This window comes from Python bivittatus, unplaced genomic scaffold (genome assembly GCF_059951505.1).
Source record: "Python bivittatus isolate LINGU-HERP-01145 unplaced genomic scaffold, Pbiv_v1 ctg000220_np1212, whole genome shotgun sequence".
NCBI lineage: Eukaryota > Metazoa > Chordata > Lepidosauria > Squamata > Pythonidae > Python > Python bivittatus.
Window position 1 is genome coordinate 5727877 of NW_028277048.1, and position 125732 is coordinate 5853608.

Below are 125732 nucleotides of genomic sequence, written 5' to 3' on the forward strand. Positions count from 1 at the left end.
GCTCAGATGCATTGGATTACAAGTCCCACAATCCCAACATGCACCTCTTCTGAAGCGAGTGCTACCTTAGAAAGAGGCCCTGTTCATGCAACATGCTAAAAGATGGCTATCTTAATCAAGATTACCTGAGTTAAACAGAATTGGCTGAGGTTACGCAGTAAACATAGCTCCAAAACAAAACAAACTTTGATTTAGAGTGTCTTATTTATCAAGGGAGTTTACTGCTATTAACAGATCATTCTTAAATGAGATCCAGTGTGATGTAGAAAATAGATGCTTATCAAGAATCACAAGCATGAGTTCCTTCAGATATTCAGTTCATGAAGTGATCTTAGACAAGTCTTTCTCTTGTCTTAACTGCCTCACAGGGATGTTATGAGGATGATTCATTTAAAAAAATTCATGGGAGGAAATTCTTTTTTAATAATAAGCAAGATAGAAATTTAATAAATAAAACAAACGGCTGCTAAATAAAGGAAAGGAAAGGAAAGGAAAGGAAAGGAAAGGAAAGGAAAGGAAAGGAAAGGAAAGGAAAGGAAAGGAAAGGAAAGGAAAGGAAAGGAAACTTTGTGACCAAGGATTAGTTCTTGTGCAATATGAGAGTATGTAGTGGATTTCCTATGTACAGGTTCCTATCAACTTTGGGATTACCCAGTACAGCCAAGAGGGAATAAATTCATCTCAGAAGATGTAAACATAATTGCTGTACTCATATAACATAAATAGCCATGGGTAACACAACCATGGTTTAACCCATTAACCTATACTGAGTTTGCATGAAACATAGACCAATAAACTCACTACAGAACTGGACTCACACAATACACTAATCTAAAATGTGGCTGCTGTCTTGGGAGCTAAGGTCACCCAAACACAACCCATTAGAAATATAACTATTTTGCCTTATTATATTAATAACAGTCCTTGGGCATTGAGCCTGATTTATTAACAATCTCCTTACATAGTGAAACATATGCTTATACTGCCACAATCGTCAACTGTGAAGAACTAAAATTCATTCAGTCACCTAATTTAGGATGGATACCCAACGAACATTTTCATAATGTGGAGTCCTTGGGGTTCTCTGAGCTTGGTTCTTTTCTTGCAAACGTTTCATTACCCGGCTAGGTAACATCTTCAGTGCGCTGGAGTACTGAAGATGTTACCTAGCCGGGTAATGAAACGTTTGCAAGAAAAGAACCAAGTTCAGAGAACCCCAAGGACTCCACAGTTCAACCCTGAGCTGCATATATTCGCCTCCACTGCATTTTCATAATGTCATAAAAAGAGATGAGACGATTAGAAACATCAGCTATTTGTCGAAAATGGAGACTCCATGTGTAGAAGCAGTATACCCCTGCACAGAAGATACTGGGGGTGAATCAAGTATGAGCGGGAGCCTTGATATCGTGCTAGTAGGCTTTCTCAAGGATCATCTAATGGTCCTCTAGAAGACCCCGTTCCATGCACAACAAATCCTTCCCGACCACCCCATAGCTTTCTGCCCGGTTTCACAATCGCTCTCACCCGCGAAGCAGCAGCTGTCCGGCTCGACAAAGGAGCCAACAGCCGGATCATCGCTGCGAACCCCTCGCCTGGCAAGAAGCAGGATACATGCGCGCTACGGGGGCATACCGCTTCCGGCTCGGAGTGATGACGTCACCCTCAAGAACAACTTGATTTACTGTTGGCATAGAAACATTAAAGAAGTGCAGAAGGGAAGGGTTTGGGCGCCCTTCATTTTAAATGCAATCCCGAAGAGTGTGTTCAACACTGTAAAAGCAAGGAAGCTCCCTCCAAGTCATCTGAATAAAAAATAAATCTATTGATAAACTCTTGTGTGTGTACCATCCCGTCATCAACGGAAGTAGTCTTTTGTAACCGGAAGTTGACTGCCTCACCACGTCCTCTCTCTATGGTCCCCGATGAGCTAAAGCGCTTTGAGAAGGCCAGGGGCGGGGCCTAAAGCTAGTGGGCGTGAACCAGACGCAAGCAGGGCAGAAGACCGAAAGGAGGCGGAGGAGATGCAGATCCAGAGGCAGGAGGGAGGTTTAGGCAAAGCCAAGCTGATATCTGTAGGCCCATCTAGAGCAGGGGTCCCCAACCCCCGGGCCGCACAGCAGGAGGTGAGCGGCGGGAGAGCGAGGCTTCATCTGTATTTACGGCCGCTCCCCGTCGCCCGCATTACCTCTTGAGCTCCGCCCCCTGTCAGATCAGCGGCGGCATTAGATTCTCATAGGAGCGCGAACCCTGAACTGCGCGTGCGTGGGATCTAGGTTGCGCGCTCCTCGTGAGAATCTAATGCCTGGTGGTCTGAGGTGGACCTGAGGCGGTGATACTAGCGGTGGGGAGCGGCTGCAAATACAGATTATCGTTAGCAGAGAGGTTTGGCTGCACAGAGACCGCAATAAATCAATTGCTTGCAGACTCATATCAAAACCTTCTCAGTGAGTGGCGAGTGACGATTAAGCTGGATCTGGTGGCAGGCTTTACAGTGGCAAGTGAGTTGATGTACTTCGATTGTACAGCTGCGTCTGGTGGCAGGCTTTAAGTCAGAATCCAACACTTATTTTACTCCGCACATGGCCCGCCCATTATTTTATTTACCACTTCTGTCTGCGCCTCTTTCCCATACTGCACACTTGTCTCAGTCACAGTTTTCGTAAGCCCACACGCTAACCCTAGCCAAAATGAGTAAGAAACAAACGTCGCTGGAGAGCTTCTTTGAAAAGGGGGAAAGACCCAATGATGAGACAGCAGAAGACTCTAAGACTGCCAACAAAAAGAAAGCTGCGTTTAAAAGAAAATACCAAGAATCCTACTTAAATTATGGGTTCATTGCAACAGGTGATTCACATTCTCCAAGCCCGCTTTGTATAATATGTGGCGACCGGCTAGCCAACGAAGCCATGAAACCTTCAAAACTGCTTTGCCACATGGAGAGCAAGCACCCTGCATTAAAAGACAAGCCTTTGGAGTTTTTCAAAAGAAAACGTGAACACGAAGAACTGAGAGCATCCTTCTTAGTGGCTAACCGCATTGCTAAAGCTAAGAAGCCCTTTACTACTGGGGAAGAGTTGATCCTGCCTGCTGTTAAGGACATTTGTCATGAACTTTTGGAGAGGCTGCAGTTCAAAAGGTGGCAGTTGTTCCTCTTTCGGCTAGCACCATAACTAGACGAATTGATGAAATAGCAGAGGATATTGAGGCACAATTGTTAGAGAGGATTAATGAGTCACTGTGGTACGCAATCCAGGTTGGCGAGTCTACCAGTTTTGACAACAAGGCAACAATGTTTTTGTGCAATATATTTTTCAGAAGGATGTGCATGAGGATATGTTATGTGCACTTTTGTTGCCAACCAACACCACAGCTGCAGAACTACAGTGGTACCTCTACTTACGAATGCCCCTACTTATGAATTTTTCAAGATACAACCAGCTCCGGCCCCAAAAATTTACCTCTACTTACGAACTCACCTCTACTTACAAACCGGATCTGCGGCCATTTTCCCTGCTGCCACGCGGTTGCGGCTTCCTGTGGGCGAGATCGCAGTAGCAAGGAGACGTTCGGTGAGGCTTGTGGTGTGTTTTGTGGTGTTTGGAAGGTTTTTGTGGCGTTTGGAAGGTTTTTGAGGTTTAAAAATAAAATGCATATGTTTCAGAACTGTTTAGCCGTATTTACATTGAACCTTATGGGGGAAATTTACCTCGGGGTGCGACCAGATTCGGAGGGCGGATTAGCTGTATTTACATTGAACCTTATGGGAAACTTTACCTCGACTTGAGACCAACTCAAGTTGCAACTGGAGTCACGGAACGGATTAAGTTCGTAACTAGAGGTACCACTGTATTCAAGTCTTTGAATGATTACATATCAGGAAAACTCAACTGGTCATTTTGTGTCAGTATACGCACGGACAGAGCGGCTGCCGTGACTGGACGGCTTTCTGGTTTCACTACTTGGGTCAAAGAGGTCACATCTAAATGTGAGTCTACGCACTGTGTCATCCATAGAGAAATGCTAGCTAGCTGAAAAATGTCACCTGAACTTAACAACTTGTTGTAGGATGTGATTAAAATTATCAACCACATTAAAGTACATGCCCTTAACTCACATCTGTTCACGCAGCTCTGTGAGGAGATGGACGCAGAGCACACACATCTTCTCTTATACACAGAAGTGAGATGGCTCTCTAAAGGTAGATCATAGGCCAGAGTTTTTGAGTTACGAGAGCCACTCCAGAGATATCTTTTAGAAGAACAGTCACCACTGGCAGCACATTTCAGTGACACAGAATGGGTCGCAAAACTTGCTTACTTGTATGACATATTCAACCTGCTCAACGAACTCAATCTGTCGGTTCAGGGGAGAACGACAACTGTGTTCAAGTCGGCAGATAAAGTGGCTGCATTCAAAGCCAAACTGGAATTATGGGGGTGATGAGTGAACATTGGGATTTTTGACATGTTTCAAACATTAGCGGAGATTTTGAAAGAGACTGAGCCAGGGCCTTCTTTCTCCCAGCTGGTGCATGATCACCTATCTCAGCTTTCAAAAAAATTTGAGCATTACTTCCCAACCACAAAAGACCCCTGAACAGGGAAGGAATGGATCCGAGACCCATTTGTGAATAAACCAGGTGAATCGACTTTATCCGTGCTAGAAGAGGATCAACTGCTTGAGATTGCAAATGACAGTGGCCTTAAAAGTATGTTTGAGACAAATTCAAATCTCCATACGTTCTGGATTAAAGTCAAAGCGGAAAATCCTGAGATTGCCACAAAAGCACTGAAAAGCCTGTTTCCATTTCCAACATCCTATCTTTGTGAAGCAGGGTTTTCTGCAGTGACAGCAACCAAAACAAGATTACGGACATAAGCAACACACTTTGGGTGTCACTGTCTCCCATCCCCCCCAGATGGGACCATCTAGTTGCAGGAAAACAATCTCAGGGCTCCCACTGATTCTGCATTATGGTGAGTTGTATGATTATTTCATTATATATCACAATGTAATAATAATAAAGTGCACAATAAATGTAATGCACTTGAATCATCCCGAAACCATCCCGCCCCCCACGGTCCATGGAAAAATTGTCTTCTACGAAACCGGTCCCTGGTGCCAAAAAGGTTGGGGACCGCTGGTCTAGAGCAGTGTTTCTCAACCTCAGCAACTTGAAGATGTGTGGACTTCAACTCCCAGTACTCCCCCAGCCAGCAATTCAAGTTGCTGAGGTTGAGAAACACTGCTCTAGAGCAATGCTGTGGCTTGAGGGTCAGACTGAAGGAGGTCCACATTTAAATCCCTGCTTAGTCACCGAGTTCAGTTCATAGCCTTGGGATGATGTCTCTCATTCCCTGTGTAGCCCACTTTGCAGGACTGTGGCAAGGGTTTTTTTTTAAAGGCGGGCAGAGAACTATACAGTATTTTGTTCCCAGTGCAGAGGAAAGAATAACACTGTTATCATTACACAGTACGTTTCGCCCATATAAACCTGTTCTTTTGCTTGCTACTATGTAGGCAAATAATGAAAATTGTTGTAAAAATATTCCCTGAGAAGCCTTGCTTTGTGCTCACTGCATCTTTAATGCAACCTCAAAGCAGTTTTGTTGTGCCCATCTTTTTACTGACATTATGATTGTGCTCCTATGTATTTGTAATATGCTGTTTCTATGTATTATGTACATTGTAGAATGTACGGTGATGCTGCAGATGGGGTGAAAGCAGCCTTTTCAGAAGAAAAACTGAAGGGGGGGGTCTTTGTTTTGATTATTTATTTGATTATCCACCAAAGCAAAACGCTGGGGGGTGTAAAATCAAAGCCAGCTGGCACAGGAACGGCAGCAACTGATACAATAGGATTAACTGGGCAAAAGTGATCCTTGCTATAGCTGCCACCCGTGAATCCAGTAACAGCTGAGGATCAAGGAGCACTCTCAGACTGCAACTATGTTAAGCATATTTCAGTTATTAAGTGTTTCCATTTCAGAGTGGCAGGATATTATGCCACCGATTCTCAGAAGCTGGCTTGAGATGGCTCTAGGGATTGAGGACTGTATTCAGGGCTCAGGTTGCCCATCCCTGTTGTGAATGTAAAATAAAGTTCTGAAAAACAGCCGGTTTGGTGTAGTCGTTAAGGCAGCAGGCTAGAAACCAGGAGATGGTGAGTTCTAGTCCCGCCTTAGGCACGAAGCCAGCTGGGTGACCTTGGGCCAGTCACCCTTTCTCAGCCCTAGGAAGTAGGCAATGGCAAAATATTTCCGAAATCTTGCCAAAAGAACTGTAGGGACTTATCCAGGTAGTCACCAGGAGTCAAAAACTGATTCAAAGGCAGGCAGGCAGGAAGGTCCAGGCTCACCCCATCACCAATCAGTCTTCTGATGTAAGGATCCCCCATCTAGATACTCCATTGTTCAAAAGCTGATATTGGAAACATACCTTTGCTGAGATGAATTCTAGTTTATCTAGACAAGGAAATACTGGATCTCTGAGATCCCATCCATGGTATTTCTGGGTGAGACATGTATTGATCTGGGCACCCCTCTTTAGAGCAGTGGCAGTGACATCAGCAGAGACTGGGTACCTCTGATACAACAGAAGTTGACTTTAGAATCAACAGTATTTGATGATCCAGAAGCACGAGGCTGGGTGGGTGGGGAGTCAAGATGGTGATCGTAATTGAATCCCCACCCTTTTTTTTAATATGTATCATGATGCACATTTAAAAAAGGGCAGGGCTTTGATTGTGTAGCTGTAGCTTCCATCTTGACTTTTTTTACCCATTCATGGACCTCCTGAAGGGCAGAATATTTAATATCTAAGCCTCAGCTCTGGTGAATTATGTAAACTCAAAGAAGCCTCTGGTTTTTCAATTAAATTAATTTCTTGGGGAACGCTAGCTATTATTTCATGGTACACTTTTCATTGTTATAAGATTCATAGATTACCCCAATTAATTAAGATTATGGAAAATCAAGAACAAAGCAAAAATAAACCAAATCCCCAACAATACCAATTATTTGAAAATAAAATTTACAATCTATGCTTACACGCCTAAGATCAATGCCCACAATCATCTAGGGCCAAAGCCATGTTGGAAAAGCACAGCTTTAACAGCCTTGTGAAATGCATTGCCTGTAATATCCACTTTGCTCTAAGCCAACCGAAAATTTAAGTGTCAAATACCTCCTCCATTCTCCACCCATTTTTAAAAATAAATTTAGCCCTGTTATATGTCACTGCTGTTTCCAGAGCAACAAAAGGAACATGAGGTCAAAGCCTGGTTGTATCTCAAAATGATGCCTCATGGATCAAAGGCCACCTAGACCTGTCACTCAGGCTGAGAAAAACATAGATTATCGGAACAGTGATGGCAATAGTGACCACCCTCACCGAGTCAGGAGACTGCCTTCCTTCCTGCCACTGATACTGAAAATCTCCCCCTGCAGATTCAAATTACAAGAAATCTCAAGTCCAAACTTGAGTGGTAGGAAGGGGTTTGGAGTGATGTAGGCACCGTGTGAGCCATAGTGGATGAAACGTGGTTGTTTTCAAACTGATACTTAAAACACATGTCAATAAAACACAGTTCAGGTTTAGTTATTGAAAAGGTTCTTCAAAAGTTCGTCTTTTTTCTGCAGGAAAAAGGAGTTCTTGTTTGCTCTCCAGTTCCTTGGCAGTCACTATTGGAAATCGTGATCTTCCACTTTCCAGGAAAATTGTTTCATTAAAATCAAGTGACTCACAGGGATCCCAAAAATTCTCTCACAACTGGATTCGGCCTGAATTCAGATGGGTGAAAAACAACATGCAGATGCAGCTCACGATCCACCAGGAAGCTGCCCTGTGCAAGATTTGGAGCAGCTCTCAGATTTTTTAATGGGAAGCGATTTACAAATACAATAAAAAGAAATGAGTTACAAAAAAGCCACACAGTGAAGGCCTGTATAAGAAAACATTCCCAATACCAGGTGATTTTCCAGCAGCTTGTGCGTGTGAGAGAAGAAACATTTCCTTTTCTTATACACTAGTATCGAAGGAGCAGCCTTCATGGGAATGCTTACCCACTTAGGCAGCTGTGTCAGCATGCAAAGATGTAGAAAAAACCTTGCTGACAAATCAGCCTGTGTTTGTTTTTCTCTTCCCCATGAAGCTAAATAGAACACTGACCTTATGTCCCTGATACCTTATAATCTAAACAGGAGACAACTTTTGTTGAATAGGACTTTGAAAGCATTTTAAGACAAGCTTCCTCACACATTTCATTTGTCCCAGTGTCATCTTAAAAAAAGAAAATACAGAATCTCCCAGCAAATTTTTCAGTAGTGATAATAAAACAAGTACACAAAATATTTTTTTCCGTACAGCCTCTACATTTCAGATTGCCAATATAATAGTAAGCTGAATCTGCAGTCCTCTGGTGCCAAACAGGTCTCCAGGGAATGCTGGATTTATTGGAATCGCCTCCTCTGAGATTAGAGAAATAATTAGTCTTCTCACCAGAAGCCTCTGGAGCTAATTCACTTTGGTGTAAGTGGAAGGCCAAACAAGGCACTTCAGGAGAGAGGTTGGAAGTTTGCTAGATCCACGATCCCCCCATTTTAAAGCTTTCCCTCAACCCAAGAAGGGTTTTATGCTAGCACAGGAGCTGATATAAAGAACTCCCTTTGACTGACAAGGAAGAGGAGAGGGGTAAAAAATAATAATAATAATAATAATCCAGTATTAGCGTCAACAAGCCTTTGGATTTCTCAACAGCACTGACATTTGGGCTTTCAAAAAATATAGGTAGGGTTATTCTGACCAGGCATAATCATGTGGAAAGAGAATTTAAAAAAAAAAAGTTTGCAGTCTCTAATAAAACTAATCTTTAAACAGACATTTTCATGGATTGTGTCCATTTTATTAGCAAACTCCTTTGAGGCAAATTTTATAGTTTTAAAGTTATAGAAGAAAACTCACATGATAATACATTTACTTTCAGGCCACAGAAGTGCACCTCAACTCTAGAATGTATTGCCATCACGTAGCAATTCTATCCTGACCCTCATAACACCCCTGCCTATTCCCCCACCCTCCACAAACTCACATGGATTTTACTCATTGGATGAGGTGGGCAGGCTGCAAAAAGATTAGCACCACTAACTTTTAAGAAATAAGTGCCATTACATTCAAGGACCTTACCTTTGAGCAGACCTATATTTATTTGAATAATTTCTGTCCTGCTCTTCCAATTTCCCAAATAGCTCTCAAGGCAGCAGATCGCATTCAAAACCCAATTAATGATTTAGACTAATGTTTCTCAAACTGGGCAACTTTAAGATGTATGGACTTCAACTCCCAGAATTCCCCAGCCAGCCAGCTCTGGGAGTTGAAGTTTGCACATCTTAAAGTTGCCCAGTTTAAGAAACACTGATTAGACACTTGGAAACCACAAAAAGAGAAACAACAGCTTAAGTTATCAATCTTAGCAAAGAACACATATAGGCAAAGTTGTGTTCACAGGCAGTGAAATCTGAAGAGAGGCCACCTGAACCTCCTTTGGTCCTACAGTTACTCTACAGGCAGAGAAAATTATATATCCAAGCTAGCATGTCATCCAACCATAGCTTTTAGATGGTAAGTGAGGTTATGCGGCAGCCAAAAGTCCTGTACACAATGAGGATTTCAGTGACCACCTTAAAGGAACCAGCAGAGGGCAGTACAGATATACTATTGAGTAAGCCATTTCCTAGAAGGCAACAGTAAAATAGGGGGAAAAAATGAATTGTACTGTACAAAATAGATGAAATTTCCTCTCTTGCTTAATGCTTTATGTAGTTACTCATAATCTCAGAACAGGAACACAGGACTGGATGCAGTTTCACTCCATACAATAGTCCTGAGCCATCTAAAATGGGGCGGGGGGGACACCTTCAGTAATAGCACACCTTGAAAATATCTTTATCCCTCTGCAAGGTAAGGCTTTTATTTTTAAAATAAATTGGGACACTCTCAAACTAGAAATTTCTGAAGAACTGCAGATTGTTGCCAATTACCTAAATGCATCTTGGCTGAAAAAAAAATCAGCTACATACTCCTGACTGATTGCTTCAAACACCAAATAGGCTGAGGAGATTTCCGTCAACCAGCTGACTGGAAAGCAAATTTCACCTTGGCAGCAGCTTCTTACTTAATAATTCCAAACAACATCCATGTGATTTCCTCTTCCTCAGTCATCTGGTCTTTTGACCCTAATTGGATGTCTAATTATCATACAATGGTTTGTACAAGGAAAAATAAGTCAGAAGGGAACACAAGGGGGGAAAAATCCCACTCTGATTACCATGATTATTAAATGACAGATGTTACAATGCAATCCTATGCACCCATATTTAAAAGTAAATATCACTATTGAGTATTCAGGATTAAAATCCTTTGACCAGCTAAAAAGATACATATGGAACAAGACAGGAAAGCTGGAGAGAATCTGAGAGAAGTGCAGGGCAACAGAAACTAACTGCATCTTCAACCACCCTGCAACAATAAAGTAATCTGAAAAAGAAAAGTGGGAAAGAATGTCAAGAACAAGAAAGAAAAAAATCAGAAGAAAACTTCCGGCACATTCAGAAATAATTCAGCAGAGTCATAGACCATGGACTACATCTATCTCATTCCAAAGTTTGGGCCAAAAAGGCCCATCATGGTTTAAAGCAGTGTTTCTCAACCTTGGCAGCTTGAAGGTGTGTGGACTTGAACTCCCAGAATTCCCCAGCCAGAATTCTGGGAGTTGAAGTCCACACACCTTCAAGCTGCCAAGGTTGAGAAACACTGGTTTAAGGGAATAGTTGAGGAGTCACTTGTCCCACACATAACTTTTCTGTTCATATTAGAAACCTTTGCCAAAGTTCTTCTGTTAGCACTGTTGCAGCTCAGTTGAGGGAGGACCTACCAGCAAGAGAGGCAAAGAAGCTTTTACAAAATTGTCTTGTATTCTTAAAAAAATGAAGTATTGATTCTGTTGATTATGTCAAGCTGGTTTTACAGTTTTGTAAGTTTTAGCTCAGGGACTTCCTTTTGGGTTGGGGGGGAAGTGTTTTTTAAAAAAATCAAGACTATGTGACTGAAGCTGCATCTTAGCCACCATCTTGCCTTTTTTGAACTCTCTGCCCCATAGGTCCCTGTGTTTTAGCTTATGATTTATTTTATACCACATTCAGTTATATTCCCCCCAGGGAGGGTTATAAAACAAAATCTGCTTGGGAACACAATATAAATAAGTAGAAAGCAATATAAATAAGTAGAATGGAATGGAATTCTACTGCTTGGGAAAGCAATATAAATAAGTAGAATGGAATAAACAGAATAATAAACAGAATTTATTCTAACATTCTTTCTTCCCTCACCATCTTTCCACCAGATTTGATATGCCAAAGGTGAATCTGCTAGACTGGCCCTGAAAATATGTGTTTCATTCCAGCACAGATATTCTTGCTGCCCTGTTTGTTTACTTATTTGCATAGATTTATAAAATGCTTGAGTCCCAACCACTCTGGGTACTTTAGAGTTAGATTATAAAGAGTTAGAGTTAGAATAATAACACGTGAATGGGGCTATTGCAACATATAATGTAGGAAACCAACATATTGAATTCCTTGCAAAATTAGAAATTTAATCTGAATTATCTGATGACAAGGTCTTAAAAATGTAAGCACTGGCAAATGATTAAAGGTTTTCAAGTGGATTAATCAAGCCATTTATCTGCTGACTTGAAGTAAATTTCCTCTCCAGCGTAGTAGGCCAGCTCAAAAGAGGAGTCAGAACACGGAGTTTTGCTTTGAAGTGCTTACAATGTTAACCAAGCAGGAACAAAAGATTCTGATCTTTTCCAAGCGTCTGTATACGATAAGGCAGAGAAGCTGCTCCCTACTTCCCAGTTGTTTCTAACACCCTCTTTCCTCCTTTCAGTTTCAGCTTAGGGAAGACATGGTGGGTCTGGGAAAAGGTTAATTGCAGAGGAGCTGACGAGATGAGAAAGCACAAGCTGCTAATTTTAGTCCTGTTTGTTTTGGAGGATCCTGTTTCTTCCCGTGTGCCAGACCTCTGTGGCCATTGCACATTTAGCGTTTCAAACTCCTGTGTGCCGCTTGAAGGAACAACTGTAAGTGCCTTTGCATGACCATCCTGCAACCCCAAAGCCATCTTCAATCCTTGCAGGATGCATCTCTTCTCAGTTGAACTGCTCAGCTGAGTTGAGTGGCTTTACACAGGTCAGACCACAGCTGAATTCACACCGCATTAAGCCATTATGTGGTTGGTTGTGGCTTAGTGTGTTGTGTGAACCCAGCCATTTGTGGTTTTGTCAACAAACCATAGCAAACTCTGGATTACTGCCACACATGGACCAAGCTGGAAAGCCAAAGCAAACAAGCAAACCACAGCATGACTTAGCGTAGTGTGTGAACCTAGCCACTGTCATTTCTTCAACCAATAATGATAAAGCAAACCATGATTTTAATGCAATGTGTGAATCAGGTCCATCAAGCCCAGCATTGGTCTCTACCCTGAGTAGCAAAGGTTCCTCCAACTCTCAAGCAAAGGATTTTCTTGTGATTTTTCCATCTGATCCTTTTTGAGCCAGAAATCCAGGAGATTCAATTTAGGATTTTCCACATCAGCCTTTCTCAACTGGGGGCCCTCTCAGTATGGTGGGACTCCAACTTCCTGAATGACACACATAGCTGATCTCAAAAGGCTAAGCAGAGGGTCACTCCATTAATACTTGAGGGACCACCTAAAAGCCCAGGACTAGAAGTAGGCTGAGAAGTTGAAAACATTCTGGAAAAAAATAACAAACCACTTTTTTGTTAGTGGCAAGAAAACAACATGGCTATGTTTACAAAGGCCCCAGAAGTTGAGCTCAGCTAAAAAAACAGCAACAACCTGTAGTGCCTTTTACATCTTTTTATTGTTGCTTAAAAATGGGGAAAATGCCACTGCTGAAAAATGGAGCTGGCATTCATGCACAGTCGACATGTTACGGGGTGTTTATCCCTGGATCATAACTTAGCATAATGTTTGAACCCAGCCAGTTTTGGTTAGCAGCAAACCCAAACCCTAACCATGTTTTCAGCTGCTTTAAGTATGGCTTCCTGCTTAAGCCTGAAAGCTGCTTGTGCTGGGCAAGACGGCTTTTCAGGAAACCCTCAACCAGGAATCAGAACCCATTCTGACAAGCAAACTTGTATGTGAATCCTGTAAGGTTTCTTATCCATACATATCAGAGCAGAGGCTACTTTGCTAACTACTTTGTGATGGCGGTCCCATTTAGATTTTTGAGAACATGTTGTGGACACCCTCGCAAAATGGCTGCAGTGATGGGCTCTCCTAAAATATCCTAAAAGGGCCCATCTAGTCCAGCAGCCTCTGGCCCATCTAGTCCAGCAGCCTGTTCTCACAGTGGCCAGCCAACTGCACAAGGAAGCCCACTAGTCTCCCAGCAGATGGCCTTCAGAGGCAGTCACGCTGGCATCCAGGCTAAGAGCCATCGATCCCCATGACTTCCCTGAATTGGTGCAACCCTTCTCTGAAGCCAGCCAAGCTGATAGCCAGCACCACATCTCATGATAGCAAACTCCGATGTTTAAATAAGAGAGTGAACCAGATTGGTATGGTGGTGAAGGCGCTGGACTAGAAAGCAGGAGGCGGTGAGTTCTAGTCCCACCTTAGGCACGAAAGCCGGCTGGGTGACATTGGGCCAGTCACTCTCTTTCAGCTCAACCTACCTCACAGGGTTATTGTTGTGGGGAACATAGGAGGCAGGAGTATTCAGTATGTTTGCTGCCTTGAGTTGGCCAAAATATATAAAAGACAAGATAATTTTTTAAAATTATTATTATTATTATTAAACCACTTGAACACCATCGGCATTGACAAAATCAGTTAATTGCAAAAGGCAGCTTTACTTGGAACAGCTTATATCCTGCGACAATGCCTTTAACACTATCAAACAACCATAGGTTCTGCCTATCCCAGGTCCTTGGGAAGGACTCAATAGGTAGATAAAAATGCCAAATCCAGTCTAAACATCTGGCTGACTGTGCGACCAACCATAATAATAAATTACCATGAAGAATACTGTATAATCCAGCCATGAGGAATATAATCCAGTGATAAAGAACCAACTTTACATCCCCTCTCACCCTCTCACCAGTGTGTATTGTACTACTATCTTTAAGGGTTTTTTTGTCTGTTTTTCTGGGCAAGTAAGCTGAAACATCCCTAAACATAAAGGTGGACCTGGAGGCTACCATGCCTCTTTGCAGCTTGCTCACTTCCCAGTGTTTTCATTTAAAAAGAACTCAATAGGTAGATAAAAATGCCAAATCCAGTCTAAACATCTGGGGCAGGGAGTTTGGAAGGTATCAAGTGAGGTATCTATGGATCCACTGGGGTCCCCAAGTGTTCCAGTGGAGACCCCATTATTAGGACAGCTCCTTTTGAATTGTGAATAATGGCAAGCAAAAATTTGTGTTCTCCCAGAATCTTCATAACACTCAGTGATGAATGAAAAGTCTTCAGCATAATTCTGGAGAACTCAAGAAGTTTGTACAGTGTTTTTTCCCTTTTCAGTTGGCCAAAATAAAGGCAGCAAAGCCTATTACTGATCAGTAGTAAAGGTACTACCCTAAAATGAATTTTATTTTTTTCTTATGGCCAACACCATTATTTTTTATATATCTTTATGGACACAATACTGCTCTGCTGATATGTCAAAATATCCAGTAATGAAATGCTTGAAAACTGCAAATATTAATGTGGAAATCACTCTGCACATGTTCCCTGTTCTCTTTTAGATTTGGGGGGGTGGAGGCAGGGGGCTTGGTGTGGAAAACAAATTCTAAGATTCAAGACTCAGTTTAGGCCTGAAAGAAGGGAGTTGTAAAATAATTAATATTTCTTATGCTTATTAAAAGAGGAGACCATTTCCAATAAGCTGAAGTTAACTGAGATTCTCTCAAAGTTTGTAATTAAATTTAGTCATTATTGTCTGTACTCAATCAGACCTTTTAAAAATCTGAAGTTTCTTGTTGTTTCAGTCTCTGCTGTAAATTCCTGTAAATAGTACTTCCATTTGGTTAGACATCTAATTTTCTGAATGGGTTCAGCTGTTTCCCAGCCAGTTCAAATTTATGAGATGGCACCAGATTGGCCAAGCGAAACAACTGGATATTTTTTGAGTCACAAAATTTGAAGGGCTCTTCTTGTCTGATTTCCAGGCTTGAACTGCTGTGCTTTGAGGACAACTGAAAGAACCTTACTGTGAAGTAAGTTTGATTTTCTTGTGCAGAACACATTAGCTCCTTATTTCTTATCAGAAGTAACAAAAATAAATGATTAATATAATACTGTACATCAGCTGAAAACAATACTATATTAAAGACCAGCAGCAAGAAAATGTTCATTTATGACATCTGAGAATTTACTACCTTGTGGTGTGTGTCTGCAGCACATTTTGTCTTCCTCTGACCTCTTGTATATATTTATTTATTAGATTTTTAATACACCCACCAGCCAAATCAAGACAGTGCTTTATTGAGGAAAAGATACTGCTCTGGCTGTTTCCAAGCATAGATACATTCCATAATTTGGTGCTTTCTGGCCAGGAACATTCTCTCCGTTTGTGACACGTGTACAGTCTTCCTTCAAGGATCATTGAGCAGAAGCTCAGAGTCCTCAGCTCTTGGGCCAGAGCTATTCTCTTGGATGGCCCTGAGCCTCTCCTGCTTATTGGAGGAGTTTTCAAAGAGCCATTCAAGAAGAATTTCCTAACATGGTAACTCCAGCTGTTTTGGACCACAACTCCCTTTAACCATGCTAGGAGAGGTGTAGTCCAACATAGTTGAGAACCTTCTTGGGAAAGCCAAGTGTAATCCAGGAATCCTCCCCTCACCCCCACCCCAGCTCCTGCCTTGCTCATTACTTGATTGATGGCTCTTAAAATAGTCTTACCTCAAGCAGCCATTTAGCGCCTTGCGTGGCTGTTCCAGCTTTGGTTCATGTGGCGGATGTCTCAGTCCCACAAATGTCCCAATTGGCTAGTTGTGAGCTGAGCAAAGCTCAGCCAAAATACAGCCCGGAAATGCAAGCTCCACCACAACATTTAGGGGTTCAAGAGGTTATGGCAATAAAGTGAAATCATGCGTCTCTAGTGCTTTCATTGGCTCGATAGAGGAGTCTGCGACCTCCCTGCCCGGCCTGCAGTTCAGATAAACATCTCAAAACTTCCCATTCCTTCCAAAGTCAGTTTGTTTACACTCACTTCCAGACCCTTTCAATGCACTTCTGTTTTTTTTTTTCTTTTTCCTAGATTGAAACTGACATTTCTAAGTGCCTTTCTAGATTATGGACATTCCAAATGACTTCCGGACCTCTCAGTCAAAAGACGTTCTCCAGTAGTTCTGCTCCTTCCACCCTTTGGGATCCATTGTGGTGACAGAAAAGGAGGAAGGTGCAGTGAGCAAACACAAATGGCAGATAATAAAGTCTGGAACCTGTGAAATGAGATGCCAAACTATTAGAGAGAAAAAAGAGGCTGATTTGGAAGTGCTTCTGCTCTGAGAATGATCAAAAGCACACAATGCAGGCAAAGTTATAAGCTGAAGGGTCATTTATAGTGCATCTCGAGTATTTAAATTATTTTGTAATATTTGGAACAGCCCTGTTGAGTAGTTAGCTTTATTATTTCCATATTGCAGCTGGGAGGGGAGAGAGCTGCAGCTAAGAGCACAGTGATGCCTTATGAATCAGAAGCTTCCCAGTTTATTTTGTAAATCCTTTTGTTTGTTTCTTTTCAACCAGTTCCATAAAAATATGTTTCCTAAATACTATATCATTGTTTTTACAAATAATTTTCTAAAATCAAAAGACTAAAATACAGAGTTTCCCTCCTGTTTTCCCTAAATTTACTGTGCACATTCTTAAGTATTGTACTTTCACAGGGTTCCTCAAAAGATTTGGATTGGAATTTTGAGACCATGTTGTAATCATTCCTCAAGATTGGTTGGCACTGTGAGGGCGTTGTTCGGTTGTTCACAACTGGCTGCCAATGGTGCTTGTGGCCTGTCATAAAAACACTTATTTTCCCAAAGGAAAACTGATGTGGCTATTCAGTACCTCTCCAGCTCTGTAGGATGTTGCATAGATTGCTCCTGGAAAATAAAAGGCAATGTCAGAGACAAACGTCTTGCTTCCTATGGCAATGCAACTTTGCTCTTCTCAGTCCTCTTTGGGAGCAGTAACTATGCAGCCGTTGTTACCCATTTGTTGCCTGTAATGTAGAAATCTCCCATGCTTTTGTTGCAAAAATAAAGGCTTTTTATCCACTAATAGCAGTGGGACTTTTGACAGCAAACTGCAATGTGCTGTTGAGAACACTATCTAAATCAGTGTTTCTCAACCACAGCAACCTTAAGATGTGTGGACTTCAATTCCCAGAATTCCCCCAGGCAGCCAGTTCTGGGAGTTGAAGTCCACACATCTTAAGGTTGCTGAGGTTGAGAAACACTGATCTAGATAGTTAGTGGGTTTCTGCTTTCCTTTCTATTCCGTCAGGACTGATATCATATTGGATTCCTGCACGAGGAAGTTGAACTGGATGATCTTCAAGATCCTTTCTACCCCTTAGATTCTATTCTATGAATCTGTGAGTTATGATAACCTCACGACTTTCCCCATCCACCCTATAAGTGACAACTATTCAGGGTAACCACTCCTGATGGGAATCCCAGCACCACAGCACATATTTAGTGACTTGTTGAGATGGGCAGCTACAGAAATTAATTAATTAATTAATTAAATAAATAAATAAAATGACATATCCATAGGGGGTTGGGGGTAAAAAAAAGTCAAGAGGGCAGCCATGATGCATGATCAAATCCCTGCACCCTTTTGACATGCATGACATGCATGACATGCAGAATGCACTTCTAAAAGAGGTGGGCTTCAATTGCACAATCCTAGCTGCCATTTTTACTTTTTGACACACACCCCACAGATACATTTGGATAGTATTTTAAAAAAAGTTTTAAGGGCAAGAGCTGCCCTAAATGTTTGCAGGAGGGAGGTGATATTTTGTGCAAATAGAAGTTTAAGGGGAAATGTTGCTTGAAATATCTTATTGCAATCCTGACGAGCTCCAGTTTGGAAATCATTTGTTGTGGAATTGATTTTCTTCTGCCAAGTTACTGTGACATCAACACATTAGCCAAACTGACTCTACGATGGCATCGTTACTAGGCAAAAGGAAAGGAAAGGAAAGGTCAAGTTGGAGCAAAGCAAAAAAAGTGGTGTTGAAGTTTTAAGTCTTCTACAAACAAGGCTATGCCTCTTCCTGAAGGACTGAAGGAAAGGAAAAGGCAGGAGAATGGAACTAGTCTGTGAAATATGGAGATTATACAGTACCTACATCTACAATTTAGCCTTTAGCTGGAAGGAAGGACATGGAAATGGAAATGATTTGCCTGGCTTTCCTCTTTTTTTTTTCTTTTTTAACTGTGCTTAACTTTTCAAGATCAGTCAATGTCAGCTAGGTGCTGTTGGCTGCCGTAATATTAAATCGATAGGCTGCTAACTACATTGGCTAGCAAGGCTGGACATTGACTGGCATCCAAGATTAACATTATCCCATGCTCACGTTACACCTACGCAGGCTGCCCCTATTGTTGGGCAAGAAGCTGCCACAGGCAAATGATTTTGAATCACATGAGGAAGAAGAAAATGATTACATGATAACGATGACAACGACGATGACAATGATGATTTTATTGCCAAGGAAGGGGAAGAGGCTTTTGGCTTCAGTTGCCAGAACCAGAGCAGGAGGTGTCTCCTCACAGGCACTCCTGCCTTGGACACCTTGCAACCTGCTTTACGTGGGGCTCCCATTGAGGACCACCCAGAAGCTACAGTTGGTCTAGAATGCAGTGGCACCTCCTGGTTTGTCCACGTAACACCACCACTGCACTGATGCCTAGTTGGCTTCTGGATGCAATTCACATTGCTGATTGTCACTTTTTAAGCCCAATATGGCTCAGGACCTGGGTACCTGTGGGAGTGACTTCTCCCTTCTTATAAGATCTAGCAGGGAAAGCGCTGTTCCAGTGGCATCCTTGAAGGGGAGGGCATGCCTTTCTCCTTTAGACTAGTGTTCCACCTGAGATCAGGTCAGCACCAATCCTGAAATATATAGATTATATAGTTGGTGTCCTGGAAAGCCTGGGGGATTTTTGGTCTCCAGGCTCCCCTCTCAGTAGAAGCCAATTGTTGCTTTTGGATCTGGAAGTTGTGGGGTAAGTGGGTGTCCTTTTAATTCTTTTTATTATCCTTTTGTATTATTGTAAGCCACTCAGAGTCTTTTGGGGATATGAGCACCATATCAGTTGAAGAAATAAATATACAAACCAACCAACGAACTTGACAGGTCTTGGATATTTTGTGTCTTGACAAGAGGACATCTGCTGCTTCGTCTAAGATAGCACAAACTTGGGCCACATTTGGAGAAGCTGCAAAATCACCTCTGGACTCTCCTTTGCACATCCCAGGTGACATGTGTCTTAGGTATGTACACATTTTGATTTCAAAACTCTATGTTTTGAGCTCAAAGCAGCTGTTTCAAGTTTGAAAAAAGTTGTTCTGAGTTACCAGGAGGTGTTTGCTGCCTTTCAGACCATTCCAGAAATGAACCACACTTGAACTGGCATTGCTCAGGACAGCTGTTTCTAGTGTGAAACATGGCCTTTCAGATGCAAGATGATGTACATTGCACACCTCTAGTTTTTACCCTTTTGCATTTTGTATTTGAAAATAGCAGACTTCTTGGATCCTTCATACCTCCAAAGAGCACTCACCATCCAAAGACCACCATCCATCTGGAACATCATTTTAGATTTATTCCTCTGGGTGATTTTTCCTATATTCATTTATACTGCCGTAGCCAACCTGCCTATTGTTGCTTTGTGAATCAAAGTGAAACTATGAGAGTAAAATAGCCACAATTTCATTGAAAATAAGAAGAGTAATCTTGAGAAAAATCAGATTTTGCTTCCTATAAAATAGCTGCAAGGGGGACGCGGTGGCGCAGCGGCTTAATGACGCTGAAAGTTGCTGGCCAGAAATAGTCGACGCTTCAGCGGTTCGAGTCCAGCCTTCGCGTTAGCAGGGTGAGCTCCTGTTTCCTCCCCAGTTCCTGTAAACCCAACAGTTCGAAAACTCATGTGAGTAGATAAATGGGTACTCTCACTCCAGTGGGAGGAAAAATGCTGGCGGCGCCTTGCAAAAAGGAGTCAGGAGCAGTTGCTGGTAAGCGCGAAAAAACTGCGTGCGCCCAAAAAGGGCACGAAGCAACGGAAACCCCGCCTCCTGCGCTCACCAGCTGGGCTCTGCTCTAGGAAGGAGGCTCTGGCAAACCACTTCCGAAACACCTTGCCTTGAAAACTGCAAAAGGACTCGTCCAAGCAGTCACTGCAGAGTCGGTAACGACTGAGCGCAGATTAAAAAAAAAAAAAATAGCTGCAACTGAAAGACATATAGCAACATTTATCATCTGAGGTGGCAAAGATAGAAAGGAAGTTACGATACATTTTATATGCATATTCTAATTCTTAAAAAAAATATCTAGAAGGCAGAACAGGAATGAAATTTGGAAAGTGATTTATCTGGGAAGAGTCTAGAAAACAGGAAAAGTTCTTGGTAACTAACAGCTGATTGCAGATTCTTCCAAGTTAAAGAAGTCCACTAAAGGTATCTTCCAAACCAGGAAGTACACTAAGAACAATTAAGAGCAAGACAAACTATTCCTAATGCATTGGTTGGTTTCTCAAAACATAGTAGTTTGTTTTAATCAGTATTTATTGACTAAGCCATGATGGTCTGGTTCATACATAACATGATATACAAACCTCAAGAGCTGAATTCACAGAGTGAAGATCCAGATATTTTCTCTCTTTTTGAAATGTTCATAGTGAATTTTCAATCTTGATTTTAAATTAAAATATCAATTGTATTTATATATGTTTATTTGTTTATTTAAAACATTTATTCAGTACCGTATGCTCAGAGTGGTTCACAAGAGAATTGGAAAAATTTGGTAAGAAACATACAGTTACTGTACATGTTATATAAAATATACAAGATAAACTGAACAATAAAATAATGAAACAGTGCATAAAAGAAGCCATAAAGACAAAAACAGTAAAGTAGAAAATAAAAGCAACAATACAAATACCACAGGCTTCTTTTTAATTCTTTTTGTGACGGTTTTGATTGGGAAAAGGGTGTAAAAACTATTTTAAAGGAATCATAATTTTTTTTGCAAGAAAAGTCAGGGCCCTCTTCCAAAGGGACATTCAAGCTAGAATCATAACGTGGGTGTGCAGATGCAGGCAAGCACATGGGCTGTTTCTACTTTAACCTGAATCCAGTGAATGCCTATTTCAAGTGCTACAGATACTTAGCCTTTTCCCATCCCTTCTCTAAGAACACCTCATTGTGATCTATTCTAAGTCTGTTAACCTGGGACTAAGCCAGTTCCACTCTATTTAACACAGTAGTCTTCCCATAAACTATTCTGGTCTTTTTGGCCAGCATGAGATCATTGTCTCGGAGAAGAGAGTGTGGCTGAGGAGGGGGCCAGGATAGAACCTTTGCAAACAGCTGGGACCACTTCACGTCTGAGTTTGTTGACTTCACCGCTCGGCAAACACAAGATAAATCCCTCAAGTGCAAATGTGCCTGAACTATGCCAGAGACAAATGGATTCCATGTGCGCTGAGTAATGCTGGGGGTGGGGGAAGGGGGGAGGGAAGGGGAACAAGGCTGGGAATGCAGACAGAGCAAGTGCTAAGGAATCTCTGCGCCCTCCACTCCAAACAACTGTTGCTCAAAAACACCAAATGTCACCACTGGTACTGCCTAACGAGGAACTTTTGGAAAAAACCAAAGTCCTCCAGGCATTGTTCTCAAAGTGCTCTGGCCCTTTCAGAACTTCTGCCTTGATTTACTGGAGCCTCCCACCCACGCATGAGGCCCTCTTGTCAAGTGCCAGAAGATTTCTGGCTTCCAAGAGGCAGGGGCAGAAGTCAGAGGAAGAAAGATCATGGAAGCAGGGAACCAATCCAGGGCTTCACCCTGTTCCTGACACTTCTCGTGTTGGGGGTGTAATTTCCGGCCACTAATCAGTTCCTTGTGTCTCTTCCATCATCCCCTGATGCACTTGGGCCTCAGTGGATCCAATTTTGGAGTTCAAAACCGATAAAAAGGAGGAGTTTGCACTCGGCATGTACAGGATATGGACTGGTGGCCACCAGCTTACAATGGAAGACAGCAGAGAACTTATTTTCTTGTATTTATTTATTACACATATTTTATATGCCTCTCAGCTCCCAACACGTTGGATAGTTAACAATAATAGGGATGAAAATATAAGCAATTAGATGATCAAAATGTATTAAAATAATTAATGGAGAATAGATCCTTCAATGACTATTAACAATAGCTATGTACTAGAACCTCCCTATTCATGGCAATGCTTCTTTATGCCCAGAGGCATTGTCCTGGGAGATGGGGGGAGGAAATGACAAAAGCAGCACGATGTTGTATATGTGTACAAAAGAGGCAGAGCTTGCATTGTGACAGTGTACTGTAACACTGCTTTCCTCATTTGACAAATGATTCTATCTATATACAAGACAGAGAGAAACCATCAATTTGATCCCTTGCTCTTGAATGCTGCAAAGCATCTAACCATCTGTGCTGGGAAAGAAAACATCAAATTAACAGATCTTAGCTTCTTCAGCAAGACCATTCTAATTTTCATAAGAGCCCTGGATATGCCTCTTTCTTGTGAAAGCAACCAATTGTTCTGGTCTAGCTTATTCATCTCTAGTTAAGGTATCTTCTGGATCTGGATCTTCTTCTGGACGTCAACTCTCAGAATTCCCAAGCCAGCACGGTCATTGCAGAGAATAATGGGAAATGAAGTCCACACATTTAGAGGACATCTTCATTGGGGAAGGCAGGTCTAAAATTGTCCCTCTTTGCATATAATCTGCATGAAGGGATCTGTATAATGATTTGATACCAGCAAGTAGGCTGAGCGAGTTATTTCCAGCAACATACATGTCTTTCCAGTATCCCTGCTAATTCTCCTTCTGTTCAGTCACCAAGCATAACAGTTTTGGTACTTGATCTTTTTTTTTTTTTTTAGAGCCCAGACATTGTACAGCTTATGCCAAGTTGGGAGATTTGAGTGGCGCCACTCAAGAAGAGTAACAGTGGCGTGCATTTGATGTCAGTCGTTCTGTGTTGCAGAATCCTTTATAGCTGCTTTCCAACTGGAACATCCTCCCTCTTTCTAACAGCATGTTTGACTTTCTGGAGCCAGCTGCTCTCTCTAGTTGGGTGACCTCAACTAGGCTTTAGCTAAAGTAGTTGTGAAATTATTTACCAAAAATGATAGATGTGGGAAATGCATCCAAGGCTCAGGGTGGACTAGGTTTTCCTCTTCAGAAGCCACTAGGAGCAGCTCTACAGCAAGAAACAGCAAAATCATCTCTTGGGGAAGCAGTATTCCAGTGACACAATCCAGGTATTTGGTGTGTTAATCACTCAGAAAAGCCATAAAGGATCTCCTCTGATCACAAACTGTAAAGGTCTGGCCTCTTTAGAAATACATAGACTGTTTTGAAAATACGTAGGCTGAACTCTGAAAAAATGTCCCTCAGTTTGAACTGGGGAATGGTTAGAAGTGGATTGGGGAATGGTTAGAAGTAGATTGGCTCAGCTTTGTAGTCACTAACACACTTTCTCCCCATTAATTGTGTTTGCAACTTTAAAATGGGGGTGGGGAGAGAATGAATATGTAGACAACTAGCACGTGTTGCTATTTTAATGTATTTAAGATAAAAAGCACTGTCGCCACTGTTCGTATTTTTAATAGTAACATTCTGCTTTTCCCTATCCAGAAATCTTAGTTGTTGACTAAGAGGGCTTTTTATCATGGCCACATTAGCATGCATGTCTTCAGTCTTCAAATTGGTTGGAAAATCTGCTGACACTAATTGTACTGCCCCAATGACTGAGCCCTATTCTGTCTCAGAGATGCAGCTGATGGCTAGAACAGCCCTTACAGTTTAGTGCAGGAGACTTTAGGGCCAGCAATTGGAGGATTCCCCTGGTAGCATTTCTGTTCCCACCCAGTGTCATGTGCCAACAGGAAAAGCAGCCACTTGCTGTCCTTAGCATGTAGTGGGACAGGCTTGGATGACTGAGGCAGGTGTCTAGGACTTTTAGCCATCTTTCCACTTGCCTAAGTGACATCTTACTGATGCGTCAGGCAATGTTCCTTCTACTTCTTTCTGCACCCATCCTCCACTCCACCAACCAGCCGGTCTATTTCTCTGTTCAAAAACTGCCTGGGCGACAGGGTATTTGTGCAGTAGAGAGTTGTTGAGCATCCGGCATCTCTCTCTTGCTTAGGGCACCCCTCTGTGACTTGTCAGTCAGGCTAAAAGGAGAAACAGAAGGAACTCTTGTCAATTTCATCCTAGCTTCAATATATCCAGAATCAGTAAGTGTTCAAGAGAATGGTAATGCTGGTAGTGAGTGGCAGTGGCGGGCAGTACCCCAAAGTACACAAAATGGTGCAGGAGTGGATCCAATGGCCACATCCCAAGAAATTTTTAAAAAGTAGAAAGTGGAGTCATACGAAGTAGAACGTGTACAGGAATGCACTCATTTAGGATGAAACCATAATTGCATGGGTGGCAGAAACCGGCTTTTTTTTTCCTTAGCCTTCTGGGCTAGCACTCACTGTCAGGAGCTCTTTCAAAACAACAATAAACGCATGCATATAAGGTGCCCAGGTAAGAGCTGACAGGTGCTTTAGAATGTGCTAGTCAGGCACAATGTGAGCGAATCTCTCTGCAGAGGCTCTTCTTCAGTCCAAGCCAAGATGGCCATACAGGAGGAACCCACCCAGTGGTGATGAGGAAGGGCTGAGCCCAAAGCATACTCAAGTGGCCAGTAGAAGGTGGGAAAATCCCAGCTTCTGACAACACAATTACCAATACCATCAGCGAAATGCTGTAGATCATTTGTAAGGCAAGCCTTGTGTCAGGAGAAGAGGGAAAATACTACTTTAAAAGTAAATCAGGTAAAGATGAATTTAAATTGCCTTTAGGGTGAACGGAGGATGAAACAATGGCAATATCATGAGGCGTTATCCTTTAAAAACAGTTAGCAAGACATCTCCATGAGGATGGGGCTTTCATTTTGGTCTCTCTAGAGGAAAAAAATGTATATAAATCAACAACCTGCTTGGCCTGAACTTCCGAGCTATATGGAAATAGCCAGATGGGTAGGTGAGCCAGCATCCCATCCTGTAGCGATAAATTTGTCTCTTACTTGATTTGAATCTGGAGGGTTTAGAACTTCCAGATCTTCAGTGACATTCATTGACCTCCTGCACCCTCACCCCATTCCCTTCTCTGAGTTCTTGGGACCACGCACGTGGGTGTTTTGCACACTTCCTTTTTAAAATGTTTACACAGGAATTTGGGGATTTGAATTAAATACTGTCTTTTTATCTTTTGTTCTTAGAGCAGGCTGAACGTTTTCAGTGCATAGACAGAGATAGTGTACTTTAAGCCAACATTCTGTGTGTGTGTGTGTGTGTGTGTGTGTGTGTTTGGTGTAGTGGTCACCAGGCTAGAAACTGGGAGACTGTGAGCTCTAGTCCTGCCTTAGGCAGAAAGCCAATTAGGTGATTTTGGGCCAGTCACTCTTTGCCCTAGGAAAAAGGCAATGGCAAGCCACTTCTGAAAATGTATGTATGTATGTATGTATGTATGTATGTATGTATGTATGTATGTATGTATTTATTTATTTATTTATTTATCGTATTTATATAGCCACTCATCTCACACAAAGCCATTCAAAGTGACACAAATGCTGCCAAGAACACTGTACGGACACACACATACACATACTCCTTGATGCTCATGTGATAACAATGATTTTAATGGAAAAGGAACATACAGCGCGGGATTGCTGGAGGAGGCCTAGAAGACATCAGTACCTGCTGTAGGCAATATACTAATGGATTCACTGGAAAAATAATTTGACTCCTAGAGATTTAAGTTCCAGAAAACCAGGGCAAGGGGTTTAAACTCTGAACAATGAAACCTGTAGCTGCTCTCAACAAGTTCGTTGTTTCTCACCCCAGCCCATGCAATCCCCAAACTAAAAATAAATAGAAGCACAATAGCAAGAGAGTGATTTGTTTACCCAAAATGGATTCCAGAGAGCCCAGAGCATCCTTACTAAACAGAGAAAGCTGGAGGTGCCTGTGATTGCGAGCAGAAACCCTTTTCAAGCCGCAGGATTAAGTAGCAATGGTGCAACAGGTCCTGTAAAGTGAAGCGCACTCGGCAAGGTTTTTGCTGAAGAAATAGCTGCTAAGGAGAAGAGGAACAGAGATGGAGGGAGGTCTCCGTGAAGGCCTTTTGCAGAGCTGGGAGGGGTCTAGGAAGAATGGCTCTGTGTGTATACTTGGCCTCCAGACTCTGTGTGTATAGTCTGCGTACATTTGCTCTATAGGTCTTGGACCAAAGCCCAGCCTTCATCTGTCAGTGCCTTTTGCAAACTCAGACCCTTCCCCCTTAGTCTTGAAATGGGAGCCTCAGACTGCCATCACCTCTCCCCGCAGCCGAGCGGGCAGAAATGGCAGCATCAAGGTAGCTGTTTCCAATTAGTCTTCTTCCCTCCAGCCTGAGAGAGAAATCAAGGAAATCTGAGCGCCTGGATCCTTCCAGCCAGAAACTTGGAGGAAGGCGGGGGCTGTTTCCCATTCCTTGAGAAGGAATTGCTAAATCCTGACTACCTAAACTCAAGGTAAACAAGCTAAATGCCTAATTGGTGGGTTTTACCAGCTTGGAGATCAGGCTTCAGTGACAGTCTAGGCATACAAGGCCAGGACATGTTTATGGTTCTACTGTACTTTAATTTTATGACCTGAGATTTCTCTCCCCATTCCTGTGAACACTGTTACTCATAAGGCTCCAGCTGGATTTTGGTTGACTTGGGTTGGGTCCATACAGCACACTGAACCACAAAAACCAACCACCTGATGGGATGGGTAGATGTAACTGGGGAAAGGTGGTTCCTCAAATATCCCAGTCCCAGGCTATGTAGTGCTTTAGAGATTATAACCAATACCTTGAATTAGACCCAGTAACAATCTGATAACCAATACAGCTCACATAGCAGAGGTGTGATGTGTGCAGATTTTGGAGTACACATAACTGCCCATGCTTCTGCATTTTGGACCAGCTGACACTTCTGGATACTCTTCAAGGGTAGCCCCATGTAGAGTGTGTGATAGTAGTCCATTCAGGAGGTGAATAGGGCATGAGTGACTGACAGCTTCCCAATCCAGGAATGGGTGCAACTGGCACACAACATGAAGCTGTGCAAAGATCCTCCTGGCCATGACTGCCACCTGTCTTTTGAGCAGGAGTCATGAGTCCACAAGAACCATCAGGTTGTACACTGGGTCTGTCTAGGGCAGTGCAACCCCATCCAGCATCAACGATGGTAGATTCCCAGATACAGAAGGCCCCCAAACCCAGCTTAGCTCACTAGGGGCAGAGATGTACAGCTGGGTATCATTAGCATATTAATGATACCTCACTTCATGGTGATGGATAATCTCACCCAGCAGTTTCATGTAGATGTTAAATAGGAGCGGAGAAAGTACCGAACCCTGTGGCACCCCCCCCCCCCAGAAGGGGCCGAGAGCAGGACTTCTCACTCCCAATCAACAGCATCTGGACCAGCCTTGGAGAAGGGAAGAGAACCAGCACAATACGTGGCTGCCCACTCTCAACCCCTGAAGCTGGTCCAGAAGGACATCTATCTATCTATCTATCTATCATCTATCATCTTTTTATAACTGCCCATCTCACACAAAGTGACTCTGGTCAATGGTATCAAAAACTGCCAAGAGGTCAAGTAGAGCAAGGATGAATGCATTACCCCCATCCCACTCCCGCCAAGGATCATCCAAAACTGCGACCAATGCCATTTCCCTCCCAATCTGAGCCTGAATCCTGGCTGAAAGGGGTCCAGATAATCAGATATTTTGTCAAAATCCAAGTAAATAATGTCTCTTGAATCATCCTGAGCTACTCCACTGTTGACATCTCCAAACCCTCAAGCCAAGATTATGTAAGAGACTTACCTTTATAGATGCCAACTTGTTTCTTCTTTAGCAAGACTTGTCCTTCTATATGCTTTGTCTTTAACAATGATTTACATCAGTTTAATATCAGATTTTTGATCGTCCCAGGATCCTTTTCAAAAAGTTGACATTATATTGGTCAGTTTCCAGTCCTCTAGTAGAGGGACTGATCTTTGGAAATGGTATATATTTTCTTAGAATATCAACAGTTTCATATCTGAGTTATTTTAAAACTCTTGGATAGATCCCACCTGGATCATTGATTTGCTTGTTTTTAATTTGTTATTAAATCTAGAAAGTATTCCTAACACTATGGTATTTGCCTCCCTTCCTGAAAATAGTAATTCAGGTACTGGTAAGTGGCTTTCATTCATTCATTCATTCATTCATTCATTCATTCATTCATTCATTCATTCATTCATCCATTCATTTGATTTATCTCCGTGCATCTCCCCCTAATGGGGGACTCTGGGCAGCTCACAAGATCCATTAACACAATCAATATATAAAAAATTACATAAAACATGAAAACTATACAAAGCATTACCAAATGAAAAGAAAAAGTCCAAGAAGCTGATGGTTTCCAGAGCTGCAGACGACAGGCCTCTAAGGGGCTAGCCAACCCCATGCTTGATGTCTTCCCTCCCCACCCAGGCCAAGGGGCAGAGCCAGGTCTTCAGATCTTTCCGGAAGGCCAGGAGTGAAGGGGCCAATCTCACCTCTGGGGGCAAGATATTCCAAAGGACAGGGGCTATAGCAGAGAAGGCCCACCTTCTGGATCCCACTAATCAGAGCTCTTTTACCAAGGGGCTCTGAAGATGTATTTAAAAGTAAATACATCTTCCACAGTGAATTCATTCAGCTTCTCTACAAACTCTTTATCTTTGGTATTCCTTTAATTCTCTTATCATTCTAACCACTGCATGCTACAGGTTTCCTGCTTTTGAACACCACTATATTATTGGACTTAATGCTACTAATGATATATTTCAATTTCTTCTCTCTCTCTCTCTTTGCATTTCTTTAGAAGGTTATAACATTGCTTGTCCCAGTCAGGTTTGCTTGTTTTATGGATGTAGAGAAAAGAAGGAATGGCCTTGAGGGACTGAAGGAAGAGCCGATGCCAAAGCAATGGTCAGATAAAAGAAACCTGAGTCCGAGGCAGGACTGCAACATGTATAAAAGTCTCAGACAAGCCTCTCCCTAGTTCACACAAAGATAAGGGGGGGGGGGAGGCACATTCAGACTTGCAAGATTCTGTTACTATAACTTTACAATAAAAGTGGTATTGGTCTTCATGTTTTTAGTTTCTTAGTCTGGTTTACCTTGAAGAGCTAGCCATGGCTCAATTCAAACACCTGCTTAACTTATCTCCTGATACTTTGGGGGCTGGGCTTCCAGTTCCACTAATGTCACCATCAAACACCTCAACTGAATATTCACAAAACACTGTTCCTACATTTCCAGTTCTCTCCCGCTGGACTCAGAATTCCCTTAGACTGGCTAGCTCCTTACAGTACAATGTGTTTGCTGGCCCAGCTTCCAACTAGCTTTTTCAAATATGCTCATTGCCCCGGGGCGGCAGGTAGGGAAAGAAGAGCAGCTGAAGTAGAAGCATTCCTGGAGGCAGATGCTGTTTAGAATACCTACTTCTTCCAAGAAGAGGAAGGGATGGGTGGAGTCATCATGTCTTTTTGACATCCTATCTCTTCTATTGCAAAGGGAGGGGGTGCGAAATATAGTGAATTGGAGGGAAAGCGAGGGCCAATATCATAGTGTCTTCCATTGCACTTGTGCGATGTCTCCATTGGTGTCAATTAGATGTCACCTAGTGATAGAAGAGTCTGAGGCATGCTTACACTGGCTCCAGCCTCTTGTCTTTGCATGCAAGTAATATAAAGGAGGCAATGAATGCAGGTTTTACCTTTACATTGTCTTTCCACAAGTCTGAAAAGTCTCCTTGGATAAGCAGTTGATTTTCCTCAGGGAAGGGCAGGGAGGCGGCCTATATAGCTGAGACAGATCAACTCTTGCTTCTGTGCCCTGCACTCTAGCCACATCAAGTCGGGATGTTTTCAATTTGCTTCCCGTTGGAAGTTATGCCAAAGGTTGATTTATGTTTCTTGGAATCAGCCAGGACATGGATTCCTGGGAGAGAACATTTCTCTGGCCAAAAGAGGAGGATGGAGGAAGCTTGGGGGACCTTACTCTGATAAGCCTGACCCATAGGATATGGATGCTGACGGATTTAGTATTTTCAGAATAGTTTCCTTTGTGTTGGTAGAAGGACCTTCTATAAGAGAGAAGAAAATAAGAAGTTTGTTAATTTAAATAAAATCTAACTGATGTGGACTACAAAGGGGAACAAACTTCATTTTTAAAATAAGTTTAAGAAAGAAAGCAATCTTTAAATGGCAGGGCATTGTTCTGCAGAGGAAATCCAAAGTCCTGCATTGTTTTATTTTTAAAGAACCAAATACCTGACTTCATGTGCATATTTGTTTCGCTTTCATTCTATCTTCCCCCCACACACAAATGAAAGCTTTGCAGAATATCATAGAATCGTCTAGTTGGGATCACTGATCCAACTGTCCTGCTCAGTGCAAGGATCCAAATTAAAGCATCCCAGACAGGGTAACGGTATGTGGGAAAGACCTTGAGAGATAGGGCGAAGAGATGCTGCCTAGGGAATGGTCTGATAAGAGGGAGCATAGCCCACAGCTGCATAATGGGAAGAGCAAGAGGCTCAGAAGGGACCCTCCCTAGTTTCTCAGTCTGTAAAGGTAACAGTGGGAGAATTATACTTTCAGACTTACAAGATTTTGTTAATGTAGCTTTATAATAAAGTAGAGTTAGCTTACCTGGTCATGTTTCCTGTCTGGTCTACCTGGTAAGGCTGACATCAATCTTGCAAGTCTGAAAGTACAGTTCTCCCACCATCTCCTTTACAGCCCAAGAAACTAGGGACAGTCCCTTCTGAGCCTCTTGCCCCACCCACTCTCCAGCTGCAGGCTATGCTGTCTCTTATCTGACTGACTCCCAAGGTCTTTCCCACACACCATTACAAACATGTGGCTGTCTAGCCTCCATTGGAATGCATTCAGTGAAGGGGAGCCCACTACTTCTCTGAGTAACTAGTTTCACACGAAGAGACATGTTTTTCCACTTATCTACCATTGTCCATTCTTGTTCCCAGAAGGTACTGCTCCTCTGGGCTCCTCAGGCACTACAGTGCTTCCCAAGATGACCTCCAAGAGGAAATTTCTATAGCAGATTGTACCATAGAAAACAATTACTCTTGTCCCTTCGATGCATCTTTTTGCCTATTCCGTTCCAGTTGTGATAGCATTAATTTAAGGATGAAAGCTAGTGAGGAGGGAACAGTGATTCTCAGGCTGGACAGAATTATGATGTAAATAGTGAGCAGATGTCTCCAACACTCAAGGCTTGGAAAAGAACAGCCCAAAGTTGATGGAAGGAAAAGCCCTACAATTTAAACCCTGGAACAGACATATAAATAGGGCTTGATTTCTATGTTCGGCAGTCTTTGGGGTGTACATGTCTTATTTCTTTTCTGCAATAAAGAAACTTACCTAGCCATGTTCAGACTGTGAAACTTTTGTTGTTAGGAAGCTCCTGAAGGAGTGAATGGCATTTTAACTCAGCTGAGAGGAAGAGCCCTTCAAATTGTCTCGCTCATGGGTTGAGGTTGAGATGAGGCCAAAGCTGGGGGAGAAAGCCGTAGAGAGGTATTTATTTACAACACCACTGGGCATTTTTTGCTAGAGTAAAACTGATATTCATCCTAAACCTGAGATAAGAGCTGCTTTAGCTTCCCTTCAGGGGGACGCGGTGGTGGAGGAGCTGAATGACACTGAAAGTTGCCGGCCAGAAATGGTCGACACTTCAGTGGTTTGAGCCCAGCCTTCCCACAGCAGAGTGAGTTCCTGCTTCCTCCCCCAGTTCCTGTCAACCCAACAGTTCGAAAACTTACGTGAGTAGATAAATGGGGACTCTCACTCCGGTGGGAGGAAAAAATGCTGGCGGCGCCTTGCAAAAGGAGTCGGGAGCAGTTGCCGGTAGTGCGGAAGCCGCGCTCGCCCGAAAAAGGTGCAAAGCAACGGAAACCCCGCCTCCTGTGCTCGCCAGCTGGGCTCTCCTCTAGGAAGGAGGCTCTAGCAAACCACTTCCGAAACACCTTGCCTTGAAAACTGCAGGGACTCATCCAGGCAGTCGCTGCAGAATCAGTCACAATTGAATGTAGATTTTAAAAAAAAAAAAAGCTTCCCTTCAAAGAGGAAAGATTTAAGGCAGCCTTGTCCACCATGGAGCTTTTCAGATGAGTGGGGTTGGAGTACAGCTCCTATCATTTCTCACCAATGTAGCCAACCATTTGGGAGACATGAGAGTGGTTGTCCAACTGCTGTAAAGAACAAGCATTTGGGAGAAAGCAAATGTAAGGAGTGAAGGGTTTGAATAGCGGTGGATGAGTTATTGGTTAACATTTTTTAATTTTGGCATGATATTGATTTGCATTGAACAACCCACTTTCATTCTTTTCACAGGTAATAAAAGACAGTATAAATAGGTATATTTATATATACATATATTTATGAATGTGAGTTCTGGTATAAATGCATGAATGGAAAACTGGATAGAGCAGGGATCCCAAACATCCACATTTTCTCTTGCCACCCCTCTGCAACCCTACAGAGCCTTTCTTCCTCCACAATATCCTCTGGGATGTGCACCACAGAAGAATCTTGCAAGGTGGTAGTTGGTAATTTGGGGAATATTTTGCAGAAAAATGCTTTCCCCGAAAAGCAGACTTAGTTATGTTGGTCATAAGAAGAAAATTCCTTCCCAGAACCATACTAATACGAAACTGTTATTATCATCTATTGAATTTAGAGCTTGGTTGAATTAAGGTATGATTTGCTTACATACGCTTTATTGAATAAAGCATAGTTAGCTTCTTCACACAACATGCTGAGCTATGAACCATGATTTTCAAATTATTACAACATGGTAAACCACAAATAAGCAGCCCACTTTATTCTTAACATGAATCCAGTCAAAGCCTTACTGGCAACTGGTAAGACAATTTCTCTTTTGATGGTCATTTATTTACATTTTTTAAAAAATTGTGTCTCACTGGCATCTCAGCCATGTGAAAGAACAGTGTTTCAATTCTTTTTCAGATTTATTTATTTATTTATTTATTTATTTATTTATTTATTTATTTATTATTTTCAAATTATTTAAGAGAGACAAAGGCAGATGCAACCAAATGATATTTTAAAAGAACACATTGTGAATGAATTGCATATTCCCTGAAATCAAGGTTGGGGTTTGGGAGACCTTTGGTTCTGCAGACATGATTTAAGAGAATATACCATTTCTAGCACAGGAGTCTCCCCAGAACTTGTCTGTGGGGCTTCCTGATGCTCCCTCCACTTTTCATTCCATTCCTAGAGAAGGGCCGCCTTTGTCGAGAGCTTATCCATCTCTAAGAACCACATACAGACTGGAACCCAGCTCCGTAACTCCTCATCTGTCTCCTGAGTCACCATGACATTTTAGGTAATTGTCGCTCTGCTCCATTCCCAGTATGTTATTCTTCCAAGCCTATAATGCTACCCTGCCTCAATTGGATAATTAGTGGCATGTCAGTGGCTGCACCAGGATAAATGGTTCATGTCATTCTCTGCCAGGTGCCTTTGCCAATGGACTGAGCAGAAGGCTCTTCCATCAGTGGACAATTAATAACTTCCCTTAGTTTAGGGAGCAACCTCTGGATTGGCACAGGTGGGGATGTGGTTTCCTTGCTGTGGTCAGCAACACAACCAAAACCCTGCATTACAGCCCATGGATTAGTGGATCTTGAAAGATGGTATTTAGCAACAGGGAAGCACACAGGCTGGGTGACCCAGAAGTTGGGTTCAGTTTCATGCTGGGAGCACACAAGGGTTCCCTAAAAGAACTGGAAACAAATTCCATGCTTGAAGGAGTTGAGCCTGGAGGAGAGATGGTTAAGAGAGCCAGTTACACCAGTCTTAAAATAAGTGAAGACGACAGAGCAGCTTTTCCACTGCTCCCCAGCAGCCTTCTCTAGGGATGGTGCCCAGAATTCCCAACCAATTCCAACACACCAGAAAGGCACCATGTTGAAGAAGCCTACTTTAACCAAGGCACCGAGATTACAAGGAAGGAGATTCTGGCTAAACATTAAAAAAGTGCTTCCCGGTGGCCTGAACTATTTTTTAAAGAAAGCCTGGCAAGACAACGGCTCTCTTTTATTCCAAATTCTCATTCTAGACAGCAGCCACCAATTCAGAGGGGCTGTGGTTGGTAGATTTTCTGCCTTGGACAAAATGTCCTTTCAGCTCTGGGATTGTAATGGCTGGGACACAGGAAAGAAAAGGCTTTTTGGAGTCCAGAAAGGACACACTCAGAGGAAGTTAACCACTTTTCCCTATTCCAGCTCTCCCAGTGTAGTCCCATGGCAGAGTTACCTGTTCTTGGAGAAGGCAGCTTCTTTAGAAGTCTCTGATCTGGGTTTGTCTCTTTCAGAAATTCTCAGGCAAAGGAGAGTATGTCAACCTTGCCCCAATAGACATTAACTCACTCAAAATTATGAAACTCTCCCAACATAAATTTGCAAAACATGCCTGTACTGGGGGCTGTTAAACAACAATATACCAAATGCATCACAGCAAGTAGAGACTATGAAAGAAATCTTCAATGAACCATAAGAAAAATGTGCAGAATTGTATTTTATTTGTTAGATTTATTACATGTTCAGTAAGCATTTCAGATGGAGCACAGGAAGAGTCCTTCTCCCAGACAGGCATTCAGTGGGCCACAATGGAAAGATACAGCAGGAACAAATCCAAAATTGCAGTAGGTTCCCACTCACACTTTCAGGAGAATTACTTTGAACAAAGAGGCGGTATGACATCTAAAAGATGATTTAGTCCAGAGAACTATGAATAGAGATCCATTTCTATTAAATCCACTTCAACTCCACCACCTCTCTATTTCAAGCCGCTCCTCCCACAAACATCCTTTCACAGACAGCAACAACTACTGTCAGGATCTGGGTCCAGATACCTGTATACCCTGCAGATGTTTGGGGTTTTAACTCCCTTAAGCCCCAATCATTCTCAAAACACCTACAGTCCAGTACTTGTATTTTTCATACGGTATTCAAACATGGTTGCTCTAAGCCAGTTAAGGAGTGCAGAGGAAAAATAAGATTAAAAACTTGAACCTCCTCCTTTACAGCTCACACTTTTCTGTTATGCCACACTTCTTCTCTACTGAAAGTAGCAACTAGATTCAGGGAACAAAGCATCTGTGCACAAAACGGCTGAGAGCAGCTGTCTGTCTGCCTGCAAACCCAGGCTACAGATATAACATCTAAATGCAACAGGAAGGAAGATGCACCTTCGGTGAACCCCTTGTTCAACTCAGACTAGCAACTGTTGCAGACCCGACAGGTCTAGGTACACTATTTTGGATGCATATGGGGAAAAATGATAATATCTTGTGTGAAGCACAAACGGATGTGGTACGTATGAAATCCAAGACATTGTTTTGCTGAGTTGTAAGCATGTGCAGGGTTTGTCAAGTTGCCATTTCTAGATATCAAGAGAGACACTCTTGCATTTTGTCCACTTTATGGACATAAATGCTATGTGTTTCCAACCATCCCATTGCAAGAACAAGAGAAGCCATATCTGGCAATCTGCTGGAGGCCGTGTTTGAAGGCTAGGATGTTGCATGAAAATACAGTCACCCAGGTTAGATGGGATAGAGCTGGCCACCTTACTGCAGACATTCCAATCCATCGAGGACTGAAACAGGGTGGAATTCTGACTCCCCTGTTGTTTAATATAGATATTATTTCAGTGGAAGCAGCCTTAACCAAAAAGGAATTCCACTTTCCTAAGCTTAGTGACTGGCATTTGGCAGTATTGCTGCATGCCAATGATGCAGCAATTCAGGTGGGCCTCAGGAGAAGTCTTCCTCCTATAAGGAGGAAGGGCTTACAATCAATCACTCTAAGATCAAAGTTATGGTATGGTTATGGTAAAAGCTGCCATAAAAACCAATGGCAAATTGGAAATAATAAAGCAAGTTCCAGCTTTTAAATACCTTGGCATAGTTTTTCAAGCCTCTGGAGCTTGCAGGAACAAATTAAAGCCATTTCTGCCAAAGCCAACAACAGCATCAAGGCAATTTTGTGCTTTTTCTGCACCAAAAGAGCCAGGTGGAAATACCTGCTACCATTAAGTTTTTGAAAGCCAAAACAACATTCCAAGTGCTGTATGATGCTCAAGTACGGGCCTATGATGCATTTAAAGAATTTAAAGCATTCTCTCTCAGTTTTTACAAGCCATCTTCCAGGTCCCAAATATTTTAAATTCAAGGTTATGGAAGTTGGTATGATTCCACTGGAGGCAAAAGTCTGTGTTTGCCAACTCTCTTATTGGCTGAAACTCCTATTTTCTAACAGCTCATGAACCCCATTAATTCTCCTTGATGGCTTTTCATCAAGGTGGAAAGAAAAAATCTCAACTGACCTGGGTTACTGTGGTCTTTCTACCTATTCTCTGTTAAAGCCAAAATCCATCAATGAGACAACTCTCAGTGGTGAGTTCCAAATTGGACATGTTTTATACCAACAACCTGTTTATTCAACCCTGTTTGCCCTTTCTCTGGTTCCCTTCAGCATCTTACCCTCAGCAATACTTGATGGGAGGTGCAGTAGACCCCCATTCACCGAGAGATGCTTTTAGAGACCCTTTTGCATGTAATTTTCCATTGCCCTTTTCACACCAGTTATGTGCAGATACACCTTTACCACTTAACAAAAAACCAATTTCTTGCGAGGGAGAAGTGGTCTGTTTCCTACTTGCAGATCAAAACCCTACCTTTAGCAACTGAGTTTCTATCTGCAGCAATTTCCAAAAGACGTAAGATGTCCTAATCTTGGAGTGATGACATTATAATGTTTCTTTGCTTTTACTGTATTTCTATTTCATTCCAGTCATACCTAATCTTATGTCTTATACTATTGTATTGTAATTTATTCAACATTTCTCTTACTGTGGTTTTAAGTTTATCTCTTTTAGGTATTATATGACTGTTTCAGCTGTCATTGTTTCTGAATTCTTTTCACCTTGCTAGTCATTGACTAGGGTAGTATTTAATTTGAGAAGCTGGCAACTGATTAAGATGTTTGGGTGTCTCAGGAAGACATCCTAGGGCAGTGATGGCAAACCTTTTGGGCTCAGTGTGTCAAAAACTTGGAAAATGTTGAACTTGACTCTGCTGGTGTGTCACACACACATACCCCCAAACAAAAGAGAAGCAATTCTTTACATATTCATTTATTTTTTAAAAAAATACAGTGCAATCATGTGTGGTGCTACGCATTACATAAATAAATGTCAGATAATTACAAAAATGAAATACGTGTAAAACAAACTCAGTTCCTTTGGTACTCAAACAGGGAGAATAGTTGTCGGGTGTTGGTGAATGCTGGCATTGTCACCCAAAACATCATGACATGTCACCTTTGACAGGCATATCATAGGTTCGCCATCACTGTCCTAGGGGGCACCTTCTCCACCCTATTCTTTATGAGAGACAGCAAATCTCTCCAGCAGAAGTGTTGGACCTGGCTTGGTTGATGGAAGGACTTTGGTTGATGGAAGAAGGAGTGTCTTTCACCCAAAGCTACTTATCTGCTTCATCCATGGTTAAGCTATCAAGGACTGAGGAGAGGAATAGTCTATAGAAGTTCTGTCTAAGCAAATTTCTGTCCAGTTTTGGGTATCTGTGCTGCAGCTAGGTGATCAAGACAATAGGATCTCAGGACTTCAGATTTTGTTTTTGTTATATTATATAAATTTTATTAAAAGTTTTAAAGAGAACATAAAAACTAACATAAACTAATACCAAAAAAGGAGAACAAAGAAAGAGAGAAAAACAGAAAAAACAAATGTGCAGAAAGAAAGAATAAAAAGAAATAGAAAGAAAAAGCTTCCAATTTCCTTTGCAGCAAATATAAGTTTGATTACAAAGTTATCTCTATTCTATGATTACAAAACAAGCTCAGTTTTTTCTATTATCTAATTTTTTTCTAATCACCAAAACAATAAGCTATAAGTGCGTTTTTTCTGTTTCATGCAAAAAGTCTATTATTTATTTATTTATTTATTTATTTATTCATTCATTCATTCATTCATTCATTCATTCAATTTATATAGCTGCCCATCTCAGACCAGTGACTCTGGGTGGCTAACAATAATAAAAACAGTCAACACTTAAAACAGTACAGAAAATTAAATATAAATACAGCCAAGAGACCTTAAAAAATTGTTGGTATCAGCACAACCACAAAACGGGGTCCTTTGCACACTCGGGGCCCCAGGCCGGGGCCTATAAGGGGTTTCCTGTCAGCCTTAAGTGTAGATATTGTCTTTTGTCTAATCAAGGAAGTCAATTTAGTCATCTCTGCAAGTTCCATCATCTTCACCAACCATTCCTCCATTGTGGGTAGCGTCAAACCTTTCCACTTTTGACCATATAACAGTCTCGCTGCAGTTGTCATATATAAAAACAAAGTTCCATGACTTTTTTCTAGTTGCCTGCCCATTAGTCCCAAAAGAAAAGTCTCTGGTTTCAGTTGCACTTTAACCTTTAAAATCTTCTGAATTAATGTATGTATTTGTATCCACATTTTTTTGGTTTTACATGTCCACCAAGCATGATAAAATGTTCCTTCATGTTGTTCACATGTCCAGCAAAGATTCGAAGTACCTTTAGACATTCTAGACAATTTCTCTGGTGACAAATACTAATGATACATCATCTTATAAAAATTCTCTTTAAGGCTAGAACATAATATAAATTTCAATCCTTTCAGGACTACTCCAGATTTTGGATGGAGAAGCATTCTGTTATGCAGCTGAGGCACAGGTTGATCACCTCAGCTCTTCATACTTCTGGACATTTTACTAAAAAATAGTGGTTTCTTCCAAAGCAAACTGTATATCTCTGTGTGCATGCATACATTTCATCATCCAGGGAGGTACACTGTCTATTATATCCATATTGCTTGGAAAGAGGACCATCAGCCAACTCTGTTTCGGCTAGAGCTGGTTTAGAGGCAGCCCACAAAACTCTTCTCCAGTAATCCACGTTAGCAAGCTCTTCCTGCTGAAATGTCGTCTTCTTCTGTAGTTTGAGATGTGTTTATATGTATCTATCAAATGTCAAACAGCAGCCAGTACATCTCTGTGTGGGCTCACATGTTACACTATGCCATTGCTTATTTTGGCTTAGCTTGGTGCGTGAACTCTGCCACTATAGTTTGCAAACCTTTGATTTAGCACATTAAATAAATTATGGTTAAACATGAATTACCATTATGGATATGAACCCATCTGGTTGTAATCTTGGTAGAGAAATATTTCCCCATAGTGCCAGCACCTCCCAAGTGAAATCCACTTGGCTGATTTGGTCCTTTAAAAAAATGTGGGAGATCTGGTGATGAATGTCCTATTGTCTTTCCTGATTGCATCCTATGACTTCAATTACATAAGAATTTGGAGACCTTCTGACATTCTTCTTTGATTTTATATTCCATTGGATTCAGAAAAGGATCAGCAGAGCTGGATCAGCCCCTTTCAAGTCTGAGAAACTGCTATGTCTATAATAGTTTCAAATGTATTTGTTGTTCTGTTGGCATCTGGAACAGCCAGGCCCACAGGATGAAAGGCTGCAGGCTTCTAACTCCTCTCCAGGAAAATCTGTGAGTCTCTAAAACTCTGGCTCCACCTTTCTGTGCAATTGCTCAGTAGTTACAACTTGCATCACCTATCTTCCCAGAAGAATCCTATCTGGCAAGCTTCCCAACCCTGTCCTATGAGATAGAGTTCCTAGAATCTATGTTTTTCCTTATGGCAAATAAAAAGTAAAAATGGAACTAATGAAATAATGTAACCACCTATCCTTGTAATATAAAGGTATGTGACTAGTGGTTTCAGTCCTGCACCCTGTGGGAGATAAATTAATCTCACAAGACATAAAATCAAACTTTATTCAACAAAAACAAACTTTAAACACTATGATATATGAAGCCCAATCTATAAAAATGTATCCCATGTTCTCAGCAAACTACAAGATCCGCTGATCCGCTATGATTTGTTTGTCTGATGTATATAGTTACCTTGGGAGAAAAAGACAGCTTTCAAGTTATACGTTAGCTCCCAAGAAATTAATAAAGAGAATAGTAAATCTTGAATTCAGTTTCAAATTGTGCAGAATGCTTTACTTGTGCAGATAAATAAGAATAGGAGAAATAAGTCTTCTAACACAGAGAGGCAAAATAAATGAAAACTAAACATAATGTCCAGCTAGAGCAGTTACCAATTCCTAGCGGGTCCACATGGGATGTCAAAAAAATCAAGATGGCAACCATGTGATGGAAGCCCCATCCCTTTTTACATGTGTCACGCATGTAAAAAAAGGAGAGGGGGGTTCAATCATACAGTAGTGGCTACTATCTTATCTTTTTTTATGTTTCCTGCAGATACCTATGCCTATTCCTTAGAGTAACCCGAATGCCAGAGCAAGATCCAAAACTCTTTCTCTGTCTAGGAAGGGAAGGACTGAAGGACTCTCCTAAGAGTGTGTGGTAAACCCCCTACATGAACAAAGTTGTGTATTCAAACTCAGAAGCTGTCTGGCATTTTGACTGGCAAGGAGGCAACAGTATTTTGAATTCATCATGTAAGTGCTAGAGAAATAAGACATGTTAGAGAAATCACATGTACTGTATTTGTATGTGTTCTATTGCCAAGAGCAACATATCTGTGGACTCCACTAGTTGTATTGTACATGTTTGTAGTGTTACTGCATGTGACTCTACAGATCTGTATGGGATCAATATGTGCACATGAGCTGTGTAGTTTGTCAGTTTTACAGGTTTATTCCTGCACCCTGGAAAAAACTTTACTTTCCCCTAATTGCCGGTCTAGCAACAGTTCTTTTAGATATTAACCCTTTGCTAGATCTGATGACATCTGCTGCTCCCCCACCTCCTCTCAGCAAGCTCTGACACCCTGTCCAACCATATAGTTTTGGGCACTGTTTCTCAACCTCAGCAACGTTGTGTGGACTCCAACTCCCAGAATTCCCCAGCTAGCATACTGGCTGGGAATTCTGGGAGCTGAAGTCCACGCATCTTACCGTTGCTGAGGTTGAGAAACACTGGTTTAGGGCAATTCGATCCAAGATGCCAAGATTCAAACAACTACTTCTTGGTAGCAGACTGGCAGAAAATGATGCTGCCCTGCAGTGGCTGTCTGGATTTTGGCAGCTAGATCTCCACCCCTAATGCAGCTGAATGATAGAAACTGCTGAGCCCAGTTAGAGTCATAATGAACATTTATTTTAAGTAGTGCAGGGAAACTACAGCTGTCATAAAATCAGCCAGGGTGAAGCACCACTTATTAAGGGAAAATAACATCAGGAGAGCAAGTTAGAGAACATGTTGTGCTCCTTATGAGTGGGGAAGATGTCATGGGACAAGAAGACCACACTTGCGCCAGTGAATCCCTAGGAAGAGAACATGCAGATTTAATTACAGCAGCAACAAAGGAAAAAGGGCAATTAACCCAATCAGCTAGGTTCAAGTTGTGATAACACTGCTATGCTCCCTAACTGCACTATTGACCACAAGGAAATGATAAAGTAATTGCCACAAGCTCTTCTTTTTATTGCTCTGAAGGCTGGAAACCAAAGCAGGGGGAGATTTGGACAGGAAAACCAGCCAGCAGAATGAATGAATCACCCTTTTCCCGCCACTCCAAACCCTATCCTAAAACCGGGTTGTTCAGCCTGGATAAACTCAGCTCTGACCCTCTGCTTTTCATTCCTGTGTTTGTTAGCCTGATCATTTCCTTCTCAGCTGGTTTTGTTTAACTTACTGCTAATCAAGTACTTGTCATTTCTCTCCTGTCCCCACCTCCCCCTTCATTCAAGGGACCCTACATGTAGGCCAGGAGCTAGATAAGTGTTTTGAACACAAATTGAGTTTCTCAGGAATACTCAGTAGTCATGAATACTTCCTAAATACAAAACACGTGCACTCAAGAACTATACTGAATATAGGCAAATAGGACAAACACACAATACACATACTGTATGTTGGTGTGCTTCCAATCTTTATTGAAGAGAGCTGTAGCATTTCAACAATTCTATTTCTAAGTCACCCTTTTCTCATATATTAAAATAAAAATTCATACCAGAGGTCATACCATGGTACCCTAACAGCCAGATCTGGTGGATATAGTTATTGCTTAAGGACAGCAACGCTTGAGAAAGTTTAGGTGAATTATGCAAGGTAGAATAAATCAAGAAGGTTTCTGTGTGTGTGCAATACAGCAAAGCAAAATTCACAAGTTGATTACCCTGCCTTACTTGAGTAAGATGGTCACAGTAACAAGAACTCCATGTTCACCTAACATAAAACAAAATTATCCCAGCTCCTCCTTTCAATTCTGGATGGAATTCTTCCTGCAACAGCGTCTGCCCCACGCTGCTGGGAATGGTCCCAGTTCACGGCTAGGGCTCTGAAAAACAAATTTTTACTGCTAGATAAACACAGTGGCAGGAAAATGGTGTTTGTGAGCTAAGACAGGGGTTAGGGTGGGAAAGTCTCTCTGTATCAAATTATCTGAGTCCAGCTGATTCTTAGGAAAAAATATGTCTTTCAGGTCTTGCCATTCAACACAAACACAGAAGGCCTTTGTGTGTGAACCAGTGTACCTAACAACTGAATTCCGATAGCTAACAATGGAAAAAGTCCACCAGCTTGGCCAGGAACCTCCTGTGGCTTCAAAGAAAGTGAGAACATATTGGCCCTTTTCCTTCCCTACCACTCCTTCCCTGGTGGGGTTTCCTCCTGGCCTTCCCCAGACCACAACTGCTGCTGCAAAGAATTTCAGATACTGCCTCCTTCTAAATTGGAGCTGCGGGTGGCATCTTTCCTGGACCAAGGGCCACGCTTGGCCTTTGAGCGATGTGCCTATGGGGCCATACTTCAAAATGAATTGGTTTGGGCAGAGAAAAAGAAAAGACAAAGGGATTTCATGCCATGAAATGTGCCTATGGGGCCATGCTTCAAAATGAATTGAGTTTGGCAGAGAAAAAGAAAGAAGAAAAAGGGATTCCCTTTATATGAAATGAAAGTTAGCTTTGTCATTCAGAAGGCAACTAATCCAGAAGACATACTTGATTTCCCCCTTTTACCAGAGGAAAATAATCGCAATATGATGCAACTTTGGAAGTCTCTAGCGGCTTCATCCAAGGCTTTCAAAAACCTATGTGGCCCTGGGACCTCACCTCTGTTGTAAATAATGACTGAATTACTGAACAGAACACATATGTTATCTCCCTTAACTAGTTATCCCTACAACCATTGACAAAATCATAAAATTAGAGATGCTGGTTGGGGATGTGATAGGTAGATTATCTGATGAAACAAGGTATATGGATCTGAAAATTAATGGACCCAAAACCAAGGTCGTTATGGGCCTTGAGAGAAAGAGAAAATGGTTATTGCAAGTTCTATATAAATGACAAAAAACTAGAGCAAACAGATAACTTTGTACACTTTCACAGAATGTTTATTAGAGATGGGGAAACAAATAAAAAAAAATTAAGATGTACAAATACTGGTAGAAAGTTAGTGGGTAGTATGCGGTCTGTGGCAAAGACTGAAATGTCAAAATAAACCAAAATGTTTGCGTACAAGAGTGTGCTACCACCCACTTTGCTACATATATATGAAAACTGACTACATTAGAAGAAATATAAAAGTAAGTTGAACACTGTGGGAATGGGATATTTAGGAAGTATGTGTGGTAAAACAAGAAAAGATAAGACTGAATGAATGTCGATTGCATACAAAAGTCAGTGACCATGACAAAAGAAATACATAGAGGTGGTTTGGTCATTTATAGAGGACAAAGGAGGATGAATCACCAAAAAAAAAGTATGTGAAGGAAGAGAAGAGTGAATGGCTGAGAAGAAAAGGAAAGCCAAGGAACTCATGGCTGGATGGTGTTGAGATCCTCAAAAGGAGAGAAGTGAGAAGTTTAAAGAACAAAAGGCAATGCATGAAGTGATGGATGGGCACAGTGGCAACAAGAATGATTTGCAAGGATAGAAAAGTATGGAAATATGCAGGGTTCATTCTCAACTGACCTTGGAATGACGATACCACATTAACCAGTTTTAGAGGTCCTCATGATGCTGCCTTTGACTCATTTCCAGTCCATTGTAAAGGCAGTGTACGCTGCTCCTTAGGGATGTTCTGGTTTTAAAGTAGTGTTTTCTGTTTTCTCCTGACATAAGATTTGGCATGCAAGCATTGTATGGCACCTCAATCTTGGCCAGAGGTCTGTCACCTGCTGAGCTCTTACTGGCCAGCAGAGGCTGCCATGGGCCTGCTCCTCCCCTTCAGTCATTGGCCATTGCCCATTGTGGCTTTTGGCTTGAGTTGCAAAAGAAACCAGACTCCTAGTTTCTACAGAGGCATACAATCCACACTTTGCAAAGCACCATTCAAGCATTACACAGACTCCTTAGAGACACGGGAAGATCTTTAGACCTACTATTAAACCCACAATGACTAGTCTTTCAAAAGACTGGTAGGCCCATCTGTCCAGACAGAACCACTTCCAGATAGTTATGTACAAATTTTAGTTCTGTAGATGTCCATTGTGAGATCCAGTTTGGTGTAGTGGTTAAGGCACTAGGCTAGAAACTGGGAAATTATGAGTTCTAGTCCTGCCTTAGGCATGAAGCCAGCTGGCAGACTTTGGGCCAGTCCCTCTCTCTCCACTCCAGGAAGCAGGCAAGGGCAAACCACTTTTGAAAAACCTTGCCAAGAAAACCACAGGGACTAATCCAGGCAGTTGCCAGGAGTCAAAACTGACTCAAAGGCACGAAAACAGCAAGATGTCCCTTGCATGTCTCTTAATAATTACTAGCACAGTATTTTCTAATTCTTATTTTTAATATCCATTTTTTTACATCAGTATTTCAGATGTTCTTTCTGTGCTCAATTGAGAAGCATTCTAGGCTTTCTGTGGCCACTCTAGAGAGACAGTAAATCCTCCATTTAATGGATCTTAATTTAGTGGATTTCAGCTAAACCAAGGTTGAGGCATGGACTGAAATCTGGACAGCGGGGGTTTATGCAAGCTGACTTTTCAACTATTTTGATCATGGGAGAAAAGCAGTTTCAGGCTATCAGTGTGGGACTGCCCTTAGACAGTTTGCACGCTGGACTGGATCTGCTCCTGCTCAAGTGGCCAGAGGAGAATTAGTATTCCGTCACTACAAAAAGCAGTGGCTGATCAAAATATGGTCTGAGACAGCGAAGTGGTTGTCTAGCAGATTGACTCAATCCACACCTGAAATCACATGGGAAATGGGTGTCTCATTGTGCTGGAGCAGTTTTCTTACAGTAATTGCTTTTTTTAGTCACAATACGAGGAGTGAAATAGGACGAGCCAAGATTATCTAGGCTTTCTTAGCCTTTGTTCGCTTTCTTTTCACAGAAAATCCAGATGATGTCATTATAACAAGTAGCTACATCACTTTCATGTTTGTTCAGACCTGATTTGTTAATGATTTTTGCAATAAAATACAATGCAATGCCAGCTGCCTGGTTGGATAGGCAAAACATCAATGGAATTTTAAAAGATGTTTCATCATAATTTCCTTTCTTTACACTTCTTTTGTTATTGCTTTCTGCTTAGCATTTGGGGAGTTAGTGATGAATAGCCCGTTAATATTCATTCCAGTTCCCCCAATGATAGGGGATCATTTGCTGGTTCTTTTTGATTTCTTTTTCTCTTTTTCTTTTCTTTTCTTTTCCTCTCTCTCTCTCTCTCTCTCTCTCTCTCTTTCTGCTATAAAAACCACCAACAGCTAAAAAGAAAGAACATGACAAAATATTTTATTAAAACCTTACCCTTTTCTGGAGAACAGGGAAAATTCTTCAGCTGTACGAAACAAGAAGCAATAAAATGGCTTAGAGGAAGCTGCTAATTAAAGCTAAGACGTTGTTTACATGCAAGTAAGCATTATAGAAGGATTGGGGCCCTGAGGAAAAGATAATACAGCCATTCTGTGTGCAAAAGTCACCACTGAAATCCACTTCCAGCTCATTGATTAAAAAAAAATCAACTTTGGCATGGAAGAATGAGAAGAGTTAGTAAATTCTTCAGAATAGGCAGAGAATGAAAATGTCTCTTTTCTTCAGGGGTGAGCATGCATTTAAGAAAGAGAAAACTATGAGAGAAGAACATTTCCATTTTTATCTTATCTAATCACTAGGAGGAAGAGCACAGTCTCCCACGTATTATCAATAGCGTCTTCTTGTGCTATTTGGTGAGAAGGGGGGATAGCAATAAGCGATTTCAGGAAAGCAGACCTAGTTTAACTAGTGGGTGGTGAATTACAGAACTAGAATTGTTGCAAGCACAGCAGAGCCACACTATGAGGCTTAATCACAGTATCTGGACACTCCATTTTGTTCTTCTCATGTAGCTTTTTAAGAAATCTCTCTTCATATAACCTCTCAAAGAAAAAAGTTGTAAGCCTGACTTTACTTTCTCATCTAGTTTCCAGGAAGAACTTTTTAACTAGGAGAACCACCATCTGCATTCTGAACAGCAGAGTTCGGTGACTTACGTCACATCTGCCTACTGATCCTGTGTAGCTGAGCTCCGGTCTCTGCAGAGATTATGTGAATGTGTGTCACCTCCCTTGCCCTTAGAATCAAGAGGCCTGTCCTGCCCAAGTAAGGAGAAAGCTGGTTGCCTATGGCTGGCTATCCAGTGTTGCACTTCCTTCCATGCTTTGGCTTTTACAAAGCCTCTACCACAACTGTCAGATTTGGACTGCCAAGCTCCAGATGACCACTCTATGGTACCAAAGAGAGATGGAAAAATTGGTACCATCTAGTGGTTACCAGGAATCTTGCAGCTCAAATCTGGCAACTCTGTTCTAGGTCCACACTGCATCAGGCTGCAGTCAGGACAGCACCAACCTATCTGCCTGTAGAAACAAGACACTTGGTTCATTCCAGTAATGCTGAAATGGCCTTAACAAAGCAGATTTTGAGCTGAAAGGTTTTGCACCTAGAATCTCCCACAACAGGGCCAAGGCTCACCTCTTATTCTGCAGAAATTCTTAAAATCTCATCTTCCACTTTGCACAGCTCTCTCCCTGAAATTAGAGGTTTTTCCAGTAGTAATGTATGGCTGTGAGAGCTGGACCATAAAGAAGGCTGAGCGCCGAAGAATTGAGGCCTTTGAACTGTGGTGCTGGAGAAGACTCTTGAGAGTCCCCTGGACTGCTAGGAGGTCAAACCAGTCAATCTTAAAGGAAATCAACCCTGATTGCTCATTGGAAGGATTGATAATGAAGCTCAAGCTCAGATACTTTGGTCACCTAATGCGAAGAGAGATCTCTTTGGAGAAGACCCTGATGCTGGGAAAGATTGAAGGCAAAAGGAGAAGAGGACGGCAGAGGATGAGATGGTTAGATAGCATCACTGAAGCAATGAGCATGAAACTGAGCAAACTCAGGGAGGCAGTGAAGAACAGGAAGGCCTGGCGCAATATGGTTCATGGGGTCACAAAGAGTCGGACACGACTTAATGACTAAACAACAACAACAACACTCTCATCGTGCTAAATACAAGCCACTTGTAGAGAAGGACTCTATCTTTGAATGTCAATGGCTAAGTGAAAAACATTGGGAGAGCCCCTCTTTCTGGACTTGGGGAATCCTTAGCTTGATCCAGCAATCCCTTGTTATGGCAAGAGATTCTGGGCATTTCAGAACTTGTGGTGCTGCCTCGTGGAGCAGCAAATGATGTGGTCTGTGTTTTTTCATACGTGAACCATGTAGTGTTTTCTTTCCACTTGGACCACGCAAAAGAGAGGCCTCTTTCTCTCTGCCCCACATACACCCTTATTGAACTCCTGTGAACAGTTTCCCTGAGGCAGACGCGGGCACACTAGGAGCCTATTGTTCTCCTACAGACATTCACGCATGGCTCAGTCAATGATGCTGTGCAGGGCTCTTTCTTCCTGGACACATCCCATCATTATAAGCAAGGGGCACCTCAAGAGCCAAGAGAGAAGTGACCAGCTGCAGCTCTTTACCCAAGAATGAACTGATTGTGTCTGGCGAATCTTTACAGAGAGACGGCGCAATTAGAAATCCAAAACCACCCTTTGCTGTAGATGGATAATCCTGCATTTTAGCCCTAGTTTCTTATCTGTAAAGTGCAACATAATCAGGTCTGTGTTCTCTGGTTTTCTATTGGCAATGAAGATCAGTTTTGCAGCAAGAAAAGCTGATTTCTGCAATGAGGATAAATTGTACAAATTAAGCATAACTCTGTTCCTGCTGCGCATGGAGGAGCAGAGCCAGACGCAATGTGGGACACAAAAGCTCCCCCTTTTTGCCCTCAAAGATACTATATTATCCATACACTTTCAAGTCTCTTTGGGCGGCTAATAAATTCAAATAAATAAAAGTTCCTCCTCCTCCTCCTCCTCCTCCTCCTCCTCCTCCTCCTCCTCCTCCTCCTCTTCTGACTTCACGTCTTCGGGAGAAGTTTCTCTCCATCCTACAGAACACCAGGAACAAAAGGCAGCCACAACATTTTTCAAGCCGCCTGGAAATCCTCACATTGCCTTTTTCTGTTCCAGCCAAGCCCTGAAAACCAGTTTGGCAAGAACTGAAAGCAATCCCTTTGAACTGGGGAAAACGCCGGCTAAGGAGGCCTCAGGTTGGTCAGTGCCTGGGAGACATCAGCTTCCCAATAATTACCAATAAATGCAGACATCCGTGCAAAAACTGGCAGCTTGACTGACAGACACAAGAAGGGTTAGGTTCTGGCACTGAGACTGGGAGAGCCAGGTTCAAATCCCCCTCAGCCATGGAAGCGCATGTGGGATTTTGAGACACTCACTCTTTCTCAGCCCACCCTATCTTATAGGATTGTTTACTGAGGGGAAAAACTGAAGGAAGGGGGGCACTGGACTGCCCCTTGAACTTCTGGAGTCAAGCATTTGATTTGCTGCCGAGATCCCTCAACTGAACTCTGAGACTTTGCCAAACCTACAGTAGTTTGTTCTAGCCTCTGTCTGGAGCCTTCTCTCCATTATCTTGTGTTGAGTAGATAAGTCCAACCTGTTCCACGTTTGAACTTAGTGGCAAGGCACCTCTTGATCTCAGACTAGGATTTTGTTCAATTTGTAGTTTGAACGAAAAGGACCCTATCTTTGAGCCTGACGTCTATGCAAGTCCGCATGCAATTCCCTACTGAAAAATGAAATTAAAAAACAAACAAACATATATACACAGAATAAGATGCATTACAGAATAAAAGATACGTCAACAAGCACATTTGGTGAAAATGTTCAAAAACCGAGTAAAGTATGAATTTAAGCATGAAAGTTCATGCAGTGGATCCTGATTCTGCTGTCCTGTTGCTCCCACAATGGAATGTTCCAAGCTGTGAGCGCTGCAGCAATTCTTCCACTTTAATCTAGGAACGAGGTGCAGCCCCTGATGTGGTTTTGCTGGGGGTGCAGGAAGCATCTTGCCATGACATAATTTCTCTGAAGCATCAGCATTTCCTTCCCAACATGACCACCAGTCAACCCTGCAGCTATTATTGCTTGATTCCCACGTGGGCGTAGAGACCAATACCACCGATTTTTGGGGTTTTCCAAACATACAGAAACGAGAAGCTACTTGTTCTGTAATGTTTGATGTCTTGGCACCCACAACGTCTGCAGCCTTGTCCCTGGCCGTGGGGCTAGCATGAACCTGCAATGCTCGTGGCGGAGTGGGAGTCACAGAGTATACTGCAACCAACATTGTCTGTTCAAAGTTGACTCACCACTCACATATTTACCAATTCTACACATATGCGTTTAAGAAAAAAATCACCCCTGTAGGACGGTCCCCAAATCAGAATTCTGAAAGGGAAAGCAGGGTTTTACACTTTGTCATCACCACAAACCCAGTCTAGACTGCATGCCCCACGCCTGCTATTGGTACTGAGAGAAGGGCACTCACTGATACAAGGAAGAACTCCTGAGTTGTTTCTACTTTTTGTTTGATAGCTGAATGCCACAGGGGAAAATATTGAGTGTCTCTTCTCCAAGCAAAGCTACTGACTACTACAGATAATCCATTATTGAACATGTGTAAAATAATCATTTCCCTCTAACCGGAGGTGTTTAAAAAAAAAAAAACCTGAAAAAAGACTTCCTTTAAATCCTTCTTTGAAGATTTTATCAGCCTGGCTTGAGGTGGTGGAATGACCTAAAAAGGAGGGCGGCCTGGGTGGGAACCTGAGAGAGTTGCTGCTGTACTTGGGCCTTTACTCAAAGAAGTTTACTCATCCCTGTAGAGTTTAAAAAACATGAAAACAGGACAAATGAAATGTACATGTAGGCCTAGATCAACTGGTACACCATCTTCAGGACCTTTGGTATTATTTTAATTTCCTTTGCATTTTCACAATTTTATTTTTAACATTTTATTTAAAAACATTTCTCAACCACCCTACCGCTCCTACATAGTCCACCTAAGTAGCCATATTTATTATCCTAGAAAAAAGAGGATGGGGAGGGGTATGATAGAAAAGAAAACCCTATCCTGGGATGGCGAGCAATGCCAGGAGTCTGGCCTTGGTTGCCATTTAACTTTCTGACAATGCTCCTGGCATAGTGTGGATCCAAACCATGATGCCAAATGTAAATGGCAGTTCTCAAAGTCTCAATGCATGGAAAAATGCCACGCAGATCGATTAATATAGAAATACATCCCATCCAGAAATTCCTGAATTTCATTTATTAGGGTATTGTGGACTGGCTGTAGAACTGAGCCTTGATCTGTGGCTGGATCTGTCTGCCTTCTTTGACCTTTCCGCAGTATGAATACCTTGATCTTCAGCCCAGGGCTGACATCAGAACTTGGCATGTTTGAGTGTCAGCCGTCTAACTGAGGACATTCCAGCTGCCACTGCAGATGTTATCAGCGGTAATCCGTGGTACTTTCTGAACAAAAACAATCCTGGAAATACCATTCAGGAATCAGGACTAGAAGAAGGTAAGATGAGATATGCTATGTCAGACCAACAGCATTCAGAGTCTAGTCTACCATTGTATTCCAATAGCAACCTAACAGATGTCTCCAGAAAGCTCACAAGCAGAGTATGAATACTGTGCCATCCTCCTACACGTATTCCCTCCCTTGGGCTTCGGCACACTAAACTATGGAACGATAGAGGTTTCGTTTTTTCCCAAATTTTGCTTCAGATGTTGACTCTTGAGTTGGACTGAAGGGCTTCCAGAGGGCTTTTCTGCACTGCAGCTTTAAACTGCTGAACTCCTATTGGTAAAACAGCTGGACATGAAGCCAGCTTAATCCTCTTTGGCCACAAGGATGGCATGATGTTGTGCAAGTCCAAGTGGGTGGACGTCTCTGCTTCTTTATCCCTCCTGGACCAGGAGAAGGGAAGGGAAGCTGCTTGTATCCTAGTTTAACCATTTTTCCTGTCTCTTGAGCTGGAAGGAGAAAGTAGCTGAACTTTTAAATTTTTTATCTGGTTAAAACAAAGACAAGTCCATTCTTTCACTGTATTGCTTTTCTCTCAGTGTACTAGGTTTTTTGTTTTTTTTAATGGTCTTCTCTCAGTGTACTAGTAAAGAGCGCATATGCCCAGCTTTTCACCCACTGCTGAACTTGTAAAGAAAATAGCCATTCGGGGCAGTGAGCAGTGATTGGAGAGGCGGGATGTTCTTGACAGAGCACATAGTAACCAACTGGAGTGGTTGTTTAAAATGAAACGAAGCACAGCAGGCCAATCAGAAAAGACCTCCGGAGCCAGCCCAAACATCACCTCTCATGCATAGTAGAAAAAGTTGGGCAGAAGTTGCCTTGCTGGGGGGCTGAGGTTGGTAGAGGAGGACATCCTATTTCCTGCCCTCAAGAAAGAGTCAATAGCCCCTATCAGAGCTGGGGCAGGGTCGTACAGAAAAATTAGGCTGTTTCTAAAGTCTCAGCATGAGGCCATGAATTGTATAGTTTGTACCTACCCGTAGTACACTGAGAAACTCTCTTATAGGCTCAATATCTAATCACATACACAGCGCTGAGAGGACAATATACAAAACTTACACAAAAGAGTATGTTATGTAGATAGTTTTAAACTATCTGTGTTTACACAGGAATCTGATTTTATTTAAAATTGTTGGTATACCATATAATTTGATTCTGTGCTGATACTGCCTTACTATAAAAGCTGCCTTGGAAAGATTCTTGTCTGGAAAAGAAGTTAAAAATAAGAAGAAAGAGATGAAATAAAACTGAATAATTAAAAAAAGAATAAAGCCCTTTCCATACGCTGATCTATACTTCATGCTACACCAGTTTTATAAAGCCTCTACTTCCCTTGAAACCATTGCTTTGTTTATTTTCTTAGCTTCTCTTTGATGCAAACCTCAGCAGCGTCAGTGCCCTGAAATTGGTCTTCCAAGTACAGCTGGTTACCAGCTGTTTCTCTTGCTTTTTGAAAATTTCCTACACTAATGGCGGCTGGGGAGTTTCTCAGAACGATGTGCTATACTTCAGGTTGATTATGAAACTCAGACCTTTTCGGTGCTAAAAAAAAACCCTTCTCCCCTTCCTTTTAAAAGAATCAATGGGGCAGAACCACAAGGGAAAAACCCAGATGTCTAGCATCTTTTTTGACAGGAGCCGTCTACAAATATGGTAGAATAAATAAGTAAATAAATGCATCACTGTACTACAGAAATTTCCTACTGAGTTGGTGACACAACTCCAGAGATGATTGGGTCTGTATCAGATATGGTCCACTGAATATGCACTATGTCAGCCAACCTCAAAGCTGTTATTTTTAAATATAGAAACTTCGCTGGAATTTGAAGGTACCCCTGTTGCATTGTTAAAAGTATAGCTCTTGTAATAAATTAAACCAGACATTAGAAAAACTACACTTTCTAAAGTATTATTTAATTCTCTGATTTGTCTGCCCAAAGTTCTTTATCTGTGAACCCCATATGATAAATTATAGCTGCATAACCTGAAGCCTGGGGACATTTGTAGCCCCTAAACTTTTCTAAGTCTTCCTTCCCCCCACCTTCCCTCTGCTCCTGGCAATGTTATTATATTAAAATTAATTTTAAAGAGGGATAAAGTTAGAAAATGAGCCAGTCATGAAAAATCAGTGGATGGAGATTAAGAAAAATACGTAACTCTGGACATGTCCACTTTCTCCTCTTTCAGTCTTGCAATGCCCAGACTTGGCCCGCAAATTTGGTTGGGAATTTCAAAAGGCCATTTGTGTGTGTCCAGCAATAAACTACAACCATCATACTTATCTCAAATAATTAAATGGTTTTTTTTCTATAGGGACCAGGGAGCTTCCATTATCATAGATATCTATTGCCTTTCAACCTGGCATCACTTCCTAAACATCATTCCCTTGCGTTCTCCGTTACCCATTCCCAAGAAGCCAGACTAAGTGGGAAGGAGGCATATGTAAGATGTTCTCTTTAGATAATACAAGAATTAGGATATTATTCCTCTTGAGTCAGGGGCTTAGGTTGGAAACTCCACTTGCTGCTGCAATTGAGGAAGCAATGCTACTGGGCTAGTCTGTGATATTTTAGTGAGGAAAAGAAGCCCACATCTGATCTTCAGCAACATTTTGCCTTGCTTGGCTGCCTTGTCTGAGGAACAGGTTGACAATGAATTTCTAAAATGACGTGTGGCATTTCCATCTTCTCTGGCCAACAAAGTAACCAACCACTCCCATAATAACCCAGGTCTGGGCGCAATTTTTCTCCCTAATCCAAAATGCGTAGATGTTAGTTGGGATTATTCAGCAGTGAAAAGTACTAGTTTCATTTGCAAACCATGGCACCGAAAACGGGTTCAAATGCAATGTTAGGTTCAAAATAAAAAAGCTCCCCCCCCCCACACACACACCTTATATTGGGGGAAGAAATAGTCTGATTTTTGAGAAGCTGGATTTAAGAAGAAAGGCGGGAAGAAATGGCATGTAATATATGCATTACAGAATTAAGTATTCTCTGACCTTTCAATGGCTTTGATGTACTTGTTATCATGAAAGGGTGTGTATGTTTTCTCCTAAATAAATTCATACATGGAAGAGCCGATGTCACGTGGCCTCACTTAAATTTTTTAGATACTTTATCCAGCTAAGGTTTTCTAAAAAGGGAAGCAAGTATCTTCCTACTGCTATGAAAATGATATACAACCCAGGTACCTGCAGGACTGCCTTCTCTGACCAGAGTCCATTCATCCAAGGCATTCCCTCCAGGAGAAAACTGTGAGTGCTGCACCATGTTCATGAGGTGAGGGGAGCTGAGACAGTTGATCCTTTTTGATAATGCCCCCCTACTTTGGAGCAGCCTCTCCCTGGAAACCAGACTAACTCCTTCTATGGCTCCCTCCTGGAAGCTGGTTAAAAGGGAGCTCTTCCAGGAGGCATTTGGGGACCAATGAATTCTCACCAATTGTGTGTTTACTTTCTGATGGTTCTTCTGTGTTGAGATAGATAGATAGAGAGAGAGAGAGAGAGAGAGAGAGAGAGAGAGAGAGATGACATTTTCATTATTTGTATTGTATGATTTTACTGTTGTTAGCTGTTGGGAGTCTTGGAAGATTCAGTGGCATACAAATCTAATAAATAAATAGGCACATCTCCCTAGCTTCCATGCTTTCCTTGGGAGGTATGATTAATGAAGTCTAAGATTTTTTTTTTTTTTAAGTTCTGCTCATTTGGCACCAAACTCACAGAAAACACCAAAAGGCAATGGTGGCTGCTGGATGTAGAGGAATAGAAGAAGGGCAATATCCAGCTTTTTCCAAGGAATTCTGCCACCGCTAATCCAAGGATCCAGAATCTAGAATACCAGACCAAAGCTCTTTCAATATTCCAGCGATTGGGAGCAGAACCTAACAAAAAGCATTTCGAGTATGCTCGCTTAGATCACCCTCCCTGCAAAGCCTTGCTAAAATCATGAAGTCAGAAGTGCCTGTCCCCCAAACAACACCCCACTCGTTCACTCATTCATCCTTTCCGAAAGTGGAATCTCCCAGTTGCTCACCAACCTTCGGGAAGATTGAGATTCAGGTTTGTTTTTGTTCAGCTTCGGGGCAAATCCGCGTCGACTGGGACTCGTCTGTTTCCATTTAGGATCTGCCCAAATCGGAAGACCCAAAATTTCATTTATTTTTCCAGGCACACTTTTTGCCTGGAAAAGAAGCTTTCATTATTTTGCCACAACAGTACAAGTAACTGCTGGGGTGCATGACAATCATTTTATAGCCTGTTATTTCCCAATAAACATAGATAGGAGCAGTAAGTTGGTCTGTTTTAAGGGCCCTGTCGCAACCCAGATAATATAAGGGAGACCCATTGCTGCCAGTAATGATTCACTCAGCCCACTCCTCCCCTCTTGGTCACTCTCATCATCAGCTTCAATCAAGCACATTTTTTAAAAGTCCCCCTTCTTTGTAATGTCGCTACATTGAATAAGTTGCAACCAAACTTTCTGTAACGCCCCTCTCTCCCGCATTTAATCCCGTAAGATTGCTGCTACGAAGCTGAACCAAGATTCAGGGAGTCCCCCAGTTCGAGCCTTGTCGCTGCCCGCAACTCGCCAAGCGGCTTTCGCCCTCCTCTCTCCAAGTTGCGAGTTAATCGCGACCTACCTTGCAGGGTCGTTGTGTTGGTTGCTAGCGCTTTGGTCCCCCGAGCGTCTACTGCAACGGCTAAGCACTCTTTGGGGTAGCCAGAATAGGCATCTTTTGAGTCACGGGCTTGCGGAGATAGCATTATTCTGTGTTGAAGTTTTGATCCTTAGGCGTTTTACATTTTATTGATAAACGGCCATTGGGCGATGCGAATTTGCTGCCCCCCTCCTCACGCACTCTCAGCCTATTGCGGATTTGCTCTCGCGGCTGCTGCCTCGGGCGGGGTGGAGGGGAGAAGAGGGAAGAGCCCGCGAGTCCCGTCCTGCCCCGGGTCGCTGCGATCCAAGGCAGCGAGGGGGCGGGCAGTCGGGGAAAGGGGCGCACCCCCGCCGGAGGAAGCGCTGCTGAGCCCCGCCGGGCGGCGCGCCTCCTTTCCGCTGCATCCAAGCCACAGCTGGATCGCAGCGACGGCTGGGCGGGAGGTCGGGCAGGCGGGCGATGGAGGCTGCTCGCGAGCCCCTCGGCTCGACCCGGCTGCCTCCTGCTGCCGCCGTCGCTCAGGCTACGACAGCCGGCTGAGAGGACACCTCGGCGCCGCCGCCGCTTCTGATGCCTGCCGGAGCCGGGAGGTGAGTCTGGCGGCTGCCCGGGGCGCTCGCCTCCCGCTCGATCGGCTCCTTCTGGCTGCTTGCCGCCGTCGCCCCGCCAACTGCTCGGTGGCTTCTTCCCTCTGCACCCCCTTCCACTTCCCGCCTTGGACTCCCTCTTCGTGGAAGTCCAGGCATCGCTCGCTCCTCCTGGCCAGGGAGAATTTCTCTCGACCCCCCCCCCCCGCCCGCCCCGCTTGCAGCGCTTGCCCTCACCTCCGCGATGCGGCCTCCGAGGTTGCCCTCGCTTTGCACGCCTCCTGCCGCCGCTTTCGCAGACCCTTCGCTGACCTTTTCCGCAGAAGTTTACCAAGCCTTCCTTCTCCCGCCGCTGCCGGGACAGCAGAGCCGTCGCCCGCCCGCCCGCCCGCTCGTCCTCCAGACCGCTTCTGCTCCTCCAAACGCTCTTTCTTCCCGTATTAACGCGCGCCCTCCTGAGCGGCGGCTCTCATGCAACCCCCCCCCCCCCCGCAAAACCGGGAGAGGAGGAATCTCTGCGATGGTCCCGAAGAATGGCCTAATTTAGCTGTTTCTGATCCGCGATGTTGATGCCTTTGGTCTTGAATATTGTATTTGCTTCGGTGGGGGCGGGGAGCCTGGGCTTGGTCGCTGCTATTGTTGCTGAAGGTCCAGACCCTCCTGTGTTGGAATTAATGCCGAGCTTCTCCCTCCCAACGGCAGGACTTGAGTGTGCAGCGTGCAGCTGCTTTTACCCTTCTGCAGAAGAATCAGTGGCCCTTGTGGAAAAGGAGCACGCTCTTTTTTTTTCTTTCTTTCCTTCAACGGGCCACTCTTCGGTTGCATCCAGGCAGCCTTGTAGACATGGTCCAGTTCCAAGGATCTTCTAGGCACAAGTACAAAACAAAACGTGGATAAAAATAGCTGAGAAGAAAGCAAGTCAGTATCTCGAGGATGGCTGTGTGTGGTAGCAAGTGGGCCGACATAAGTGTGGATGGTTTTAACTCAGATGGCTTTTCAAGTGGTTGGATACATTCCTGGAGGTCAGGTCAGTCAAGGGGTACTAGTCCTTAAGACCCCCTGTTGCCTCTGAATGGGGGCAGTGTGTTTCCAAGTACCAGTGGCAGAAAAGAGTGGCAGGAGAGGGGTCTTGGGAGCACCCCAGAGCCATCAGATTGGCCATGGTGAGAAGCAAAAAGTTGAACTAATGGGCTTTGCCCTGATCCAGATCGCTGTTCTTACGTTCTTGAGCAAAAGGAGGCAAGACAATTGGGCAGAATCTTGGGAGATATTAGTTAACTTGTACCATCAGGGCGTGGCCTTTTTATGTGAGTGGCCAAAATAATTTGGCTATTGGCATACTTTGCTTTGGTTGGGGGCATTTCCCTTCTCAGACACCAAAATATTCTTTTATAAGGTTTGAACAAATAGGATTTTCTTTTTTAAAATCAGGTTCTCAGCTGAGGTGGGTCGTGCTTGGGAGGAGGATTATAAAGAGACAGCTCTGAATAGATCTTGTTTTTTCCAAAGACAAACTTTCAGTTAATTCCAAGCATTAGTTTTCTTAATGTACACCCAGAGTCCCTGATTAAGGGCTATCTGTGACTCAAGGCACATAGACCTGTTGGACAGACCTGTGTCTTTCAATTAAAATCTATTTTTGAACCTACTGATGGGATCTTCTTGAGAAGAGAACCTAGACTGAGGATGGGGACTTGGCAGCTACTCAGTGTAACCATGTAAAATGTGAAGGGGAGTTAAGAGAAGCCACTAGGACCTGTGACGATGAGGTCCTTGCATGAGTTGGCGGGGTGCCCTTCCTTTGGCATTCAGTCTTTTAATTTTCAGCCTATTCACATATTGCCTTTTCAGGGATTTCAATCAGCTGTGTGGTTACCTCAGACTGTAGGACTTGGCCTGGACACCAAATTACCGATGTAATATTAAGCACCACAAAGAAGCCACAACATTTCCCTTGACAGCCATCATTTCTTCAGTGTGACAAGCCATTGTTTAGGGAAAAGTCCTCCCTCAGGACATCCAATGTTATGTCCAGTCTCTGCTTCTAGGCTCATAAAAATAGCTTGATAGGATTAGGCCTAAGGCTCACTGGGTCCAGTGGAGTTAGCCTGCCATCCAGTAAGCAGAGTGAACCAATGTCCTTCAGGTGGCACCATAGATCTGGAAATGGGTGAAGGCAGGAACTGGAGTCTGAGTGAAGACTGAGAATGTGGGGACAAGGCAGAAGAGAGCCAGACCTTATGGTTTAATGATCCAGCAATCATGGTTCATGAGATTAGCAGAACGGAAGATGTAGTCCCATCACTGAAAATTTCTGACAGAAAATTCATTTCCTTGTTCTCCTCCTTACGGATGAGTTTTCAAACTTCTGTTGATGAATTTGAAACAGATTTGAGGGGAGGAAGTTACCGAGATTTTTTTTGTTTTAATGGTATGCACTTTACTGTTTTTAGATAGCATGCTTTGGTAGTTTTTATACATTGTATTTTATACTTGGTTTATATCATTCCATTATAATGATGTTGTCTGAACCACTTTGAGATGGCTGCAAAGCTCTTTATATCAAAACAATTAAAATAATATTTGTCCTATTTCTTAAAAAGCTGTCTAAGTTTGAAGCCACTTGATGTGCATTTTGGCCATCCCTGTTTCCTTTAGTGTTCTTTTTATCCGTATGTATACATGTGTATTTAATACTAACTCACCATGAGGAACAAAAGACTGATATGACAGAGAGCAAGACTCTAATTAACTCTTTCCCCTCTGGCCAATTTCTGCTCGAAACAACCCAGTCCTTCCCCCCACCCCCACTTTTCACATCACTGGAAAAGAGACTTGAGAAAAAAGGCACTTGCTGCTGGGTGTCATGTGTAACATGAGTTGATGGCCATCACAACATCCTGAAGCAAGGAATTGTGTGTTGTGTGGAGCAAAATTTCCTTTTGTTTGTCTTGTCACTTCAGCCCGCCAGTTCCACTCTTTGATCTCAAGCTTGTGTCATGTTACCCACAATCATTTTCCTTGTTTCCTGTTTCTACTGCTGGCTCCCAATTCTGAGAAGTTTTTCTGTAGCCTAAGCCTTACTCACATTAGTTCAGATGGAGGTGGGCCATCTTCTGTCTTTGTTTCTGTCTCCCTGTCTCTAATGGATAGGAACGTGAGGGCAGGGGTTGGAGTTCAACCTCAGAACCTATGGAAAAACTACCATACCCAGTTCTCAGAGAGCAGCAAGAAACGCAAGGAATGGAGCTGAGACAAAACAAGAGAATACAGGACTTAAGAGCATTTGGTGTCAGAGCAACTGTGAAAAAAAAAACCAAACCCACAAAGTAAATCTAAAAAGCTCTGTTTCACAATAGTGGAGATGGAGCCCCCAGAATGCTATAGTTTCTCAGATGTGGCCTGACGGAAGATTTATCATTTATACCCTGAAGTAAGCAACTCAGAATGGATTCTGGGAAAATACAGAGTGGAAAAGAAAGCCATATGCAACTGAACATCTTAATCCTATATCTTACTTCTGGGCTGAATGGACTTTACAATAGCAAATGTTCAGGGCAAGCAAGTACAGACTGATAGACATTTGCACATACAGAAAAATCAGAATTTCACATGGGGTCTTAGGTGGCAAATGGGGGAACTTGAAATCATGATGGGTAGTTCGGTGAAAAGGCAACTCAGTGTACAGCTGCTGTAAAAATAAATCATGTTGAGAATCATTGCAGAAAGATTTGAGAATAAAACTGAAACTATATAACACTTCATAGAAATTTGGGGGGAACTCCTCTTTCAGCTGACTGGGCATCACATCTCAAAAAAAAAAATTGAAATAAGACAGGCAGGCTATATGATTAGGAACTAGAACAGCTCCCCTCTGTGGAAAGACAGTAGCATTTGAGTGTTTTAATTTAGAGTAAAAACATGTAAAGGGTAAAAGATAGAGAAACTGTTGTCACACATGGTATGAAAAATGTTAAAACAAAGTGCAAGGAAATTGAGAACCAATGAAGAGAAGGCATCTTTATACAGTGCATTTTTAAACAATGGAATTCATTGCCAGCAAGTGAGTTTTTGACAAATTCATCAGGAGTAGGATCATTGGTGGCTGCTAATCTTAATAATGGCATATCTCTTCCTAAATCAACAGAGAAAGAAGCTTTTGCTCTCATATACATGTTTGTAGGTTTCTAGAATGCATTTAGTTGGCCAGTGTGGCTGGGCTTGTGGTTGTGACTGAAGACTTTCTGTTCTTAACAATATGAAAAATTGTTGCTTTGTATAATTCTTTACTAGTGCACTTTTAAATAATGTAGGAAGAAAACACGTAACTTCCTATCAACCTCAATGGAGTGATCTATGAGGAACACCCTGAACCTTTGCTTTTCTCAAATAACATAAAACTCAGCAGACATCTGTTCATTTTGCAGAACTCTTGGCATTTGGGAGGGAGCTGGTTAACTGCAACTTGGTCAAGAGTTTGTCTTCTTTCGCTTTAGAAAGGCCAGGTGATTCTGCATTCTTGGAAATGTTTAATCTAGATGAGTTGTTGGGAAACATCTCTACTTTGAAAGCCTCTAGACAGAGAACAACAATTCACATCTGCCCCCATCTGGACCTAGACTGTTTGTTTTAGAAACTCTTAAGCTGCCCTTCAAGTCAAGTGTCGCCTTTCCCATCCCAAAGTGCTCTTTGCCTGCTGTCTTGCCAGCTACTGGTTCCTCTTGTTCTTCATTTCCTTATGTGCAAATTAATTAAGGACTTGTCCATTCACTATCACTATTCTCAGGTTCTTTGGAAAGCACCTATGAATTGTTTCCCCCTCCCCCAGTTCTGTCTTTCATATGCTCCCACCCCAAGAGAGATCCTCCCCTCCTTGATTGGTTCCCTCCTCTCTGAGTAATTCCTTTTCCCAAGGCCTCTTGCCAAATCTCAGGCCAGCAACAAAAATCATCTGTTGTTATCTGTGGCCAACACAACTGTGGTTCCTCGGACTTCTGGTCTCGGATGTCCTAGAGTTGTCAGGGAGCTCTGGTTTTGGTTAAGCCAGTCAGGCAGCAGTTGTTATCCTACCCTGTACTGCAGCATGTCCCCAAGATGGATAAATTAAGAGCTGGATGGTGAGATTTATCACTGAAAATCAGACCAGGAAGAAGTAGCTATTCTCCACCCACACGTGCTATTTAAGAATTGGAGGAATTCTCTCCAGCTAGGATGACTTCATCCATTATAAGCCATCTCTCTGCTCCACCCTGTAACTCCCACAGATAGTCTTAACTTCCACAGGACAGGAAGTGCTTCATGGTAGTTGGCTTCTGAACAAAGATCCCTTCTTGGCTCCTTGTGGATAGGAACAGAGGTCAGCAAGGGTGGGTGGGCAGGAAGGGTCCATGGTCTCTGTAAAAGATTCGTAGAGCAGAAAAGAGAAGTGGGTTAATGCAGAAACCAGTACCCAGCAGCAGGTCTCCGGCATTTGCTTCTGGTATTCCAGATAGCAAGGCGATGTTGGCCCTTAAGCGGAACAGATGGGCCATAGCCTCAACTCCAGGTAGAAGAATGCTTCCTCATTTATAACCGGGATAGTGGCTAATGGCTGCATGTGTAGAAAAACTATGTACTGCTTCCTTGCTGGTAAAATCTCCCTTAATATTACCGTACTTCAAGGTCAAAGCATGTTTCCTTCTTTGCTTATTTTTAAGCTGTACCTGACACTGTCCAGGCTGGACAAGACGATCTGCTACCAGTGGAGGCAAGCCCCTTTCTGCCCAGATTTAGTGACTGCATAGATGGGGTGTGTATATACTGCACGTTTGCTCTTACTCATGGGAGGGTACAGGTTGGAACATCTCAGGAAAGGTGGAAAGTAGCTAGGTGTATTCCACTTGGGCGAGGTGCCACTTTGATTTGGAAGTGGGAAGGAACAAGGTTCAGAGGATGTGTCTTAGATACGGTACAATTAAAGGAAAATTGTGGGGAAATGTTTTGGGTTTTTAGAAAACTTGTTGCAGTTTTTAAATACATGAAGACTACAGCGCTCTTGTCAACACAGAACAGTGAACCCCCTTCCTTATTTTTACAGGCATACCAAGTAGATGAGTTCATTTAGCAGTTTATAATAGTGCTGTGCAGTTTCAGATTTGAAGGGGGAAAGGTGATTCTGAACATAAATGTAAGCACATGTGGCAATTCTTGGCAATTCCCTAAACCAAACAGGTCTTTTCTGGGCAGCTGTGGAAGGTACTCTGAAACACCTTTTCCCCTTTGGTTTGAACTGCTGCACTGCCAAAGTTTATAAGAGAAGGTGGCATGCTAGGTTGTAGATATTCTCTCTCTCTGTCTCTCTCTCTCTCTCTTTCTTTCTTTCTTTCTTTCTTTCTTTCTTTCTTTCTTTCTTTCTTTCTTTCTTTCACACATACATACACACATCACACATTTGTGGATCGGGGAATGACTCATTTTGTATTCTCATATGAATCCTACTCCAGCCCTCTGCCTGACTGCCAGAAACACTATTTTGCATCTGGTTCTGGTTTGTACAGATCTGACAGCTCTGGTCCAAGTGTAACAAAAATGATAAAATGCAGCAAAATTGGATTACTGTACAACACTTTACAGCAGTGTTTTCCTAAGTTGCTATTTTCTAGGAAACCACATCTAAATCATTTAGCTGGGGAAACTAGCATGTTAAATGGTCCTCTTTAGCTGTACGACGCAGATAAAGAACAGTAACAGTTATTGTTGACACAGTGGTGACAACTTTTCAATAACAAAACTCTAAATCTCTTAGGAACATGGTTGGATCAACCCTGCATTAGAAGACCAGCAAAAACCTTAAGATGGGCACAGTTAAGGGATGAGCTGTCATCTGTAGGAAAGAAAAAGCATAAGGTATTTTTGGGGGGCAGTACTGAGAATTCATTTAAGAAGTTTGACGGGTTTAAGGAATGTAGAGGAAAGCTGCCACACAACTAAGAAAAAGGGAACATTGAAAATAAATTAGACTTTTGGGGAAAATACGTCAAGGAGAGCATAGAACAAGAAGGTGGAAATGGGTTATCAGAAAAAATCAGGAAAGTAGATTTATGGTTAAATATTAACTCTATGGTTAAATAGTAAACTTTCAGCCATTGGACAGAACAAGTAAAGAGGAACAGGTCTCTCTTTCTTTGAGCTTATCAAGAGAACATTGAATAATGTCAGGAATGCTAGATAGCAGATGCCACATCTTGGAGTCATGGTATCTATCCAAAGCAATATACTTAAAGAGCTCTTACATTATCCAAAACTGGCATTCTGTTACAAAACTTTAAGAACAATTGACAAGTGGAGAAGTGGAAGATCCCCTTTATTCCTTAGATAAGTTGAAGAGGTATCTGGCTCCAGTCATGGATTCTTTTCAGGAAAAGGGATAAGGCAGCTCTCGTCTGTGGGTTGCACCTGGCCCATCACCTAATTTCATCTGTTCCACACAGATTTCCCAGATGTGCCTTCAGAATGCTCTCACTAAGGAGCAGAAGAATGGAAGAAGAGGACTGGGATGGGTCACTAGGAGGAGAGAGATCATAACTGTCCTGAAGAGGGGGAGGGGGAGTGAAAACAGGAAAAGTGCAAAAAGTGTTGAGGGATAGAGAGAGGGAAGCCAGAAAGAGAAAAGGAGGAAGGGAATTCTTCTGGGGTCTGTTATCATAAAGGTGCAGTAGATACAAGTGGAAATGTAGAGAAAAGAGCCTTAGTAAGAAGGCAAAATAGCCACTTCAGCTTCTGTTGAGCTGTGGAGGGGATGGGTAACCAAGGAGGAAGAATTCAGGAGAGACAAATGTTATCCATTGCATCATATGGGGAACAGCAGGGCAAAGAAGACTAAACAAACCCCCATTTATTTATGCATTTTTTTTCCCTGCAGCTTATCTTACTGTAAAAACCAATCATTTTACCCAACATCTTTCAAAAATGCAAAGCTTGCTTTCTGACCTGTAATATAGGTCATATGAAAACCACCCTTAATTTTTCTCTGAACTAACCACATGATGAGATGGAAGAAGGAAGAGTGTCGAGCATTTTATTGTGCAATTGCCCTGTTTTTTTCCCCCCAGAGAACTTTAACAGTGATCCAGATGATGTCATATGTTCTTTAGAATCCTTTTGTGCCTTTCCACCATTTTTCCTTTTTTTCCTTTATCAGAAAAAAAAAAATGTTAAGGAAGTAAAGACGGAATTACTGCATAAGATCCCTCTGTTTGGAAGCACCCATGCAGTGATACAGAGATATTGTAAATGCTGTGTTTTACAACTTGACTCAGTGCACTGGCCCTGGTTTGATTTCCCCTACCCCTTTCAACATAACCTCCCCTGTACAGTATCAGAAGACTGCCCCCCACCCATTCCAATCCATAAATATTTGGAAGTGAATAATTTTATTTAATTTGTCAGACAGTAAACAGTTTCTGGATCACTTTGGGAAATTATCTGAATTCTGAATTGCCTTTTTTGCTAATGGCGTAAGGGGATGTCAAAATGTCCTTTGTAATGCTGCTGCATCCCTTATGTCCCAAACAGAATCTTCACTGGATGTTGATAAGGACTGTTCTGATGGCTCTTTTCTAGTTGAGGATCCACCTTGGTGGCATTTTGAATAGATGTAATACTCACCAATATCAAAATCATTGGCCATTGGACTTTTGAAGAGCACATTTCTATGGACTGGTTGCTAATAATAAAATTACACTGGTTTTAATAAAAGTTATCCTCATTGCTATGGGGCTGTGGTGAGAAATTGGCACAGCTTCTTGAGGATAAAATCATTCACATCCAATCAGAACTAGCTGGGCAGGTCCAGTTGAGATGGTAGAGGCTCTGTCTAGCTTGGTTACCTGGAGTCAGTTTGAACTTGTGAGTCCTGAGGAAGTGGACAGGATGCTCTGCCTTGTGAACCCAGCAACTTGTGCACTGGATCTCTGTCCCTCCTGGCTTGTTACAACATGCAGTGTGTTGACAGGAGGTTGGATGGAAATGATGGGGAACACTGCTTTGAGAAAGGAATACCTGTAATCCACCTTGAAAGAAGCAGAGCCTTTGCAGAATTACATTTAGTGTGTCAGTTGTGTCCTTTCCTGGATCAGGATGCATTGCGTATAGTTGCTCATGCCCTCATCACATCACAGTTGGCCTATTGCAGTTCATTCCGGATGGGACTGTCCTTGAGACCATCTAGAAGCTAAAACTAGTGTAGCATGCAGCTGCCAGGTTAATTAGGAGCTGCACTGGTTTCTGCCTTTATGGGTCTCAGCACCAGAAGCATTTTACAGGAAAGAAACAGGAGGTAAAGAAAAATGGTTAACTTATTAAGCCTTGTTAGAACAGGAACATGGAGAATATAAGATGAAATCAAAAGAGCTGTTGGCTGCAGAGGAATTTAGTTTTCAATGGTTGTTGTATGCACAGTTAAGAGAAAGATTTAAGGTAAATAATAGCACATAAAAATAAAATTTAAAAAAGGTAGACATTTGGGGTTGAGCAGCAGAAGACAGAATTTGAAGTTGAACTATGCACAACTGATGAACATGTAATTGCTAAAATATATATACTTTTATTGAAAATTGAAATGGAAAAAGAACATGTGAAAGACTACAGTGGGGCAAAAAAGTATTTAGTCAGCCACCAATTGTACAAGTTCTCCCACTTAAAAAGATGAGAGAGGCCTGTAATTTTCATCGTAGGTATACCTCAACTATGAGAGACAAAATGAGAAAAAAAATCCAGAAACTCACATTGTCTGATTTTTAAAGAATTTATTTGCAAATCATGGTGGAAAATATTTGGTCACCTACAAACAAGCAAGATGTCTGGCTCTCACAGACCTGTAACTACTTCTTTAAGAGGCTCCTCTGTCCTCCACTTGTTACCTGTAGTAATGGCACCTGTTTGACCTTGTTATCAGTATAAAAGACACCTGTCCACAACCTCAAACAGTCACACTCCAAACTCCACTATGGCCAAGACCAAAGAACTGTCGAAGGACACCAGAAACAAAATTGTAGACCTGCACCAGGCTGGGAAGACTGAATCTGCAATAGGCAAGCAGCTTGGTGTGAAGAAATCAACTGTGGGAGCAGTAATTAGAAAATGGAAGACATACAAGGCCACTGATAATCTCCCTCGATCTGGGGCTCCACACAAGATCTCACCCCATGGGGTCAAAATGATCATAAGAACGGTGAGCAAAAATCCCAGAACCACATGGGGGGACCTAGTGAATGACCTGCAGAGAGCTGGGACCAAAGTAACAAAGGCTACCATCAGTAACACACTACGCTGCCAGGGACTCAAATCCTGCAGTGCCAGATGTGTCCCCCTGCTTAAGCCAGTACATGTCTGGGCCTGTCTGAAGTTTGCTAGAGAGCATTTGGATGATCCAGAAGAGGATTGGGAGAATGTCATATGGTCAGATGAAACCAAAGTAGAACGTTTTGGTCTAAACTCAACTCGTTGTGTTTGGAGGAGAGAGAATGCTGAGTTGCATCCAAAGAACACCATACCTACTGTGAAGCATGGGGGTGGAAACATCATACTTTGGGGCTGTTTTTCTGCAAAGGGACCAGGACGACTGATCCATGTAAAGGAAAGAATGAATGGGGCCATGTATCGTGAGATTTTGAGTGAACACCTTCCATCAGCAAGGGCATTGAAGATGAAACGTGGCTGGGTCTTTCAGCATGACAATGATCCCAAACACACCGCCCGGGCAACAAAGGAGTGGCTTCGTAAGAAGCATTTCAAGGTCCTGGAGTGGCCTAGCCAGTCTCCAGATCTCAACCCCATGGAAAACCTTTGGAGGGAGTTGAAAGTCCGTGTTACCCAGCGACAGCCCCAAAACATCACTGCTCTAGAGGAGATCTGCATGGAGGAATGGTCCAAAATACCAGCAACAGTGTGTGAAAACCTTGTGAAGACTTACAGAAAATGTTTGACCTCTGTCATTGCCAACAAAGGATATATAACAAAGTATTGAGATGAACTTTTGATATTGACCAAATACTTATTTTCCACCATGATTTGCAAATAAATTCTTTAAAAATCAGACAATGTGATTTTCTGGATTTTTTTCCCCATTTTGTCTCTCATAGTTGAGGTATACCTATGATGAAAATTACAGGCATCTCTCATCTTTTTAAGTGGGAGAACTTGCACAATTGGTGGCTGACTAAATACTTTTTTGCCCCACTGTATATGATAAAATGAGCTGAGAACTTTGCACACAATATGCTGATGGAACAGTGGGGAAATATGTGGTTAAAGGGATTGAAATTTACATTATGTTATAACCTAAAAGAGAATTTTTATAAAATGATGTATCATTGGTATATGATTCCAGAAAAATTGTTTAGAATGTATAAAGGTACTTCAAATTATGTTGGAAATGTGGACAACATGAAGGGTCATTTTATCTTGCCTGGTGGACTTGTAAAAAAGGCTAGAAGTTTCTGGGTTCATATGCATATGATACAAAGAATTTTAAAGATCAACATTCAACTGAAACCAGAATTTATCTTGTTGAGATTAATGGATAGTCAATTAGGAAAGAGCCATGAAAGATTATTTTTATATATGATTACTGCTCCAAGACTACTATATGTGCAAAAATGGAAAGACTCTGAAACACTGACAACAGAGGAATGGTTGGTGAAGATGACAGAACTAGCAGAAATGACAAATTTTTTAACTTGTTTGATTAAAGAAGGATCAACAACTACATTTATCAGTGACTGGAAACCCCTGATGGACGTTTTGCTGAAAAAAGAGAAAAATGAACTTGTGATTTATGGGTTTGAAGATTAGAAAGGGGATGTAACTTTAGAGAGAGCAGGTAAAGTGTAAATGCATTTATAATGCTGAAAAAGATTGGAAGCCGCTTCTTTATAATCTTTTCTTTTTCTTTTTCTATTTTCTTTACTTGTCCACTATTCTTTCTTATTTTCTTTGTTTCTTTTCTAATATTTGTATTGTTTTTATCTTGTTAAAAATTTCTTCAGCAAACTTATATATAAAAAAAGGAAATGCACTGGTTTCTAGTCAGCTTCCAAGTCCAGTTCAAGGTACTGTTTATCACCTCTAAAGCCCTTTTTGACTTAGTAGGCCTGAATATCTTCCAGTCCACCTGCTCTGTAATGAATCTGCCCATCCAGTGAGATCAAGGAGAGGATGCCTGCTGAGGGTCTTCATTTGCAGGGACCCTTCAGTCCGGTCTTATCAGTGATTACCCCACCCCCCACACACACCCCGCCAGATTTTGTGGAACAGCTTGTCTTCATACATTCAGACTCCTTCCTCCCTGCTAGGGTTTCTAAAGTCTGTAAAAAACTTGGCTATTCAACAAGGCCCTTTGGAGGATGTTAGTTTGTCCATGGGGGATGGCATGTTTATTGTTGTATTGTTTTTATCCCTTACTTTTTCTGTTGTTTTAATGTATTGGCTTTTCTTGTAACCTGCCAGTCAGGAATACAGTAGGATAGAAATCAGGGAGGAAGGAAGGAAGGAAGGAAGGAAGGAAGGAAGGAAGGAAGGAAGGAAGGAAGGAAGGAAGGAAGGAAGGAAGGAAGGAAGGAAGGAAGGAAGGAAGGAAGGAAGGAAGGAAAATTTTCTTATTTCAGTAGCCAGATCACATCGGTCTCAGAGTTAATTTGCATCGCTGTGTGATGTGTGCAGTAATATTTGGCTTCTCACCAATTTCCTTCAGTTGCTGTTAGGCCAGGTCTAGGAGGCTTTAAGACAAACTGGTCCTCATTGGGCTTAACCCTTTCCTACACAGCTTGCAAACAATCTTTTGTTAAGATCCAATTAAGGCTCCAGAAGGCCAAGAAAACATTTTTTTCTCCTTCTTCTGATTCATGAATCAAGTTTTTTTTTTTGGAGGACCCAGATAACCTTTTTGGAAGAGGAACTTGCGTAAAGCCTTTGCTGTATTCTTTTCCGTTGTTAATCATTTGTGTGTAAGGAAGTTCAAGAAGCCCCAATCCAAGAGGTTAGGTATGTAAGAAAAAGAGCTGAGCTTCAGCTGACTGTCACTGTTGTGACATCATGTCTCTCCACCCCATCTAAACTTTTATAGATATATCAGGCTTGTGTGGTTAGGGTGTAGAGACTCAGTCCCCTGTGGTGACTTTCATCTCATGTCGGATTAGTAATGTGAGGTGATAAAAGTGGGAGGAAAGGCTCATAAATCATGTGAAGACTGCAGTATTGTCTGTCAGATTACCACTTGATATTTCAGATTAATGATGACATAGCGCATCCAGGCCTGAGATACAGCATTCCCCTCTCTAAAGCTAAATAAACATAAAATAAAATTGTGAGGGGATTGATTGGAGGAAGGGCTGATATACTAGAGGACTCTGAAGTGGTTTCTTACTCTGTGTTCTCTGTTTGCACAGAAATAGGTCTAGGAGCACAATTTTAATCACTCCTGAAGAAGTAGAGTGGGACTTTTATGTGACATCCTTCCGGTACATCAGTGGGGCTAACGCAGCATTGAAAGTGGAAAATAACTATTTTTAAACTGGCAAAAATATAGTTGGCACAATTGTGAATTAATTTTAAACAGGATTTGATCTGAAGTGAAAAATACAAGATGGAGCATTATCCAAAAGTGCAAGGCTCTCACTTATACGATACCCTGCCAATGAGTGCCAGGGACTGAGAGGTAGATTGCATCAGCTGCCTTGGTGGTCAAGCCATCTGGTCTCTCTTTCCTCTTCAATTGAGGTGTGAGTTGCTCTCTTCATGGTGCAGAGGCACTCAAAGATGAAAATAGATTCCAGTCCTCTACAAACAAGCCCTCATACTTTAGTCCCTAAATTATTTTCTGTTCCACATAAAAGGTTGAGAAATGTATTCGGAAAGCATATTTACTTTGAATCAAGAAAAAATCAATTCTTGAAAAGCTTCTGCTAGCATTGAATTATATCACCAGCACCTTCTCTTTCAAATTCCAAGAAACCAATATTGTTTTAATTTTTCTGAGGTGGTTATGCTAGTTGATAGGCAGAGAGAGAGAGAGAGAGAGATTTAACAATAAAAATAGTACACATGAGACCACCTGGCCTTTTTTTCCAACTACATTTGCTGGAATGTAATCTGCAATAGAAATGGCAATATTAGGCAATATTAGGCCAGGACAATCTACTTTTACAATAGTATGTTTGTCTTCACCTTAAGTAGAAAGACATTTTCCATTGCAATGTTTGTGAAAGTCTGAAGAATGGTCTAGACCATAAAGAATTCATCTCCATCTCCCTTCCTTCTGCATATGCCCATCTCAGTAGCATACACTTAAGATTCCATGTAAAGGGCATGAAGAAAGATAGAACAGCCTTTATACTGACAGCAGATCCACTGCTGTCTAGATCAGTAACTGCCAAATTAAGCAGAAGATTTGAAATTTTCATCTAACAATAAAATGAGCTACAAGCTTCCAAATGTGTAAAATCTAAACATTGTAATTTTGGCACAGGGTTTATATTTGGCTGTAGTCAAATTCCTGAAGTAAATCATCTTTTATTACCAAAAGCTTAATACACTTGGAATTTAGTTTTCCGATCTTAAGATTCAGCTGGATGCAAAATATGGAATGGAGTGAAACATATTCCCTTGAATCTTCCAAAAATGGACTTGTCCAAACCTTGCAGCATTGATTTGCTGTTTGCAGAGAGCTTCCCTCAATACAGATTCCAAAGAAGGAGCATCTTGTTGTTTGCGGGGTATGCAGGCTGTTCAGCTAAACTTGAAAACAACTGGAATCACACTTAAACTGTAATTTTCTTTTTCTTTTTTGTTATTTGAATTTCTTGGAAGTAAACCGAGATCCAGGAAGTTCTCTGAACTTCATTTCTTCGTTTGTCTGGCTCCTCTTTTATTTTTCTGCTTTTTATAAAGCATGCCTTAGAAATTAGCCTTAGGTTTAGGTTAGAGTTAACATGACATGTTAGACAAGAGCAGATTAGGGAATCAAAAATTGTTGTTTGGAGTAACTGTTTTTAACCCAGAATTAAAACATTTTAAAGCATGATCCAATATTGCAAGAATTCCTGAGGTGCTCCTCTGTGTTTTCTTAAGAAGTTGGGATTTTCATTCCAACAATATGTTGTGTCTTTTCTCTCTGTCCCTGGCATGCTTTTCATATCTGTCTCTGATTTTCCTAACATGTTGCCTACTTGTTTTCAGCTTGGGGTCATCTTTCCATTGGGCCAACTGTCATGCGATGGGACAATACACTAACTTTGGAACAGAAGAAAGGTTTTGCATTCTTTGCCATCAACAAACCTACCAGAGATCATCTCTATGTTCTGTGGCTTGTTGTGGTTGGAAGTAGCGTATATCCTGCATTCCAGGAGGATACGTGCACTGGACATTGGATTGAGAAAGGCTCTTGCAATATTTGCCTGTGTCTTTCTTCCTTCCAATCTACCTCATTTCCACTGAAAGTCATCTTTCCTGAGTCTGTGGAAGTGCCACTATGTATAGAAGACAGGGAAGCAACATCTGTCCTCTCCCCTTCAATTTTGCAAGGGCAGTACCTAGGTAGCCCCACCCCAGGACACATAAATCAATTCACAATCCAGGTGAATTAAGGTTGGAAGGTACAGAAAGATGCACTAGTTTTGGGCCTCAGTGGATCCTCTGTAGCATTGTAACATTTTTCAAAGAGCCCCTTGACTTGCAAATGCAAGGTAATTTGGTGGGGATTATGGGATGGGAGTTTTACTAATGAGTTTTACTCTTTCTTCATGCAAGAGAAAGTGGGAAGCTATTGTGGTGGTGGGGAAGGACAAGACTAAGTACTGCCCCTCATGTCACATAGATCAGCCTGACAATCCAAGGTGCTGTAGCTCAATAAATATATCTAGGATGATCGCTCTGCAGGTTTAATGTGTATGTTTTTGGATTTCAGTGTTGCAAATGTTGAAATCTCAGTGTGGCTCCTGTCTCCTTCTTGTTAGATGGCAACCTGTAGAAAGCTAGCCTTACTGGGAGCCCACTTTCTCATGCTGCTAACAGGAGCTAGGAGTTCCTTCCCAAATCCTGTCTTGATAGCATGATGAGCTTGAATCGGCATGCCTGTTTGATTTTTAAGAAGTCTTCAAATGGAACTTTTGCCAGTTAAACTAAAGAGTATATAACATTAAAATGGAAACGTGTTTGTTAGATGTGATCCCTACAATATGTAATGTTAGAGTGCTCTTATGTTTGGTTGATAATAATATCCCCGGAGTATATATCCTGTGTGGTGTTTTCAGTTAAATTGACCACCAGGAGATAGTAGGTGGCCAGTTTCATCCTTACTGGGAATCATCAGACGTAGAGGCCAAATCTTATTCTATAAGGTTCAAACCCTCTACCAGGAACTGAACTGACATTTTACATTACTATATACAATGCATTAGCTTTAGGAGCTATCTAGATTCTGGTGAAGGACAATCACTTGAACTCCACTTTTTACAGAATGGAAACTGAGGGTGAGAGATGTTACTGGCTTGAAAGCCTCTGTATATTTTTACGATTGAGCTGCCATGGAGAACCTGTGACTTCAGGACCAACCGGAGTCCTCATCCTAATTTCCTGCAGCTTTTCTAGTCATCTGGTTCTTCAGATACTGCAGGTCCACCAGTTCTTTAGATTGCCTCAGTAGGATTCACTTCTGCTTTTGCTATGGATTTGTGGAGAAAAAGAGAAAGATAGCTCTGTAGCCATGCAGGGCAATGCAAAAACTTCCCACCAACTGACCTGGCTTCCCCCACTGGCAGCTGTTGCTCTCACTGATGGTTCTTGTGGGTCACTGGCACTTTCTAGGGGAAAAAAAGCTTCTGCTGAGTGAGATTTCGAATGGTGGTGTTGTAAGAGGCTTCAACTCTGCTTCTCCCATGATGCGAGAACTGAGGCTGTATTGGTCTGATTTACTCTATTTGCCCAATGTTTTTCTTGTACAAGACAATATATGTATCCCTTTGTGTCAGTTTGTGTTGAGTTATGGTGCGTGAAGGCTGGCATTTATTTTCAGCCAAGCTATCTGCATGCATGCGTGCATAGAGGGCTATTGCATTCCTTTGCAACACCAGTCTACCACTTCTGCTCTTCTTGTAATTGTCCCTTGTGCTTAAATATGCAAAGTCAGAGTTCCCTATTGGCATTTCCCTCCGGCGTGCAGGGTTGTATACGCAATTAACGGCTGCTTGTACCGTTGGAACAAGGATAGCCCTTCTCTACTGCAGCACTCCAGCTTCACACATCTCTTAGTTGGTTGTGTGCTTGCTTGTCTGTTAGATTGGTGTTCTCAAGTTATCTCTCTTGCCCTCAAGCTGTGATCAACTTCTACTTTGGCTTGGTGCTGAGGCATTTGTGAAACCATTTGCCTGTTTGTTCTCTCTTGGACTCCCATTCAGCTTTTTCGAGTCTAACATTCTTCTAAACATCCTAATTTTGCTGGCTTTTTCTGAGAGCATTGTGGCAAGATTGCTTTCTCTGGCTTGAAATGCTCTTTTCCTGGTTTCTCAGTAGCTGATTCCCTGCTCTCCAAAACAAGTCTTCCTTCTTGCTGCTGCTGCTGCTGCTGCTGCTTCTGCTAGTGACTCAACAGCCTTAAGCCATAGGCTGGGACGTGCCTGAATATGATTTTTGGGCTGGCTCTGCTGGTACATCTTGGCATTCTGGGTTAGTGCAGTTATTTTACCAGGTCACGTTGCGTGTGCCCAGCTGGTTTCTTCGCTGAGTAAGCCACTTCCCAGCTAGGACAAAAACCAGGTACAGGATGGGAGACGTATCCGAAGATCCCTGTAACAAAGTAAGGTTGGAAACATTTGAAGGGGAGAGGGTGGGTGTCTTGGCTCCTGGAACTGCTGCGGTCTTGGGAACCAAAGCTGTCAGGCTCCTGCTTTTAGAGATTATGCTTCTGTTATGACTGAGCAAGCGCTGATTCTCTTCCTGGCCCTTAGATGGTTGCCTTGAAATGTTTTTAGGCGCTTACAGATAAGTTGCCGGTAGCCATTTGGGTGGTGAGTGGTCGGTTTTAGAATTCCCCCCACCCCACCATTCCTGGAAGGTGCAACACTCATTGAGATAGGACTTATGTATAGTCCATACCATACTAGCTTTCCTTCCATAAGCACAAGCAACATCAATCAGTCAATAGCACCCATAGCCTGCTGGTATGTAGGAGAAGGTGTCTTCCATAACTCAGCTCTTTGAAGCCTGTACAAGAGGTGTGTGGTGCTTTGGTTTGATTTGATATTGCCCACTTGATGTGCATGCATAGGAATGGGTGGCTCTGTATGATAGTTCAGAGGAGTCTTATCTTGCAGCAAAGCTTTCCTTCTTCTGCCTCAGTACAGCCAAACCTATGTTGCTCTCCCACGTCTTTGGGTTTGGCAATCTTTCTGCTTGAGATCCACCGAGGTGCTAGGGGCTGAACAGAGGTGCCTTTTGCTAGTGATGAATGTGCTGTCCTGTGTGTGCCTTTAAATAAAATTAGGCAGTCTCCATAATCTCTAACAATAGAGTGTACACGTGTCCCTCTTCAAGACTACAGTATTAAGGATATTTGGCAACTCTCAAGCTGCCTAATTTTATCTTTTTAGAATCATAGTTGGAAGGGGCAGTGTAGGCCTATGAGTCCATCCCCCTCTCCCCAGTTCAGGAATCCAAATTAAAGCATTCCAGGCAGATGGTTGTCTAGACTCTGGTGAAGGGGAACCCACTACTTCTCTGGGTCATTTATTCTATTCTCAGGCTGTTCTTATGTTAGGATTTTTTTTTTCTAACATTCAATTGGAATTTGCCTTTCTCTAATTTAAGTCCATTGTTTTGTGTCCTGCACTCTGGAATGAGAGAAGGGATAGACCTTGTCCTTCTTCTACAGTATGTGACAGCCTTGAGGTATTTGAGGAGTGCTATCTTATCCCATGTCAAACATCTTTTCTCAAGGGTAAACTTTCCCAGTCCCTTAAATCTGTCTCCACAGAGCTTAGTTTCTAGTTCTCTGATCATCTTAGTTGATCTTCTTTGAACCTATTCTAATGTGTGTGAACATTTCTTAAAGTATGATACCCAGAATTAGCCCCAGGAATCTTGTGTCTGGCCAAAACAGAATAGAGTGAAATAATTATTTCTCATGATTTGTGATACTTTTGTTGACACAGCCTAAAGTAGCATTGGCTGTTATTGTAGCCACATCACACTGTTGGCTCATACATAGTTTGTAGTCAATTGACAAAGATCATTTCTGCAAATATTATTACCAAGCCATTTGGTCACTTAGTTTCACAAGTGAAGAACTTTGCACTTCTTCCTGTAAAACTCGCTCGCTTCGGCAACACATATACTAAAATTGGAACGATACAGAGAAGATTAGCATGACCCCTGCGCAAGGATGACACTCAGTTACTTTTATCTCATCTATCCAGCCTATCAGATGATGATGATGATGATGGTTGGTCGCACAGTCAGCCAGATGTTTAGAGTGGATCTGGCATTTTTGTCCACCTATTGAGTCTTTCCCAAGGACCTTGGGTAGGCAGATATTGTTTGATGGTGTTAAAAGTGTCATAGCAGGATATAAGCTGTTCCAAGTAAAGCTGCCTTTTGCAATTCATTGATGGTGATTTTGTCAATGCCAGTGGTGTTCAAGTGGTGCTCCAGACGTTTTGGAATTGCACCCAGGCTCCTATTACTATTGGTTCTATCTTTGCTTTCTTTTACCATAGTCATTCTACTTCTATTTGCGGGTCTTTATATTTTGTGATTTTCTCCAGTTTTTTCTCTTCTATTCTGCTGTCTCCAGGTATTGCAATGTCCACTATCCAGACTTTTTTGTCTGTCTTATCAACAGTTGTTAAGTCTGGGGTGTTGTGCAGCAGGTGCTTGTCTGCTTGAATTCTAAAGTCCCAGAGCACTTTAGCTTCTTCATTTGCTATTACTTTGTCTGTTTTGTGGTCCCACCAGCTCTTGCTTGCAGGTAAATGGTATTTCTTGTAGATATTCCAGTGTACCATTATTGCTACTTTGTCGTGCCATTGTTGGTAGTCAGTCTGTGTGATCTTCTTACAATTTATATGGCCACCCAACCCACTCACAGTGACTCTGGGTGGCTTACAGGAATAAAAATCCCAAATACAAATCCCACTACACCCCCCCCATCTTCTTCACTCTCCTGATGTATTTACTATTAACCCTCTTCTTGACTTCAGTGCGCTTGATGTTGTCAGCCTGAAGGATGCCCAAGTATTTACAGTGATCATCTTCATCCAGCCATCGTCGTCATCATCATCATCATCATCATCATCATCATCATCATCATTAGCCTTTTGCAGTATTGCCCAACCAATTTGGTATCAAATTTGACAAACATTCCCTCCACTTCTTCATCCGAATCATCAGGGAAAGTATTGAAGAGTAGAGGAGTGATTGTTGTGGCACCCCATTCAAAACTTGTCTTCAATTTGATGAGGAACTGTTAATAAGCAGATTTTGGATTCTCTTAATGTTTTTCAATTAATTTAAAAAAATAAGTGAGCTGGCATTCTGCAAAGAACTAGCCTGAAGCAGGATCTGTAGTTCTGCCATGCCTTTGGGGCCCATCTAGATCCCAGGGATGTTCTTAGAAAATAAAATGGATGGCTGTAATCCAGATTTTTGTCTGCCTTCTGGTGCCACACCCACCCAGGCAACCATTTTGTGAGTGCCCTTTATATTCTCATAGAATTCCCTTATGTGGTCACAGCTCTCAAAGGTGGGTTCCCTATTTTAAGGTCAAGGTTGGGAAATTCTCATCTGATCTCCCAGATTTTGAACAGCTTCAGAAGCCCTCTTATTCTTTGAGACTGGAACAAGCATGTTTTCTTTAATGTTTAGCAAGTCATGCTACAGTTAATCTCAACAATTTGGTTGCTCTAGGTTTCAGTTCTCTGCTGGTGTTCCCAAAAACTGCTTCCTTTATTGCATCTTTTCATGGAACTATTTTGCTACTGCTGTCATCTCTAAATTACTGACCTCTAGTTTGCCCAGAATAGTCTGAACATGCTTAGGCTAAAACTGGGCTTGGATTGTGCTTATGGCATACAAAATATGCCCAAACGGACAGGTACTGTCCATACCACTATCTGGGAATGCTGCACTTTGCACGGGTTCAGCTAAGATGGGTAACTTAGTTTACACCTTCTCCAGCTTACAATAAAGTGCTATAAAAGCCTTGCTTGAGCAAAGCTGTGATGGGTGGCAAAGGTAAACATGGGCTGATCTGTTCACAGATTGTGACCTGGAATGCAGAGGAGTGAAAGGGAAAGAGCGTACATCAACAAATGAAAGGAGGGAAAGAAAAATAATTGTATTGTCTCTCTGTGAAATTGAGAGGATGGGGAGGTGCAACCTCCTTAACTGTCTATGTGTTTTCCTGAGCCTATGTGGCTAATGCACAAGCCCAAGAAAAGGCATGGCTTCGTTAAAGGGTAGCCAACAGGTGGAGAGAGAGCCCGTGCTGGATTCAAAGCACCCTTGCCTGGTTCACGTATGAATGCTGCATATCATTAGTCTGATCTTGTAGAATAGGATTGGTGAATACTTGCAGGGAAGTGAATGCTATTAGCAGAAAAATGGATTTCCGACATAAAGGATAGAAAGTGGACATATCCTTCCATAAGAGAAACTGCTTGGAACAAAGCAAAAATAATGATGTGATAGAGTGCCACAGACATGTATGAAGTTCCAGCAATGGGAAAGATGAAAAAAGATGCTTGATGGAATGATTAACTAAAAGAGGTTGTTAGTGAGAAAAATGCATATACAAAAATGATTAATGCAATGACAAGGGAGAAAGATATTTGTAATGCGGATAGACAGAAAAAAGGTAGTGGTAAAGAATGTAGTCAACCAGAGCAGGGAACAATTAAGATTAAAAGGGCAGAGAAAATGCAGAGTGATTTTGATTAAAATAAAAAATAGTTTGGGAAGTAGGCAACGAGGTCTAACCAAGGAGCCCCCGTCGGCATGAATGGAATTAAAGTGATGAGATGATTTGGGATATAACTGAAATGAGGGAATCTTTAAAGGACGCTTTGAAGGAGTATGTTAGAGTTTTGTATGGGAATAATTTGTCAAAGAATGGAATTTAAACAAACAATATAAATGTTAGTGTCCAAGGGGGGGAAAAAACACTGTGAGCATGTTGAGAAATGGCAAGGCTACAGGTGCAGATGGTATGACAGGAGAAACATTTAAATATGGATGTGGTTTGCTAACTGAGTGGCATAACTTATGCAACATGTGTGAAGACTGCAGCTGTGTCTGATGTTTGGAAGAAGCCATTATTGATCCCCTGTAGAAAGAGAAAAGTAGCAAAAGTAAACACAAAAACCACAGAGAGATTTAGTTTGTTGAGTGTCCCTGGGAAGGCACTTGGCAGTCTTCTGATCAAAAGGGTACCAGAGGCGATAGTGAGCAATATTTGGGTTGTGCAGGGTGGTTTATTATGCTGGACAGGGTCTGCACAGGTCAGCTGTTTACTCTTCAGCAGGTCACTGCTGAATGTGAGCAAGAAAGTTTATTGTATCCTTGTGGATTTAGAAAAAGCATGCGATCAAATGAATAGGATTGAATTATAGAATATTTTGGGTGAATATGGAGTTGCTGAATGAGAGCGTATACAATGAAAGTAAAGCACTCATACAGAAATAAAGAAATAAATTGAATGATTATCCAGGCATTCACACTGAGCAGCCACTAAGGCAAATATGCATAATAGAAAAATGTATTTTTTATAAATGTATAAGGAATGCTTGTGTTTAACAAGACAAGGTGTGCTGGTTGGGGATGTGGAGATGTATATCCTTTAGTAGGCAGTAAGCAGAGGATGCTGTGTTTTTTTCCCTCGGAAGCCGAATGATCTGCAGGTGAATGCTAGATCAGATGATGCAACAAGGGCTATGGATCTGAATATTAACGTATCAAAAACCGACGTAGCTGTGTAGACAGGGAAGGTGTAATGAACAAGTGCAATTTATATGTAAATGGCAAAAACTAGAGCATCTAGATTAAATTGTGTACAATGTTTACTACAAATGGGAAAATGAATTTTTAAGATGTCCAAATGCTGGTAAAAGGGGAGAAGGCAGCATGTAGACTGCTGTGAGGAATGAATGTTAAAGAAACAAACTCTCTGCATGTAGAAGTGTGTTTCTTTTAGTTTGGTTATATAGGAGTGAAAATTAAGTATGTCCCAAGAGTCATAAAAGTTGAATAGCCTACTTAACAACCATGTGTGATAAAACAACCAGAAATAGGCTCAAGAATGAATGTGGTTTGAACACAAAATGAATGACCGGGATTTTTTTTATTTTTTTTTAAGTATGTTGAGGTGGTTTGATCATGTGGAAAGAAATATGAGGGCTGAATTGCAAAATATATGTATGAAGGAAGAATGAATCGGCTGCGAAGAAGGGGAAGACCCAGCAAGTTGTGACTGGATGGAGTTAATAAAATTCTGAAAAAGAGATAGGACTGCTTACCTTGAAAGGGAACAGCTTGAAAGATACATATATATGCATAATACTGTTACCATCATCATCTTCATGGAGAAAAAGGGAGTAATATGGGTGTTGAAGGAATATAAGGAAGACTTACCCTTCCTCAGTTTTGTCTTGGTGACCAGAATTCCAATAAGGCTGCTACATTTTTTAAAATCTAATTTTTTATTATACTGTCAAAAAAAAGAAAATTAAAAAGACAGCTAGCCAACTTCCATGAAGAAGGCTGACATAATAGCAAAGAGAAAGCAGGAGACGGTGAGTTCTAGTCCCGCCTTAGGCAGGAAAACCAGCTGGGTGACTTTGGGCCAGGCACTCTCTCTCAGTCCAGCTCACCTCACAAGGTTGTTGTTGTGGGGAAAATAGGAGGAGGAAGGAGTATTAGGTATGTTTGCTGCCTTGAGTTATTTATGAAAAATAATAAAGGTGGGATAAAAAATCTGGAAAAAAAAAAAGGTAAGTGCTCTGGATGTTAACTTGGGCGGGTTTAAATTCCAGTGGATTCCACTGGGGAAGTCATTTACCCAGGGCTTGTAATAAACTGAATCAAATGTCATGCAAGCCTGGATTGAGTGTAGGTTAAGTATTCATATAACCTTGCTTATTTATGTAGGTATGGATTCCTAGATGAGGTTTTACTGATTATTTCAGTTGCATCAGATAAATTTGTTCTCTTGTTTTCAGCTATTGTACCTATAATAGCTGAAAACAAGAGAACAAATTTATCTGATTCTCTGCATTCTCAAGTTTCATTCATCATTGATTCATCAGAACCTAGCAGAGAAGAGTCAGAAATAGTTAGTTGCAATTTAAAACAAAGCAAAACACAGACTTTACTAACACTTGTCAAGCGTAATACAGTACCTAACCTTATCGTGAATCTTAATCTTCTGTTATACTAACAGGGTAATTCTTTGGGATTCTACAGAAGTCTGACTTTACATTTCTACCAGCCTCTTGAGGACAAACCCAACGAGTTGCTTCTAAAGAAGAAATTCAAGTTAACAAAACGAGTCTTGGGTGATCTGATATGTTGTCTTCCAAGTCATCTCTACATCTTTAGCATTAGGTTGAGTGATAGGAAAATCAGCCTAGGATGTAATCAGGTGAAGTTTGGTCTGGGCATGTCCCTTGACACAGTCATGGTCTAGTAAGTGGGAGTGTAGTTCTGTTATAGCAGCCTTGCCTGTTTGTATCAATGGGCCATTGCACTACCTGGGGCTAAAGGCATTGGACCTTTCTGATCATACATATTTTGCCCATGTTCTCCGCTGCCTTCTCCCCTCAAACCATATGTGCTCAGATGCTGGTAAGAGTGTTTTAATCAGGGAAAACTGGGTGAAGGAAAGAGATAAACGCCCCTTCATTTAACACTGCAGCCTCAATCTGAATTGCATCTGTAAAATGCAATTTTACTTTAAAAAAAAATTAAAGAAATGGCAGATCTAATTTCAGGTTTTGAAATCTCATTGACTTTAGCTTTCACTTGTTTTTTGGATGGCTTTATACTGGATTGGATCAAATCTTTAAGTCCTAAACAACCTTCTTATATTGACTTCAGATCCCAGGTACTAAAATAGTTATTTAATATGTCTTTTTCTTATGTTTTGGACTACCATGGTTCTCTTGCTTAAAACAAATTGGTCTGTCGTACAATTCCTCTCTCTAGTTCCAAGAAATACATGTAGTCTCTTCTGCAATTTTAACTACTTCATTTGGATAGCCCTGTGGTAGAGTTTGTGTGTTTGTGTTAAGATTTGCAAAACACTCATTTCTTACAGTACATGATGTATCACAAAATCAGGTTCCTTAGAATTGTTTCTCACACCTTGGACCATCAGCAATTTCTGCTGGTTCGGCATATTTTTTGCAATTAATGTTACAAGCCCTCTTTGAATACTCAGACATTTGTTGTGCAAAGGATGAAAAAAAAAATCCCTCCAGCAGTTTTTGGAATGGAAAAAATGACTGTGTATCCAAACAAGTTGCCAACTATTTTCAGTACATTCTGGTAATTTGTCACTGTGTTTAAAGTCTAAGTGACAGGTGAGTCCTTTTTGCCCTGTAACACTGACATCTCTGTAGGCACCATTACAGATTCTTCAACATTGTGTGTTTATTCACTGCTCTTTTAACAGCTTAGGTTCTGCTTGGCATCTAACAAAACACTTATTTTGTGCCAGTAACAATTCTGGGAGTTGAAGTCCACTCATCTTAAAGTGGCCAAGTTTGGACAACACTGCACTATGCTAAACTGGCTCTGGATCCTTTGGGCAACTTTTTGGAGAATGAGAGCTTTTGCTGATATGGTTGGTCGGGATAAGGACAGAGTGATGATATTAAACAGGTGTGGACCTAGGATTTTCCATTTCTTCTCAGTTTGTTTTGGGGGAGGGTGGGTTGTGATGGAGTTTTCAGTAATTGTAAGTAATGGCATTGCTGGCAGGATCCACAGAAAGGGCTTGTGTGTGTGTTCATGAACCATATTTGTTCTTCCAATTCAACAGATTTTTGCGGTAAATGTATCGTCCATCTCTTGATTCCAAACAGGAAGAAAATTAACCATGGCAGCTCAGGGATAGTGAAATTACCAGACCCAGTTCTGGGGCTCTTGAATGAGCAAAGGGGTTTGGAATCCAGGGGATTCAAGGCCATTCTGATCTTGGCCATGATTTGTTCCTGCTTGTTTGTTCATTTATTAAGAGTTTAAATGCTTCATTCTATAGGGCTGTTAGCAGTGTACAAAACAGGAGTAATAACAATGAAATACCCTAGTTTAGATAAAACCAAATTAGCTTTTGTGTTTTGGAACTGCTTCAGTTGTTCAGTCTCCAAAGACCTTCTGGAAAAGCCAGGTCCAACCACTCTTAGGAGCCACTCTTGCCTCCAGAGCAGGCCATTCCAGAGAAAGAAAGCTGTCTCCAAGGATGCCAATCTCGGTATCCCCTCCCACTGTACTTCATGAGAGGAGGAAACCTTCAACAAGCTTTCTCTAGTCACCTGGTTTGGGCAGGAAGAACTTACCTGGGATAGGGAGACTCAAAAATACCAAACCATGTAAGGTTTCTTTGTTCCTGTGACCAGTGGAGGAGGAAACTATCTACCCCACCCAAAAAGTTTCTTCCCAGCTCTTCTGCTCCATATATTGTTCTTTGAGAGCCTGGATTGGACTCCCACAGCCTTTTGTCACTACTGAATTTAAATGTTGTCTTCCCATTCTTGAGACTGCAGAAAACCATACAGGTAGTCCCCAGTTTAAGAATGAGTTCCATTCCCAAGGTCTTTCCTTAAGTCAAATTTGTACAGTATCATTGTATAATACTGTGTAAGTAATATTGTGCAATAATACTGTGTAAGTAATATTGTGCAACTAACTTGAACCATTGTATATTTAACTAGAATCATTGTGTATTTAACTTGAATTTTGCTACAACAGGTTCTGTTCTTAACTATGGGTCATCCATACACCAGGCATTCTTAACCTGGGAAGTGCCTATACTGGCATAAAATGTGCTGTCCCCATTGCGGATCCCTACCCTGCCTAATTCAAATTTCTGCAGATATTTAACTCCCCTGTAAGGTACAGTGACCATGCGTCCATTATTATAAAGGACAGTTCTTTATTTCAAAAAGCTGCCCTTTAGATTTATTTATTTTTAAAAAACTTTATTTGCCTTTTATGTTGGTCATTTAACTTTTACCATACAAATAGTACCACTTAATGCACAGTCTTTCACATTCATGTGAAAAATATGGAAACTGAATTGTCTTTTTTAAGTAAATTCACATACAGTTTGATTTTAGATATTTTTATTAGAATATGCATTTTTGTAAAGCTTTTCTTGGTTTTACTCTTGAATTTTCCTTTGTAAAGCAAAGTAAACAATAAACTTTTTTTTTTATCCATTTGAACCTCTTTCAGATTTGTCCCTTTCTCAGGTTTGTCCTTTATTTTTTCCAAGAAAATATGGTCACTGTACTGTAAGGTAGTGAGTGACCAAGCCTAACTGATTTTATACACCTTCAGGCTGCCCTTGGATAGAGTTGGAATAAGAGCAAAAATGCTACTTTAACCCCAGTACAGCTTAGGACATTTTAAAGCTGGCCTGCTCAGGGGCTGAGGATGAGATGAAAGCAACCTAATGGTGACCCAGCAGAAGAATAGATATTGCCCAGGCATGTGTGTGCCATCGTTCGGTTCAACTAGAGAAAGGTCCTAGTCTCTAGGTCTAACCTTCATTGTTTTTTCTGTAAGTTCAGTTCTTTTTGCACCTCATTTCTTGTTGCCAATTACAGATGTCACTTTCAGTTTTATTTCTGTAGATAAGTCATATCATACATTTTATATCCTCATTCAACCCCTTCATATCTCTGTAGCAGTTTTTTTTAAGTGTTAAGTTTTTATTTATAGCAGAGCTGTCTTTACTCTCAAGTAGACTGTCTTAATGCCTTTGCAAGAACTTTTATATTGTTGAATTGCTGATCCCATCCCTATCAATTGCCTTGCAGCCACTTCCTCTGCAATATCCATTCTTTGTGCCATGGTTTAATAATGTTCTGACTTTATTGGGATATTTATTCATGCCACTAGTAGAATGTGCCGTTTGGAATGAGATCACCCACAGATCTGTGCCCCCCACTGGGATGATGTTCTACAAGGCCTTAAAAACCTGGCTGTTCTCCCAGGCCTTGGGGTAGGGGAGTTGTGGAGCCCTGTAGGTTATGTTTTTGTAAAAGGGAGGGGCCTGCCTGGACACAGGGCCTTTTCTTGCTGTTATTAAGTGTTACTGACCACACTTTAAGAAACACTGACCTATCGCAGAGTCACGAATGTAGGTAACTCCTCTCTCTCTCTCTCTCTCTCTCTCTCAGCTTCTTATTCTATAATAATCTCAACATCCTTGAGATTAATGTCAAGGATCTGCCTTTCTTACGAGGAAGGCAGAGTAAACCCAGCAACGTCCTTGGGGAAGGTGGGTCAAAAAAGTGTAGATGGTGACCACAGCAATGCAGCCAAAGCCCTGCGCCTTTTGTTTGCGTGCCAGCCCCTGCCATCTTCACTTCTTTGGACCCTCCTTGTGGACACTACCAAGTAGACCTATTAAATGACCTACTTCCTATTTGTAAATACTAACTATTACTGTATTCAACTGGTGTCTGGGATAAAGCTCCTTCATTATTTTATGCTTTTACACTTCTTGTGTTGAATTGTTGTAAGTCAGGACAACCTGTTCCCTCATCTTTGGGAGAGAATTATAATTATTCACAGAAAAAAGGCTGTTGTGCATAACTTTTCCTTGATGCTGCTCTATGCTGAAGCAGTTAATCTTGTGTCATCACTATTTTTGAATACTACCTTAGAGTGAAACAGATACACAGAACAGAGATCAGTTTTTTGAAGCACCTTCATGATAATCCAATTTTTGTTTTGTACAAATAATCTGTAGAATTAGAACAGCATCTTGCTGTGGCTAGCAGCTGTGATACCAACAACAAGATCCTTCAATTTTCAAATGCACAAAATAGTTTTGCAACTCTTATAAAACTTATGAGAGCAGCCCTGTAGCTAGCTTTCTTTCAAAAGTAAGGAAATTCATTTCTACATGAATGTTTTATTTGTTTGCTTGTTGTAACGCTCATGCACATGGCCAGCCAAAATTTTCTAACTAGAGGAGATTCAGGAAGAGTAAAAAAGCAGTGAACTTCCTCTTCCATGCAAAGAGATGAATGACCTAGTAAAAAATATTAAGTGAACAGCTAGTAAAATTAATCCATTCTAAACATCAGGAAGTAAATGAGCAACACAATTTTTGTTTCATAAGAACTATAGATCATTAAAGGTAAGCAAAATATGTGTAGCTTATCTTCTAAAAAAATCATTGTTAAAGTTGTCAAATAACCAAGAGAAATCTTTAAAGTATGGAAATGGCCATGTAAAGGTTTAACAATATAAAGTAACTTTTCTTTCACTGAATATTGTATACAGTTTTCTATCCAGAAAACCTGAGAGGGTCTCATGCTGAGTACAGTTTCAGCAGAAAACCTGAATAAAACTTTAGTTCTGCCTTAGATACCAAATTAGCTTGCAGTAGCGTTTATGATAATGATTTTTTTAACTCTAGGCTCAGCTTTCATCTTTGCCATCATTAAATGTTAAAAGAAAAGATAATGAAGGAAAGAAATACTGTAAATGTAAAGAGTGCTTTAAAAGAATTATGAGTAACATTTCAAAGTACCCAAGCCTACTCACTATCGTGATATTTCAGAGTAAATACTCATTTTTTTCTCACAGAATACTTGCTTTTTCGGGTAAATAAATGTGCTTTTCTACTATCAACAAAAAAATCACAAAACTGAACTCAAAAACCTGAGTAAAAACAGGAAGTGAGGGGTAAAGTCTAGCGCAGGGGTTCGAAACCTTAGTGTTTTTTTTTAAAATCTCTGATTAAGAAGCAAAGCTCTAGTAATGGAAAAATGGCTTCATTTGAGTGGTTTTTTTCCCCTTTAGTCTTTCATCAAATTCTTGGGAAATCCTAGGGTTCCATGGAACACAATTTGAAAAACCCTGGTCTAGTGTCAGCCTATGCTGTAATTGTTCTGGTATTTAACTTGTAATATAATAAGCAGGGGGGTTTTTTAGGATACCTTAAGTAATTATAGTTTAAAAGTTTTATTCAGAAGCAGGGGTAACCTTAGGTGAGTTAGTTCATAGAGTACTACTGCACATTTGAAAGGAACACAAGTATCACTGCCTTTAAAAGGAAAAAAAAAATTGTTCCTCTTCTTAAAATAAGCATTAATTTTGTAAATAAAGGCTGATGTTGCCATATCACAAATTGAAAACCTTTTACAATTTTTGTAAAAGCCCTAAAGATGAAGCACTCTTCTAAGTAAAGTGAACGTATCAACTAACCCCATCCTAGCTTTAGTCTATAAAGGGGAGCAAATAATGACATGTGTATGATGGCACATCACATCACACAAATGGTGCATCTTGCAAGCTTGCATTGTATATCATGATGCAAGTACACATCAACTGAGTGATGAAGTCATGATGCGTGTATGGCTTATAAGGGAGGCCTGTGATTACAGTATTAAGGAATATAAGGACACCAGGAACCAGTGATTCTCAGACCATGCAGAACTGCTGTGTAAACAATGAGCAGAAGTCAGATTTTCAGAGCCAGGAAAAGAACAGGCAAAAGTTTACACACATACGACTTTCATGTCTGCAGTAAAGCAACTTACCTGGCCATGTTTTATGTGCAACTTCTGCTATAAGCAAGTTCTTGAATACCCGGTTGAGTTTCTGGAGTATTAACGTTTACTGCTAAGCTTGGTGTGAAAACTGACAAGGAGATCTGCCTGCCAATTATCCCACTATGGAAGGCTGGCCTGTGCTATATAGCTTCTTATAACCTTCTTACAACCATGAATCAAGTCACCAATATTGCCCTAATATCAGAACCAAATATAATATGAAATATGAGGTAAACTCATTTGTCAAGGCACTCCAAAGCCATGTCTGCTTGTATATCAATGAAAGACTTGAGATATTGTGGAAGAATATGAGTAGGAAAGAAAGGTACCACTTTCCGTTTCGCTCCATCCTCTTACCCACTTATTGGAGACTTTGGAGCTGGGAGACAGTAGAGGTGTCTGCTTGAGAAAAGTTAAACTGACATACACAAAGTCTGTATTTATATTGTGGAAAACCTGACCAGTTGCGCATAAGTGCCATGCTAAGACCTTGCCCCTTCTTCTGAAGCATCAATTAAGTACTGTGGAGAAAGGAAGAATTTGGTAACCAAATGCTCCATATCTGGTCTGTTAGGAAATGAATCCATTTAGAGGATTGGGCACCCAAAAATTAAATGGAGCCCAGACACATAGAGCTACTTAGCAACATTTAGTCATGTCTCTTATTTTACAAACTCAGACAGGCTTGGAAATACAACTATAGGTCCTACAACTATAGTAGAACAGGCAACTTCAGGGAAACATTCATTGCGTGCAAATTTCCTGTAGCTATTCAATCTGTTTAACCACCTATTAGAATTGAAAATACTGAAAATCAGCTCTTACACTCAAGACCCGACACTGAGTACACTGAATCTCTCCTTCCCATCACCAATCATGAGGCATCCCCGCAACTTTATTTAGCCTGCCAAATATATTTTCCCATAGTCTTGGGAATGGACTGGCTTTAAATTTACAATCTATATAGTTGTTGGGATCATCACTCACCATCCTGCAGCAGACCTTTTCTTGCCTTGTGAGCCAAATATGTGGACTATACTGACCAATCTGGAAACAAGAAAAGTAGACTTGCCCACTTCCACAATTCTGTGACTGGAGTGTCAAACTCATTCTGGAGGTTAAATTCCCACAAAATGCCACTACCCAATGCCCACTACAGTGTTGGCCTACCCAATGAGAACTTTCAAAAAGGTTTTATCTGCCCCTCTTCTTCCCACCAGTGCTCATATATTAAGAAGAAGGATGGGTCACACATATATAATCCATGATTACTGGTTCCTGAATTTATAACTGCTATCATTGTCCCATCATTTCTGAACTACTGGAATGGTTGCAGAAGGCATACATTTTTAACAGCTTGGATCTTAGGGAGCTTACCATTTGATCTGTATTAAGGAGCGGCAACAATATTTAACTGCATTTGATTCTTATTTCCCCATTAGGAAATGTGAATATATAGTAATGCTGTTTAGATTGGCATGCAGCCTATTAGCCTTCTTCTGATTTATGAATTACATTTTTTATGAATTTGGACAATTGTTTTATTATGTATTTGGACAACTTGTTCATTTACATTGAACATTGTTCTCCACGCTGAGAATATTTGGATAGTTGTAGTCAGGACTACAACCCCAGCTCAAAAAATGTGCCTTTGATCTGCCTGGTTTGGACTATTTGGGCCACTGTATTTTCTTGAAATAAATTGAGATGGCTCCAGCTAACGTTGAATCTATTTTGCTTTTTTTGAGGGGGTGGGACCCTGCAGTATCAGGGACATAAAGTATTTTCTAAGCTTTTCCTATTTTTATTTTAAATTTGTTCCTAGTGTTGACTCAACTTACAGTACTAATAAAGTATTTCACTTATATTTAGCATATGTCTTCTTGCCACACTTGTTATCATGCCTTTACTACTCTGCCTCCTTTGCTTCCCCTCAGACCACAGTGCTGCTACAGATGTCCCAGGTGGCATAGCTATGATCAACAGATTTTGTCAAACTACTTTACAAGAGTTACTGTATTGAGAAACCACTTGTTCTCACCCTCAGTCACACTGAAACACAGAGACAAATGCATCTTTAAAGCAATGCCTTCCTTGCTATACAGCAAGACAGCTGGCCTGATCTTGTAACTCTTGTTTAGTTTGCTTATAACAACTCAATTCATGCCTCTACTTAGATGTCACTAGTTCAGGCCATCTATAATTACCAACTACTCCTGCTGCCAAATACTTTCTGGTCTTCTCCCATTCCAGAGAATTCTCATTTTCTCCAAGAACTGCAAGATACTTAGCACCTCTTCAAGGATCAATTGGATTATGTGGAAGCCTCCCTTAAGAAGTCTGTTAACTATCATCATCTGGAAGCTCCTTCCATTGATGTTGGAGACAAATCTGGTCTGGCTTTGTACCAGATTTTTTCCCTTAGACTGTCTAAAACTGTGTGCCACATTTACTGAACCATTTCCCATAATTGCATGGATCAATCCTGTGGCCTTTTGTTGGCAGTTTCCAGCTACACTAAAAACATATCAATTTTTTCATCATTCCCTTCTAGGCCTGGAATGCTCCTCCATGGACCTCTACCCCATCTTGGTACATGAGGGGCGTATTGGAGTATTAGATCAATGAACCAGGATACTTATAGGACCAACTACCCCAATCAGATAAAACCCATTTGAGGAGATTCTCCTGGAAAAAGCTACTTGTAATACCCTGCTTTTGTGAAGTGGTGCAAGCTGAAACCAGAAAGCACTGGTTTTCTATCATGATGCCTATGTTATAGAACAGCCTCCCTCTAAAAATTAGGCTGGCCTCCTCTGCGATGCCCTTCTGGAAGCTCTTAAAGACAGGTTTTCTCGAGGGCCTTTGGCTGCCTATTTTTTTATAATTAGGTTTTATGATTATTGTCTTGGATGTTTTGAGTACTGTGTTTTTATTTTTTTGTCATTGTGGAAGTTTTAATATAGCATGCTGTAAACTTTCATGAGCCTAGAAGATTTGGCAGCATACAAATTGGATGGATGGATGGATGGATGGATGGATGGATGGATGGATGGATGGATGGGTTCCCCAACTTCAGTAGGAAGCAGCAGATGACATATGCTTCCCTAATCTCTTGCAACAGTTCCATTTGCAATACAGGTAGTCCTTGTTTAGTGACCACAATTGGGACTGGCGAGTTGGTTGTTAAGCAAGGGGGTTGCTAAGTGAAACATCGACTGTGCTTATGATCTTACTTCAGCTTTTCTTTGCTTTATAGACCTGTAAAGGTCATAAATGAGAGGATTGGTCATAAAGTTACTTTTTCATCAATGTTGTAACTGCAAACAGTCGCTAAACGAGGCAGTCGCTAAACGAGGTCTACCTGTACCCTCATAGGCCCAACTGCTTGCCTGATTGCACATTCGGGCTTTGGCACCAACCTGCTTTTCTGACTCTGAGGGGGAGGGGGATTGTTTGGGGGAAGGGGAGAGGAACACTTGTATGATTGATGAGAGACAGAAACCTTCAAACTTAAAGGGGGGAAGGAAAGCGAAAGCAGAGAGGGAGAAGTCATAAGGGGTGAAGTTGGTGAGGAGGGAACTGGTACTTCTCAAGCCAGAGAGGATTGCCATGAAGCATGGAGCAGATGGCAGAAGGGAAAAGTCTAGAATTTAAGCCCTGGGACTGGCACATACCGATAGGACTTGAGTTCAGTATTCTGCAGGAAGCAGATCTTCTGCATATATACGACCATTTCTTTCTGGTCTTCAGCAAAGCAAGATATCTACCTCATTCATGTCTGTGAGGCTTCAGCTATAAGCAAGATCCTGAACACAAGTCGGAGTGTCAGGACTCACTGCGGTACCTGATGTAAACTCTGACAAGAAGGGAGTCTGGGGTTTTGTTTTTGTTTTACTAAAGCTTTCACTGGATTTTATATCCATTCTGCTCTGTGCACTCTTAGTGAACCACCACCAAAATATGTGTGACTGTTCAGCAACCACAGTAGGTGCATAAAAAGAATATTCCCCACCACTGAATCAAGATATTCCCTACTTGGTGGCGTCTCCATGAGCAAAACAGGCTTGTTCCTTCAGACGTAATGCTGATATGGACGTGGGTCTGCAGGGCGCTGCTTCTGGGAGGTGGCCCCGCTCGCTAGAATGCGGGTGTGGAGAAGGGAGCTGCCCTCCTGCTCAGAACTACAGTATGTAACTCGCAGCTCCTTGCTGCATCACTACACGGTTCCAAGAGCTTAGATAAGGGCATTGGAAAAATTTGGAGAATGTGGTCCCAAAGTAGCCTTTGGCGTGTGGCGTTCATCCCTGGAGACAAGGTGTTTATGCTAGGGCTCTTTCTCTTATGTGCTATGGAAACAGCAGATGATCCCCTGCCAAATCTTCGAAGGAAAGAGCATGGAAAATGGCCAGACGCACCCACCGACCTATTTTGCCAGTATGGAGGAGTGAACTGGGCTTATTTATTTTCCCGAAGCATTCACATTTCTGCCGCTTCAGTCGATCTGGAGAGGCTTTTTTAGTGAGTTGAAGATCGTTTACAAGCAGGAGCACTCCTTTTGGGCGTGCGTTCTCCACAGTGTGCAGTGTCACTTTGGCAGGTTTTCATATCTTGGAAACCTGCAAACTGGGTTTGTCAGTGTGAAAGAAAATCAATCGGTATATCCCACAGAAGGTAATGCCTCCCCCAGGCCACTTTCAGGGTTTTTAAATTGTCTCTTGCCAAAGGCTGGTGATAGAAATGCTTTCTTGCAGCTATAAGGTTTTGTTCGTTTGTTTCTTGGAGCCCCTAGTATTGAGTCTTCTGTTCTTCCTAATACTGTAGCTTTTCTGAGGCTCCCTGTTTCAAGAATGCATTCCCTTTTGACATTCATCTTCCTCCCATCCTCCTCTTCCTCTTCCTCCTCCTTTTGCTACAAACTGACTTGGAATTAATCTTTCCACCTCCAGATTATTTCCATCACTTTAGTCTTCTGCCTCCACTTTTTGAAAGTTTGTAGCATAACTTTTCTCACTTCCTTTCCCCATTTTTTGCTGAGTGTGTTTCAAACATGATTGCTCTGTCCATCCCTTAATTTTTTACACTTGATATTAAAAAGGTTAAGCGTTACCCATTCATCATCATATGTACTCAAATGACGTGTGCATATAAAATTACCATGACATTGCAAAAGATATCTAGAGGGCCATAAGGGTCAATATGCTGTAGAAAATATTTGTGTTACCTCTTTTTTCCTTGTACGGCTATATTAGTGAAAAGTGGGGAGAGTATGGCTGATCCTATTGGCTATTCAGGGTGCAAAAATGCATCTTATGGGCCTCATGTAACTCATCTCCACGTCTTTTGCAGCCCCAAGAATAGCCCCCCTAAAATGGACTGGGCTCCAAAATTTGACCGATTCTGAGTGGTGATTTGATGGAGGTTAAGGTGTGAAATAAGACTTGCAGAGGCTTAAGACACTAATTTCTTCCCTTAATCCCCCCCCCCATCAAGCTAACGTTTGATTCTGTTCCTGCCTACTTTAGTGAAGCCCTTGACATTCCATGCAAAGCCCAATAAAACCTCAAACTGACATACTGTATTGTACACCCCAAGCTAGATACTACTCCCAAAAGGCGTGTTATTTTATCAGATTCTATTCATAAGCTTCTTCATCTTCTCTTCCCATTTCCATCCATAGATCTTTTCCTTCTATACAGCTGTATCACTCCCAGTTGGGTTTCTGTTCCTGTTTTTAATCTGATTTAGTAAGGAGGTGCTGATCTAATTTGTATCAACCCTAGTGCCCTCAGGAGGCATGGTATGTATGTGCACATATCTGCATGTATAGTTTTGCATGGTCTAGCCTGGAATGGAAAAGTGTTTGGGATGAAGACAAGGAAGGAATGGACTTCATTCTCTATGTATGTAATCAGCTCCCAGACAGCAATGGACTTGTGTCTTGGGAGGGTCTGAACAAGATCCTCTTTGTATTGTCATCTGTGGAGCAACTCTCTACAGAGGAACAGCTTTCTATGGGAGATGTAGGTAGCCTCCTACCTCAAGCAAAGCTAAAAGCAGACTCTAAGGCTCTGCAGATGGACACTGAGCAAGAGATAAATAGGACAATATTGCTAAAGAATGGTGATTCAAAACCTAACACCCTTAAGTTGCAATTTAGTGGCTATGAGTATGCTGTAGTTCTTGATACTCAATTGTATTCTTCTCTCTATGATGGTCTGGGACAGTTTATTCTTTAGCAAATTTGGATGGGAGGGCTTATTTATCCATGTGTGAAACTTGAGAACCTATTACTGCTGGCTAGACTCTAGAGAATAGGCCTGGCAGGAACAAGAAGAATATATTCATTTTCCATTGTTCAGTTATCAAGTTCTTACTCAGGCTTTTTGTGACTCACATTGTGTAAATGGTACCAAAGGAATGATAAGGTACATTGCGTGACCTGGCAAATCCTTGCTTAAAATCCTGCCTGTCATAAACTCACTCTGTCACTTTAGGAAAAGACACTCTCTGAGCTTCGGTCTACACCCCTATACCCTTATCCCCTAGTCTGCAAAATAGCAATATTGTCCCGTTCCACGGTATTATTGTAAGAACTTCTGAGACATGAGTAAATTGGAAACAGTGGGAAGCACTTTGCACACTTTCACTCAGGGAAGCCTCTCTCCTAGGTGAAGCCAAACTCTAGTTTTTTAAGAAGCAAACTGAGAGGAAAGTAGTCTGGTTTAGTTCTTAGCATTTAAAAAAATGTCTATCTGACATAAGATTACCTGATCTGCATGTTTTATTCTAAACTTGAAAGGCATATATTGGGGAGGGAGGAACCATTAACACTCCATATACTTATCAATTCAGAACCCTTCCCATGTTATTTTTCACCCAGTTGTGCTTATTGATGATTTTGGCATCCAGCTTGTGGAAAAATAAGCTAAAATGGTTGGAAGAATATATTCTGGAAAAGTGACAGCCAAGGGAACTTAATCAATTCTCTCCTGGCCCCCCTTCCCCCCCCCCATATGACTCCTTTGAAGCAAACACACAAAGTCATGAGCCCTGCTTTTGACGAGTGATGCTTGGCTCCTTTACTTAGTTTTCTTTCTTCTTTCCTGAGTAAAAGGAAGAATTGGTAGGCATGCTGAACTCATAAGGCTCCAAGTCTAAACAATGGAGCGCTTTGTAGACCATCCTTGCACTCTTTTCAAACAAAACCTCTCATTCACAAGACAATTCTGCCTAAAGAACTGTGGAAGAGCTAATATCCTTCATGGCTTTATTGGAGCGCGGCATGCGCCTGTTGAAAGGAGAGCATTATTTAGGAGCAGAACTCCATTCAGCCTGGAGGAACTCAACAGTCCTCTCCCCCCATGGAGCAACATGTTTTCATAAAGCCCCCTTTTTCCAGGAAGACATCTTTGTTTTCCAGTTAAAGTGGTGGCTGACTGACTTCCGCAAGTCAATATATGGGCAATCTGGAGTGAGAAACCAAGGTGCCTATGAAAAGACAATGCCAGAACGATTGCTGGCAGCTGGCAGATAACGAGGAGCCTTTTGCTTCGAGCTGAGTGGCTGGCTAAATTGTGTGGCCTCCCAAGATGGACAAAGTGGGATGGAAGAGGCAATGGCCACTCCCAAAGTTAAGTTGCGTAGAACTTAACAGGCGGGGCTGGCTGAGCTGTGTCTCATATGGCCTCTCTAGGAAAGAGGAAGGCCAAAGAGTCCTTTGTCCATCTTTCTTGCATTGGAGGAGTGAGTGCATGGCCAGAACTTACATGGGTGAAGTCTATGGACATTCCTCCTTCAGCAGCCCCTACTGAAATGAAGTTGTGAACACCATAGCGTGCTAGACGCCAACAGCATCTTTGCTAGGAAATGTTACATGGAGAACAGCATTTCATTTACCTGAAAATAAGATTTTCTTTCTCTGATAATGTACCTCTAAAAGGAGAAGGTTGTCTTGGATTTGCTGGATACAGTGATAGAGGCAGATGATGTTTTTCTCTGCCTACTCTTCCTCATTTTGGGGGTGGAGTCTTAAATTCAGGGTTGTCTTTTTTTGGATAAGACACTGATCTGAAGACAAGATATCCATTGGTTGTCTGAAGTCGTAAGAAGCAAGACAGGCACACTGGGAGTTCCCTTCAGCCACCCTTGACCTTCCTGGGAACTCCATTGGGACTGCCAGCCTTCTGCCAATCTTGTGGGAGGGCAGCCAGTATCCAGCCCCAATGGCTTCTGCAACCCAGATTTCCTTGCTTTTCATTTTGTTTTTAAAATGGCAAAGTGATACAGAGCAGGCATTGCTGAGTGCTAAATCCTGAAGTCCAAGTTCAAGCATTTCTCGTGCTTATTTAACACAGGGCACACTTGGACCCTCCAAGACTAGGAAAGTTTCCAGTTCTAAATACAGCCTTTAAATCAGATTTGAACCTATTCTATAAAAATAATTCTAGGGGCTACAAGTCCGCCTTGCTGTATCTTAGGATAGCTTGCACGATGACTCCAGTGAGCTGCTTGAGGAAAATTACTCAAGTTCTGAAAGATGTGTGATTCTCATTGGCCCTTTATACCAGAGTAATAGCTCCCTAATATCAGATGTTTATGAAAAGCTATTTTCTATATTTTGAGTGTTTCATATGTAATTAAAAACCTGTTTGTATTCGGTTGCGGTTTTTTTAAAATCCTGAAGATCTGGATTCTATGACCTTTCTACATGATGCAGCCTGAGAACATGTGCATGATTCCAGTTTTACTACTCCTAGGGAAGCAAAAGGCCTTGTGCAGCTATCCCTCTGGCTTTGGAGACTTCAGTAGGCATTGCCCACTCAATCTGAGCATATCTCCAGTCATAGGAGGTAGAAACTTGTTTCCCTTGTAGTTGTTATTCTATAAAGCTGAGATTCTTGAAAAGCTGGATTTTTACCCATTGCCATATTCTTGGTGTTTTTTATTATTTCTACAAAATCACAGAACACAAAGGTTCCTACAAGATACAGCTCGATATTATTGCTCCCTCATTACAGGTTCACCCCTCCCTTCCTCCCTCCTTCCCTCTAGTGCAGTGTTTCTCAACCTTAGCAACTTTAAGATGCATAGACTTCAACTCCCAGAATTCCCCAGCCAGCATGGGGAATTCTGGGAGTTGCAGTCCACACATCTTAAAGTTGCCAAGGTTGAGAAACACTTCTATACTGTATGGAAGTCTGAGTTATTTCTACATGGGCTTGATTTAAATGAGGCTGAACAATGCTGCCAGACAGAACTGCAGGGGTGTCAGTCCGGTGAGCTGGAGAGCCAGGAGCTGCACCCAGCAGATGCTTGAGGCATTCAATATTTAAATAATCACCATTGAAGGAATATGATTTCCCCAAATTCCTCTTTCTGATGCTCATTATGAACTGCAGGCATTCCACTCTTCAGCATACATAATCTAACCAGAAAAGACATTCTGAAGAGCAGGAAAGAGAAGCCATTTTCTTATCAGCATAGGGGGGAAAATCCCTATTGAGATGGTAAGCCCACATGTGCCTGCTTGTGGTTGGTCATATAACTGACAGCTTCCATATAGAAAGAAATAATGAAATCCCATCTCCTACACACACACCCCCCGCAAAAAAAAAGCTGGTAAAACAGAAGCTGTGGCTGGAAAGCCATTCTCCTGACCATCTTCTTATTTGGAGAGAATATTTGTATAAGGATGAGAATTTGGGTAATCTGGATACAGCTTTAGCCCTTAAATAAAAAAGGAGGCCTTACTCACCTTGATCTGATTTTGCAGCATTTCACTTTTTGTAATTCAGTGGCTTGTCTTGCTACATAGGAGGCAGGAACACAGAAGAGTCACTTCTGACCACTTGCCTTCTTCCCTGGGTGAAAAATATTGACCTTTTACATGCAAACATGCTGCCAACCAGAGAGAAATGCCCTGTCCCCCTGACACTGTGGAGCTTGGAAAGCTGAGTGAAGAGCCCAGCTCTTGCACCAAAGGAAATGCTGTCAAGACAGTTCTGCTGTGTTTCCTCTGGAAGCTGTGGGGCAGAGGATTTTCCACTGGCAGAAATTCCCTCTCCCCCTTCCTCCTATTGCCATGCCACCCTCTTCAGTCACTCTGAGGGCATCTTTTGCTGCTCCCCCAGAGAATGGCCAGATGATACCTCCCCACCATTTTTTTCCTTACCATGAAAAGCAAACATAGTGAGGAAGGAATCAGAGTCACTTGTATAGTGAGATGGGCGGCATATAAATATGATAAATAAATAAATTAAATTAAATCAATCAATCAATAAAATCAGATCAAACACTGCTGGGCACTGCTTTTTCTATGTTCCCATTGACCAGGGGTGTCAGCAGGGATATATGGCAGTTGCGATGCACTGGTTGGCTCAGTGGGAAGATGGAGTGCAGCAGCAAGAATATTTGCACAGTAGCACAACATTTCTGCAGAGTAGGAAGAGCAAGATAAGTCTTATAACTCACTTGCCCTCTCTCCTTTAAACCAGACCTAAGTATTTTATTTTAATAATGCAGAGCCTATTTTTACCCAGATAATCTGAGTTTGGTTAAAATAAGCAATTAAAAAAACTGACAACTTAAAAAAAAATTCTGCCAGACATAAGTACTCAAATTATACAGTGAATAATCTGTTGATCTGAAGATGTTTCTCCCTTCCAGGGTTGCAAGTCTGCTCCATGCACTGAGCTGAAGCATGCAAGGGGAAGAAGTTGCCCCTGGAGATTCTCAGAAACTGAGTGAGGAGGTTCCCAAAATTATGAAACTGAGTGTTTGTGTATGTAGTGCGTGCATGTGTGGGTGTGTATATGTGCAGGCACAAGTCTGTGCTAGGACAGAGTAATGTTTTCTCTGTGGGTAGATGAAGATAAGCCAAGCAAACTCTTGGCAGCTGTAAGAAAGGGCACAGTTGGAGCCAGTTGGATCTGTAAACAAAGCAAAGAAAACCGCTCAGAGTTGCTTCTTGGGATTCTCTGAGCTTCGCTGTTTTCTTGCAAATACTTCGTTACCCAGCTAGGTAACATCTTCAGTGCTAGAATGGGATGGGGTTTGCTCTCTCTTTATATGCAGTGGCATGCCCTGCTGGTGTTGGTGGTGGTGTGGGTTTTGTTTTGTTTTATTGTTTTCTCTGGTAGTTCCTTGATTAGGGTATTATTTACTGCTGATTGTATGTCTGGTGATAATCTTGGTGTTAATCTCTGCTTATCTGGGTGATGATTGCTGGTGAGGAGATGTTCTGGTCCTTTGTTTTCCTTTTTATTGTCTCTTTTGAACAGTGTGTAGATGTTGTTTATCTCTATGTGCCTGTTGATGGCTGCCTTGTCTGAATACCAAGCTTTCAGGAATTCCCTCACATTTTTGGATTTAGCTTGGTCTAAAATGCTAACGGTTTCCCAGTTGAAACTATGGTTAATAATCTCACAACATATGGACAGACTTAACCATAGTTTCAATTGAACATCTCCTAACCAGAAATCATCACCCAGATAAACAGAGATTAACACCAAGATTATCACCAGACGTACAATCAGCAGTAAACAATACTCTAATCAAGGAACTGGGGTGGGGGGAATAAAACAAAACCCCCACTCCCACCAACACTGGCAGGGCATGCCACTGTATATAAACAGAGAGCAAACCCCATTCCATCCTAGCACTGAAGATGTTACCTAGCCGGGTAACGAAACATTTGCAAGAAAACAGCCAAGCTCAGAGAACCCCAAGGACTCCACAGTTCAACCCTGAGCTACACATATTCGCTTCTATTGGTACCAGAGTTGCTTTTTAACAAGATGGGTGGTGACAAATTTGATATATGAATGAATGAATGAATGAATGAATGAATGAATGAATGAATGAATGGTTGGAAGGAGTTTGGATGGCCATCCAAATATGGAGTATCTATTGCTCTTCTGTTCTTCCAAAGTTGGAGAACCTTGGGACATCAATGTTGTATCATATTAACCCAAGTTTGAAGAAAGCTACTCTTCTGTGGCCAGTAATAATATTTTCCAGTTCACAAAGCGAGGATATTTCTATAAATTGAGCAAGAGTTGGTTCCTCTCCCCTCTCTCTCTTTAGGGTATTGATATTGCAGGGATTCCTTTGACTGAGATGAAAAAGGATGATATACATTATTTGTAGGATAGTACATTTTTACAGATTTATTTGGAAGACATGGGCTTATCCACACGGCCCAGTTGCTCCATTGCTAGAATAGGCCAGCAACCATTTTTGAAGGGCAAGAACAATGTTGCTCTGTACTCAACTCCTCCCATCACAAATGCAACCTCTGAGCTTGTTTTCCTGCAGTTATAAAGTATATTTTTCCTTCTTATGTCATTTCAAGTGCTCCTGTCCATTATGGCTTTATGTTGTTGCAGGCTAACCAGGAGTTAATTGAGTACAATGGCAGGAATGTCCCCTCAACTGAGTCAGTGGTTAACATGGCCTCTAATGTTTTCTACAGCTACCATTACCAACCATGCTTTTAATAGCACAGCGGTCATAACAGTTGCCTTGTAAATAGAAGGTTGCTAGTTGAAAACCCAGCAGAAATGTCTACGTGTTTTAATTATTTTTCTTTCCCTGAGCTATTTTTCCCTGTATGTGTTTTTTTTAATAGAGTAAATCCAGAAGACATGAGAGGCCAACAAGGCAGTAAGAAAAAAAATTTAAAGCTGATCATTGTCTTCAGGGTGACACACACACACACACACACACACACACACGCATCTCTATGTACACAAACATAAAAGTATACATCTCCAGGAAGACCCGCACAGAGGAAGGAAGGTGATTGGCAATTGCTTTAGAGGAATGGAAAGATGGGAGAGCACATCAGCGGGGACATTGTCCAGTGGGAGGATGTGGTTGCCTGTTCTCCAGACTGAGTCCCTTGCAAGCTGTTGCTGTCTCTCAGTTTAGACAAGATTGTCTTAAGCCATTTTAGAGTCAATCTGACCTGAGCACAGGTCAGAAGCGGCTTAAGAGTGCAATGTGGATAAGCCCTATGATTGACTAAACCTAGCAACATTTTAATCTGAGCATTTTAAAGCTGCTCCCTTGAGGGAGAAATACACAGTACCAAGAATACACAACAAACCTGTCAAAACCAGAAGTCCACCACCAGAAGTCACTTCTTCTCTCTCACTCTAACTGCTGCTGTCCTGACTATGGCATCATAGCTATGGGCAGTTACTGACTGTGATGTGCACTCTCTAAGAAAACAGGGGCATGGAATACATTTTTGTACACAATAGAAGTGACAGTGTACTGTATACCCTGCTCTTTGTACACACCTTAATGTATCTCTTTCTTCTGCCCTCCCATACAACTGCCTTTTCCCTACTGGTAATGTATATAATCAGCTGCATTAGACTAAGGTCAAACCAAGTTCTGATGTTCCCCCCTACAAAGTTGCTAGCAAACGATGTCGGAAGGACAATCAAATTAAACTCTAATCAATGGAAGGTCTACAATCTGAAAAGTAAAAGGGAGACTGGAATATTACTGTTTCTGAACGGTGGGATGTCAGCCATTGCAAATTATCAGGCTATTTTGGAGGAGTCTGAAGCTGATGCACCTGCCAAACTCTCCTCATTGATGCAAAAGCTCATAGAAAGGTGGGGTTGGAGGTCAGATGTACCAAAGACTAGAAGTCAACTGCATGTTTCAACCCCCCCCTTTAATCAAGCACATTAATCAGAGAGTAAAATCTTGATTTAATTAATTGTCTTATCTGTCGATCACATGCCTCTGGTAAACTGACTCTTCAGTTTTCAGTTTCTTGTACAATATGTCCCAATACTTACTTGCATTTATCACTGAATTATGTGGAGGGAGAGAGGGAATTGAAATACTCCTTTGGGAGGGAAGGTAGATTTCCTGATTTGGCCAATCAGAACTATATCCAGCTGGTTTCACCTGAATTACTAAGTTATTTTCCTGAGTTGAGTCCAATAATATATGTTGATCAAATGCAATAAATGTGCCTCCACAACAGAGCCACCATTAATATCTTAATAGATCACCGTATGTATCCTAAAATTAAAAGACTCACGCCTTCTGTATGTGGTTCACATCTTGCAGTAAGCCATGTAGCTTATTTATTAAACAAGCCCTAGAGTCCTGCTAAACTGTAAACCATGATTAATAAACCACAGTAACTGGATTCCATACATCATACTAATTCAAAACCAAATCACATTTCTGCTTAGTACAGAGTGTATACCCTCTGCCCTTCTGTGTGTTTTTTTGTGTGTATGCATTTGTGTGTCTGTACATAGATAAAAACTTCACTGAGGTTTAAAAAGAAATTTAAGTCCAAGAAATTCATTTGGGGCTTCATTACTCTCTGGCATAGTAAATTGGGGCACTTGAAATTTGATTACTTTAAGGCAGTAATGGAAAGCCTGTAGCTTTCCAGATGCAACATAAATACATTTCAGAGACAGTGTGGTATAGTGGTTAAGATGTTGGACTAGGAGCAGGGAGACCTAGCTCTAGTCTACCCTCAGCTGTGGGAACTCACAATTGGGCAATTAGTCTCTCGCAACCCTACCTTCCTCAAAAAGTTGTTGTGGGGGGAAAATAGGAAGAGGGGAAGGTGGGATACAAATAAAATAAATAAACTACAATTCTCAGCATCCCTCACCTTTGGTCATCCGGTGGAATACAAGTCCTACAGATCTGGCACGTGTTTCCAAATTGAGGAATGATTCTGACAGAATGTTTTGGGAGTAATAATTGGGATACCATTTGTTGGTAATATTTTTTGAATATGAGTTTATTTTACAAGAAATAAAAATTAAACGGTTTAGCGTACTGATATATTTAACAGCATTATAACACATTATGTTCTATGCCATATCATTATATTAAACCCTTTACAAAACTGGAGAAATTTATTACCATCATCTCTCACAACTGGCTATGCTGGCTAAGGGTATTGGAGTACTGGACCATTTCAAGAGGAGTAAAGGAAGTATAAGATCCTAGCTGGACACTGAAAAGTAGTTGTGCATGAATCTAGCTTCAGCGTGCTGGGATATGTTGTGGTCCTCTGGTTGAAGTGAAAAGATTGAATTGTGGCCACTGTTTTTTGAGCATTTTGTATGACATAATTTTGGTAGAGCTATGGAAAACCATGCCCAAATATTTAATTAGAGAATAGTGATTTTTTTTTAAGTAAATTATTTTGAATGCCAAAAATATATATTTTCACCTGTACAAAACTTCTCTAGACTCCAGAATCCTGGTCCAAGAATAATTAAATTACTTAACCCAGTAACTCTGTTCCAAAATACAATGAAAGTAAAGTGTCTTGTAAAGTATTTTGCTCTTTCCTTTTATTTACCACACTTGGCAGTTTTTCAAGTTCAAATGTTTTAAATACTCATTAGTTGATTTTTCCCTATATTTTGCCCAAACTAGTTTTGCAGTATCTAAAAATTGACAAACATGTACTTGATCCAAGTTCCAACATCAGTGATGTAAATAAAGTATTGCTACGAATGAGAGATGGCAATCTATAATTCTCCAAATGTTACTGAACTCCCAGTACCCTTAGCCAGCATAGCCAATTTTTATACTTAGATACAAGATGGGGATTAATGCAGGATAACTTTTCCAAAGAATAAACCTGATAGGAGTGTGGTAGGGAGCAATACATCTAGAAGAACCATTTTTTAAGGGAGCGTCAGCCAAATTAAAGCTGGCTTTTCCCATACATCAACAGCATACATTTAAATAATTCTATTTACAGCCTTAGAAAGGGTTACCAAAAAGCAGATGTCCTTGCCATCATGACTGAAAACATGTTGTTAATTCACACACTCAAACACACAGACACCAACTTCCACTTGAGCTCTGGGATATGCATGGGCTTATTCCCTTCCATTTTGCTGAGTTCAGCATGTGACTGTGACTTTTGTTGCAACCACTGCTTAGTTCATCCTAAATTATGATGGCATAAAGAGAACCTGGGGAATTCACTGTGCACTTGAACTCTTGAAAAAAGCTTTGCTGATTGGTCCCAGCTGAGGGAGAGGGCCTCCTGCCTTGTTCTACAGCACAAAAAGCCTGGCTCAGCCTCCTACTGAAAACTCAGGCTCTTTAGACCTCTGCTCACATCCACCTGGCTTTTGGGATCATCCCTATTGCTACTTCTGAATGATGGTAAAAGGCCAACCCAGGCTGTCTCCAAGCTTTGTTCTGGACTTGAGGTCAGAAGCTGGGATAAGGGTGCCTTTTGAGTTTCTCTAGGAACTTCCTCTTCCCTTCAAGTGGAGGGAAGCAGAAATGTTCACGTCCCCGTTTTTCAGTGTGAAAAGAATAAATGAGACACTTCTTGGTTTCCTTTTCTGTTGTAACACGGCCTTTCTATACCAAGTTTTAAGCGAGACAAAGAAATGACTTGTCACCCGGTTCATTCCACTGGCCCTGTGCCCCACCAGCAGTGGGGACTTGTTAGATGTAAATAACATCCAAGCATTCTGCAAATCCAAAAAGACATTAGAAGGCCTGTTCTGCAAAAGTGTGGATCTCAACTGTTTTCTTTTGACACTTTCAATTGAAGAGCATGAAAAACATGACCATTCTCCCTGTCTAACTTACTTATTTCGGACTTCATTGAGCCTGTCAGCCTCAACATAATGCCCTGCATATGGGTTGGGTTATAATTCTTTAAACCCACAGCTTTTGGCTTCACCAGCTTGCTGGCTGTGGCTGAGGCATATTACAGAGCAACACATTTTCAGGACACCATATTGGAGAAGACTATCCTAAATCTTGAAAGCAACTAACCTTTTAAAAACATTAACATTAATTTTAAAAAAAATTAAATCACAGAATGACCTTGCTAAGAGGAAGTGGAATTAGCAGTAAGTTAAGAGAGGAGTAAAAGCTTAAATTACGTTCTTTAGGATTTTCCAGCGTGAGGAAGAAAAAAAAAGTGATTGCTCTCTCTTTCTTCTTGTCCATGAACCTGTGCTTCTGTCCAGCACAATTGCTAAGCTGAGAGAAGAAATAGCAAAAAGTTTCCAAATTCAGTACAAGTGGAAATGAAAATGAGGGCTTTGACCACTTATGAGATGGTTCCTCAGTGATTTCTATTTTCTGCCTTTTTTTTTTTTTAGCAGTCTCGCATCAGTGCAGACTTAGTTATTTTATGCATTATCAGCCATTTGCTGTCCCAGACTATCAACCACTAATGATTTACATTTTTGAGAACTAGACTGAAAAACGTATGTGTTTCTAGAAGATATATAACTTGTGTAATTACCTACATAAATGGCTTAATTAGTTATGCAAATCCATTATAATTACTTGGCACCAATACCCTGTTGCATAAAGCATGAACCTTTTTCCTTTGCTGGCTTAAAACCTAATAGTATATTAGAGAAAGTGTGCAAATATGCTTGCCTTGCAGACAGATTACTACAGTAATGTAGTGAAGTGGTTCAGGCAACTTTTCATGTTAATTTTTAGACAAAGGGAACTTGCAGAGAGCTTCAACTTCCACGTATGTTTTCTGGAAGTGTACAGATCTTGAGGTGGAAAGAAAAGGATCTATGTGTAGCATTGCTTCTCTTCCCCAGACACACAAAAATAACTTGGAAGAGGAACCCACAGTCCGCTTCAAACATGCTAACTTGGCACAACTGGGGGGAAAAAAAGGCAGAAGTCCCACAAGCTGTCTTCAATACTGCTGTAATCAGCAGTGATCTTCTCACTGCTATACCATACAAAAGAGAAATAAAGCAAATTGCTTGTATACACACACACATCCATGTTTTTACGTCATGTTGCTGTGCATTTGTCTGATTGTATGCCAAAAAAAAAAAAATCTGGAGAAGCAGTGGCATCTTTCAGAAGCCATGAGGATGTCAAAACAATGAGACTTATGATATGCCATTATGCCATTCCTTAATTGGCATTATTATATAATGATGTCATGACACCTGATGCAAATATGTAAGCTGCAATATTTGTATTATGTCATGATCAAACATGTCATTTGTTCCACCTTCCCTCACGTGCAGAACACCGGGAGTTAAAGTAGAAGTTTCTGCAAATGGGAGGCTGAACCACATACAAGGTCTACTGAGCTGCAGTGATTTAAAGAAAGGCTTCTTTTACTGCATTTTCAGATATATAGCACATGAGCCAGAAATAAATCATCTACACATCTGAACACAGATTTATGAATACAGAGATCTGGAGATACTTTCAAAGTAGTACAGTCCTCATGTGGAAGTACTCTATCCTGATCTTTCTACAGTCTGCAGAAATTATGTAAAATGAACTATCTTGCATAGTATTTCAGGGTTCCTCCTTTTATATTACTTTATACAATTGAGTTTGGCTAGTTTTCTACCAATGGATGAACAGGAAGAACTTTGAAAGACACTGTAGTCCTGCTCATTAGACTTTTATCTGTTCAAAATTCCAGTTTCCCATTTGCCTTTAGGTATCACCAATATATTTTCAAACACATTTCTGTGCAAACTGCAGTCAGGTGGACTAGAAATTGGCTTAAAAGGACTGAAAGCTAAGATCTTCCAAATCAAAATAGCAGCAATTTTGTGGAAATCAGAAGGGTACATGTTGTTAAAATTTCATGAACCAGAGAGATATACTGCTTGGAACACTAAGGCAGTAACAGATCTTCTGTTGTCGGTGAACTTCAGGAAGGATCAAGCACAAATTTAACCGCATGTTCTTCTGCTCCTCTAAACCAGGGGTTTTCAAACTTTTTCAGGCCATGGAACCTGTTGGTTAAAAAAAAAAAATCCTGGAACCCCTAATCAAGAGACAAAACTCTTGTGACAGAAGATTGGCTGTGTTTGAGTGAACTTTTTTCTTGTTTTGCCTTTAGTCTCTTATGGAGCTCCATCAAGTTCTCATGAAAGCATAATCTACACAGAACTCCTTGTGAAAAACCTTGCTCTAAACCAGTGTTGTCCAAACTTGGCCACTTTAAGATGAGTGGACTTCAACTCCCAGAATTCCCCAGCCAGCCTGGGGAATTCTGGGAGTTGAAGTCCACTCATCTTAAAGTGGCCAAGTTTGGACAACACTGCTCTAAACCATCCTACACTTCTTTCTGCATTATACAAACATGGAGAAAAGCCATATTTAAGGAGGCAAACCTGGAGTTTTGTCCTAATGCCAATCTGCAGCCCAGATATGGGATCTCATATATTTGCAGTCAATGGCAATAATCCTAAATATTCAAAATTTGCAGCTTTATTCAGTGCTTATTGTTTCAGTTTGTTAGATGCTGTTTCACAGTGAGGTGGCTGAATAGCAAGGTAGAAATTTCATGTAACTTCTGACTAAGAAGCTTGAAGTAAGTGACACAGAAGGACCCACCTGCTAATTCTTCTGCTTTCTGTAACCTTCCTCAGAAAAACACGATGCCGACTGCTGCTGAAAACCTGGGGATCCGGACTAGAGATGAATCCTGGGCTTTCTGAATCGGGCCAGCAAGCTTCCCCCTTACCTTACTAAAGGCCTCCCCAGGTAACTTGCTTTCTTGCTGTTGGCTGAATTGCTGCAGTCCATGTGTGCTGCCTGTGTTAGTTACCCACAAGTCATCCGAATGGCAGTGCAACCTGATGCCAATCAGGAGGGGGAGCGGGGTTGGACTGCAATTCTTTCCCCTCATTTGCTGCATGTGGCAGGAGTTGTAGTTGCTACAGAGGCCCTTTGAATGGTTGAGGCTCTTCTCTGTCCTTTCTTTGGGACCCTTTGGGGAAGGAAGGAGTTAAAGATACAGAGGAATACTTATATCCCTCAGAAGTGGCTGCTAGCCATTCATCAAATTTTCCTGTCCTGCCACTGTCTTTTAGGGGAAGTCATTGACCCCTTCCTTCCAATACAGTTGCTGTTCTTTCCTCTCCCCAGCCACTGAGTGGAGGCAGCTAGATAAAGATAATGTTTTCTTTTTTTAAGAAAAAGTCATATCCAAACCTGCAACATTCTGGGAGGAAAGCATCTCTAAGTCTTCTGGAAGGCAAGCCTGACCTGGACGTTTTTCAAGTGGTCAGGCAGGTCTTGCCAAGCAACTTACTGGGCCCTCTTGCTCTTCAACAGCCATCTTTGGGATGACCTGGAGTTTTTGATAAGTAGGCTGAATAATACCTGACACACTGAGGGTCAATTACAGGCCCCGTCCAAAGATGTGGGGTGGGGATTGGATTGGCCAAGAAAGCCCTGGTTTCGATATCGGGGCTCTGCATCATCAGGTACCTGCCCAGGCCACGAAGAGGGTCTACAGCTTCTTTGGTCTGCTGTTGCTGCCTACTTACCTGCCATACTCAAGATAGGGGCAATGACAAAAGCAAGGAAGAGGAGCCGTTTGCCTTCCCTTTATCTACCAAGATAATACAATTCTCTCAGCAGTGGTCTGCAGCCTCCCTAATTTCCCATGCTTTTTCAATCATAAGGGAAGGGTTATCATGAAGGAACTTCCCCAGAGAACCTTTTGAGTAACAGTGCAACCATCCCTGCTAAGGAGGAAGCCTGCCCTTGAGAAATGGTGGGAGAAGTTCTCCATCTGGAGCCATTTTAAGAACTCATCCGCCCAATTTCTCTGCCCACGTATTTGGTGAAGAATTTCTAAGGGCCAACTTGGTTCCCACTGTTATGCACTGAACTGCCTGTTGCTATGTGTCAAATACATTCAGCAACTTAGTGAGATGAAGGGGCAGAGATCCAGAAGGGTAAATGCTTCTGCAGCTGAAAGGAAAGGAACCTTACCCATCTGTAATTAATGTTTCCTATAATAGCTGTGTCAATATCTGGTCCACGTGGCCAGATTCTCATTGCTTCTTGCATACATGCCATCACCTTGCTTTGGGGATGGAACTCCCCTGAAAGTATTTGTTTATATACCAGTTTGTCCCATAGTCATTGCTGCCCATCCCAACAGGCATCCTCCTTTCCAGAGGCCATGGGAAGGGCTGATGTCTAGTTGTTCTTTAAGCCGTTAATAATTTGGGGTGGGAAGTAAGCAGTGGGCTTGTCTATTTTTTTTAAGTTGGAGGGAAGCAATTCCACTTTTTATTCCATACACACACAGACCGTGGGAGTGAGGAGCAGCACTGTGCTTCTCCCAGTCTGCCTGGGGTTCAGGCCTCTAACTCTTGGAGACTTATGTTGCAGGGGAAGGTGGGGCTTCCAACCTACTACTTAAGTGAAAGTTGAAGCATAATATATTTTAATGAAAAAAAAAAAAGAGCAATGCTGTTACTTGAATACCTGTCTTGTTTCTTTGACAGTCATGTTATGTCTTTAAGTAAGCAAAGGCACACCTTAATTGTTATACAGATGTTTGATTAAATGTGGGAATCTCATTATCATTCTACTGTATATTCTTTAAAAGCAGTCTGAAAAGATCAAAGCCATGAGTTGTGGAAACTGGAACTTAAAAGCGAGTGATGTTTGTGGTGATTCTTTGGCTAGGTCTATGTTGAGTAGACCTAAGTATTTGAACCCTAGTTCTGCTAATCTTTCCTCAAACCTTGGGCCTGATTTATCAAGCCAGATGCAGTCTGCCAGCCATGCACAGTTACAGTCTCTGAGTTTTCACACATTCCTAACCAGAGTCCCAAGACTCTAGAGGGCCACGATGTTGGTGCATTATATTAGTCATGCCTGATCTAGTTTTTGTTTCCCAACCTGCTTCTTTCTAAAAAATAGACTTTATTGGGTCTATGTTACTAGAAGACCCAGGGGAAAATGGTGCTATAGATCCAAGTTTTAGGCCTTTTCTCAAGCTAGCAGCCCAATGTGGCAAATAAGTTTTTCCTTGGAACACCAACCATGCCATTCTTATTTGAGATATGCTACCAGGTATTTGTTTTTCTTTTCTTCCTCCAATGCTACAGTTTGGTGAAAATATACTTTGCATACTGAAGGTTCCAAGTTTGTTTCTTAGGACCTCTGTTGTATACAAGTTCTGAAGAACAAAGAGCGTGGAAAGCCTTCTGTCTGGGTCTTTGGGGAATTGCGGCAGTAAGAGTCAACGACAGTGAGCTGGTTGCTCCAATGGTTTGACTCAGCCTGCATTGTATTATCTGGAGCCTGATCATTAGTGCCCTTTTGAATGCCCTTCATCCTCATAGATTCACCAAGAGGTGCCAGTGAATCACTAATTATTGCTGTGTTTGGAGTAAACAAACACAAGAATGGAATGGAAAGAAATGGTCATTGGACAATTTGTGATGAAAAAGTAGGATTGCTGCAGTTCCAGCTGGTAATATGCCCCCACGTATGGGCAAACCGCTGACCTGACTGCATGTTTTGAAGTGGCCCCATAGGGAAAAGACTTTTTCCACCTGAAGAGGGATATGTTCTGAAAGCTGGTATGCCCTGGAAAACAGATCCCTCTTCTGACTTCATCCTATGCATGGCAGACCTTGCCTTCTTAACAAGAATAAGGAATGATAATTGTCCTGTAAAGGATCACACATGAGAAGTGGTGCAATGGCCTGCTGTCATACCAGGAAACCTCTTCTCTCTCTGCCCTCTAACCAGCAGTGTGCCTATCTATTTTCCCCAGGAGACTGAGCTATGAACCAGGAAGTGTGTACTGCCAGTCACACCACAGCTGTGTCCTTAGTTAACCCACTTTCTCTCACTCTTGGCCTAATGTGGAAAGAATAATACTGTCCTACCCTGCAACACTGCTGCAAGGATGATTCCAGAGATAATATACATGAAGCATCTAGATAATTACTGATCAACATTTGTAACTCCCCTGACTTTCTCACAGCAGATGGCAGCATGTAGCCAACCTTGATTGATCTCAGAAAAGCTACACGGTAACAGACCTGGTTAGTTCTTGAATAGGAGACTATCATGACATCCCAGGGCTGTAAGGTACACTGGGAAGTAAAAAAAAAAAAAAAGAATCCCCAGAAAAAGGCAGTAGTAGCAAACCACTTCTATATTGTTGTCACTGGGAGTTGAGCTTGACTCATGGAAGACTTTACTTTGACATTGTTCCATATCTCTCAAGCTTTGCTCCATATCTCTCAAATATCAAGTTCGCTGAGCCTACCATTTTGAATAAAAATGTGTAAAGCACCTTGGACCTAATTTCCCCAGTGCTGGTGGGGGAAGACCAGATATTTCTGGGGAAAGATAGCATCTAGCCAAGTTCAGGGATACTCATGGTTATTGGACTGTTTTTCCACAGTGCTTACTAAACTACCTGTGCTGGTCCAGCTGATAACGTCCAGCCAGAATCTGGGATTATAAGTGTGACCAACCTAACTGTATGACCCAGCCAAAAAAACCAGGCCATTATGAGGTGGATGGGATGCAAAAGTGATACCTAAACTGCAACCTTGGAGGTATCTGCACAGGAGGCTGTGCCAGAGCCCTAGATAAGGCAAGAATAACACTAGAGGCATGGAGTGGCAATGGATAAGGATTAACAGAGTAGTATTTTACTAGTTAGCCATTCCTTGTTCTTTTGGCTAAGACAAAAGCTTTTAAAGAGGAGTGAGCAACGCTAGTATTTGCATTTTCTATGGCAACCTTCCCCAGATTTACTGGATCTACCAGTGTGAGAACACTTATCCAGCACAGGTGTCTGAAGGGAAGGCTGATCTAAGATCTGATGTATGTAAATGCATACACCATGATGCCTGTATGTTCCTATTCTGTGGTTCTTTAAAAATTTGCTTGCTGTTAGTGTGGGAAAGTTCCCAATCATGTATACACATTTCATCCTTAAGACTTTTGTAGGAATGGTGGAATGTATTTTCAGGGGAGGAAAAGGCCTACTCAGTGCACCTTCAGAGACACTGCATGAAACATTTCAGTTCTCAAACCTAGGAACAGAGGTTTTATGTTTGCCTGTTGGTCTTTCAGTTGGAATCCCACAGGATCTGCCATTTTGAGAGACAGCCTGTTGCAAGGCATCAGCTAAAAAGATGAGGGAGCAAATAGTCAGATTCTGTCCATACCCTGAAAGTTAAGGTAGAGCAAGAAGTTTTGCCTCTCAGTTACTAATGACACCAATATCAGGAGAGGAGAGGAGAGGAGAGGAAATGATTTTCTTGTGTGGGCCTGAGATAGGCTGTGCAGAAGCCTAAACTGGAATGGGGAAGAAATGTGTTCAGTGCCCATTTTGATGTAAAGATATCAATGTGTATTTATTTATATATTTGGAAATTGTTGATACCACCAACTCCCTCTACGCCTGAAAAACACACTACAAACTCTCGTAAAAAACAAGAAACATAAGACACTGAGATCTTACATTACAACACTCATCTGTTAAAAGGCTTCTGTGAATAGGTCTGTTTCTGGCTCCCTCTGAAGCTTAATAAAGAAGGCATTTCCTTCAGCTCCAGTAACAACAACTTCTATAGCATGCACCCTTCCTGAAGAAAGCAGAATTAACTGCTGACAACAAATATATCTGGCAGGACCTACAACAGGCACTCTAAGAATTGCAGGGATGATCTATGTGGAAGAAGACAGTCCTTGTAGTAGCTTGGGCCTAAGCCTTGTAAAGCTTTACACATCATCCTGAACCTTTTGAACAGGAGTTGAAGTCCACTCATCTTAAAGTGGCCAAGTTTGGACAACACTGCTTTTGAACCTTGAATGAAGTGAAATGCTGCTGTCCCTAATGATTCATAGTTTCAAAATGTTGCCATTTAGTTCTCTGCAAAAACTATAGTATACAAAACTGTATATATTATGGAAAATCCCTCTACTAGGAACAAATGTATATGAAAATGTGTATCTTGATGAAGATAAAATATACTGTAGAACATTTATACAGAGGAAAATGTTTTTGCCCCAGACTACAAATTAGGAAAATTGAAATAAACAAAGAAACATATGTAAGACATATATTTTCATTTAGTTTTTGTTTTTTTTTTACAAAAAGTTACAAGCTGATATGGAAACAGGATAAACTGAACTTCAGGTAAGAAAAATGTAAAACTGTACTGAAATTGTCAGATTCACTCCTCCCTAAGCTTGTCAGCACAAATCAGCAAAGAACTTAATTATGTATACTTGAACATGATTAATGTGGTCCAACTATAAAGCCATTTTCCATAAAACAAATGTTGTCATGTAAACAATGCCTTTTTTTTTTTTTTTTTTTTGAGATTTCTATGCTAACATGCCAGAATGTGGGAAGCAAGGGTCAGGTTTTTCAGCTGAGGAACTGCCTAGCAACTACCTCAAACATTAAAGATTGCTTTAAAAAAAAAAAAAAAGATGAAATCTGAGCATTTAGGGAGGGGGGCTGGATTATCCTGTAGGAAGATCTCTTCAAACAATGGTCGCATTGATGAAGTGAAATGAATATTCTTAAAACGGATGGCTCTCCCTGTCCCCAAATCTCTTCTATGTCGGTTTTTCGCCTGCTGTTTTAAGCAAATAGTCTGATTGATTTTGTGTGTCTTTTTTCATCTCCAGATTTCGCCTAGTTGACCCTCAGTTCCTCTTTTCCAAATGAACTTATTTCTGGTGTGGTCTTATCCCAATGCCCTCTGTTAGAGACCTCCCTGGGGGGGTACCTCTATAACCAGTCATGGGGAATGTCTACAAGTACTACTTCAACAAGGACAAAATCTTCCAGCACTACAACTACACTAAGGACAAGCTAGAGAGAGATGAGGTGTCTTCGCTGACTCCCATTGCCATTGCCATCATTGTGCTCTGTTGCTTCATTATCCTGGAGAACCTGCTGGTGCTCATGTCCGTTTGGAGGAACAAGAAATTCCACTCAGCCATGTTCATCTTCATTGGCAATCTGGCCTTTTCAGACCTCATGGCTGGCTCAGCCTTCATTGCCAACATTGTGCTCTCGGGCCCAGCCACCTTTCGCCTCACTCCGATACAGTGGTTTGTGCGAGAAGGCACTGCCTTTACCACCCTGGCAGCTTCAGTCTTCAGTTTGTTAGCCATTGCGATTGAACGACACGTGGCTATCACAAAGGTGAAGGTCTACAGTAGTGACAAGAACTGCCGGATGGTGCTGCTGATTGGGGCCTGCTGGGTCATCTCAGCCACCATTGGGGGGCTGCCCATCCTTGGCTGGAACTGCATGTCTGATCTTGAGAAGTGCTCCACTGTTCTGCCCCTTTACTCTAAAAGCTACATTGTCTTTGTGGTTACCATTTTTACTGTCATCCTCTTCTCCATTGTGGTCCTCTATGTCCGGATCTACCGTATCGTCCGCTCCAGCCATGCTGAGAAAGCCAGCTCCCAGACAATGGCCTTGCTCAGGACAGTTACCTTTGTCCTGGGGGCCTTCATCATCTGCTGGCTGCCTGCCTTTACCATCCTCCTGATAGACGCTTCATGTGCCAGGAAGTCTTGCCCTATCCTTTACCAGTCAAAGTATTTCTTTGCCTTTGCTACCCTCAATTCAGCCATTAACCCCCTCATCTACACCCTCCGCAGCAAGGACATGAGGAAGGAATTCTTACGGGTGCTGTGTTGCTGGGGGATGATGGGGCAGGGAAAGCCAGCAGAGCGTTGCATGATCCCCCTCCGCAGTTCCAGTTCCTTGGAGCGGTGCACCCCAAAACAGGACCTTCCCACTTTATCTTTCATGAAGGAACATTCCACATTTGTGTGAAAAGATACAAAGAAAGGAACTATGGAATGGACAGGCACTGGCAAAGAATGGGGGGTTGGATTGGACGCAAGAAAGCGGTACAAACCTGATGAATATATTGTCCTGGTGGCCAAATCAACCTGCCTTGGACTTATGTGGAGGTGTCCATTTGTTCACTAGACCTGCACAGTATTATGAATTTATGTTAGGAGTGTGTGAGACAGAGTGACTGCTGACTGATTGACTGACATGAAGTGGGGAAGGGTGGGTAGCTGCTGAGCTACCAAGAATCTGATTTGGTACGATTCTCCTCTTTTCTAAAAGTTGCCCTTGTCTGTGTTTAGACCCACATGTTTTTTGGTCCTGCATCTCCAAGCCATACTTTCAGATTTCTCCTCTTTCCACAAAACATTCATTCGCTCTTCCCAGCAAAGCAATCTGTTGCTTTGATCAGTTGGGCCCTTTGCAAGTTTAGTTGATTAAAACCAGACTTCAACTTGAGGCACTCAAGACTGCAACACTTGTAATCCCAACCAGATGACCCCTGCGTTTCTTGTGTAGTGACTGAAGTTGAAGACAATCATTTCTTTAGAAGCACAGAGGGTATTTTGATAGTACCTTCGCTGCTGGAAATATGAAATATCTGGCTCTTCACTTTCTGAAGGGAGTGCAAAGGCTGTTTCCAAAGACGTATGTAGAGCGGCTTTGGGTACATATCTGCTAATGTTCTTGACATTACAGATGCCAAACTATATGTTCTCTTCATCCTTGCCAAAGCATTATCATTCTTTTAAAAAGCCTCTTCCTCTCCTGTAACGTGGAAGTTAAACAAGTTTGAGGTTTTTTTAAATATGGTAAAGGATATATACAGTGATTAAATAAATGCACAAAAATGCATAAGCAGCTCTTGTGGATAGTGAAGAGAAACATTGCAAAGCTATCATAATTCCTACTAAAGTTATCCTTTCTGTTTTTAATATTTTTCACTGAACAGAATGCATTTAGGTTCTGTGGGATTGGATTTACATCTGGTTTTAAATATGTTTTCAAAAGCAATAACAAAGCATTTCTCCACCTTTCAGTAGCCACCCCTTCCCCTTCCTATCTTGAAGTAAGTTTCCTATTTCCTTCCTTAGCTTGCCTTTTTGAAGCTAAACTGAGATATAATGATAAGAGCAGTTAAGGGGATATTTTTCTGAAAACATCACATGTACAAGCAATCTGAATCTGTAGACTTATATTCACTCAAACTGTTTCCTTGTAGTAAGTATGGATAGACTTAATGCATATTAAGAAAGAGTGGATTTAAAAAATAAGGTTTTTTAAATGAGAGAGGGAAGATTTGTTTTAATTTCATTCTTTCACACTTTCACATAAGGCTGGAATTTCCTAGAACCCTTGGGAAAAAAACCTCATCAGTGTATGGTTGCTCTCATTTTACATAATCAGCATGGATGTCATTACCAGTGGTAATCCTTTTGATTTTCCTTCAGGAGCCAAACAAAAAGTTTCAGTTTGGACAGATTTGCAGATGGGCAGATTAGGGAATTTAACAGATTTTAATTGACATGCCCTGGTTTGGCCTAATAGATTTAGATGCCTGAGATCCAACAGGCAAATGCCAATTTCAGTTCATTTAATAAGAGGCAGTCCAGGGGAAGTTCGCCTGCAGAAGCATGACTGAAATGAATAGAATTTACACCATTCAAACATGAGCACTTATCTACTCTAAGCATGTGGAACCCTTTTTTTAAATGTGAGAAAGGCTAGCTTCTCTCTTTCTGAAATGCATTACATTCAGGAGCATTAAATATTTATAACCCCCCCCCCCAAAAAAGGAATATAAAACTAGTTAGACCAGCAACTTTGTGACCGCCATTCCCATTGGTTTGCCCTTTGTCCTGCAGCTCTGTAGAACTTGGAGAAAACTTCCTTGCTGAGCAAGATTTCCCATCTTCTATGCACCTTTCCAATTTCAATGCCCTTGTAGCCCATACTGTTCCAAGTGGCACTGACAGGGAAGGAGTTCCTGAAACCATCCAAAAGCTTCTTAAACCATGCAATTTTATGTATGCCGAGCCAAAAATAAGCCCCATTAAGTTTAGTTTATCATTCAGCATATGGCTGCCTCAATGAACTGAGTAAACCGAAGCTCATATTAGGAGGGTACTTCAGGGAACAAAAGCAATGCTGAGACATTACATGCTTAGAGAACATCTATCCAAAGTCCTTGTCATCTCCTAATATACTTTTGGAGAATGGAGCTCAGGGAGGGCTCAGCTTAACATTCTGGAAAGCAGGGCAACCCTTCTCAGCGTGTGTAGTAGTGGATTAAGTTGAAGACCAGTAACTAGAACCTTTAGAAGCAAATGTGGCTCCATCAGGAGGATCAAGTCCTCAGTTTCTAGCCCACTGGCAATCTGGTGGTGGCAACAGGACTTGCTGGCAGGTCATGCTGAAATGGGAATGAGGTGTGTGACCAGGCCATGGTTTGCCCCTTTTGAAAGAAATGGCAATGTGAAAGACTGGTCTGATGCTGGATTTGGCAGCAACTTCTAGCCAAACCCTGTTCCCCCACTCCCCAAGGACACTAATTCTGAGGGAAGATTTTGCATCAGAATAATCTTCAGCCCTAACCATGTGTGTGAAGAGGCTGGGTTTGTACACACATGCAGTCTGTCTTAAGTATCCCTGTCCCAACCTGAAATTCCAGTCTGCAGCAGAGGCTTTGTGACTTCTATCCCAATAACAACAACAATCAAGCTATAGGGTGAGAACAAAGGAGTGCTGGGGGGCTTGCGGGGAGTGGGTTTCTGAGGTTGGGGCATCTCTAAGAAGTGATGAAAAGCAGGAAAGGTGGCAATGCCTTTAAGGAGAAAGCCAGAAGTGGGTGTTTCCTGCCTGCATAGCTGGTTCCAGCCTGGAAATGTGATTCACCCAGCATGATGTGTAGGAACATGCCATAGGAGGGTGAGAGGAGGATGTTTTTATGAATCAGAATGAGATGCAAGCGTGGGAATCATTTCCCTCCTCAGGCACAGGCAATGCAGTCCAGAGTAATTTAAGGAACCATCATCCCCACTTTCTTTGCTCCAGAACAGTGTTCTGAAGGAATGTATTCCTGCATACAACTCACTTAGCAACCACAATTTGGACTGGCAATAGGTCATTAAGCGAAGCCATCCCTAACTGTGCTTATAATCTTACTTCAGCTTTCCTTTGCTTTACAGACCCGCAAAGGTCGTAAATGCAAGGATTGGTCATAAAGTTACTTTTTCATCTCCGAATGGTTGCTAAGCAGGGCAGTCACTAAACAAGGACAACCTGTACATATATAACCTCCCCAAGGCATGAATACAATCTCCCCAACTAACTGAAAACCAAAAATATTATAACTTATCACTTCCTGCATAACACGGTTCCTGGTTCCAAATAATACAGACTGTAGCTTGGAGAGGAATGACAGGATCACAGCCCATTGTACTTACTGTATAGGCAAGGGTGCAGCTTATGAAATATCCACCTAGGACATAATATGAGCCAGAGTTGTTTCAGCTCTGGAATCCAACAACAAGGATATGATCTACAGTTGAGATGTCTTTATCATAAAAGGCAGAAATGCATATGTGAGCATATGCCTCTAATGCTTATCTCTTACCACTCTTGTATCTCAGATAGACACTAACTTCTTAGGTGGGTTTTGAGCATCAGCACCTCTCCCAGGATAGATGAAAGCACAGAAAGTGTAGAGTTGGATGTGGTAAAGGAACTGTTACCAACAACAGGTATGAAATATGGGAGTTAGGGTAGAGCAAGGGAAAAAGTACACAAACGTGAAAGCATAGAGTAACAAGGAGCTGTGGGTCACCTTCCTGTGGATATACCTTAAGCAGCTAAGCAAATTATATGAGAAATGATTTAAGTAAGGTGAGATAGCAATCAGTATATGTGTGTGTGTGTGTGTGTGTGTGTGCATGCATAAGCACATTTTTGGCATGCCTACTCTAAAGTAGGTCCCATTAAGTTCAGTGGGATTTCAGTGTATGTCTAACTGCAAACTTAAACTATGAAGCATGTATGTTTATGCTGCTTGTCATAGCCATGAAGTATCACCATGTTTGTCCTGTGTATGTAAGTGTGCATGTAATCTTTAGTATGCAAGTGCCAGTAGATGTGGCTATGTGACATACTGTAGCTCCTCTGTAAGGTATTCCTGAGTTGTCATGTTACATGCCTGCATTGACATCAATGTATAGATGATGTCAATGCCACCAATGTCCACACTGAGGCTGGTGTCTAGGCCTATTCGTCTTTCTGTGAAGGGGCATGGACTAATGCCCATCCTTGGCAAGAAGGAGTCTGCTATGACATTTCTGTACGCATGAAGGGATGCTGTGCACCAGATGTCCGGCTCTCTCTTCCTCTGGCTACGGTTTGTACTTGCTTTCTCGCTTTTGCTCTTCCTGTGTGGCCAAATCTGGGGCAAGACCTTTGGCTGCTTTCAAGCAGAGGCTGTTACATGATGTTTGGATGTTCCTCCTTTATGGGAGGGGGAAGCCCCCCCCCCATCGACTGACTCCATTCACTTCTTACCAGTAACAATCAAGTTCCCACTGATTGCAGGTGACCTTGAAAGGGAGAATATAAGCAAAAATGGCATATTGGTGTTGAAATTATTAATAATATCCAGGGTTTAAGGCGACGGAGAATGAGTATTGCTCATGCTATGACCATTCAATTCACTATTATTTCTGCTGGTAGATTTTTCAAGGTCTTCTAGGCCTTCCAAAATCTGTAAAAGCTCATTTTAGTAGAGCAAAATGGGTGTTTGAGTGTGTGTGTGTGTGTGTGTGTGTGTGTTTGTATACATCCTCTTAAGCAATATGGGTTATTTTAAATTATCCATCCTTTGCTATTATCTCCATCCCCAATCCCTGATTTGTTGAGTTGGTATACAGTACAAACTTAACAATGTTTGTGTTTTGAACCAATACACCAAGATTTCCTTATCATTTGAAATTTGTACATTTCTGAATTACTGTTTTAAAAATGCACTTTTTCAAATTTTGTGGTGCCACAAGTCTGTACATATTCATTTCTGCATATGTTCATGAAAATAATGTACACAAATTTATCATATTAAGAAAGTTTGTTTGCAGAAGCTATGTAACATTAGGCAAAATTGTCAAGCAAATGCAACCGAAATTGGATAAATGCACACCAAACAACGTTCAGATTTTAATGTAAACTTGGGGGGGGAAATTCAAGTTCAACAGATCTGCAAAAACTGAGATTCAGAAAAACTGACAAATTTATAAAAATCCGGTTCCGAGAGAAAGTGAAATATCTCCCTATCCATAATCTATGCCCAATTTGAAATACACCTATGCATTCATCCTATGCTAAATGCCTCTGTTGCTTTCTTGTTCCATTCACATAATGAATTGTAGCAATTCCCTGATAGGCTGGTTTACTAAGAGCCACTTTGGTACTATATAGTGGTTAAGGTGCTGGACTAGAAACAGGGAGACTGTGAGTTCTGAGTCCCCTCTTAGGCACGAAAGCCGGCTGGGTGACTTTGAGCCAGTCACTCTCTCTCAGCCCAGCTCACCTCACTGGGTTGTAATGTGGGAAATAGGAAGAGGGAGCATTACGTATGTTGCCTTGAATTCTAAAAAATAAAGCAGGATATAAATTAAACAAAGTGAAGAGAGGAAAACTACAGCTGGGAACACAGCTAGCACACTTGAGCCTGCAGGTGGCTGCTTTGAGGATATGCCTTTAACAGGAATAGCATGTCCCACCCTTGAGCGTGGCAAGCCTGCAGTCAGAGGGCCTCTTTATAGCACAGATGTGGCAATGTAACAAAGCATCCTGCTAATGTAGGGGCAGGGGCTGGAAAAATCTTGCGGAATACCAGCTAACCTATTCATGATGAATTTCCAGGATTCTGTGCAATCACCCATGATTTTAAATGGTTAAAAGATTTACATAATATGTGGTATAAATTCTGTCCGTAGAGGCTGAAGAGTTGGAAATCCCTGGGCCAGTCTGTGGAGCAAACTTTACCCTAGCAAGTGCCAGGAGGAGCAATCCGCCACTCATATCACCAGGTGTCAGTCTCTCTTTGGCACACACACTAAACGGTACCATCTTTATCCCAGCAGAATCTTGCCTGTGGAAACACTAACTTTTATTTTTTTAATATATATATAAATATATATATATACAATTGTCCCTTTTAATGGAGATATATATGTATTAAAATGTTTGCTTCTAAACTGGGCCCTTGTGCATTTTTCTCCCTGTGCACATTGCAGAAGATACATACGTTTGCAAAAGCAATAAGGAAAGAAGGGAGGAATTAGTGGCGTCCAGATGTTGCTTTTTTTTCATTTACTTATTTGCTTACTTTATTTTTAGACCGCCACATTTCACATGGACTCATGGCACTGTACAGTGAAAACCAAGTACAATCATCACAATAATCATTGCAAACAGTACAAATATAATAAGCACAGTATTTATAGTAAGAATATAAGCATTCTCCATCGTTGGCTGCACCAGCTAAAATTACTGAGAATTTTGCACCAGCAACATCCAGAAGACCATGTTTTCCCTCATTCTGAAGACAGGTAGGAAAATGTAGCCAACCTTCCCAGGAGCATAAAATATTCAAGGTCCCACCCACTTCTTCCCCTCCCAAGGCACCCCTTTGTATACAACACTGGGAAGTACATCTCTTACAATATGTATGTGCTATGAAAATGTGGAAAAGTGCTGGTTTTACATATGCATTATGAAATAACTGGTACAGTGTAGAAAACTAAGTGTGTTTCAAGTACTAAAACAAGTGTGGTAGAAATCCTGGGTAGTAGTCATCATAATTCAAGTAAACTCAAGCCAATCTAACCTTCAAAGATGAAAATGCTTAGAAAGAGCAATCCTTACAACTGTCATTTTAAGGCTCTCTGATGCTGGAGAATCCAAAGAATCTAAAGCTCTGTCATTATGAGGTAGGCAGGCAAAAAAGGACAGGTCTTCTTGTCTCTGGTTAGAGATGTCCTGACTTCCTGGTCAGAGGAAAGAGATCCTGAATGTCCTCCCATATTGGGGAGTATGAATATGGACTGGGAGCACTGGATTTTGCATGCCTCTTGTTGGCCCCTTCTGACAGTAAACTAGTCTTCAAGATTTCCAGGGGGAGGACCCAAATGGGAGAAATCTGAAAAACCTAATCTCTGAGTTGCCCTCCTAAGGATCTATATGGCTGCACCCTCAATAGGTTGGGACTCAATTTACCTACTATTTTTATTCTTTTCAATAGTAATTTGGGCAGGGCGGGGGGAAATTAGGAACAGCTAAGCTGCTTCCAAATTCTTCGTTATCTGCCAAAGAATGGTATTTCCTTCCATGACACAATGTGAATGGAGCCCCGCATTGTGAAAGCTATACCCATCAAACTTTCTGTCACTGTTTTTGTTAGGGGATGTAAGCAAGTGAAGTCCTTTAAATATTTTGGACTGTTATTCCCATTATTGGTTATCGTTGACTATGCTGGCTAGGACTAATTAGTATCTGGAGGACCATACCTTATCTACATCTTTACATTTGGGATGGGAAACTTCCAGCTCCAAAAGATACTTGCATGCGTAAGTTACTTACTTACATAAACCCACACATAAACCCACCCTTATATGCACACACAAAATGCATTCACCTAGATTTAATCTTCCTCCCAACAATCTTAATGCAGCAAAGACTGAGGAAAAGCAAATGACCCTTTCTCATTTGCCTGCCTCCCTACTTTGGCAAACCAAAGTTGCAGTCACTGCTGATTTTCTGATAGGCCCCATTTCTACAAGACATGGTGACCGTGACGTCCTCAGTGGAGAATCAGGTCATCAGATGCTCCAACTTCTACACTGAGAGGACTGTGGACACCTATGAAGGAAGGCATCACAAGAATCTGGGTAGCCCAGTCTGGTTTCCCTCAACAGAATTGTCATTTTCTATCACTCCATCCTGTCCCCACACTTTAAAATGAGCTGCTTAACTGAGCCTTCCCAAGGAAAGGAAAGCGCAGTTCTCAGCAGGATTTTTGCTTAGTTCTCTCTAGGGAGATGGGGGCAGTGGGATGTTTTTAAATAGAGTATTTTGCAATCATTCTGTCCCCCTGGATATGATCATGTTTAGCTCCCATAACCTGAGCCAGACAGGGTTTGTGAGGGGAGTAATCTGTATTCCATTTGCTAAGAGTGTTTATGAGCTATTTCCTTCCTCCTCTTACCCTGAGGAAGGAATAGGATGGAACCAAGGAAGGCAGAGCCTGGCCCAGACATATACTGCAGCAATACTGGTTTCACCAGGCGGTCAGAGCTTCACTAATGCAAAGGAGCCAACAGTAAGAGCACATTTTCCAGTTTCAGTCCCAGCACCTCTATCTAAGTAGGCCTGAGAAAGACAATTCTGAGACCTTTGGCCAGTCAGTGAAGATAAAGCACAAGCGGTTCAATGCTTTACTCCTTGAAGTTTTGGACTTCAAATATCAAACGCCTCAGCATTCATCAGAGATTATGCTACCTGTAATCTGAAATCTCTAAAGAAGCATTTTCAAATTTGGCAAGTTTAAGATGTGTGGACTTCAACTCCCAGAATTTCCCAGTGCTGGCTGGGGAATTCTGGGAGTTGAAGTCCACTCATCTTAGTGGCCATGTTTGGACAACACTGCTCTAGAGGGTTTGTCCCTCAGCCTGAGTCAGCAGAAGACAACTTTCTCTGTTTCTGTAGCATAAAGCACAACAAGATTCCTCAAGGAACCATTAAAAGCAACGTTAAAAAGGAAAGTTTACAGGCTTACTAAAGGTTTGTTTATTATATTTATACAGTTACATATTTTTGTTGTGAGGGAACCAACTAAAGCTCCCAGGTGCCACCATGAAAAAGGCCCTATCCTCACATAACCACCAACTTAGCTTCAAAAAGTTCAGGTGGAAAGCAAAATAGAGTCTCCCCCTGGACATCTCTGCAGGAGCAAATGGCCCTTTAAGTACCATGAAACAAGCAATTTTGGCTGCTAGGAGTATCACTGGCACTCATAAGATTGCACAACACTGGCATAATTTGCTCCAGATAACTGCAATGACCTAATCCACATTTTTCAGCAAAAACTACAGCATCAGCCAAAACTGAGCAAGACCACCTCTGATTACAGCTTCAGCTTTTGGATACAATTAGGTATCCATTTGAACTGTATCAGTGCAAGCTGAGTAATGGGTTGGAGATTTCACACATTATGTGTACACACTGTAATAGGTGTGCACAAATATATATACAGAGAGAGCTGCCTGAGCTGTCAGGGCCTGCTCTAGACATTTTGGCGCCCTAGGCAAAGTCATATTCTGGTGCTCCCTATGATCTTCCGACATGGTTAGGAATTCTAAAAAGTCGCTCTCTTGGTTTTTTTTCTTCAAGTTTTTGAGCTTTACACTTATGATTTTCAGCCCCGGACAATTTCTTTTCTTTTCTTGGACATTTTCACCCAATTTACTCAGTAAGTAATTTTAATTACATCAGCACCCATTGTTGTCGTATGGCAACAATTCTGCAAAATTATATTTAATCCCTGAGGGGGCACACTGACTCACAGAGTGCATTGTTACTGCGGTTTGGTTTTTTTATTGTGTTTTTCAGAAGCCTCTTCAATTTTGGCACCCCCTAAAATTTGGCTCCCTTAGGCTGGTGCCTACTGGGCCTTAGCCTAGAGCCAGCCCCGCTTAAGACCTACCATTCCTGCACAGAGAGAAGTTTATGATTACTCATTCTTGAAAAGGGATGGACTTTTCAAGAAGTTGAGGCTGCCCCATTTGTAAGCTGGGAGGAGGCAGGCAAGTGAGGAAAGGTAGCAGGGTGCTGTCATCTGTGATGTGTCCCACCAAATCCAGAAGTATTCCTGTTCCTTCACAACATGCATTTTCAAGTCTCTTCCCCAAATTTACATTTGAAGGGTGACATTTGAGATTGCCACGGAATTTTCCCTTTTTGTTATGTTCAGATTCCCAAATTATCATCCTCCAAACATCATTACTGTTAAGATCCAACATGTGCTCCTGAATTTTGTAAAGGTTCACATATTGCTTTGTTTAAGATGAGGAAAAATTCTTGTTTGATATTTCTCTTGCAAGAAACTTTGATGTTCCTCCCTCTTCCTTGCTGCAGAAGGGCAACACATTCAGGGCAGCAATAATGGAGAAATCTTTGTGGAGAGAACATTGATCAAATAGGACTGAACTTGAAAGAGGGACAAATTTTGTTAGTCCAGCTTTTGCAGCACTGCCTCCTTCCAACCCTCTCCCATCTCCTCTGCCTGACTGAGATCATTGCACAAGAGGTCTTCACTCTTCAGTTCAGGAAGGTTACACTGAAAATCCAAGCCCCAAAGACAAACATTCCCAAAAAGGCTATAGGGGTCACTGGCTTCTTCCTGACTGCACAGGCAACAGATGGTTTAGACCAGCGGGAAAGTTTGTTTTTCTTTCTCTGAGCAACATTGTGTTTTTGTTTCTTTGTTTTATCTGGGGAGGGAGGGGATGTTTACCTGTTCATATCCCCATCCCCAAACACATGTACCAACCAATAACTGATAACATTATATAAAACATTTAGTATCACTTTTCAATATATAATTGTTAATATGGTAAACATATCGCTATTTTAAACCACTGATGATATGCCTTTCTAGTAATCCAAGATTTGATCCTTTTCAGGCTGCTTGCATTTATTGTTCTCCCTGTTTTACCCATCCCTGGGTTCCAGAACCCTGGGACCACAGCTCGGGATTCTAGAACCCAAGGTTTCATACGTTAAAGACAATGGACAAGGTTTCTTTCACCTATTTCAGTTTGTTGCTCCTTAATGCTACAGAAAAATCTGACATCTTACATGAGCCACCTTGCCCCCACCTGATGACCTGACTAGTCATCTCCTTCAAGTTCAACCATTTATTTAAACAAAAATGTGAGCCAGAAGCCCTACTATTTATGGAAACCAAAAGAAAATATGCAGGTAGTATTCCATGCAATTGTTCCTTAATCGCCTACCTTTCTAATACAAAGGCTTTCTAATGAATACAAAGACACTAATAACAAGTTTCTGAAGCAAATTATGTTCTGCTAAATGTTATTTCAGTGCATGCACAGAATAATGGAGAATGAACAATTATTTTTGTACTTTCTTTCCGTCTTATGATACTAATAGGTACTTTGTATAATTCCATTCAGGAAAATTTCCCTCCATAGATAGATTTTCTTCTTTGTAGATTGACTTGGTATTGTTAGTGGATGTTGGGAAATGTGGACATGGAAAGGACAGGACAGGACAGGACAGGACAGGACAGGAAAGGAAAGGAAAGGAAAGGAAAGGAAAGGAAAGGAAAGGAAAGGAAAGGAAAGGAAAGGAAAGGAAAGGAAAGGAAAGAGAATGACTGCAGAAAGATGAATATGAGTCTTGAACATTTAGAAGATTACTCT

The 125732-nt window shown here is 41.6% G+C and overlaps 2 protein-coding genes, 2 long non-coding RNA genes and 1 other non-coding gene across 17 annotated transcripts in view; 3 read left to right on the forward strand and 2 right to left on the reverse strand.

Moving 5' to 3' along the window:
• The window catches only part of MRPL4 (mitochondrial ribosomal protein L4), a 17035-nt gene extending 15304 nt beyond the window's left edge, over positions 1 to 1731 (reverse strand). The window contains exon 1 of the mRNA XM_025175234.2: positions 1528 to 1731. Within this exon, the coding sequence (XP_025031002.1) occupies positions 1528 to 1578 (51 nt within the window). The 5' untranslated portion in view covers positions 1579 to 1731. The remainder of the gene's footprint in view (positions 1 to 1527) is intronic.
• A 21761-nt stretch (positions 1732 to 23492) lies between these two features.
• Positions 23493 to 44391, forward strand: LOC148216248 (uncharacterized). Its single transcript, XR_015795628.1, has 3 exons — positions 23493 to 23623; positions 40884 to 41083; positions 43072 to 44391. It is a non-coding gene; the product is annotated as an uncharacterized LOC148216248 (long non-coding RNA).
• On the reverse strand, positions 23623 to 57628 carry LOC112540609 (uncharacterized). Of its 9 annotated transcripts, XR_015795627.1 has the most exons (7): positions 57013 to 57628; positions 55565 to 55652; positions 54717 to 54993; positions 32271 to 32699; positions 31870 to 32002; positions 26323 to 30569; positions 23623 to 24541 (listed from the first exon to the last, which is right to left on the reverse strand). It is a non-coding gene; the product is annotated as an uncharacterized LOC112540609 (long non-coding RNA). The 9 variants fall into 9 exon arrangements; XR_015795619.1 differs by having other exon boundaries at positions 23623 to 30569; XR_015795621.1 differs by lacking the exon at positions 57013 to 57628 and adding an exon at positions 56168 to 56310 and having other exon boundaries at positions 23623 to 30569.
• S1PR2 (sphingosine-1-phosphate receptor 2) lies at positions 56638 to 120479 on the forward strand. Of its 5 annotated transcripts, none has more exons than XM_088137712.1 (4): positions 56638 to 56778; positions 107012 to 107126; positions 112519 to 112557; positions 113058 to 120479. In XM_088137712.1, the coding sequence occupies exon 4, from the start codon at positions 113173 to 113175 to the stop codon at positions 114223 to 114225; it is 1053 nt and encodes a 350-aa protein (XP_087993838.1). In that variant the 5' UTR covers positions 56638 to 56778; positions 107012 to 107126; positions 112519 to 112557; positions 113058 to 113172; the 3' UTR covers positions 114226 to 120479. The 5 variants fall into 5 exon arrangements, with proteins under 5 accessions (XP_087993838.1, XP_087993837.1, XP_087993839.1 ...); XM_088137713.1 differs by lacking the exon at positions 112519 to 112557 and adding an exon at positions 62472 to 62563 and having other exon boundaries at positions 56640 to 56778; XM_088137715.1 differs by lacking the exon at positions 56638 to 56778 and adding an exon at positions 98285 to 98338.
• Positions 76115 to 76216, forward strand: LOC112540610 (U6 spliceosomal RNA). The gene has a single exon (XR_015795778.1). It is a non-coding gene; the product is annotated as a U6 spliceosomal RNA (small nuclear RNA).
• Positions 120480 to 125732: the final 5253 nt, after the last annotated feature.

Coding starts and splice junctions, on each gene's coding strand:
- S1PR2 (XM_088137712.1), top strand. CDS start 113,173: ATGGGGAATGTCTACAAGTACTACTTCAACAAGGACAAAATCTTCCAG.